We start from the raw sequence: 144,179 nt of genomic DNA on the forward strand, positions 1-144,179 counted from the left end.
CCTCCACAGCTCTCTGGCGCAGAGAATTCCACAAATTTATGACCCTCTGAGAGAAGAAGTTCCTCCACATCTCAGTTCTAAAAGGGCGACCCTTTATTCTGAGACTGTGCCCCCGAGTTCTAGATTTCCCCATGAGGGGAAACATCCTCTCTGCATTTACCCTGTTGAGCCCCCTCAGTATCTTATATGTTTCGATAAGATCACCTCTCATTCTTCTAAATTCCAATGAGTATCGGCCCAGCCTGCTCAACCTTTCCTCATAAGTCAAACCCCTCAATTCTGGAATTAACCTAGTGAATCGTCTCTGAACTGCCTCCAATGCAAGTATATCCTTCCTTAAATAAGGAGCCCAAAACTATACGCAGTTTTCCGGGTGTCCTGGCCAATATTTTTCCTCAACCAATATCAGATGATCTGGTTATTTATCTCATTGCTGTTTGTTGGAGATTGCTGTCCACTTTGGCTGTCATTACAACAGTGACTACACTTCATTGGCTGTAAAGCACTTTGGGATGTCTTATAGTTATGAAAGGTACTATATAAATTACAGTTTTTTTTTGCACGATAGAAAGAGTCTACAACTTATCACATCTATGTCTGCAATGATTTGATTTCATACTGCAGGTTGCATTTACAGCAGAGTTTACAAGGCTTTTATGTGTCATTTCTGAAACTGTTCTTGTTTCCTCTTCCATTGAATTATTTGTCTTTCTAATATTCCTCCCCTCTCTCTTCATCTGCGGCACTTCCTCTTCAAGCCATTTCAGGAATTCAATCCTTGGAGGACTGCTGTAACATTTCTGTACCAAAATGAAAAATCTGAATATCATGGGGTTTTAATATTAATTCACCTCTTTCAAAACATACGGTGTGCCAAGAGCTGTCTGTGCATTTTTTCCAACTAATATAATAAATATTTTGTTCATATTTAATTGTTAATGCAGAATCCTGAGAGGCTGGTTACATAGATTTGCTCTGTGTGGATTTGTTTTCACATCTATGCTGTTGAATATTCCTTTTGTTTCTGTTCTGAAGTTTTACTGATACATACTTTGATACTTCGTCCAGATGGGCTTTCAGAATTTCCCAGCATTAGATAGCTTTGCAGCTTCCTGTTGCCTCTTATTCAAATGCAGTCAGATGTAAATGTCTCTCTTTTAAAGTGATTATTTGGTACTTTGAGGGTGATGCAGCAGCTGTTGGAGAATATTATGATCTCGGGTGTAAATTAATGGAGTTTTAACTCCATGGCGTGTGTGTTTTTTATGAACAGATTCCCCACCTGGAAACCAGCCTGATTGACAGGCATAGCTGCCTGTCAGGTGAGGAACGCTCCAGTAAAGGCAACAGTCCAGGAGCAGGTAGGTTTAGTGGTTATTGGGAGTAGAGATCGTGGGTGGGGGGGGGGGGGCGGGGGGTAGGAGGTGGGTACAGCGTGGTTGGGAGGGTCGGGGATGATTGTGGAGGGGTCGAAGATTGCGGGTAGTGGGGAAGAGATTGGAGGGGTGTCGGAGGTCGGGGGTAGTGGTGGTCAGGGGAGAGGGAGAATCAGAGATCAGGGGGTGCGGGGAGAGATCGGGGGAGGTGTTGATCACGGGGGTTCAGTAATTGCAGTGGGCATCGGTGAAGGGGGTTCGGGGGAGATTGTGGAGGTGAGGGGGTGTTTACAGATAAGCTTGTTGCACCTGAAGGAAATGCTCCTGCTCCTCCTGGCCCACAAGCAGTGCTGTAAAGGCACTAACCTGATGGATCCAGTCCTTCTCGTCTCCTTTTACCTGCTGGTTTTCCCGAAGGCCAGGAAACCCGGCCAACAAGGGTTAAAAATAGAAATCCTGTTAAAATGAAGGCGCGCAGCCTCCATAAAAGGTTTCAACAATTGACGTGCCTCCTGAGAGTGGATTGGTCGCCCGCCCCTTGTCCCGCCTCTGTTAAAACCAGAAGTGGGTGAATTTAAGGGGGGTTGGGTTCCTATTTCAGACATTTAACATTTTAACTTCCCATCCGATCCAAACCCACCCATTTTGGATCTTAAAATTGCCCCCAATTACTTCAGACATTGTATATCAGCCATAAGAACACAATCTCTTGTATTTACCTTTTAGCTAATTATTTAGAAATTTTGATGACCTTCACAATCATCATGTTTGAATCATAGGAAAAGACCATTTGGCCCATCAAGTCTGTGCCAGTGTTTTTCTCGACACATGCCATCTAGTTTAATCCTACATTACTGCTCGTTCAGCGTACTCTTTAATATTCCGCTTTTTCAGGCAACTATCTTGTTCAATTTTAAAAAGAATTTATGGAATTTGCTTGAACATCTTTTCCTGTGGCAGAGATTTCCACATTCAAACTATCCTTTTAAAGAATTTGTTTCTAACCTTCTCTACATCATAAATGTGTGCCATCTCATTACCATCTTGCAGACCAGCAAAAACAATCCATCACTATTTACTTCATCATAATCCTTTACGATCTTGAAGATCTCTATCTCTATCTCATCCCTTAACTTTCTCAATTATGGGGATGCAATCCCTAACTTCTAAAGTCTCTCTTCATCTCTGTAGTGTATGTACCTTTAAGGGGAGAACTACTTTTTACAGCTCCTGTATACTGTTGTACCGGCAGTGACCACACCTGTATATAAACCCTGAGTAGGGATCTGTACTTTAGTATTAGAGTAACCCTCATCCAGTGAACACCTGTTGATTGTTCCTCTGCAGTCTCTGTCGATTTAATGAAGGACACCATACATTAAAATTCACGGATTTAACATTGGCGACGAGTCGATTCGAACCTACCTGCAACTCTGTAGAAGAAGGCCGATTCCACCAGTGCGGGCGTCGACCATCCGGAGAGGACTTGAACATCGCAGAGGAGGCTGTGGAGAGCTGGGCTTGGTTCCCCAGTCGCGACGATCCAGCGCAGCGGGCTGGCAGCAGGTACGGCGCAGAACCTTCCTGGACGGCGGCGGCTGCAGCCGACCAATGGCACAGAAAAAGGCCGAGCAGCGTCGACGGGGTAAGAGAGAGTGTAAAGCACACAGGGCGCAGCCGGGTTTGAAGACCGAGCGGCGTCAACGCGAGAGGGTAAAGCGCACAGGGCGCAGCCGGGGTTCAAGACCGAGCGGCGTCAACGAGAGAGGCGTGTAGGAAAACGCGCAGAGCGCGGCCGGGGTTTCAAGGGCTGAGCAGCGTCCGCGGGGGAAGAAATGAAGCATGGGAGACGCCATTTTGAGCCAGCGGAGAAGAAGGGAGAGCGCGGGAGACGCCATTTTTAGCCAGTCTAACCACACCCAGGGATGCCGAAGAGTGGCAGTGTCACAGCGTTCGACAATGAAGTCAAAGATATATATAGAATGTATAGAAGTGTACTGCAAGGCGAATGAAGTGCCAGATGCCAGGAAAGCACTGGTATTGTTGAATTCCATGGGTGCAAAAATGTACGGCTTACTGCGAAACCTAGTAACCCCTGAGAAGCCAGTGGAAAAGGATTTTGAATGCATAGTGGCACTCCTACAGGACCAATTAAACCCCACACCGCTGCTGATAGCAGAAAGATTTAAGTTTCACAAAAAGAACCAGCATAAAGACGAATGTAATGCTGAATATTTAACGGAACTGCGCAAGCTATCGAAACACTGCCAGTTTGGAACGGGACTAGCAGATACTTTAAGGGACAAGTTTCTGTGTGGGCTTCAAAGTGAAGGAACCCAGAAATGGCTTCTATCAGAAAAGGATCTTACGCTGGACAAGGCTTTCAGCATGGCAGTATCACACGAAGCAGCCGCACAGGGCGCTGCAGAGATACAACGGAGACTGCAAGAATATGGCACAAATGAAATGTCATGCGGAGCAGTGAAGTGCTATCACTGTGGCAGAACAGGGAGCAGGGAGCAGCGAGGTGAGCCCGGTATAAAAACCGGCGCAAGCAGCGAGGCCCGACCAGTTCGGAGCAGGGAGCAGCGAGGTGAGCCCGGTATAAAAACCGGCGCAAGCAGCGAGGCCCGACCAGTTCGGAGCAGGGAGCAGCGAGGTGAGCCCGGTATAAAAACCAGCGCAAGCAGCGAGGCCTGACCAGTTCGGAGCAGGGAGCAGCGAGGTGAGCCCGGTATAAAAACCGGCGCAAGCAGCGAGGCCTGACCAGTTCGGAGCAGGGAGCAGCGAGGTGAGCTCGGTATAAAAACCGGCGCAAGCAGCGAGGCCCGACCAGTTCGGAGCAGGGAGAAGCGAGGTGAGCCCGGTATAAAAACCGGCGCAAGCAGCGAGGCCCGACCAGTTCGGAGCAGGGAGCAGCGAGGTGAGCCCGGTATAAAAACCGGCGCAAGCAGCGAGGCCCGACCAGTTCGGAGCAGGGAGCAGCGAGGTGAGCCCGGTATAAAAACCGGCGCAAGCAACGAGGCCCGACCAGTTCAGAGCAGGGAGCAGCGAGGTGAGCCTGGTATAAAAACCGGCGCAAGCAGCGAGGCCCGACCAGTTCGGAGCAGGGAGCAGCGAGGAGAGCCCGGTATAAAAACCGGCGCAAGCAGCGAGGCCCGACCAGTTCGGAGCAGGGAGCAGCGAGGTGAGCCCGGTATAAAAACCGGCGCAAGCAGCGAGGCCCGACCAGTTCGGTGCAGGGAGCAGCGAGGTGAGCCCGGTATAAAAACCGGCTCAAGCAGCGAGGCCCGACCAGTTCGGAGCAGGGAGCAGCGAGGCTTACCAACTCAGCAGCGGGGAGAGAGGTAAAAAGTAATCAGAGTGTGACGTCACCAGGGAGCAGGTAAGTGATTGGTTGGTGAGTATTTCTCTTTTTTAAACTTTAACTCTGTAGTTTATAGTTACTAGGGTCTTTTCTGGTGTAGCAGGGACTGTTGGTAGACTATACAAGCACCTTAGAGATATCTTTAATTGGTGATAGTGAATTAATTTAAATTAATTAAAGGGTAAGTTATGCCAGGAGAGCCCAGCCCCATGTTATGCTCCTCTTGCTCTATGTGGGAATTCAGGGACACTGCCCGTGCCCCTGATGACCACGTGTGCCGGAAATGCATCCAGCTGCGGCTACTAGCAGACCGCATTGAGGCGCTGGAGCTGCGGGTGGATGGGTTGTGGAGCATTCACGATGCTGAGAGGGTCGTGGATAACACGTTTAGTGAGTTGGTCACACCGCAGGTAAGGGCTGCACAGGAGGAAAGGAAATGGGTGACCACCAGGCGGAGCAATAGAAGCAGGCAGGTAGTGCAGGAGACCCCTGTGACCATTCCCCTCTCAAACAGGTATACCGATTTGGATACTGTTGAGGGGGATGACTCACCAGGGGAAGGCAGCAGCAGCCAACTTCCTGGCACTGGGGGTGCTCCTGCTGCCCAGGAAGGGAGGAAAAAGAGTGGGAGAGCAATAGTGGTAGGGGATTCTATAGTAAGTGGAACAGATAGGCGTTTCTGTGGCCGTAGGCGTGAATCCAGGATGGTTTGTTGCCTCCCTGGTGCCAGGGTCAAGGATGTCACTGAGCGGCTGCAGGGCATTCTGGAGGGGGAGGGTGAACAGCCAGAGGTCGTGGTCCACATTGGTACCAACGACATAGGTAAAAAGAGGGATGAGGTCCTGCAGCAAGAATTTAGGGAGCTAGGTGGAAGATTAAAGAGCAGGACCTCAAAGGTTGTAATCTCTGGATTACTCCCGGTGCCACGTGCTAGTGAGTATAGGAATAGGAAGATAGAACAGATGAATGCGTGGCTAAAGGGATGGTGCAGGAGGGAGGGCTTTAGTTTCCTGGATCACTGGGTCTGCTTCTGGGAAAGGTGGGACTTGTACAAGTCAGACGGTTTACACCTGAACCAGAGGGGGACCAATATCCTTGCGGGGAGGTTTGCTAGCACTGCTGGGGGGGGTTTAAACTAACTTGGCAGGGGGATGGGATACAGAGTGGAACTACAGTAGGGGGTGATTTACAGCCAAATACGGAGGAAAAAACAAGTCAGCTGGGAAGGCAGAGCAAATATGTGAAGGCAAAAGGGAATATGGCAAGGCTGGAAGGCATTTATTTTAATGCAAGGAGTCTTGCAAATAAGGTGGATGAACTGAAGTTGTTGTTGAACACATGGGAGTACGATATTGTTGCTATCACGGAGACATGGTTGAGGGAGGGTCAGGACTGGCAGCTCAATATTCCGGGGTATAGAATCTTCAGGTGAGACAGAGGGGGGTGTAAAAGGGGAGGGGTTGTTGCAATATTAATTAAGGAATCAATTACTGCTGTAAGGAGGGATGATATATTAGCGGGTTCCTCTAATGAGGCCATATGGGTAGAACTTAAAAACAAAAAGGGGGCAAGCACTTTGCTGGGAGTGTACTATAGGCCCCCAAACAGTCAGGGGGAGATAGAGGAACAGATATGTAGGCAAATCTCAGAGAAGTGTGAAAATAATAGGGTAATAATAGTGGGGGATTTCAACTTCCCCAATATTAATTGGGATAGTCAGAGTGTGAAAGGCTTAGAGGGTGCAGAATTCTTAAAGTGCATCCAGGAGAGCTTTTTGAGCCAACATGTAGAAAGTCCTACAAGAGAGGGGGCGGTACTGGACCTAATTCTAGGGCATGTAGCCAGGCAAGTGGTGGAAGTGTCAGTAGGAGAGCATTTTGGCGACAGTGACCATAATTCGGTGAGATTTAAGGTGGTCATGGAAAAAGACAAAGACGGCCCGGAAATAAGGGTTCTAAATTGGGGGAAGGCTGATTTTAATATGATAAGGCAGGATCTGGCCAAAGTGGACTGGGAGCAGCTACTTATAGGAAAATCCACATCAAAGCAGTGGGAGACTTTCAGAAGGGAAATAGAGAGAGTACAACGCCAATATGTTCCTGTAAAGGTCAAGGGTGGGACCAACAAGCAAAGGGAACCTTGGATGACAAGGGATATACAAAAATGCATTAGGAAAAAAAGGGGGGCTTTTGGCAGTTACAAAAGACTAAAGATGGAGGAAGCCCTAGAGGAGTATAAAAAGTGCAGGGGCATACTTAAAAAAGAAATTAGGAGGGCGAGGAGGGGCCATGAAATAACACTGGTGAGCAAAATAAAGGAAAATCCTAAGATGTTTTATATAAGTATATTAAGGGCAAGAGGATAACCAGGGAAAGGGTAGGGCCCATTAGGGACCAAAGTGGCAATCTGTGTGTAGAGCCAGATGATGTAGGCGGGGTTTTAAATGAATTTTTTGCATCTGTGTTCACTATGGAGAAAGACGATGTAGACATAGAAATCGGGCAAGGGGACTGTGACATACTTGAACATATTAGCATCGAGAGGGAGGAGGTACTAGCGGTTTTAGCAGGCCAAAAAGTGGGTAAATCCCCAGGCCCGGACGAGATGTATCCCAGGCTGTTGTGTGAGGCAAAGGAGGAGATTGCAGGGGCTCTGACACAAATTTTCAGAACCTCTCTGGCCACAGGGGATGTACCAGAGGACTGGAGAACAGCTAACGTAGTACCATTATTCAAGAAGGGTAGCAGGGATAAACCAGGGAATTACAGGCCAGTGAGCCTAACATCTGTGGTAGGGAAATTATTGGTAAAAATTCTGAGGGACAAAATTAGTCTCCACTTGGAGAGGCAAGGATTAATCGGGGATAGTCAGCATGGCTTTGTCAAGGGTAAATCATGTCTGACCAATCTGATTGAATTTTTCGAGGGGGTGACTAGGTGTGTGGATGAGGGAAATGCTGTGGATGTGGTTTACATGGATTTCAGTAAAGCTTTTGACAAAGTCCCGCATAGGAGACTGGTCAAGAAGGTAAGAGCCCATGGGATCCAGGGTGCCTTGGCGCGTTGGATCCTAAACTGGCTGAGTGGCAGGAGGCAGAGGGTGATGGTCGAAGGTTGCTTTTGTGACTGGAAGCCTGTGTCCAGTGGGGTACCTCAGGGATCGGTGCTGGGTCCCTTGTTGTTTGTGATCTACATAAATGACTTGGATGAGAATGTAAAAGGTATGATCAGTAAGTTCGCAGATGACACGAAAATTGGTGGGGTGGTAAATTGCGAGGAGGAAAGCCTCAGGCTACAGGACGATATAAACGGGTTGGTCAGATGGGCGGAAAAGTGGCAAATGGAATTTAACCCTGAAAAGTGCGAGGTGATGCATTTTGGATGGACAAATAAGGCAAGGGAATACACAATGAGTGGTAGGACCCTAGGAAGTACAGAGGGTCAGAGGGACCTTGGTGTACATGTACATAGATCCCTGAAGGCAGCGGAACAGGTAGATAAGGTGGTTAAAAAGGCATATGGGATACTTGCCTTCATTAGCCGAGGCATAGAATATAAGAGCAGGGAGGTTATGATGGAGCTGTACAAAACGCTGGTGAGGCCACAGCTGGAGTACTGTGTGCAGTTCTGGTCGCCTCACTATAGGAAGGATGTGATTGCTTTGGAGAGGGTGCAGAGAAGATTCACCAGGATGTTACCTGGGATGGAGCGCCTCAGCTATGAAGAAAGACTAAACAGGCTGGGGTTGTTTTCCTTGGCGCAAAGAAGGCTGAGGGGGGACCTGATTGAGGTGTACAAAATGATGAGGGGCATAGATAGGGTAGATAAAGAGGAACTTTTCCCCTTAGTAGGGGGGTCAATAACAAGGGGGCATAGATTCAAGGTAAGGGGCAGGAGGTTTAGAGGGGATTTGAGGAGGAACTTTTTCACCCAGAGGGTGGTTGGAATCTGGAACTCACTGCCTGAAAGGGTGGTAGAGCCAGGAACCCTCATAACATTCAAGAAGCATTTGGATGAGCACTTGAAATGCCATTGCATACAAGGCTATGGACCAAATGCTGGAAAATGGGATTACACTGGACAGGGATTGATGGACGGCGCAGACACGATGGGCCGAAGGGCCTCTTTCTGTGCTGTATAACTCTATGACTCTATGACTCTATGGCCTAGAAATTGAGTTTTGGCTTAGCCAGGGCTTTAGCGCCGGAAGTTAGTGCCGGCGCTAAGTCCCCCTGCGCGCGCCAAAAATTCAGCAGGGCCGCGCCCAAACGGCTGCCGGCGCTACTGAAGGGTCTTTGCGGCGGTAAATCGGCGCTAACTGCCGTTTCGCGCCGCAATTCCGGCGCTGCGGCACCCGATGCGGTGCGGCAGGCTCGGGAAGTGCAGGCCTCCTCCTTCCCTTAAGGAGGAGCTGCCTGCACCCGGCCGCGGCCCGCGAAAATCTTTTGAAAAATGAGCCCGGCACCTCGGACAAGTGCCGGGCTTGCTTCTGTTCCGGGGGGGGGGGGGGGGGAAGTCCGGGGAGGGAGCTGCGGCCAGGCGGCCGGCGGGAAAGCGGCCGGCCGCCGCGGGGCCTTTAATGCGCCGGCGCAAAGACTTGTAAGAATCTGTTGCCAGAGTCTTAGTTGCGGCTGCCACGGGCGAGGCGGCCGCAACTGAACTTCGGCGCTGGGGCCCGTCGGCATGGCAACCGGGACGCTGCGCACACCGATGACGTCATCGGTGCCGGCGCAGCGCTACCGGTCTACCGCGGCAGAAGGGCCCCAGGCAATTTCGGCGCCGGCGCCAATTGCAGCGCTAGGCCCTCTAGCGCCGCAAAATCGGCGCTAAGGGCACTCAATTTCTAGGCCTATGACTCTATAACAACACACGACCATAAGGATTGTTGGTTCAAGGACCAAGTGTGCAGACAATGTGGAAAAGTAGGACACATAGCAAGTGTCTGCAGGTCAAGAAAGAAAACCAGCAGCAAGAAATCTCCACAGGAGAAGCACAAAAAGGTACATAAGGTGATGGAGAGTATTTCAGACGAACAGAAAAGTGATACAGACTCCAGAAGCAAGGAGCTGGGTTGTCTGAAACTGCATAATGTAATCAAAATGGAGGATCACCAAACTATCTGGGTCATGCTCAAGATAGATGGAGTCTAAGTGAAAATGGAATTGGACACAGGATCAGCCCTAACAGTCATAAACCGAAGGGACTACAAGCGGCTATTCTCACATATACCCTTGAGAGAGACAGAGAGTGTCTTGAAGACGTACACGGGGCAAAAAGTCTACCCCAAAGGAAAAATAAGGGTGAACGTGATATACAACGGCAAGGAAACACCAAAAATGGACCTATATATATTGCCAGATGGAGGACCACCACTACTAGGGCGTGAATGGATCCGGAAGATACAGCTAGATTGGCATTCCATACAAGCACTGACTGTAGATGCCAAAAAGGATGACGACGTCACACCTGACCGACTGTCAAAAATGCTAACTGACGCACAAGAAGTGTTCCAGGAGGGACTCGGAACACTAAATGGCATACCAGCGACAATCAAAATAGAGGAAAATGCAAGCCCAAAGTTTTTTAAGGCCAGACCGGTACCTTATGCGATCCGCCCAGCCGTCGAAGCAGAGCTGGAAGGTTTGGAATGTTCAGGAGTACTATCCAAAGGGGACTGGAGCGAGTGGGCTACACCCATCGTTCCTGTAATGAAGAGGTCGTTGAGCAACACGCCTGGGGAACCAAAGAAGGTTCGCATCTGTGGGGACTTTAAGGTGACAGTGAACCCAGTCCTTCACACTGTACAATATCGGCTTCTGCGGATTGAAGATATTTTCGCCTCGCTATCTGGAGGGAAATGCTTCACTAAGATTGATCTGGCCCAGGCGTACCTGCAAATGGAGGTAGAAGAAGCCTCGAAACAGTACCTCACGATCAACACTCATAAAGGTCTCTACCAATACAACCGGCTGGTGTTCGGGGTAGCATCAGCTCCGGCTATTTGGCAAAGGGCAATGGATCAAGTCCTGCAAGGCATTCCAGGGACCCAGTGTTATTTGGACGACATCCTGGTCACGGGCGAAAATGACAGTGATCACCTCGCCAACCTGGAGCAGGTGCTCACTAGATTGAAGGATTATGGGCTCCGAGCTAATCACCACAAATGCGAGTTTTTCCAGAAGCAGATCTCGTATTGTGGCCACGTTATTGATGAAGAGGGGTTACATAAGTCCCCTGAAAAGATTGAGGCAGTAGTCAAGGCTCCAGCACGGGAAAATGTGTCACAACTGAGGTCGTTCCTCGGGCTGGTGAACTACTTCCATAAGTTCTTGCCGAATTTGTCTACAGTACTACACCCACTGAACACCCTACTGCAAATGGGGGTACCATGGAAGTGGAATGACGAATGTAAACGAGCTTTCCAGAAGTGCAAAGAATTGATCACATCAAAAGAGGTGTTGGCTCATTTCAACCCAGCACTACCAATTCGGTTGGCGTGTGATGCATCACCCTATGGCATTGGAGTGGTGCTGGCACACAAATTCCCGGACGGCTCGGAGAGGCCAGTAGCCTTTGTGTCTCGGTCACTAACCTCAGCAGAGCGTAACCACACCCAGATTGAAAGGGAGGCCCTCAGCCTAGTGTGGGGAGTGAAAAAGTTCAACCACTAGCTGCACGGGCAGAAGTTCACCTTGCTGACTGACCACCAACCACTTGTCTCCATCTTTAATCCAAAGAAGGGTATTCCGGTGATGACTGCGCAATGGCTACAAAGATGGTCCCTTTTTCTAGGGGCGAACCAATATGAAATCGAGTATAAGGGCACGAAACAGCATGGAAACGCTGATGGGCTATCACGCCTGCCACTGCCTACTGCAGAGGAAGCACCAACAGTGGACCCTGTCGAAATATTTTAATCGACTATAATTGAACGCTTGCCAGTAACTAACGCTGATATAGAGAAGGAGACCCGAAATGACCCGACACTGTCTCGGGTATATGACTTGACGGTGAAGGGATGGCCAAAACATGGCGACGCACTGTTGCCAGCATTCTCATCCAGAAGAGAACAGCTGTCAGTATGCCAGGGGACCTTGATGTGTGGATCCCGAGTGGTAATTCCACCCAAGTTAAGGGAGAGAGTGCTCAATGAGCTTCACGAAGGCCATCTGGGAGGGGTGAAAATGAAAAGCCTTGCTAGGGCTTATGTGTGGTGGCCGGGGATCGATCAGCAAATCGAGGACCTGACAAAGAGCTGCTCAGGATGCCAGAAGGTCCAAAATGCACCACCACATGCCCCTCTACACCCATGGGAGTGGCCCTCATCTCCATGGCAACGGGTGCATATTGATTTTGCTGGTCCATTCATGGACTCAATGTTTTTAATAGCCGTGGATGCACACTCGAAATGGCCTGAGGTGATCAAAATGTCCTCCACCACCACGGAGAAAACTATTGCCGTCCTACAGACCATTTTTGCCAGGAACGGCTTGCCAGAGCAGATTTGCTCTGATAACGGACCACAGTTTGTGCCCGAAGAGTTTTGAAGGTTTATGAAAAGGAATGGGGTAAGGCATTACACATCCGCCCCGTATCATCCAGCCACAAATGGATTGGCTGAGAGGTTCGTACAAACCTTTAAAAAAGGAGTAAAGGCCATGTGCGATGACGACATTCCACTGCAGCATAAGATAGACAATTTCCTGTTAGCCTACAGAAATGCGACACATGCAGTCACCAACCAGACCCTGGCCATGATGTTCTTTAACCGAAGGTTGAGATCTCGTCTGGATTTGCTCAGACCAAATGTACGAAGAGATGTTGAGAATAAGCAAATCCAGCACATCAATGAGAAGCTGACAAGGAGCTTCAATGTGGGGCAACCAGTCTTGGCCCGCGACTACCGAACAGAGAAATGGCAACCAGGAACGATATGCACATGGCAGGGGCCACTAATGTACACAGTGGATGTTGGGGAGAACATTGTGAGATGCCATGTCGACCAGATCCTAGTGTCACAGGAACGAGTCAACCCCAGGTCTCGCGTACCTGGTGATGAACCCAACATACAGGTAGCATCTACCCCAGAAACAGTAGCATCGGAAGCTGATCAACCAACTGACGACAGGGGGCCAGAATCGCCTCCGCACCAAGAGCAAGACACTCAGGAAAGGCGCTATCCAGAAAGGATCAGGAAGCCGCCCCAAGACTGAATTTATAAATGGACTATTTACAGTTAATGTTGCATGTTAAAAGTGTTAATTGTTAAATGAATGTTATGGTACTGTTAATCTAAAAGGGGAGGAATTGTAGTGTATGTACCTTTAAGGGGAGAACTACTTTTTACAGCTCCTGTATACTGTAGTACCGGCAGTGACCACACCTGTACATAAACCCTGAGTAGGGATCTGTTCTTTAGTTTTAGAGTAACCCTCATCCAGTAAACACCTGTTGACTGTTCCTCTGCAGTCTCTGTCGATTTATTGAAGGACACCATACATCAACATTCACGGACTTAACAATCTCCAGTAACCTTCTCGTGACGCTCTGCTGCAACTTTGTCATTCTTTTTATATGCTTAATATTGTGGTTCCCAAAACTTCACAATACACCAACTGCAGCCTAACTAAGGTCTAATAAAAGTTCAACATTATATCCTTTCTTTTCTATTCTGTGGCTCCTAATATAAAACCAAGGGGGAGAAATTCGGTATCACCCCATTTGGGGCGCAATTATCGACCGGGTGCAAAGTTTAGCGCCTGGCACTAATTATCGGCTCCTACTGCAACCTTGGCTTCTATCGCCCCTGGAGGTGATTGGAGTGCTAAATCAGGCGCTACACACCTCTCTTAAAGCGCCAATGCTGAGGAGCGAGGCACTACCTCAGAGCGCTGGCGAAGCTCATGTGATGTCAGTCAGCAATGGAACACAGACACACTGGCGCCAGCCAATTCGTAAAGGGGAGGGTCGATCTTGCTCTCCATCCACACCCTGCTCATTGCAGCCTTGAATCTCGGCCTGGAGAGACCTGTACATCAAATCTGCTGGAAAGAACAATGGAGAGGCCCAGGGAAAGAGCTCAGCGTGCAGCCCCCATAGTCCCTTCTAAATCAATGCAAGGAAGGTCAAATCAAAATGAACCTGCAAAGTGCTGCTCAGTACCCAAAACTCCTTCACACAGCGTTGAATGTTTCCTGAAGTCTCTCGCTCTCTCTCTCAGAATGCGTGGTGCAAAAATGTCAGCGACAAAAAAAGCAGGAAGCGGCCACCTTTAAATAATGCTCCCCCAGTCCCTTCCCGACTGCAAAACGTTCCCCTCAACCTATCATTGCTAAAGGCAGGGGGCGCCACTCAATATCTGGTCCGGGGTGCTACCGGGGCATTGCACGCTTGACTGACGTCACGATCTGCAGGCGCAGGAGATCATGGCGGTAGTGTTTAGCGCCACCGCAAAATGTTTGGTTAATTTTGTGAGCACCGCAAACATCGCCGCGCCCCATTAGTGCACTCTTAGGGCGCTAACGGGAGGTGCAAAACAACCAAATTTTTCCCCTCAAGGGTTTGGTTTGCCTTTTTATGGCCTTATCTGTTAGCATTGTCAGCTTTTAATGAGTTATCTGGACATGAAGGTACCTCTGCACCTTTCCTTCCTTTAAAATTTTACTACTGAATAAATTCAAAGCCATTTGAAACACTCCTGATAATTCAAAGTCATTCCATGCTTAAAAAAATGAATTATCCAATAATTTGAGTTGAACAACATAAATGACATAGGAAAGTTGGAATCTAGTGCTTAAAATGAATGAGAAGATAATTTGAATTAAGCAACTTTCAATTTCCCTATTCTTCCAAAATGTATTATTTCACATTTCTCTGTGTTGAACTACATTTATTACCTATCTATCTCCTTCTGCAATCTTTCAAAGTGTGCAACAAGAGAAGGTGAATAGTCTTCCACTGTTATACTTCTAACAGAATTTCAATTTAGTTCAATGCAATTTCATTAGTTGAAGAAAAAATGCCAATCATGATGCCTCTATAATAGTAATTGTTTAATACTTCTCAAGCAACTAATGAATTATAGAATCATAGAATGATACAGGACAGAAGGAGGCCATTCGGCCTATTATGCCTGTGCCGGCTCTTTGAAAGAGTGATCCAATTAATTCCCATAGTCCTGCAAATTTTACCATTCAAGAATTTCTCCAATTCCCTTTTGAAAGTTATCATTGAATCTGCTTCCACCACACTTTCAGGCATTGCATTCCAGATCACAATAACTTATTGCATAATTGTTTTCCTCATGTCACCTCTGGTTCTTTTGCCAATTACCTTAAATCTGTGCCCTCTGGTTACCGACCCTTCTGCCACTGGAAACAGTTTCTCCTTATTTACTCTATCAAAACCCTTCATGATTTTGAACACCTCTATCAATTCCCCTCTTAACATTCTCTGCTCTAAGGAGAACAATCCCAGCTTCTCGTCTCTTCACAAGTCCCGCATCCCTGGCACCATTCTAGTAAATCTCCTCTGCACCCTCTCCAAGGGATTGACATCCTTCCTAAAGTGTGGTGCCTAGAATTGAGCACAATACTCCAGCTGGGGCCTAACCAGTGTTTTATAAAGGTTTAGCATAACTTCCTTGCTTTTGTACTCTATGCTTCTTTTTATAAAGCCAAGGATCCCGTAAGCTTTTTTTAAAACAGCCTTCTCAACTTGTCCTGCCACCTCCAAAGACTTGTGTACGTACACCCCCAGTTCTGTATGTTCCTGCACCTCCTTTAAAATTGTACCATGTGGCAAAGCCATCAAGAGACTCTTGCAGTAATGTTTATAATTGTCTTTAACCATAGTTGTTACCTTTAAGTGTTTGCTCTGTTCAAACAGTGCGGGATCGATAAAATCGCGATCTGACGCGATGATGTCATCACGCAGGTCACATGACGTTCCCAACGGCGGGAAACATGACGTCAGGGGGGTAGGGTGTTTCTGGCAGTCGTCGTGGATCCAGCTAGTGTACAGACCTGTGTGGAGTTTCTCCTGCGTTCTTTTGTTTGTAACGGTTTCAGTACATTAAACCACGTTTGTTTAACTGTCAGTTTCAACCGCAGTATTTTCGTAGTAGTGTGAAGACACCTACATTGGTGACCCCGAAACCTCGCGAATGTTTTTCGCGGTGGACACGGAACGGAGGCCAGTGATGGAAGCCAACGCAGTGGCTTTGAAGCTCCCCCAATTCTGGGAACAACAGGCGGCCTCCTGGTTTGTGCAGGCTGAGGCACAATTTGAGCTCCGCAACATCGTGCAGGACCAGCTCTGATATTTGTACGTGGTCTCCGCCCTCGACAGCTCGACGGCATCGAGGATCATCAGCCTTCTGGAGAACCCCCCGACCGCTGACAAGTATGTCGCCATCAAGACATGGCTGCTGCAGGTATTTGGCCTTACAAAGGCAGAGCGCGCTCGCCGTCTATTTACACTACCCGGGTTAGGCGACTCCAAACCCTCGGAACTAATGAGCCACATGTTAACGCTCCTGGGGTCCGAACCCCAATGTTTCCTGTTTCGCGAGCTGTTTCTTAGTCAGCTTCCTGAACAGGTCCAAGCAGCCCTCGCCAGGTCGGACACCGGGGATTGCATCGCGCTCGCCGAAGAGGCGGATAAAATATACGCAGTCCGACAGCAATACTGCACCATTGCGCAATGCCCAGCCCCGAAGGGCCCCGCCTCAACGCCTCCGACGACCGGTTACTGTTATTACCACGCTCGTTTTGGCCTGAAAGCCCGCTGCTGCCGCCCGCTCTTGCAGTTTCGCGCCCAAACCGTCAAACAGACCGCCGCGAGTCAAGAACACCGGAACCGGGGCGATGGCAATCGGCGATTCCGGGAATCTTCTGTATTTAACCGACTCCATCTCGGGCCGTTGTTTTTTGTGCGACACGGGGGCCAGTGCAGCATACTTCCCGCCTCAGTCCTCGACCTTCAGTCCGGCAGATGGGGTTCCCCGCTCCAAGCTGCCAACAGGGGTGCGATTCGCACTTTCGGGGACCGGTGGGTACAAGTCTGTTTCGGTGGCCAATGTTTCAGCTGGGATTTCGTCACCGCTCAAATTTCGCAGGCTGTCTTCGGTGCTGACTTTTTCGGCACCAACGGCCTGTTGGTGGATGTGAAGAATCATCGCCTCGTTTAAACCGCCACACTCGATGGTATTTCATGTGCGCGCAGCACGGCCGTGCCGCACTCGGTCTCCTGTGCTCAGCCACCTCCCGACGACTTCTCCCGCCTTCTCGGGGATTTCCCCGAACTGACCAAGCCCACATTTTCAGCTTTGACCGCCAAGCATCGGGTGGAGCACCATATTTCGACGACCGGCTCTCCCATCTACGCCAGGGCGTGACGTTTAGAGCCCAGCAAGCTCGCGGCGGCGAAGCCGGAGTTCGCCACGATGGAGAGAATAGGGATTATTCGCCGGTCCAGTAGTCCCTGGTCTTCGCCGCTCCACACCTTCCCCAAGCCGGGTGGGGGATGGCGGCCCTGTGGTGACTATCGTCGCCTCAATGATATAACGACGCCTGACCGCTACACCGTCCCGCACATCCAGGACTTCTCCATGCATTTGGCGGGGAAGTCAATCTTCTCTAAGGTCGACCTCGTCCGTGGGTACCATCAGGTGCCAGTGCATTCCCAGTATGTTCAAAAGACGGCCGTCATCACGCCTTTTGGACTGTTTGAGTTCCTCCGCATGCCCTTTGGGCTAAAAAACGTGGCGCAGGCATTCCAGCGCCTTATGGATTCGGTTCTGCGGGATCTTGATTTTTTGTTCGTCTACTTGGATGACATTCTGATTGCCAGCACCACAAAGGAGGAACACCTCAAGCATCTCCGTGTTCTTTTTTGTCGTCTTCAGCAGCACGGCCTCATTGTAAACCCGGCCAAATGCCATTTCGGCCTGTCGCAACTTGACTTTTTAGGCCACCGCATAACTTCCGAGGGAGCAATGCCGCTTCGAGCTAAGGTGGAGGCGATCACGGCTTTCCCGAAGCCGCTATCCATGAAGGCCTTACAGGAGTTCCTGGGGATGGTTAATTTTTACCATCGGTTCGTCCCCAGGGCCGCACAACTCATGCGGCCGCTCTACGAGGCCCTCAGGGGCAAGACGGGAAAGGAGCCCGTGGGTTGGTCGCAAGACATGGTTCGCGCCTTCGGGGATACGAAGACCGCACTCGCGAACGCGACGATGTTGGCACATCCCCGGCCAGGAGCTACTATTGCCCTCACAACGGACGCGTCGGACTATGCCGTCGGGGCCGTCCAGGAGCAATGGGTCGATGGTGCGTGGCAGCCACTGGCATTTTTCAGCCGCCAGCTGCGGCGGGAGGAACGCCGGTACAGTACCTTTGACAGAGATCTGTTAGCTTTGTTTTTGGCCATCCGCCACTTCCGATTCCTCCTCGAAGGTCGCCGCTTCATTGTGTTTGTCGACTACAAACCGCTGACGTTCGCGATGGCCAAGACTGCCGAACCGTGGTTGGCTCGGCAGCAGAGGCAGCTGACATACATTTCGGAGTTTACCACTGACGTCCGGCACATGACCGGCAAGGAAAATGTTGTAGCGGATTGCCTCTCCCGCGCCGCCGTCCAGGCCGTTCAATTAGGCATTGATTACGCGAGAATGGCTGCTGACCAGGCTGCCGACCCGGAGATGCAAGCTTTTCATTCTGACCCCGCCAGCCTTCAGCCGAGAGATGTACCGTTCCATTCGGCGGGTATCACTCTCCTCTGCGATGCCTCCTTGGGTGATCCACGTCCGATTGTTCCGTCGACCTGGCGCCAAGAAGTTTTCGACGCCATTCACGGGCTGTCACATCCCAGGGTGCGTGCGTCGCAGAAGCTGCTAGTCTCCAAATTCGTATGGAGAGGGATACGCAAAGACATCAGCGACTGGGCGAACACTTGTGTGGTTTGTCAGCAGGCCAAGGTGCAACGGCACGTCAGGGCCCCTCTGGCCACCTTCGAGGTACCAGAGCGGCGGTTCGACCACATTCACGTCGACCTGGTGGGTCCACTTCCACCATCCTGTGGTTTTACACACCTTCTGACGATGGTGGATCGCACCACGAGTTGGCCAGAGGCGGTTCCCCTGACGTCTACCACCTCTGCGGATGTCGCTCGAGCCTTCATTTCATCATGGGTAGCCCATTTCGGTGTTCCGGTGGATATTTCGTCCGACCGCGGGCCGCAATTCTCGTCAGAACTATGGAATGCGGTGGCCTCCGCATTGGGCACTAAACTCCATGGCACTACGGCCTACCACCCGCAGGAGAACGGGTTGTGCGAGCGGTTCCACCGTTCATTGAAAGCGTCGCTCAGGGCCAGCCTTCTGGATGCGGCATGGGTCGATAAACTGCCGTGGGTTATGCTGGGACTGCGCACAGCGCCGAAGGAGGATTTACAATCTTCTGCTGCGGAAATGGTTTACGGCCAGCCACTTTGGGTTCCGGGCGAATTCCTGTCATCACCTACGCGGCCGTGGTCTGCAGCCAGCCAGCGAGAGGGCCACCGGGACGCGGCTCAGTGCTTCAGACCAGTTCCGACCTCGCAGCACGGTTTGCCTTCCTCCAACGTCCCCGTGGAGCTGTCAAAGGCTAAATTCATCTTTGTACGCCAAGACACCCATCGCACCCCGCTCGCACCTCCATATGTGGGTCCGTTCCAGGTTCTACAGGCTGGGGACAAGAGTTTCGTGATCGACTTCGGGGGCAAGCCGGATCACATCTCCGTCGATCGCCTCAAGCCTGCGCACCTGGACCTCGAACAGCCAGACGAACCTGCTCAGCCCCCGCGCCGGGGCCGGCCGCTGGCTACCGCCGCACCTACCCGCACCGTGCTACCTGTCAGCTCGCCACCCGCTCAGCGTTTTCCTCTCCGGGAATTTAGGAGTCGGTCAAACAGGCTTGTCCGACCTCCTCTGCGATTGACGTTCCTCGTTAAAGACAATTCTGGGGGGGCGTATGTGGCAAAGCCATCAAGAGACTCTTGCAGTAACGTTTATAATTGTCTTTAACAGTAGTTGTTACCTTTAAGTGTTTGCTCTGTTCAAACAGCGCGGGATCGATAAAATCGCGATTTGACGCGGTGACATCATCACGCGGGTCACGTGACATTCCCAACGGTGGGAAACGTCATGACGTCAGGGGGGTAGGGCGTTTCTGGCAGTCCTCGTGGATCCAGCTAGTGTACAGACCTGTGTGGAGTTTCTCCTGCGTTCTTTAGTTTGTAACGGTTTCAGTACATTAAACCACGTTTGTTTAACTGTCAGTTTCAACCGCAGTATTTTCGTAGTAGTGTGAAGACACCTACAACCATTTAGTTCATACTGCCTCTCCTCATTCTTCCTACCAGAATGCATCACTTCACACTTCTCTCCGTTAAATTACATCTGCCACCTGTCTGCCTATTTCACCAGTCTTTCTATGTCCTTCTGAGGTCTGTTACTATCCTCCTCACTGTTTACTACATTTTTTGAGTTTCGTGTTATCTGTAAACTTTGAAATCATGCCCTGTATACCCAAGTTCAGGTCATTAATATATATCAAAAAGCGCAGTTGTCCTACTACCGGTCCCTGAGGGATACCACTGTATACTTCCTTCCAGTTTGAAAAACAACCATTCACCATTACACTCTGCTTTCTGTTCCTTAACTAATTTTGCATCCATGCAGCCACTGCGCCTTTAATCCCATGGGCTTCAATTTTGCTGATATGTTTATTAAGTGGTACTTCATCAAACGCCTTTTGAAAGTCTATACACACAACATCAACTGTACTACCTTCATCAAACCACTCCGTTAATTCATCAAAAAACTCAACTATGTTAGTTAAACACGATTTGCCTTAAACAAATCTGTACTGGCTTTCATTTATTAACCCATACTTTTCCGTGTGCCAATTAATTTTGTCTGGGATTATTGTCTCTAAAAGTTTTCCCACCACTACAGGCTGACTGTCCTGTAGTTGCCGTGTTTATCCCTCTCCCCTTTTTTGAACAGGGATGTAACATTTCAATCCTTCAGTCCTCTGGCACCACTCCCATATCTAAGGTGGAGTGATAAATTGTGGCCAGAGGCTCTGCAATTTCCACCCTTACTTCCCGCAGCAACCTAGGATGCATCCCATCTGTAATGATATCAGAAAATAGTGATGTTATTTGCCTGTTTGATTATCATGCCTTTGCATGTATTGATTGCTTGTGCCTGACCAGCAGAGGGTATGTGACCGAGACAAGCAAGGCAGTTCAGTTTAGTTTCAGTTTCGTTCTAGATGCATCACAAGCATCGTGTCTCCTGTAAAGCTGTATAAAGAGTTGAACAAGCTTTAGATTAAAAGACATTCTCTTTCATAAATGTCTCGTCATTGAACCCACAAAGAAATCAATACATGATGTCAGAAGTGATTGAAAGAGATGAAGAGGAAAAATCTGAAGTTAAATCAGCTCTCCACAGATTAGCAAGCCAAAAGAGAACATCGTTACTTACCATTAGAGAATAGCTAACGAAGTGAAAAATGGAAGGTTTACTCCCACCGGCGAAGCTTCAGTTGACAGGTAATGTGGCTGAAAATTGGAGAAGGTTCAAACAACGTGTGGGGTTGTATTTATCAGCAATCGGAGCTGACGAGAAAAGTAATAAAAGGAAATCGTCACTGTTCTTACATGTCATGGGTGATGACGCGCTGGAGGTGTATAATAACTTCACATTCGCTGTTGATGGAGACATAATGAAACTAGATAAAATAATGGAACAGTTTGAGGCCTACTGCATACCTAAACATAACGTGACGCTTGAGAGGCACAGATTTTTCACATGTGTTCAGAAAACGGGTGAGACTATTGATCAGTATGTGACTGAACTGAGAAACAGAAGCAAATCATGTGAATTTGGGGGACTGACAGACTCGCTGATAAAAGACAGACTGGTGTGTGGTATTCCAAATAATGGTCTAAGGGAAAGACTGCTAAGAGAGCAAGATCTAGACCTGGGAAAAGCCATAGCACTGTGTAGGGCTACAGAGACTGTGAAGTTGCAGGCAAAGGAGCTGTTCAGTGACAATAGCTGCAACGTGGATGCAGTGAGAATGAACGGACATAAACTGTTTAACAAAAAGAGCACCAATGTGAAAAAAGAGGCGTGGCCAGCGAACGAAAATGAAAGGGACAATCGAAAGACATGTAGTCGATGCGGTACACAGCATCCACCAAAAAAGTGTCCAGCATATGGTAAAACATGCAATAGTTGCAACAAAAACAACCATTATGCCCATTGCTGCAAGAACCAAGTGCAACAAAGCAAGGTCCATGCAGTAGATGAAAGCGACATAGAGGAGTTCTATGTAGATGTTGTGCCTGAAAACAAAAAAGAAGAAAGAGACTGGATGTTGACACTAAAAGTGAATGACATACACATTCCATTTAAATTGGATACTGGAGCACAAGTTAATGTGATATCAGAGACTGATATTAAGAAAATTAGACCCAGACCAAAGATACATGGAATAAAAGTGAAAGTGACAGGATACTCAGGTACTGATATACCAGTGAAAGGAAGATGCATTGTCAAAGTAACACACAAGGACAGAGAGCACACGCTAGCATTAATCGTGGTGCCAAAGGATGTGCAAGCCATACTAGGTTTAAAAGCCTGTGAGAGACTGAACCTGGTAAAGAGAGTCCTCGTTGTGGAAAGCGAAGGAGAGACAGTCTATGATGAACTGAATGTTGCGTACACACTGGTTAAGCTGTTGTATACAGCAGACATGTTGTCCAGAGCTGTTGACCCAGGAGAGCCCGCAAACACAGTGAAAAGACTGATGTACAAGGCAAAAGACAGTGGAATTGACTTCTACCAGAGCATGCTTGTATACCGCACAACGCCGCTCGAGTGTGGTATGTCACCAGCCCAACTCCTGATGGGACGTCGGCTAAGGTCAAACCTACCCATCCCGGAGAACCTCCTGAAAACAAAAGAGGGGGAGAAAGTGAGGAAGTTCAAAGAACAACAGAAAGAAAAGCAAAAGTACTACTATGACAGAGGAACACAAAACCTACCTGAACTCCACACTGGTGACCAAGTAAGGTTGAAAGACAAAACAAACACATGGACTCAGAAGGGAACTGTCCTGAGTGAAGTTCAACCAAGATCATACACCATTAAGACAGATGAGGGTGCTGTTCTGAGAAGAAATCGTCGAGATCTTCTCATGGGACCAGCCACAGCAGGTCAAGAGACTGATACTGTTGAACAACCTGATCACACATCTGGGAACCAATCATCTGAGGCAACAACTCAGATTCAAGGACAATCAAACAGAAAATCCTCAAGACATGTGAAGCCTCCTGAGGGACTCATTGAGCAAATTTAAGGACTATTGTTATAGAAGGAAGTAATGTTATCTTATTCTTTCTTCAAGTTCTAGTGTATTGACATATTTCATGTGAACACACAAAGCAAGGTTAAAAAACCTTGATCATGATAATGATAATGTAAGTTCATTAAGTGTTACAGTTAAAATGCAGATTAATACAAAGAAAACATGTTGTTAGTTAAAAGTAAAATACTTTTGTTTTAAGAAAGGGAGATGTAATGACATCAGCAAATAGTGATGTTATTTGCCTGTTTGATTATCATGCCTTACCAGCATAATTGCATGTATTGATTGCTTGTGCCTGACCAGCAGAGGGCATGTGACCGAGACAAGCAAGGCAGTTCAGTTTAGTTTCAGTTTCATTCTAGATGCATCACAAGCATCGTGTCTCCTGTAAAGCTGTATAAAGAGTTGAACAAGCTTTAGATTTAAAGACATTCTCTTTCATAAATGTCTTGTCATTGAACCCACAAAGAAATCAATACACCATCTGGACCGGATTAGCCATTATAATCAGCATAAATAACAGAAATGTTGTAATCTAGCCATTGAGTGGCAAAATCGAAAAGACTTTCTGAACTGGATTATGGAGAATTGGCAGGACTTTTTTTGATGTGGGAGGAAACATAGAAATACAAAAAGATTGACAAATAACAGGGGTAGGCCATCCAGCCCATTGAGCGTGTTACGCCATTCAATATGATCATGGCTGATCTGTACGTTTCCATGGCCACAGTCATATAAGATATCATATGTGACTTTGATAAGGGATGTCTCTGTGCTGTGGCGGCGCAAAAACCTTGATTGAAGAGGTTTAAACATGTTGAGGGAAAGATGGGCATGAATTTGGGAGGCGACAACATGTTCAAGGAATTTGGAGAGGAAAGTGAGATTGGAGATGGGATGGCAGTTTGTAAGAACAGAAGGGTCAAGTGTGGGTTTTGAGGAGGGGCTGATGACTGCAGATTTGAAAGGGAGGGGGACAGTACTGGAGGAGAAGGAACCATTTACAATATCAGCTAGCATGTGTGCCAGGAATGGAAATTGGGTGGTCAGCAGTTTAGTGGGAATAGGGTAGAATGAGCAGGAGGTGGGCCTCATGGACAAGATGAGCTCGGAGAGGGCATGAGATAAAAGAAAAATGAAAGAAAGATGCGAGTTCCAGTTTAGGGCAGTGGGGAACCTTGGTGGAAGCTTGGCTTGGTGGGCATGGGGAAGGGAGGGATGTGGCAGAGGCACCTGAATGAATGGTCTCAATCTTCGTGATAAAGAAGTCCCTGAGCTCCTTGCACTTGTTGGAGGTGAGGGTGGAGGGGGTAAGGGGGACGGGGTTTAAGGTGATGGCTGGTAGTGGAGAAAAGAAGCCAGAGTTATCTTCACATTCCAGGATGATCCTGAAATAGTGAATAGTTTTTGCAAAGGAGATTGGGCCCCATAGTGCTTGATGTAGTCCAGCCAGATCTGGTGATAAATGGCTAAACCAGTTGTGCACCATAAATGTTCAAGTCTGTGTCCTTTGGACTTAACGGAGCAAAGGTGGAGGCTGTACCAAGGGGATCAACAAGGTTGATAGAGATAATGGTTTTACTGGGAACAAGGGTTACAAAGATGGTGTTGAGGGTGTGATTGAGCAGGTTGAGAGCTGCAGAAGTATTGTGGTGAATGGAAGGCCAAAGGCTAGACAGTTGGTAGTTTGAAAGTGACTTGGGGGAGAGTTTTTTGTAGGTGTGGATGAAGAAGGAAGTGGCATTGGAAGGAGTAAGCGGATGTGAGTGATGAGAGGGATAAAAGGAATGTCTAGTGGTATATTTGGGACTTTACCCCATTGAGAGTCAGACAACATTCATCACATGGCCAGCATGAAAATACATGGAGCAGCTGGTAGCAAATTTCAAGTTTCTAGATTAAGTTTGAAAATCCTTAAATCACCTAAGAATAAAAATCAGAGTGTGGGGTACTGGTGATGCCAACGGTTTTGAGTTTCACTGAATTCCTGTTAAAATTCTTGGATTGGACTGGGATTAATTTCTCCTATACCACCTTTTCTCATCTTGTGAATTTAGTGAGGCCTGACATGATGCTCATATTCATCTGTGTCGCGCCTCTGATCCTTTTAGAAAAAAAGTGTTAATTTCACTGTATCAATTAACATGCAATTTTTGATTGTGTTATATGTACATAAAGATACTACTACAAAATAGTGGTACATACGCAGATTCTGTGAAATCAGTGTATAATGAGATGTAATGATTAAACTAATTGAGCAGCCAGTGCAAACTGAGTTGTTAAATAAACAGCACCTGCTTGTGTTCTGTATATAAGCAGACAGTATTATAGCAGTCTATGGACAGTTATTACAAAGTGACTCTAATTCTGAGTCTGTAATTGTGGTGTATGTAACCTGTTCCACCTTAAGAGAACTACCTTAAGAGATGTACTACTTTCTCTTGGCTGTTGTATACTGTAATACCGGTGGTGACCACACCGGTATATAAACGTTGTGTAGTGATTTGCTGGGCAGTTCAGCCCTGACCTCCGAATAGTAAAGACCTGTTAAAGTTATTCTTGTTGTCTGTGTCCAGTGATTTATAATAAGCATAACTGGGACACACAGACTCAACAGTGGCGACGAGTCCGATCTTACCCTGCGGCAGTTTTACATCCAAGGCAGCTTCGTCCTCAGAACGGGCGTCGAGAAGAGGCATCCGCCCTCATCATCCTGCTGAGCACCACATCGCACGGGAGGCATCGAGAAACCGGGTTAAAAAGAAAAATTCTGACCACGAAGCCCTCCATCAGCGACAGGCAGTGATCATCCCTTCTACCATGGTGGTGGGTAAGCCAATCAGTGACACGAGCAGAAAGTCGGCCGCGTTGGCTGTGGAGTAGGGGAGGGAAAACGGAGGAAAAAGGGCGGAGAACTCGACCGCGGCTGGTGAAAAGGGCCGGGCTGCAATCGGGGCCGAGAGGCGTAGCGACTGGGGCAGCGTTAAGGCCACGAGAACCGCGGAGAACTCAACTGGAGCAGGTGTAAAGGACCGGCCTGCAAGTGGGGCTGAGAGGTGCAACAGCAGGGGAAGCGTGAATGCCCACGGGAACCGCGGGGGAGCAAAAAGCAGCGTCGGGGAATTGAGAACCGCTGGGTAGGCGAGAACGGCAGCAGCACGGCAATCGCCATTACAGCCAGCGGGGGAAGAAGGCAAATGCGGGAAGCCGCCATTGTAGTCGGCGGGGGAAGAAGACGAGCGCGGGAAGCCGCCATTTTAGTAGGCGGGGGAAGAAGACAAGCGCGGGAAGCCGCCATTTTGGGAAAAAGAAAATTTAAAGAAACTTGCAAGGGTGCCTAAACATGGTAACATCAATGCTTTTGATAGCGATGTCGAAGATTGGGCCACGTATATAGAACGCATGGAAGTTTATTGTAAAGCAAATGAGGTACCAGATGATAAGAAAGCACTAACCTTATTTAACTCAATGGGTGCGAAGACGTACGGGCTATTGAAGCACCTTGTATCACCAGATAAACCGGCGGATCAGACTTTCCCGAATATTGTTACTGTCCTGAAAAATCATTTAAACCCCACGCCGCTGCTGATAGCGGAACAATTTAAATTTTACAGAAGAACGCAGCTGAAAGAAGAAAGCAACGCTGAGTTCTTAATTGAACTGCGTAAGCTATCAAAGTACTGTCAGTTTGGAACAGGACTAGCAGATGCGCTGAGAGATAAATTTGTGTGTGGATTGTTAAAAGAAGGAACACAAAAGCGACTGCTAGAGGAGAATGATCTTACGCTTGATAAAGCTGTCACTATTGCAGCATCGCACGAAGCCGCAGCGAGAGGCACTGCGGAAATGCAGCTAAGGTCATCGGAACTCAGCAACAATCAAATGGCCTTGGGTGCAGTAAAGTGTTATCGTTGTGGAAAGACAACGCACGATCAGAACCAGTGCTGGTTCAAAAATCAGGAATGCAGAAAATGTGGCAGGCTTGGTCACATAGCTAAAGTATGCCGGTCAGGAAAGAAGACCAGCAACAAAAAGTCACCGCAGGAAAAGTGCAGAAAGGTACAAAAGGTGAAAGAGAACAGTTCGGATGAACAGAAGTCAGATTCAGACTCCAGCAGTAAGGAACTGGGTTGTCTAAGAGTACACAATGTGGGTAATGAAGCAGGCCTCCAAACTATCTGGGTCACACTTCAGATAGCAGGAGTCCAAGTGAAGATGGAATTGGACACTGGATCGGCATTGACGGTCATGAATAAGCAAGATTACAAAAGGTTATTCCCACATATTCCCCTACGGGATACGGAGATTGTATTGAAAACATACACGGGGCAAAGAGCATACCCCATCGGAAAGATAAAGGTAAAGGTGGTCCACAAGGGCAAAGAAAGCCGAGGAATGGACTTATATGTGCTACCTGAGGGAGGTCCACCACTACTGGGACGGGAGTGGATCAGGAGAATAAATATGGACTGGCATTCCTTAAAAGCACTAACGGTAGATTCCGGTAAAAAAGAAGATGTCAAACCTAAACGATTGTCCAGAATATTGGACGATGCTAAAGAGGTGTTCCAACAGGGACTGGGGACACTGAGAGGAATTACGGCAACCATCAAGGTTGAAGAACATGCAAACCCGAAATTTTTCAAAGCCAGACCGGTACCTTATGCGATACGACCTGCTGTGGAAGCTGAGCTGGAAGGGCTAGAACGTTCAGGAGTACTGTCTAAGGTGGACTGGAGTGAGTGGGCCACGCCCATTGTTCCCGTCATGAAGCGTTCATCGAGCAACAAGCCGGGGGAACCGGGGAAGGTTCGCATCTGTGGAGGTTTCAAGATCACTGTTAATCCGGTGCTTCACACGGTGCAATATCCGCTTCCGCGGATTGAGGATATCTTCGCTTCATTGTCTGGAGGGAAACACTTCACCAAGATAGACCTGGCGCAGGCATACTTACAAATGGAAGTGGAGGAAGAGTCACGCCAGTATCTCATGATCAACATGCATAGAGGCTTGTATCGGTATAATAGACTGGTTTTTGGAGTGGCATCGGCTCCAGCAATTTGGCAGAGGGCCATGGAGCAGGTATTACAGGGAATTCCAGGCACACAATGTTACCTGGACGATATTCTGATTACAGGAGATGATGATGAGGAACATCTTGCAAATTTGGAACTGGTGCTCACCAGATTGAAAGAATATGGACTTCGAGTTAATCGCCAGAAATGTGAGTTCTTTCAGAAGCGGATCTCGTACTGTGGTCATGTCATTGACCAGGAGGGGCTTCATAAGTCTCCTGACAAGGTCGAAGCTGTTGTGAAGGCTCCCGCTCCGGATAATGTATCCCAGTTGAGGTCGTTCCTAGGGTTGATTAACTATTACCATAAGTTTCCGCGGTGCTGCACCCGCTGAACGCTCTTTTGCAGAAGGGAGTACCGTAGAAGTGGAGCGAGGACTGTAAGAGGGCCTTTCGCAAAAGCAAGGCATTGATCACCTCAGAGGAAGTGTTGGCTCACTTCAACCCAACGCTGCCTATTCGTTTGGCTTGTGATGCTTCTCCATATGGTATTGGGGCAGTACTCTCACACAAGTTGCCAAATGGCTTGGAGAGGCCAGTCGCGTTCGCATCCAGATCATTGACCTCCGCTGAGCGCAACTATGCTCAGATAGATAGGGAGGCTCTCAGCCTTGTGTGGGGAGTAAAGAAGTTTAATCATTACCTGCAGGGCCAAAGGTTTACGCTACTGACAGACCACCAGCCATTGGTATCCATTTTTAACCCTAAGAAGGGTGTTTCGGTGATGACAGCACAGAGGCTCCAGAGATGGTCCCTTTTCCTAGGGGCACATCAATATCAGATTGAATTCAAAGGTACAAAGCAGCATGGTAATGCTGATGGGCTGTCGCGCCTGCCACTACCTACAGCGGAGGAGGCTCCGACGGTTGACCCTGTTGAGTTATTTCACTCGACCATCATCGAATGTTTACCAGTCACCAATGCAAGTATTGAAAGAGAAACCAGGAACGACCCGACACTGTCCCGGGTCTACAAATTGACAGTGAAGGGATGGCCAGCACATGGTGATCCACTGTTACCAGCATTCTCAGCAAGATGAGAACAGCTGTCCGTCTGTCAAGGAACATTGATGTATGGAACAAGGGTGATTATTCCTCCTAAGTTAAGAGAGAGTTCTAAAGGAACTGCATGAAGGTCATCTGGGGGGAGTCAAGATGAAAAGCCTTGCTAGGGCTTATGTGTGGTGGCCGGGTATCGACCAACAGATAGAGGATCTGACGAAAAGCTGCTCAGGGTGCCAAAAAGTTCAAAATGCACCTCCGATTGCACCGCTGCATCCATGGGAATGGCCTTCAACCCCATGGCAACGTGTACATATTGACTTTGCTGGTCCATTCATGGACTCCATGTTTTTAATTGCGGTGGACGCACATTCTCAATGGCCAGAAGTGATTAAGATGACTACCACTACCTCAGAAAAGATGATCGCGGTGCTAAGAACGATATTTGCAAGAAATGGATTGCCAGAACAAATATGTTCAGACAACGGACCGCAGTTCGTGTCAGAAGAATTCCAGAAATTCATGAAGAAGAATGGGGTGAAACATTATACCTCTGCCCCATATCATCCGGCTACAAACGGGTTGGCCGAGAGATTTGTACAAACGTTCAAAAAAGCAATAAAGGCCATGAGCGAAGATCAGATTCCACTACAACACAAGGTGGACAATTTCCTACTGGCATATCGAAACGCCACTCATGCAGTGACAAACCAAAGTCCTGCCATGATGTTCTATGACAGGAGGTTGTGGTCCAGGTTGGACTTGTTAAAACCAAATGTGCGGAGGGAAGTCGAAAACAAACAGTTCCAGCACATAAATAACAAGACCACTCGGAGTTTCAAAATAGGACAACCAGTGTTAGCCCGGGACTATAAAAATGAGAAATGGCAATCTGGAACAATTCGGGCCAGACAAGGACCCCTGATGTACACGGTAGATATTGGTGAAAATGTAATACGACGTCATGCTGACCAACTGGTAGAATCGAGAACAAGGGTCGAACCCATGGTTACGGCAGAGACAACCGTGGAAGAAGTTAGTGAACCTGAAGCATCTACCTCAGAAGTGAATGTACCTGATGATGATGTCCAATCCATAAGAGATCAACTAGATGAGTCACCCCAGCAACGAGAATCAAAGACCCCTGAAAGGCGTTACCCAACTCGGATCAGGAGGCCTCCTCAGAGACTGAATCTTTGAACTGTTTTGCATGAAGTTGTGTATATATATATATATATGTTATTATGTTATGTTAAATGGGGATATACATTGTTAAGCTAAAAAGGGAGGATTGTGGTGTATGTAACCTGTTCCACCTTAAGAGAACTACCTTAAGAGATGTACTACTTTCTCTTGGCTGCTGTATACTGTAATACCGGTGGTGACCACACCGGTATATAAACGTTGTGTAGTGATTTGCTGGGCAGTTCAGCCCTGACCTCCGAATAGTAAAGACCTGTTAAAGTTATTCTTGTTGTCTGTGTCCAGTGATTTATAATAAGCATAACTAGGACACACAGACTCAACAGTAATCGTATCAAAATATTACACAGACAACCAACTCCTTCACACAAATTTGAGGAGAGGTTTGAGTTATCAGCATTTGTTTTCATAATAGATGTTGTAGCCCTCACATAATGGCCCAGAAATTCCGTTCATAGGCCTCCCGTAGGCGGAGGGCTGCGATCTGGAAAAATCTGCGGCAAGACCGGAGGGCTCCCGGGAGGTGTAGAGTTCCATTGCTGGGCATCTCCAAACTGCCGGTGCGCAGGGCCCACGTATCCCAGAGGCGCAGGCAGTTTGCAGTGTCCCTGCAATCACGTGGGCCATGGGGAGCCAATCAGAGAAGGGAATCTCCATTCATAGTTTTGACAGGAAGACCTGTCAAATGTATGAATAGAGATCACCCTAAAAACATAGTAAAACTTCAAATAATTTTTTTTTTATATCACATTTTTAAAATGACTATAAATTACATAAGTTAACTATTTTAAACAAAAATTTAAATTTTTGAAAAAAGTAATTAAAGTTTTTAACATAGAAACATAGAAACATAGGAGACAGGAGCAGGAGTAGGCCATTCAGCCCCTCGAGCCTGCTCCGCCATTCGACGAGATCATGGCTGATCATCCAAATTCAGTACCCTGTCCCTGCCTTCTCCCCATATCCCTTGATCCCTTTAGCCTTAAGAAATATATCCAACTCTTTCTTGAATATACTTAATGAACTGGCCTCCACCGCCCTCTGTGGCAGAGAATTCCACAGGTTCACCACTCTCTGGGTGAAGAAATTCCTCCTCATTTCTGTCCTAAATGGCTTACCCCTTATCCTTAGACTATGACCTCTGGTTCTGGACTCCCCGGCCATCAGAAACATCCTTCCTGCATCTAGTCTGTCCAGGCCTGACAGAATTTTATAGGTTTCGATTAGATCCCCTCTCAATCTTCTAAACTCCAGTGAGTATAAGCCCAATCGACACAATCTCTCCTCATACGTCATTCCTGCCATCCCAGGTATCAGCCTGGTGAATCTTCGCTGCACTCCTTCCATGGCAAGAGCGTCCTTCCTCAGGTAAGGCAACCAAAACTGCACACAATACTCAAGGTGCGGTCTCACCAAGGCCCTGTACAACTGCAGCAAGACATCCTTGTTCTTGTACTCGAACCCTCTTGCTATGAAGGCCAACATACCATTTGCCTTCTTAACCACCTGCTGCACCTGCATGCTTACCTTCAGCGACTGGTGCACAAGAACACCCAGGTCTCTTTGCACTTCCCCTTCTCCCAATCTATTGCCATTGAAATAATAATCTGCCTTCCTGTTTTTGCCACCAAAGTGGATAACCTCACATTTATCCACATTATAGTGCATTTGCCATGTTTCTGCCCAATCACCCAACCTGTCCAAATCGTACTGGAGTTTCACGACATCCTCCTCACAGCATACGCTCCCACCCAGCTTTGTGTCGTCTGCAAATTTGGAGATATTACATCCAATTCCCTCGTCCAGATCATGAATATATATTGTGAACAGCTGGGGTCCTAGGACCGATCCTTGCAGTACGCCACTAGTCACTGCCTGCCACTTGGAAAACGACCCGTTTATTCCAACTCTTGGCTTTCTGTGCGCCAACCAGTTCTCTATCCAATCAATACCTTGCCCCCAATCCCATGTGCCTTAATTTTGCACACTAATCTCTTATGCGGGAACTTATCGAAAGCCTTCTGAAAGTCCAAATACACCACATCCGCTGGTTCTCCCTTATCTATTTTACCAGTTACATCCTCAAAAAATTCCAGTAGATTAGTCAAGCATGATTTACCTTTTGTAAATCCATGTTGACTTTGTCTGATCCAGTCACTGCTTTCCAAGTTCTCTGCTATTACATCTTTTATAATGGGCTCTAGCATTTTCCCCACTACCGATGTCAAGCTCACCGGTCTATAATTTCCCGCCTTTTCTCTACCACCTTTTTTGAATAGTGGGGTAACATTAGCTACCCGCCAATCCATGGGTACCGTTCCAGAGTCTATCGAGTTCTGGAAGATGACCAGCAATGCATCTACTATTTCTAGGGTCACTTCCTTAATTACCCTGGGATGTAGATTATCAGGCCCTGGGGATTTATCGGCCTTCAGTCCCATCAATTTTCCTAACACAATTTCCCTACAAATACTGATTTCTTTCAGTTCCACCCTTTCATCAGACCCTATGTTCCCCGGCATCTCTGGGAGGTTATTTGTGTCCTCCTTTGTGAAGACAGAACCAAAATATGTATTTAGTTGGTCTGCCATTTCTTTGTTTCCCATTATAAATTCCCCCGATTCTGACTGCAAGGGACCTATGCTTGACTTCACCAATCTTTTTCCCTTCACATATCTATAAAAGCTTTTACAGTCAGTTTTTATGTTCCCTCAAAGCTTACTCTCATATTCTATTTTCCCTTTCTTAATTAATCCCTTTGTCCTCCTTTGTTGAATCCTAAACTGCTCCCAACGGGGCTAAAAATAAACTTACCTCTCTTTAAAGTATTTTTAAATGATAAATCAGTGAAATTTTTTAAAAACTTTTTTCAACTCTTATCCTGGTAAAAGCCTGCTTTTACCAGGCGCAAGAATTGTACGGGTTTTCTGCGGGTGGAGGGTCTCTAAAAAACGGATGCCTCCACCTGCAGTGGCCCTGCTCCAGCGCAGCCACAAGATCTGTCAAGAGCTTTCTTGACAGGTCGGAAATGGCAGTTTCCAGCGCATGCACAGTGCATGCCGGAAACCGGCATTTCCGATGTCCCTACGGGTTGGTACACAGCATGTACTCACCCGTAGGGACCAGAATATCCAGCCCAATAGGTGCCATTGATTGTATGTAATTTCCAATCACTGCACTTGAAGATGGTATGTGTTATGTTCATCTATCTCTCTCCATCTATATATATAAAAGGATACATCTGTCTGTCTGTCTGTCTGTCTGTCTGTCTGTCTATCCTTCGGTGTATCTGTCCGGCTATACACTCTAAAGTTATAGAGCGTAACTACACGTGCGTTACATCAAAAGAAAGCTTACGATTCCAGAACGGTCGTAAGCGTATTTATGTTTTGGTGAGACAAAAATTGTGCCCGCGGTATCCAAAAAACATTCAAAATTCCGCTCATTATCTGCTGATTAGCATTGAGTGACGTCAAGGTCGACCAATCGTACGGTCGAGCGACCCGACGTTCGACCAATTGCTGCGTGGCGGGGGCGGGTTCCTGGCGCATGCGAGCAGACCCTCCTAGAGTCGAGTGATGGGACGATTGACCAATCCTACGCTTCGGTGACCTGACGGTCGACCAATCGGTGCATGTGTGGGCGGGTCTTATCGTTCTGAACTGAGGTGAGTCGCCGCCATCTTGATTTCAAACTTTTCATTTCTTTTTCCCGCTTTCTGCGTCTTTAAAAAAAAAGTTGCTTTTAAAACACATATTGTTTTTTAAAAAAGTTAATTACTTTCTAAATCTTTTATCTAATCTCATTAATTTTTCTACCTTTCCCCGTTTTTGCAGGTAGGCCTCAAAGCCTGGGCGTCTGTTGCCAGCCATGCTGGACCCTAGGCTATTGTTTTGTGGCAAGCTCCTCCCACCCCTCACCCCCCACCCCCCCCCCCGCTGGACCCGATTCCGAACCAGCGGCCAGCCATCTTGGTAAAGGCTGGCTGGGCTCACTGCAAGCTCTTCGCACTTCATTCGGGGGGGCGGGGCTCGGGAGGGGAGGGGGAGCGGAGAGGGTTACCCCGGCAACCGGGCTCGCCAGCCGCAATCGGCCGTCTCAAGCCACTCAGGCCCAGGCCCGGTCCCGGAGATCGGGAGGCGGAGAAGGGAGGAGGGTTACCAAGGCAACCGGGTCCGGCCAGCCGCAATCGGCCGTCTCAAGCCGCCTCAGGCCCAGCCTCAGGAGGGCGGGGCTCGGGCTGACCGGGGCGCTGAGCTTGGCATGTCAGTGCGTGGGGCGGCACGGAGCTCAGCGGAGCCATCGCCGGCAGAGGGGAGAGGGTCTGCTGGCTCCCCGCTCCCTTTCTCCCCCCTCCTTCTCCCCCCCCTCTTTTTCCCACCTCCCCCACCCCTCCCCTCCTCTCCCCACCTCTCCCCCTCCCCCCCTGCTCCCCCTCCCCCCCTCCCCTCCCCCCTCTCCCTCCCCTCCCCTCCCCCCTCTCTTCCTCTCCCCTCTCCCCCTCCGCTCCCCCCTCTCCCCCTCCCCCCTCTCCCTCTCCCCTCCCCCTCCCTCTCCCTCTCCCCCTCCCCCTCCCTCTTCCCTCCCCCCTCCCTCCACCCCTCCCCCCCTCACCCCCACCCCTCCCCGCCCCTCTCCCCCTCCCACCCTCCCCTCTCCCCCCTTCCCTTCCCTTCACCCCCTTCCTCCCTCCCCCTCCCTCCCCTTCCCCTCCCTCCCCCTCCCTCCTCCACCTACCCCCCTCCTCCTCCTCCCTTTCCCCCCTCCCCTTTCCCCCCTCCCCTCCTCTTTCCCCCCTCACCTCCCATTTCCCCCATCCCCTCCCCTCCCCTTTCCCCCCTCCCCTCCCCTACCTCTCTCCCCTTTCCCCCCTCCCCTCCCCTTTCCCCCCTCCCCTCCCCTTTCCCCCCTCCCCTCCCCTTCTGCCCCTCCCCTCCCCTCCCCATCCCCCCACCACTCCCCTTCCCCCCTCCTCTCCCCTTTCCCCCTCCCCTTCCCCCCTCCCCTTCTCCCCTCCCCTCCCCTTTCCCCCCTCCCCTTGCCCCCCTTCCCCCCTTTCCCCCTTTCCCCCCTCCCCCCCTTCCCCCCAGTCGCGCTTTCTCTTCCCCCCAGTCGCTCTCTCTCTTCCCCCCAGTCGCTCTCTCTCTTCCCCCCAGCCGCTCTCTCTCTTCCCCCCGGTCGCTCTCTCTCTTCCCCCCGGTCGCTCTCTCTCTTCCCCCCGGTCGCTCTCTCTCTTCCCCCCGGTCGCTCTCTCTCTTCCCCCCGGTCGCTCTCTCTCTTCCCCCCAGTCGCTCTTTCTCTTACCCCAGTCGCTCTCTCTCTTCCCCCCAGTCGCTCTCTCTCTTCCCCCCAGCCGCTCTCTCTCTTCCCCCCAGTCGCTCTCTCTCTTCCCCCCAGCCGCTCTCTCTCTTCCCCCCGGTCGCTCTCTCTCTTCCCCCCGGTCGCTCTCTCTCTTCCCCCCAGTCGCTCTCTCTCTTCCCCCCAGTCGCTCTTTCTCTTACCCCAGTCGCTCTCTCTCTTCCCCCCAGTCGCTCTCTCTCTTCCCCCCAGCCGCTCTCTCTCTTCCCCCCAGTCGCTCTCTCTCTTCCCCCCAGTCGCTCTCTCTCTTCCCCCGTTGCTCTCTCTCTTCCCCCCAGTCGCTCTCTCTCTTCCCCCCAGATGCTTTCTTTCTTCCCCCCAGTCGCTCTCTCTCTTCCCCCCAGTCGCTCACTCTCTTCCCCCCAGTCGCTCTCTCTCTTCCTCCCAGTCGCTCTCTCTCTTCACCCCGTCGCTCTCTCTCTTCCCCCCAGTCGCTCTCTCTCTTCCCCCCAGTCGCTCTCTCTCTCTCTAACAACAACAGCATGCCCTCAAAAAAGCCTCGGCATCGCCGGGCACTCCAGCTAGTAAATAAATAAACATTTTTGTCATAAACAGCTGGCTTGTGCTTGTCATTTATTCAGCCATGTTGACTTGTATACAGTAGCCATGTTGACTCTCTTGACCAGTGCCTCGTGTTTAACAAGACAACCCATATGGATGTAGCCCACTACTAAAACATACAGCTACACCTAGTGTAACATTCTAGAATGACATGTTACTGCATATCATTACATCCCCCTTCCTTTGAGGTTAAACAAAATCAGTATCAATCAACTTTCAAGAAAAACGGTAAAGATGATTCACAGAAACCCCACAGCGCAGATCAAGGCCATTTTAGCCCATCGAGCCTGCACCGACACATATCCCACCCGATCCCTGTAATCCCTACACCAACACATATCCCACCCTATCCCTGTAACCCCACGTATTTAATCCCCCTAGCACTAAGGGTCAATTTTATCACAGCCAATCAACCTAACCTGCATATCTTTGGGCTGTGGGAGAAAACCGGAACACCCCCACGCAAACACGGGGAGAATGAACAAACTCCACACAGACAGTCACCCGAGGCCGGATTCGAACCCAGGTCCCTGGTGCTGTGAGGCAACAGTGCTAACCCCTATGCCACCGTGTCACTTTTGTTAATGCTCTATAAACCTTCGAATGAACTTGGTTTTTTTTACATAACGACACAAACATTTTTTTTTAAAAACATCTTCACAACAGTCAACACATCTTCAAAGCTTTACTTTATGAACTCTAAGCTTTTCATTCTTTTATTATAGTTTTCTTTGTACTCAAAGATTAAGTCTATCAGGCTTTTTTACTTCACGTGTGGATCTTCTCAGCACAGGTAAGTCTGATGTGTTTGCATGAGAGCCTGTATGTGCGTTTGTGTTAGATTGTTCTGGTGGTGAGTGACAAGATTCAGTTGCGGCATTGTCATCGATTTGCTCTTGGATAGTTTCTTTTTTTTTCAGGAGGGAACGGCGGTTCCTCCTGAGACTCTGTCCTTCCTCAGTTCTAACAGTGTATCACCTTGGTCCTACTTCCTCAAGAACTGTAGCTTTCCTGTTCCATGCATTTTGATCCTCAATCCTGACAACATCATCCCTTGTCAATGGTTTCATATTTTTGGATGACTTGTCATAGTGTGATTTCTGTTTCAGCTTTAACAGTTGAAGTCTCTGTCTCAGTTCCTTACTCTGCTTTTCTTTTGCACAGCAGCGTAGCGTGGTGCGCAACTTGCGACCCATTAGGAGTTCAGCAGGTGAAGAACCACAGTCTAAAGGGGAGGCTCGGTAGCTCAGCAGGGCGAGATAAGGATCAGACTTGCTTTCTGTTGCTTTCTTCAGTAGCTGTTTGAGAACTTGAACACCTTTCTCTGCCTTATCATTCGACTGAGCATACAGAGGACTGGATGTGATGTGCTGAAAGTCATAATATGCTGCAAACTGTTGCTACTCCTTACAGTTGAAGCACGAACCATTGTCGCTAACGGCAATCCTGGGAATCCCATGTCTGGCGAAGATGGATTTAACATGCATTATGACACTGCTTGCTGATGTGCTTGAGAGCAGCACCATCTCAGGATAGTTAGAATAATAGTCAATCACTAATAGATAGTCTTTACCATTCAAATGATAAAGGTCCATACCAACCTTTTGCCATGGTGCTGTTGGTAAGTCTGCTACTATCATTGGTTCCTTTGTTTGTTTGTTTTGGTGTTTCTGACATGTCTCACGTTTGCCGATCATGTTCTCAATGTCCTTATTTATGCCAGGCCAATAAACAGTGTCTATTGCCCTCCTTTTGCATTTTTCAATTCCGAGGTGTCCCTCATGAATCCTTTTGAGCATGTCTCGATGTAGAGCCTGTGGAATGACTATTCTGTTCTGTCTTAGTAATAGTCCACTTGCGACACTCAACTCTGACCTGATGTGATAGTACTTTGGACAGGAACCTTTTGGCCAACCATGATGAATGTTCTCTATTACTGTTAGTAACACTGTATCTTTTACTGTTTCTTCTGCTATTTGCTTTGATTTTGTGTCTGACATGGGCAGCGCAGCAGTGACCATACTCACATGAACATCCACGTCTTCCTCAGTAGAGCTCATATGACTCATTGTGGGTGCTCGGGATAGTGCATCTGCTAACACTATGTGTTTGCTTGTTGTGTAGATCAGTTCAAAGTCATATCTTTGCTGCTTCATCATGAGTCGTTGAATCCTTGGAGACATCTCATTCAGGTTTTTTTTTACGATGGCAACCAGTGGGCAGTGGTCTGTCTCAACTGTGAAGCTGGGAAGTCCATATATGTAGTCATGGAAGTTTTCTAGTCCAACTACCAAGCCTAGACATTCCTTTTCAATCTGGGCGTATCGACACTCAGAATCAGTCATAGACCTGGAGGCATAGGCAACAGGCTTCCAATCTTCACCCTCTGCTTGTAGCAAGACCGCGCCTAGGCCATCTTTTGATGCATCTGTTGGCACTTTGATTCTCTTTGTTGGGTCAAAGAAGGTGAGTACAGGTGTGGTTGTCAGCACTGTTTTGAGGTTCATCCACTCTTGTTCATGTCTTTCTGTCCATGCGAACTCATTTGTTTTATGTAGCAGGTCTCGCAGACAGGCTGTCTTGGCTGAAAAGTTAGGAATGAACTTTCCAATGAAGTTTATCATCCCCAAGATGCGTAGCACTCCTTTTTTGTCAGTGGGTCGGGGCATGTTGAGTATTTTTGTGTATGTACCTTTAAGAGAGAACTGTTTTACAGCTCCTGTATACTGTAGTACCGGCAGTGACCACACCTGTATATAAAGCCAGAGCAGGCTTCTGTACTTCAGTCGTGAGACTACTCTACTCTAGTAAACACCTGTTGATTGTTAAGTTACAGCCTCCATGTAGTTCTTGGGGAAACATCCTATTTAAAGAATCACAGATCTAACAGTGGCGACGAGGTTGATTTGAATCTGCCTGCAACTCTGCATTTCCTGTCAAGGACTCGCTCCGGGAGGACGGTGGAAGAAAGTCGAGGCCAGGAGCACGGGCGTCGACCACGAGCAACCACCCAGTCATCCGGCAGCAAGTGAACATCGCAGGAGTGGCTGTTGAGAGCCACGATGATCCAGCAACAGACTGGCAACAGGTGCAGCGCACACCCTTGCCGGACAGCGGCGGCGGGAGCCGACCGACGGCGTAGAAAAGCTGAGCAGCGTTGACGGGGTAAGAGAGAGGGCGAAGCGCACAGGGCGCGGCCGGGGGTTAAAGAACCGAGCGGCATCAAGGAAAAACAAGCAGAGAGAGAGAGAGAGGGTAAAGCAGCAGCCAGGTTCTGGACCGAGCGACGGCAACGGGAAAGGCGCACAGGAGAACACTCAGAGCACAGCCAGGGCTCAAGGGCTGAACCACATCAGTGGGGAGAAGAAGGGAGAGCGCGGGAGATGTCATTGAGCCGCAGAGAAGAAGGGAGAGCGTGGGAGACACCATTTTTTTTGAAGCCACAGTGGAGAAGAAGGGCGAGTGCGGGAAGGAAGGAAAGCACGGGAGACGCCATTTTGTTCCAGCAGAGAGGAAGGGAGAGCACGGGAGACGCCATATAGACAGTTAAATTACACCCAGGGATGGCGAAGAATGGCAGTATCACGGCATTCGACAATGAAGTCAAAGATTGGGCGACATATGTGGAACGCATTGAGGTGTACTGCAGGGTGAATGAAGTGCCAGATGCTAGGAAAGCACTGGTTTTGTTAAATTCCATGGGTGCAAAAACTTATGGCTTACTGCGAAACCTGATAACCCCAGAGAAGTCCATGGAGAAGAATTTCGAAAGTATAGTAGAAATCCTACAGGACCACTTAAGCCCCACACCGCTGCTAATAGCAGAAAGATTTAAGTTCCACAAAAGGAACCAGCATAAAGACGAAAGTAATGCTGAGTACTTAACGGAACTGCGCAAGTTATCGAAACACTGCTAGTTTGGAGCGGGACTATCGGATACGTTAAGGGACAAGTTTGTGTGTGGGCTTCAAAGTGAAGGAACCCAGAAACGGCTTTTATCAGAAAAGGATCTTATGCTGGACAAGGCTTTCAGTATGGCAGTATCACACGAAGCAGCCACATGGGGCGCTGCAGAGATACAACGGAGACCGCAAGAATACGGCACCAATGAAATGTCCTATGGAACAGGGAAGTGCTATCGCTGCGGCAGAACAACACACGATCAGAAGGATTGTTGGTTCAAGGACCAAGTGTGCAGACAGTGTGGAAAAACAGGACACATAGCAAGAGTCTGCAGGTCAGGGAAGAAAACCAACAGCAAGAAATCTCCACAGGAGAAGTACAAAAAGGTACATAAGGTGATGGACAGTAGTTCAGACGAACAGGGAAATGATACAGACTCCGGAAGCAAGGAGCTGGGTTGTCTGAAACTACATAAGGTAACCAAAATGGAGGATCACCAGACTATCTGGGTCACACTCAAGATAGACGGAGTCCAAGTGAAAATGGAATTGGACACTGGATCAGCCCTAACAGTCATAAACCAAAGGGACTACAAGCAGCTATTTCCACATATACACTTGAAAGCTACAGAGATTGTCTTGAAGACGTACACGGGGCAAAAAGTCTACCCCAAAGGAAAAATAAGGGTGAAAGTGATATACAAAGGCCAGGAAATACCTAAAATGGACCTATATGTATTGCCACATGGAGGACCACCACTACTAGGACGTGAATGGATCCGGAAGATACAATTAGATTGGCATTCCATACAGGCACTGAAGGTTGAGGCCAAAAAGGATGACAATGCCACACCTGGACTGTCAAAAATGCTAACTGACACACAAGAAGTGTTACAGGTGGGACTCGGAACACTAAAAGGCATAACAGCAACGATTAAAATAGAGGAAAAAGCAAGTCCAAAGTTTTTTAAGGCCAGACCGGTGCCTTATGCGATCCGACCAGCCGTTGAAGCAGAGCTGGAAGGGTTGGAACGTTCAGGAGTACTGTCCAAAGTAGACTGGAGCGAGTGGGCTACACCCATCGTCCCTGTAATGAAGAGGTCATAGAAACATAGAAACATAGAAGATAGGAGCAGGAGTAGGCCATTAGGCCCTTCGAGCCTGCTCCGCCATTCAATGAGATCATGGCTGATCATCCAAATTCAGTACCCTGTCCCTGCCTTCTCCCCATATCCCTTGGTCCCTTTAGCCTTAAGAAATATATCCAACTCTTTTTTGAATATATTTAATGAACTGGCCTCCACCACCCTCTGTGGCAGAGAATTCCACAGGTTCACCACTCTCTGGGTGAAGAAATTCCTCCTCATTTCAGTCCTAAATGGCTTACCCCTTATCCTTAGACTATGACCCCTGGTTCTGGACTCCCCGGCCATCGTAAACATCCTTCCTGCATCTAGTATGTCCAGGCCTGACAGAATTTTATAAGTTTCGATGAGATCCCCTCTCAATCTTCTAAACTCCAGTGAGTATAAGCCCAATCGACACAATCTCTCTTCATACGTCATTCCTGCCATCCCAGGTATCAGCCTGGTGAATCTTCGCTGCACTCCTTCCATGGCAAGAACGTCCTTCCTCAGGTAAGGCGACCAGAACTGCACACAATACTCAAGGTGCGGTCTCACCAAGGTCCTGTACAACTGTAGCAAGACATCCTTGTTCCTGTACTCGAACCCTCTTGCTATGAAGGCCAACATACCATTTGCCTTCTTAACCGCCTGCTGCACATGCATGCTTACCTTCAGCGACTGGTGCACAAGAACACCCAGGTCTCTTTGCAGTTCCCCTTCTCCCAATCTATTGCCATTCAAATAATAATCTGCCTTCCTGTTTTTGCCACCAAAGTGGATAACCTCACATTTATCCACATTATAGTGCATTTGCCATGTTTCTGCCCAATCACCCAATCTGTCCAAATCGTACTGGAGTTTCACGACATCCTCCTCACTGCTTACCCTCCCGCCCAGCTTTGTGTCGTCTGCAAATTTGGAGATATTACATCCAATTCCCTCGTCCAGATCATTAATATATATTGTGAACAGCTGGGGTCCGAGGACCGATCCTTGCGGTACCCCACTAGTCACTGCCTGCCACTCGGAAAACGACCCGTTTATTCCAACTCTTTGCTTTCTGTCCGCCAACCAGTTCTCTATCCAAGTCAATACCTTGCCCCCAATCCCATGTGCCTTAATTTTGCATGCTAATCTCTTATGTGGGACCTTATCGAAAGCCTTCTGAAAGTCCAAATACACCACATCCACTGGTTCTCCCTTATCTATTTTACCAGTTACATCCTCAAAAAATTCCAGATTAGTCAAGCATGATTTACCTTTTGTAAATCCATGTTGACTTTGTCCGATCCTGTCACTGCTTACCAAGTGCTCTGCTATTACATCTTTTATAATAGATTCTAGCATTTTCCCCACTACTGCTGTCAGGCTTACCGGCCTATAATTCCCCGCTTTTTCTCTACCACCTTTTTTGAATAGTGGGGTAACTTTAGCTACCCTCCAATCCATGGGTACTGTTCCAGAGTCTATCGAGTTCTGGAAGATGACCAGCAATGCATCTACTATTTCTAGGGCCATTTCCTTAAGTACCCTGGGATGTAGATTATCAGGCCCTGGGGATTTATCGGCCTTTAGTCCCATCAATTTTCCTAACACCATTTCCCTACAAATACTGATTTCTTTCAGTTCCACCCTTTCATCAGACCCTATGTTCCCCGGCATCTCTGGGAGGTTATTTGTGTCCTCCTTTGTGAAGACAGAACCAAAGTATGAATTTAGTTGGTCTGCCATTTCTTTGTTTCCCATTATAAATTCCTCTGATTCTGACTGTAAGGGACCTACGCTTGACTTCATAATCTTTTTCTCTTCACATATCTATAAAAGCTTTTACAGTCAGTTTTTATGTTCCCTGATAGCTTACACTCATATTCTATTTTCCCTTTCTTAATTAATCCCTTTGTCCTCCTTTGTTGAATCCTAAACTGCTCCCAATCCTCAGGATTATTGCTTTTTCTGGCCAATTTATATGTCGTCTCCTTGGATCTTATGCTATCCCTAATTTCCCTTGTTAGTCACGGTTGAGTCACCTTTTTTGTTTTATTTTTATGCCAAACTGGGATGAACAAATTCTGTAGCTCATCCATTCGGTCTTTGAATGTTTGCCATTGCCTATCCACCATCAACCCTTTGAGTGCCATTCCCCAAGCAATCCTACCCAACTCGCTCCTCAGACCATCATAGTTTCCTTTATTTAAATTGAGGACCCTAGTCTCTGAGTCAACTATTTCATTCTCCATCTTAATGAAGAATTCGATCATATTATGATCGCTCAGACCCAAGGGGCCTCGTACAACAAGATTGCTAATTAATCCTTTGTCGTTACATAATACCCAGTCTAAGATGGCCTGATCTCTGGTTGGTTCCTCGACATATTGGTCCAGGAAACCATCCCGTAAACACTCCAGGAATTCCTCCTCCACAGTATTGTTACTAATTTGGTTGGCCCAATCTATATGTAGATTAAAGTCACCCATGATGACTGCTGTGCCCTTATTGCACGCTTCTTTAATTTCCCTTTTAATGCCATCCCCAACCTCCGCCTTACTGTTGGGAGGTCTATATACCACTCCCACTAATGTTTTTTTCCCCTTAGTATTTCTCAATTCTACCCATACAGATTCCACATCATCAGAGCTAATATCCTTCATTACAATTGTATTAATCCCTTCTTTAACTAGTAATGCTACCCCACCTCCCTTTCCTTTTTGCCTATCTTTCCTGAATATCGAATACCCCTGGATGTTGAGTTCCCAGTCTTGGCCATCCTTGAGCCACGTTTCCGTAATCCCAACCAAATCATATTTGTTTACCTCTATTTGCGCAGCCAATTCATCCACCTTATTACAAATGCTCCTCGCATTAAGACACAAAGCCTTCAGGCTTGTTTTTTTAACGCTCTTAGACCTATTAGAATTATTATTTACTGTGGCCACGTTTGATTTAAACCGTTGATTTCTCTGACTGCCACTTTTGTTTTTCTCCTTCCTATCTTTTGCTTTTATCCCTGTTTCCCTTTCCTCTGTCTCCCTGCTCAGGTTCCCAACCCCCTGCCATTTTAGTTTAAACCCCCCTGAACAGTGCTAGCAAACCTCCCCGCAAGGATATTTGTCCCGTTTTGGTTCAGGTGCAACCCGTCCGACTTGTACAAGTCCCACCTTCCCCAGAAGCAGGCCCAGTGATCCAGGAAACTAAAGCCCTCCCTCCTGCACCAACTCTTTAGCCACGCATTCATCTGCTCTATCCTCCTATTCCTATACTCACTAGCACGTGGCACCAGGAGTAATCCAGAGATTACAACCTTTGAGGTCCTGCTCTTTAATCTGCTACCTAGCACCCTAAATTCTTGCTGGAGGTCCTCATCCCTCTTCCTACCCATGTCATTGGTCCCAATGTGAACCACGACCTCTGACTGTTCACCCTCCCCCTTCAGAATGCCCTGCAGCCGTTCAGTGACATCCTTGACCCTGGCACCAGGGAGGCAACAAACCATCCTGGAGTCACGTCTACGGCCACAGAAACGCCTATCTGTACCCCTTACGATAGAATCCCCTACCTCTGTTGCTCTCCCTCTCTTTTTCCTCCCTTCCTGAGCAGCAGGAGCACCCTGGTGCCGGGAAGTTGGCTGCTGCTGCCTTCCTCTGGAAAGTCATCCCCCTCAACAGCATCCAAATCAGAATACCTGTTTGAGAGGGGGATGGCCACAGGGGTCCCCTGCACTACCTGCCTGCCTCTACTGCTCTGCCTGATGCTCAGCCATTTCCCTTCTGCCTGTGCAGCCCTTACCTGCGGTGTGACCAACTCACTAAACATGTTATCCACGACCCTCTCAGCATCGTGAATGCTCCAAAGCCCATCCATCCGCAGCTCCAGCGCCGCAATGCGGTCTGCTAGTAGCCGCAGCTGGATGCATTTCTGGCACACGTCGTCATCAGGGACACCGGCAGTGTCCCTGAATTCCCACATAGAGCAAGAGGAGCATAACACAGGGCTGGGCTCTCCTGGCATGACTTACCCCACCAATTATAGATAAACTCTAAGGCGCTTGTATGGTTTACCAACAGTCCCTGCTACACCAGAAAAGACCTTAGCAACTATAAACTACAGAGTTAAAGTTTAAAAAAGAGATATACTCACCAACCAATCACTTACCTGCTCCCTGGTGACGTCACACTCTGATTACTTTTTACCTCTCTCCCCGCTGCTAAGTTAGTGTGCCTCGCCTCGCTCCTCCTTTTATCTGCTGCCTCGCTGCTCTTCTGGTCCGATCTGGTCGGGCCTCGCCTCGCTCCTCCTTTTATCTGCCGCCTCGGTGCTCTCCTGGTCCGATCTGGTCGGGCCTCGCTCCTCCTTTTATCTGCCGCCTCGGTGCTCTCCAGGTCCGATCTGGTTAGGCCTCGCCTCGCTCCTCCTTTTATCTGCTGCCTCGGTGCTCTCCTGGTCTGATCTGGTTGGGCCTCGCCTCGCTCCTGCTTTTATACCCGGCCTCGGTGCTCTCCTGGTCCGATCTGGTCGGGCCTCGCCTTGCTCCTCCTCGTTGAGTAATACACCTGGGGAACCAAAGAAGGTCCGCATCTATGGGGATTTTAAGGTGACAGGGAACCCAGTCCTTCACACGGTGCAATATCCGCTTCCACGGATTGAGGATATTTTCGCCTCGCTAGCTGGAGGTAAAAGCGTCACCAAAATTGATCTGGCCCAGGCGTACTTGCAAATGGAGGTAGAAGAAGCCTCGAAACAAGACCTCACGATCAACACTCATAAAGGTCTCTATCAATACAACTGACTGGTGTTCGGGGTAGCATCGGCTCCGGCTATTTGGCAAAGGGCAATGGAGCAAGTCCTGCAAGGGATTCCAGGGACCCAGTGTTATTTGGACGACATCCTGGTCACGGGCGAAAATGACAGTGATCACCTCGCCAACTTGGAGAAGGTGCTCACTAGATTAAAGGAATATGGGCTATGAGCTAATCGCCACAAGTGCGAGTTTTTCCAGAAGCAGATCTCGTATTGTGGCCACATTATTGATGAAGAAGGGTTACATAATTCTCCTTTGAATAGGATGTTTCCCCAAGAACTACACGGATCTAACAAGTATGGCGTTTACTTTTTCCATATCTGGCTCTATTCCTTTACCAGATAGATTATCTCCTAGCAAAGTGACTTCCTGGATGCCAAACTGACACTTGGTTTTATTGAGCTTCAGTCCATTCTGGTGTATGCTCTGTAGCACTTTAGTCAGTCTCTCATTGTGTTCTTTCAGTGTGGAGCCCCAGATGATGATGTCATCAACATAGACCCGAACTCCTTCCAGACCTTCAATTATGCGTTCCATCGCTCTATGAAAGATTTCAGATGCAGAGATTATCCCGAAAGGCATTCTGAGGAAACAATACCTGCCAAATGGTGTGTTGAAGGTACAGTATTTGGTGCTCTCTTCATCCAGTTTTAGTTGCCAAAATCCTTGTGAGGCATCGAGCTTTGTGAAGTATCTGACACCTGACATTTCACTGGTGATTTCTTCTCACTTGGGAATCTGGTAGTGTTCACGTTTTATGTTTGCATTTAAGTCCTTTGGATCCATGCATACTCTTAGATCATTGTTCTTTTTCTTTACACATACCATGGAGTTAACCCAGTCTGTTGGCTCTTCGACTTTCCTGATGACTCCTAGTGTGGTCATTCTGTCCAGTTCTTTCTTGAGCCGGTCATGCAGGGGTGCTGGAACTCTCCGTGGAGCATGTACCACTGGCTGAGCATCCTCCTTTAGCTGGATCTTGTAAGTGAATGGTAGAACTCCTAATCCTTTGAACACATCCTGGAAATTACTCACTACAGAATCCATTGAGTCATCTGGTCTGCTTATGGCACAGTTTATACGGTAGACTCTCTTGACCAGTTCTAAGTCCTCATAAGCTTTGTCACCTAGTAGTGAATCAAGTCCTTCAGCCACAACAGAAAACATGAGATGATGCACTTTGTCTTTGACTGTCACTTTAAGTCTGCATACACCTAAGCTATCTATTTTCTGTCCATTATAGTTCTTCAGTAGTTCTGATTTTTTCTGTATTTTGGGCTTTTCTTTCATATTTTTAATGTCACTCATACTGATTAAGTTTGCTTTTGCCCCAGTGTCTAGTTTCAAAGTAACTAATGCTCCATTTACCTGCAGTGGCATCATCCATTTGTCCTCTTTTACTGCATTAACTTTATGTTCAGCATTGTCCATTCCTGAGGGCTGCACATTTTCTGTATCCGTTTCTATATTGTCACATGATACCATTCCTACAAAAAATGTCTCACTTAAATCAGTTTCCTCTTTTACTGCATTAACTTTATGTTCTTTCTTTGTTTTTACTTTTGAAAAGCAATGTTTGGCAAAGTGATTCTTTCCATTACATCTTGTGCACATTTTCCCAAACGCTGGGCATTGTCTTGATTGGTGCTGGTAACCACAGCGTTTACAATTGAAAGTTCCATCCTCCGATTGCTTTGCATTCCTGTTCTGCCCACGTTTCTTCCCCTTGCAGGACACAGCACCGACAGCTGCACTGTCACTCACTACAGTCGCACCATTATTACTTTCACTGAAAGTCTTCGTGTGCTGCTGAGCTAGGTCACTGGCATGGCATATTTTCAAAGCATCCTCCAATGTCAGATTGGTTTCTCTCAACAGACGTTCCCTGACCTTTTTATCATGAATACCAAACACAATCTGGTCACGAATCATGGATGATTTCAGTTCAGAGAAATTACATGTCTGTGCTTTCAGTTTCAGATCGGTCACAAAGCTATCAAAAGTCTCATTTTGCTGCTGTGTCCGTGAATGGAACAAGTACCTCTCATAGGTCTCGTTCTTTTTGGGAGAACAATGTGTATCAAACTTCTTTAGCACGTCGTCCATTTTTTCTCTGGCCTCCACTTGATCAAATACAAACGTATTAAATACCTCTATCACCTGCGGGCCTGCAACCGTGAGCAGCAACACTATTTTCCTTGCATCTGACTTCGTACCGAACCCGATGGCGGCAATGTAGAGTTCGAATTGTTGTTTGAAAGTCCGCCAATTGCAGTCGACATTCCCCGTGAGTTTCAAACCCTCCGGTGGCTTCAAATTCTCCATGTCGCATTTCGCAATATTCAGCAGATATTACCACTCCTGGTACCATGTTATGTTCATAAATAAATAAACGTTTTTATCATGAACAGCTAGCTTGTGTTAGTCATTTATTCAGCCTTGTTGACTTGTATACAGTAGCCATGTTGACTCTCTCGACCAGTGCCTCGTGTTAAACAAGACAACCCATATGGATGTAGCCCACTACTAAAACAAACAGCTACACCTAGTGTACCATTCTAGAATGACATGTTACTGCATATCATTACAGTATGTTGGCCTTCGTAGCGAGAGGGTTTGAGTACAGGAACAAGGATGTCTTGCTGCAGTTGTACAGGGCCTTGGTGAGACCACATCTTGAGTATTGTGTGCAGTTTTGGTCACCTTATCTGAGGAAGGATGTTCTTGCCATGGAAGGAGTGCAGCAAAGATTCACCAGGCTGATACCTGGGATGGCAGGAATGATGTATGAGGAGAGATTGGGTCGATTGGGCTTGTACTCACTGGAGTTTAGAAGAATGAGAGGGGATCTCATTGAAACTTAAAAAATTCTAACAGGACTAGACAGACTAGATGCTGGAAGGATGTTCCCGATGGTCGGGGGGTCCAGAACCAGGGGTCACAGTCTAAGGATAAGGGGTAAGCCATTTAGGACAGAGATGAGGAGGAATTTCTTCACCCAGAGAGTGGTGAACCTGTGGAATTCTCTGCCAAAGAAGGCAGTAGAGGCCAATTCATTAAATATATTCAAGAAGGAGTTGGATATATTTCTTAAGGCTAAAGGGATCAAGGGATATGGAGAGAAGGCAGGAACAGGGTACTGAATTTGGATGATCAGCCATGATCTCATTGAATGGCGGAGAAGGCTCGAGAGGCCGAATGGCCTACTCCTGCTCCTATCTTCTATGTTTCTATGATGGCAAATAGATTTTGTGAACTTCAACAAGTGTCTCTGTGTTTTTCAAGTTGAAGGATCCACTAGCTTGCATTCTCTTTCTCCATTTCACCATGGCCTTTGAATTACAGAAAGGTTAGCTCCAGATTTCAACTCAAAATAAAATCCAGAACTTGTGCTCATATTGTTCTAGATCTTAAGCTCCCAGTGACATGTTAAAATAAAGGACTGCCTTCAAGTGCAGAGATCAACACCAACAATCATGACAGCTTGCATTTATATAGTCGCTTTAGCATAGATAAATGTCCCAAAGTGTGTCTTGTTTTGCACACTTTGTACAAAAATAATAACTTGCAGGACAACAGAGTATTACAGTTTAACTCTTTTATTAAGCATTAGGTCTGATCTTACTCATAGCAGCACAGTGGTGAAAAGCCTGGCATTAGGACCCCTAGCCTGGGTCTTCAAAACAATAGTAGTCCTTACAGATGCCTGCAGGCCAATGACAACTCAGCATGTGATCACATGTGAATATAATAGGTATTCCTTACAGATGCCTGCGGGCCAATGATAATTCAATATGCAAATGTTACATCCCCTTTCTTTTAAAAGAAAAATATTATGCATTACTTTTAAACCTTTCTTCTACATAATGTTCTCGGTAGCATAAACATATAAGTAAACTCAGCATTTAACTAGCACTGAAAACATCTCAACGTTTCAATAATGATGTACAGTTCTTTTTTTTAGGGCAGTGATCTGCCTACACCCTTTGACAGTTCTCAAGTCAAGGATAACTCTAGGCTTGACCTCTCGCCCCGACCTTGTGTGGTATGGAACTGAGCATGCTCCTGAATCGGTCAACAATTCAGGTTCAGGCTTAGGTTCAGGTAAGTATGATGTGTTTTGGATATTGCTCTGTTCATCACACTCTGTTAAATTGATCCTCTCATCGGAATGATGGTGTTGTTCCTTGGTGATCAGGAGGTGCCTGCGATTGCGGCAGTACACCTGTCCTTCTGGGGTGCAGACGTGATACGATCCCTCAGTGTCAGCTGGCTGGATGATGACTGCTGGCTTCCAGTAGTCATGCTCCTGGATTCTGGTGGATTCTCCATTGTGCAGCGGTGGCGGTAGTCTAGCTGACATGTCATAGGATCTCTTTTGGTGTTGCTGTCTCTGTACACGTTTTGCATGCACTTGCTTGCAGCTGGCGACCTCTGGCTGCAGCTGCTGGTTGGTGCTTGGAAGGATTGAGTGAAGTCTGCAGCTCTTCAACGGCTGTGCTGGTGACTTGAAGTTGTCAACCAGAGTGTTGCGGTACTCAAGGAAACTGATGAAGGGGTCTCTTTTGTCCGCTTTGGCTTTGTCCATGAGTGTTTTTGCAATCTGGACAGTTTTTTCAGCAAGGCCATTACTTTGAGGGTAATGTGGGCTTGATGTGACATGTGTGAAATCCCATGCCTTGGCAAATGACTCAAACTCTTTTGATTTGTCTGAGACTAAAGTCTCTACAATGCTATGCCTGGCAAAGGCTGCCTTTAGCTTATGGATCACAGCTGCAGATGTAATGCTGTGAAGCTTGTCCAGTTCATAAAAATCTGCTGTAGTAATCAACAGTCACTATGTAGTCCTCGTTGTTCCATGTGAACAGATCCGTTGCCGCGACCTGCCAGGGTCTGTCTGGGATACGGTGAGGTATCATAGGCTCTTTGACATTTGATGGGCGGTGTTCTAGACAAATGGAACATTTTCCGACAATGTCCTCAATGTGTTTGCACATTCCGGGCCAAACCATAATGTCACGTGCTCTTTGTTTGCATTTTTCCATGCCCATATGTCCAGCATGAATTTTTGTCAACATCTCTTCTCTGAGACTGGTAGGAATGATGATTTTCTCCCCTTTGAAGATGATTCTGTTGATTTGTGAGTTTGTCTCTGTGGTTCCAGAATTCAGATATGCTTTGAGGGCATTAACTCCTTTCCTCAGGCCATCCTTCATGTATGACTTTGCTCAGCAGTGTGAGTTGTGCATCTTTCTCTGTTCCTGCTCAGATCTCCTTCAGTTTTGAGTCACTCACAGGTAAGCTGTTGTACACCATGTGCACCTGCACATCCATGCCTTCACTGAGGCTGCGGTCCTGGTAGCTAAGAGACTTTCTGGAGAGCGTGTCTGCGACAGGAATGTTTTTGCCTGGACGGTGAATGATTGTGAAGTCGTACTTCTGTAGCTGAAGGATCATTCTCTGTAGCCTTGGTGGGGCTGTGGCTAGTGGTTTCCTCATGATTGACTCGAGGGACTTGTGGTCAGATTCCACAATTACTTGTCAGCTATAGACGTACTGGTGGAAACACTTACATTCAAACAGAATTGCATATAGGTCTTTCTCGATTTGAGCATAGTGGATTTCACTGTCTGTGACAGATCTGGAAGCGTAGCCGATGGGCTTTCCTTCTTGCAGTAATACTGCGCCTAGTCCATACTTTGATGCGTCCACTTGTAGTCTGAGCTCTTTGTTGGGGTCGAAGTAGGCAAGAACTGGTCCTGGTTCTTTGGTGATTAGGTCTTTCATTTTCTGAAATGCTGTGTCATGATGTTTGTCCCACAGGAACTCATTGGATTGTTTGAGCAACTGACACATGGGTGCGTTGATTTCAAAGAGGCTCGGGGCAAACTTGGCTAAGTAGCTAACCATGCCTAGTACTGTCTCTAGCTCTGCGCGGTTTTCGGCAGCTCCATCTTCTTGATGGCAGAGATTTTCTCTGGATCCGGCTTAAAGCCATCAGTTGAGAGGCAATGCCCGAAATAACTGATCTCGGTGGATCCAATTATGCTTTTCTCGGGGTTGAACCGGATCGCTTTCTCCCGTGATCTTTGTAGCATCGCACGGAGTTTCCTGTCATGTTCCTCTCTATTCCTGCCATAGATGAGGATGTCGTCTACAATTGCGACTACTCCGTCGAGGCCTTCATAGGTTTCGTCGATCTTCTGCTGGAATTCATCCTGAGCTGAGATAAGACCAAATGGTAAATGCAGAAATCGGTAGCGTCCAAATGGTGTGTTGAACATTGTTAGCTTAGATGACTCTTCCGTGAGCTTGATAGTCAAGTATCCTGATCATGCGTCCATTACACTGAAGTAACGTGCTCCCACTAGCTTGGGTGTGATGTCATCTAGTGTTGGTAGAGGGTAGTGAGGGCATTTGATAGCCTTGTTCAAATCTCTGGGGTCGAGACAGACTCTGAGCTTGCCTGTACGTGGTTTCTCAACCACTACTAACGAGTTGACCCACTCTGTCGGTTCTGTTTCCTGGATGATGATTTCTGTAATCTCCATGCTCTGCAGCTCCTCCTTCAAGTGGCTACGTAGAGCAAGGGGTATCCTTCTCGGTGGGCAAACCACAGGGGTTGCTGCTGGGTCAAGGTGAATAGTGCATTCACCTGGGAATAGTCCGATTCCTTTGAAAACGTCAGCAAACTCCTCCATGACTGTCTGCTTCTCAACTGGTGCTGTCAATGATAGCACTAGCTTGACGAGGTCCATGTCTAAACATGCCTTAAACCTAGCACTGGAGGTGCTCGAGTGTCAACAATGTAAAAGTCCAACATCATGTCGCTTTCTTTCTACTTGCATTTCATCACACATGTGCCTTTTTCAATGAGCCGCTCACCCCCATAGCTGGTCAGTCTGCATGAGGTGGGCTGTAGCTCACACTCATCCTTCAAGCTGTGATACTCACTCAGAGGAATTACATTAACCTGAGCTCCAGTGTCTAATTTAAACTTAAGCTCTGTGCCCTGTTTTCCTATCTCAATATCTGCAAAGGCTTGCTCAGTCTCTGAAATCTGTTTTTTCTGTGACACAGAATCAATAAACAGTTCCTCTGCATTTGGCTCTCTATCTGGCATTTGGCTGTCACTCACTGTGTGTACTGCTTTCCAAAAACAGTCCTGCAAACTTTAGCAAAGTGGTTCCATTTACCACATTTAGCACATTGCCTTCCTTTGGCAGGGCAGTGCTCCTTTTCACCATGCACCTTGTTTCCACAATATCCACAGTTTTTGAAGCGTTTTATGTCTGTGTCGCTCATTTTTAGAACTCTCTCTGTTCTTTCTGTTCTGAAACACACTCTCTGGGCGGTGTTCTTTGGTGTGTGTCTATTAACTGCGTGCACTGTCTGTTCATGCGAGCTGCTTGTGGCTCCGGTTATGTTTTTCAACTGTGCTTGGGCTATCTCGTGCGATCTAGCTATGTCCATAGCTTTGTCCAGCGTTAGCCCGGACCCAACATTCAAAAGTTTCTCTCTCACTTTAGCTGAATGTATTACAAACACAACTCTGACCAGCTCATCTTTATCTGCATATTCAGTCTTTTACCAGCAGTTTTAACTCAGTCACAAACTGTTCAAACAACTCACTAGCTCCTTGTACTTTCTCCTGAAACTTGTAACTAGCGAATATCGTATTTGTCTTGGGCATCACATATGATTCAAAATGGTCAAAATAACTTTTCAGTACCTTTGCATCATCCGCGGTGAGAGACCATGTGTTAAAAATGTCTGTCCCTTTTTCTCCGATCCACAGGACTAGGTAGTTGCATCTTTCTTTCTCCCCTTTGCTTTTCAGCAGACCCGAGAACATTAACTCCACGTGTTGCTTGAAGTTGCGCCATTCTCTAGGTAAGTTCAAAGATTCCCAATCAATTCGAGGCAAGGGAGCTCCAATGATGTCCATTTCAAATCCCTGTTCTGACACCATGTCTTGTTTTGCACACTTTGTACAAAAATAATAACTTGCAGGACAACGGAGTATTACAGTTTAACTCTTTCATTAAGCATTAGGTCTCATCTTACTCATAGCAGCACATTGGGGAAAAGCCTGGCATTAGGACCCCTAGACTGGGTCTTCAAAACAATAGTAGTCCTTACAGATGCCTGCAGGCCAATGACAACTCAACATGTGATCACATGTGAATATAATAGGTATTCCTTACAGATGCCTGCGGGCCAATTAACATTCAATATGCAAATGTTACAAAGTGTGTCACAAAAATTGTATGCTGAACCAAAGAAGTGCTATTAGTATTAGGAGTAGGTTGATGAAAAGCTTGGTCAAAAAGGTGGGTTTTAAGGAGAGCCTTAAAGAAGGAGAGTAAAGTGGAGGTGTTCAGCGAGGTAATTTCAGAGCATGGGGTTTGGTGGTGAGAGGCATGGTTGCCAATGGTTGGGTGAAGGGAGAGGCCAGTTAGTGGAACGGAAAGTTTGGGTGTAGGGTGTGGGGCTGGAAAAAGTTACAGAGATGGTGAGGCCATGAAGGGATTTAAACACAAAGATGAGAATTTTAAATTTGAGGCACGGGGGTGGGGGTGGGGGGGTGGCGATGTGGCAGGAGCTAATGCAGGAGAGGTCAGGCATGATGGGCGAGCAGGACTGAGTATGGGTTAGTACACGGGCAGCAAAGTTTTGAAATCACTGGAGATGTACAACACACAGCAGTTATGATCACAACAGTGGATCAACTGAAATAAAATCACTTTTTGTACATTTTGATTGTTACATCAAAATATCATAATCAGTCATGTGAAATGATCTAAATCATAAACAATTAACATTGTGTGAATGTTTACTTACACCTACTTCTTAAAGGGGAAGCAAAGACTAGGGGAGGTACTGATTTGACTGTTTAGTGCAGTGCAAGTGTAATTAGTGCCGCTCTCTTTTGCCCATTATAAATGTTTGCTTCATGTATCGCAATGAGAGTTGCCATATACCAGATCAACTGCAATTACATTACTGTATTGGTTGCTGTTGGATCCGTGATTCAGAGGATATGCTGTTATAAAATGATCACACGGATGCTGTACATCAACAATAAACAGGTCTTTACTGGAGGAGGGTAGTCTCACGACTGGGGGTACAGAGGCATGCGCAAAGCTTATATACCGGTGTGGTCACTGCCGGTACTACAGTATACAGGAGCTGTAAAAGTAGTTCTGACTTAAAGGCACATACACTACAATTCCTCCCCTTTTAGATTAGTAGTACCCCTAATATTCAAATAAAAATTAACATTTTTAACATGTACATTAAACAACAAAAGTCCATTTATAGATTCAGTCTTTGGGGTGGCTTCCTGACCCTTTCGGGATAGCGCCTTTCCGGAAGTTCTTGTTCTTGGTGCAGAGGCGATTCTGACTCCTTTTCATCGGGTAGTTCATCGGGTTCCACTGCTACTGGGTCTGAAGTAGATGCTACCGGTATGTCGGGTTCATCCCCAGGTACTCGAGACATGGGGTTGACGCGTTCCTGTGACGCTAAGATCTGATCGACGTGGCGTCTCACAATGTTCTCCCCGACATCCACTGTGTACATTAATGGCCCCTGCCTTGTACATATCGTTCCGGGTTCCCATTTCTCTGTTCGATAGTCACGGGCCAAGACTGGTTGCCCTACATTGAAGCTCCTTGTCGGCTTCTCATTGATGTGCTGGAATTGTTGTCCTCAACATTTCTTCGCACATTTAGTCTGAGCAAGTCCAGACGCGATCTCAACCTTCGGTTAAAGAACATCATGGCCGGGGTCTGGTTGGTAACTGCATGTGTCGCATTTCGGTAGGCTAATAAGAAATTGTCCATCTTATGCTGTAGTGGAATTTCATCGTCGCACATGGCCTTTATCGCCTTCTTAAAGGTTTGTACGAACCTCTGAGCCAATCCATTTGTGGCTGGATGATACAGGCCGGATATGTAATGCCTTACCCCATTCCTTCTCATAAATTTTTTGAACTCGTCGGACACAAACTGTGGTCCATTATCAGAGCAAATCTGCTCTGGCTAACCGTTTCTGGCAAATATGGTCCGTAGGACTGCAATCGTTTTCTCTGTAGTGGTTGAAGACATTTTATCACCTCAGGCCACTTTGAATGAGCATCCACTGCTATTAAGAACATTGAGTCCATGAATGGACCAGCGAAATCAATATGCACCCGTTGCCATGGAGAGTAGGGCCAAATCAAATTGGGCAGAGCAGCCTTGAGGAAGAGTTCATTGAGTGTATTAGGGATGGGTTTCTTGAGCAGTATGTAACTGAACCGACCAGGGGGCAAGCAACCTTAGATTTGGTCCTGTGTAATGAGACAGGATTAATTAAAAATGCCCTAGTAAAGGATCCCCTTGGAATGAGTGACCATAACATGGTTGAATTCCATATTCAATTAGAGGGTGAGAAGGTTGGATCTCAAACAAGCGTGCTGAGCTTGAATAAAGGAGACTATGAAGGTATGAGAGCGGAATTAATTAGAGTGGACTGGGAAAATAGGTTAAAGGGTAAGACGGTACATGACCAGTGGTGTACATTTAAGGAGTTATTTTACAACTTCCAAAAAAAATATATTCCACTGAGGAAAAAAGGGTGTAAAAGAAAAGATAGCCATCCGTGGCTAAGTAAAGTAATTAAGGATAGTATCCGACTAAAAACAAGGGCATATAAGGTAGCCAAATCTAGTGGGAGGATGGAAGATTGGGAAGTCTTTAAAAGACAGCAAAAAATAACTAAAAGATTGATTAAGAAAGGGAAGATAGATTATGAAAGTAAATTAGCAAAAAATATAAAAACAGACAGTAAAAGTTTCTATAGTTATAAATAAAGAAAAAGGGTGGCTAAAGTAAATGTTGGTCCCTTAGAGGATGAGACCGGGAAATTAATGGTGGGAAACATGGAGATGGCAAAAACATTGAACAATTATTTTGTATCAGTCTTTACTACACTAAGAATATCCCAACACTGGACAAACAGGGGGCTCTAGGGGGGGAGGAACTAAATACGATTAAAATCACTAAGGAAGTGGTACTTGGTAAAATAATGGGACTCAAGGCGGATAAATCCCCTGGACCTGATGGCTTGCATCCTAGGGTCTTGAGGGAAGTAGCGGTAGGGATTGTGGATGCATTGGTAATAATTTTCCAAAACTCACTGGACTCAGCAAAGGTCCCGGCAGATTGGAAAACTGCTAATGTAACACCCTTATTTAAAAAGGGTAGTAGGCAGAAGGCTGGAAACTATAGACCTGTTAGCCTAACATCTGTGGTTGGTAAAATGTTAGAGTCCATTATTAAGGTGACAGTAACGGGACATTTGGATAAACATAATTTAATAGGACAAACTCAGCATGGTTTCATGAAGGGGAAGTCATGTTTGACAAATTTGCTGGAGTTTTTTGAGGAAGTAACATACAGGGTGGATAAAGGGGAACCAGTGGACGTAGTGTATTTAGACTTCCAAAAGGCATTTGACAAGGTGCCACACAAAAGATTATTGCTCAAGATAAAAAATCATGGGATTGGGGTAATATTCTGGCATGGGTGGAGGATTGGCTCTCTAACAGAAAGCAGAGAGTTGGGATAAATGGTTCGTTCTCAGATTGGCAAACAGTAACTAGTGGTGTTCCGCAGGGGTCAGTGCTGGGTCCCCAACTCTTTACAATCTATATTAACGATTTGGAGGAGGGGACCGAGTGTAACATATCAAAGTTTGCAGATGATACAAAGATGGGACGGAAAGTAGTGAGTGAGGAGGACATAAAAAACCTGCAAAGGGACATAGACAGGCTAAGTAAGTGGGCAGAGATTTGGCAGATGGAATACAATACTGGAAAGTGTGAGGTTATGCACTTTGGCCGGAAAAATCATAGAGCAAGTTATTATCTTAATGGCAAGAAACTGGAAAGTACTGTAGTACAAAGGGATCTGGGGGTCCTGGTGCACGAAACTCAAAAAGTTAGTATGCAGGTGCAGCAAGTGATTAAGAAGGCCAATGGAATGTTGGCTTTTATTGCTAGGGGGATGGAATATAAAAACAGGGAGGTATTGCTGCAGTTGTACAAGGTATTGGTGAGACCGCACCTGGAATACTGCATACAGTTTTGGTGTCCAAACTTAAGAAAAGACATACTTGCTCTCGAGTCAGTACAAAGAAGGTTCACTCGGTTAATCCCGGGGATGAGGGGGTGGTCATATGAGGAGAGGTTGAGTAGATTGGGACTCGACTCATTGGAGTTCAGAAGAATGAGAGGCGATCTTATTGAAACATATAAGATTGTGAAGGGGCTTGATCGGGTGGATGCGGTGAGGATGTTCCCAATGATGGGTGAAACTAGAACTAGGGGGCATAATCTTAAAATAAGGGGCTGCTCATTCAAAACTGAGATGAGGAGAGACTTCTTCACTCAGAGGGTGGTAGGTTTGTGGAATTTGCTGCCCCAGAAAGCTGTGGAAGCTACATCATTAAATAAATTTAAAACAGAAATAGATAGTTTCCTAGAAGTAAAGGGAATTAAGGGTTACGGGGAGTGGGCAGGAAATTGGACATGAGTCTAGGTTCGGAATGGTCATGGCCCTGTGGGTAGTGGAGTGGGCCCAGGGGCCGTGTAGCCTTGTTCTGCTCCTACTGTGTTCTAATTCTGTGTTAGATTTCAGGAGATGGTTTTATTCCTGTTCCTGGCTGGGGTGGAGATCGCCTTTACAGGAGGTAAGTACTGTAGAAAATATAGGGACAGAGTGATCTCATGGAAGAATTTCGATTGCCGAGATGGGTCGGAGAGGAATTTCCCAGATTTTTTTCTCCCAAATTGGCCATTGGGTCTTTATCTGGTTTTTCGCCTCTCCCGGGAGATCACATGGGTTCGGGTGGATGCAGAGTGATAGAAGATTTGAGGTTAGGATCAGATCAGCCATGATCTTATTGAATGGTGGAGCAGGCTCGAGGGGCCGATTGGCCTACTCCTGCTCCTATTTCTTATGTTCTTATGTTCTTATGTTCCCATGGGTGTAGAGGGGCATGTGGTGGTGCATTTTGGACCTTCTGGCATCCTAAGCAGCTCTTAGTTAGGTCTTCGATTTGTTGATCGTTTCCCGGCCACCACACGTAGGCCCTAGCAAGGCTTTTCATTTTCACTCCCCCCAGATGACCTTCATGTAGCTCATTTAGCACTCTCTCCCTTAACTTGGGTGGAATCACCACTCTGGATCCACACATCACTGTCCCCTGGCATGCTGACAGCTGTTCTCTTCTGGATGAGAATGTTGGCAACAGTGAGTCGCCATGTGTTGGCCATCCCCTCACAGTCAATTCATATACCCGTGACAGCGTCGGATCATTGCGGGTCTCCTTCTCTATATCCGCGTTTGTTACTGGCAATTGTTCAATTATTGACGAATAAAATATCTCGATAGGGTCCACTGCTGGTGCTTCCTCCACAGTAGGCAGTGGCAGGCGCGATAGCCCATCAGCATTCCCATGCTGTTTCGTGCCTTTCTATTCTATTTCATATTGATTCGCCCCTAGATACAGGGACCATCTTTGTAACCGCTGTGCAGTCATCACTGGAATGCCCTTCTTAGGATTAAAGATGGAGACAAGTGGTTGGTGGTCAGTCAGCAAGGTGAACTTCTGCCCATGCAGATAGTGGTTGAATTTTTTTACTCCCCATATTAGGCTGAAGGCCTCCCTGTCAATCTGGGTGTAGTTGCACTCGGCTGGGGTTAGTGACCGAGACACAAAGGCTACTGGCCTCTCCAACCCATCTGGGAATTTGTGCGACAGCACCGCTCCAATACCATAGGGTGATGCATCACATGCCAAACGAATTGGTAATGCTGGGTTGAAATGGGCCAACACCTCTTTTGATGTGATCAATTCCTTACACTTCTGGAAAGCTCATCTACGTTCGTCATCCCACTTCCATGGTACCCCTGTTTGCAGTAGGGTGTTCAGTGTGTGTAATACCGTAGACAAATTTGGTAAGAACTTGTGGTAGTAGTTTACCAGCCCGAGGAACGACCTCAGTTGTGACACATTTTCCAGTGCTGGAGCCTTGACTAATGCCTCAATCTTGTCAGGGAACTTATGTAACCCCTCTTCATCGATGACGTGGCCACAATACGAGATCTGTTTCTGGAAAAACTCGCACTTGTGGCGATTAGCTCGTAGCCCATACTCCTATAATCTGGTGAGCACCTTCTGCAAGCTGGCGAGGTGACCACCTCATTTTCGCCCGTGACCAAGATGTCGTCCAAATAACACTGGGTCCCTGGAATCCCTTGCAGGACCTGATCCATCGCCCTTTGCCAGATAGCCGGAGCCGAGGCTCCCCCAAACACCAGCCGGTTGTATTGGTAGAGACCTTTATGAGTGTTGATCGTAAGGTATTGTTTCGAAGCTTCTTCTACCTCCATTTGCAAGTACGCCTGGGCTAGATCAATTTTGTTGAAGCGTTTACCTCCAGATAGCGAGGCGAAAATATCCTCAATTCGTGGAAGCGGATATTGTACCATGTGAAGGACTGGTTCCACTGTCACCTTAAAATCCCCACAGATGCGGACCTTCTTTGGTTCCCCAGGCGTATTACTCAACGACCTCTTCATTACAGGAATGATGGGTGTAGCCCACTCACTCCAGTCCACTTTGGACAGTACTCCTGAACGTTCCAACCCTTCCAGCTCTGCTTCAACAGCTGGTCTGATCGCATAAGGCACTGGTCTGGCCTTCAGAAATTTTGGGCTTGCATTTTCCTCTATTTTAATCGTTGCTTTTATTCCTTTTAGTGTTCCTAGTCCCTCCTGGAACACTTCTTTTGCGTCGGTTAGCATTTTTGACAGTTGTCCAGGTGTGACGTCGTCATCCTTTTTGGCCTCAACCTTCAGTGCCTGTATGGAATGCCAATCTAATTGTATCTTCCGGATCCATTCACGTCCTAGCAGTGGTAGTCCTACATCTGGCAATACATATATATCCATTTTGGGTATTTCCTGGCCTTTATATGTTACTTTCACCCTTATTTTTCCTTTGGGGTAGACTTTTTGCCCCGTATACGTCTTCAAGACAATCTCTGTAGCTTTCAAGGGTATGTGTGAAAATAGCCGCTTGTAGTCTCTTTGATTTATGACTGTTAGAGCTGACCCTGTGTCCAATTCCATTTTAACTTAGACTCCGTCTATCTTGAGTGTAACCCAGATAGTCTGGTGATCCTCCATTTCGGTTACCTTATGTAGTTTCAGACAACCCAGCTCCTTGCTTCCGGAGTCTGTGTCACTTTTCTGTTCGTCTGAACCACTATCCATCACCTGGTGTACCTTTTTGTACTTCTCCTGTGGAGATTTCTTACTGTTGGTTTTCTTCCCAGACCTGCAGACTCTTGCTATGTGTCCTGCTTTCCCACACTGTCTGCACACTTGGTCCTTGAACCAACAGTCTTTCTGGTCATGTGTTGTTCTGCCGCAGCGATAGCACTTCCCTGTTCCATAGGACATTTCATTGGTGCCATATTCTTGCGGTCTCCGTTGTATCTCTGCAGCACCCCTTGCGGCTGCTTCGTGTGATACTGCCATACTGAAAGCTTTGTCCAGCGTAAGATCCTTTTCTGATAGAAGCCGTTTCTGGGTTCCTTCACTTTGTAGCCCACACACAAACTTGACCCTTAACGTATCTGCTAGTCCCGCTCCAAACTGGCAGTGTTTCGATAGCTTGCGCAGTTCCATTAGGTACTCAGCATTGCTTTCATCTTTGTGTTGGTTCCTTTTATGGAACTTAAATCGTTCTGCTATCAGTAGCGGTGTGGGGTTTAAGTGGTCCTGTAGGATTTCTACTATGCTTTCAAAATTCTTGTTTACCGGCTTCTCTGGGGTTATTAGATTTCGCAGTAACCCATAAGTTTTTGCACCCATGGAATTTAACAGAACCAGTGCTTTATTAGCATCTGGCACTTCATTTGCCCTGCAGTACACCTCAATACGTTCCACATATGTCGCCCAATCTTCGACTACATTGTCGAACGTAGAGATACTGCCACTCTTCGGCATCCTTGGGTGTGAGTTAACTGTCAAAAATGGCGCCTTCTGAACTTCCCCTTCTTCTCCGCTGGCACAAAATGGCATCTCCCGCGCTTTCCTTCCTCCCCGCGCTCGCCCTTCTTCTCCGCTTCGGCTTCTAAAAATAGCGTCTCCCGCACTCTTCCTTCTTCTCCGCGGCTCAATGGCGTCTCCCGTGCTCCCCTTTCTTTGCCCCGTGGACCCTGTTCAGCCCGTGAGCCCTTGCTGTGCTCTGCGCGTTCTTCTTTTTATTTTATTTTATTTTAATTTTTTTTCCTGCGCCGCTCAGTCTAGAACCCGGCTGTTTCTTTACCCTCTCTCTCTGTCCGGTTTGTTTTCTTTTTCTCGACGCCACTCGGTGTTCAACCCCCAGCTGCGCCCTGCGCTCTTCACCCTTTGTCTTACCCCGTCGACGCTGCTCGGCTTTCTCTCCGCCGTCGGTCGGCTCCAGCCGCCGCTGCTCGGGAAGGGTCTACGCTGGACCTGTCATCAGTCTCTTGCTGCTCGTCGTGGCTGGGGAACCAAGCCCGGCTCTCCACAGCCTCCCCTGCGAAGTTCAATCTCTGCCTGACGGCTGGGCGGTTCCTCATGGTTGACGCCCGTGTTCCTGGCCTCGACTATTTTTTAAAATTTTTTATGTTGCAGGTAGATTCAAATCGACACTCGTCACCACTGTTGGATCCGTGATTCAGAGGATATGCTGTTATAAAATGATCACAAGGATGCTGTACATCTACAATAAACAGGTCTTTACTGGAGGAGGGTAGTCTCACGACTGGGGGTGCAGAGGCATGCGCAAAGCTTATATACTGGTGTGGTCGCTGCCGGTACTACAGTATACAGGAGCTGTAAAAGTAGTTCTGACTTAAAGGCACATACACTACAGTTGCAGCGTTGGGAAACTGAAAGTCAGTAAGTATCAGCTGTTAGAGCACAAAGAATTGGAAGGATGTTGGTGAAATGTGTCATTGTTATGTCCAGACAAAGCGATAATCTCGCCCAGACAAATTGACACATACTTTACTGTTAATACAGTGGATTAGGTCGGATGTGAATTATTCAGTTTTCCTGATTTTCCATACAAATTGTGTCTACTATAAGTGACGTTCACAGTCCTGCTCCCCCTCCATATCTATCTTGGAATAAACATGAGCATAGGTATTTTCATGTTAGTCCTGTTGAAGTTAGAAACCCCATTCATTAAACATTTTGGGGTAGAATTTCCGCTTTGTGCACAATCAAAGATCCGGCCACAAATTGTGCCCAAAATTGCGCTTCCTTTGAGAAGTGTTTTTTTCCTTGAGTTGCCGGTCAAGCTCATTTGCATATCAGATAACGCAAAATTGCCATAAACCAGCGTGATCAGGCAACATTTTAGAATGTAATTAAAAATAAATGTTTTGCTTTAAAAAATATTCCTTGATGTATTTAAAAGTTCTCTTCTCAGTGTGAACAAGTTAGTGTTCAATGAGGTTGGATGAACAAGTGAATCCCTTCCCACACAGGGAGCAGGTGAACTGGTGCAGTTTGATTAATACAGCTGAAAATGGGTTTATCACAAAAAATAAGCATTTTAATCAGAGTGTCTCGTCCACCACCTGTGAGTAGCCCCATTTTAAATAACTGAAAATAACTTTAAAAAACTATACTGAACCATTTTCTAGGTGTATTGGTGTACAGTAGTCAGTTTCTTAGTAAATAAAAAAAAATGATTTTCAAAAGCTTTTAAGACATGCCTATTAGTGTCCTTCAATCTGTCATCGGCCCAGGCAGTAGTCCCTACATGCTTCAAGACCGCTACCATTATTCCTGTGCCATGTTGGGCTGTTAATGGTTCCAACACCATCATCAAGTTTGCGGATGACACCACGGTAGTAGGCCAGATCACCAACAACGATGAGTCAGCCTACAGGGAGGAGGTCCAGCATCTCGTGAAGTGGAGCGCCGATAACAACCTGGCCCTTAACATCAAGAAAACCAAAGAAATCATTGTGGACTTCAGGAAGTCGAAAGGCGGAAGTCACACCCCCATCCACATCAATGGGGCTGTGGTGGAAAGGGTGGGCAGCTTTAAGTACCTCGGAGTCCACATCACGGAAGACCTCTCCTGGTCCCTCAACACCTCCTCTCTGGTGAAGAAGGCCCAGCAGCGCCTATATTTCCTAAGGAGGCTGAAGGGATGTAACCTGTCACCCCTGATCCTCTCTAACTTTTACCGCTGCATTATAGAGAGCATCCTGACAAACTGTATCACAGTATGGTATGGCAGCTGTAGCTACTGTGACCGGAAAGCCCTGCAGCGGGTAGTCAAAACTGCCCAACGCATTACCGGCACCCGGCTACCGACCATAGAGCACATATACCAGAAACGCTGTCTACGGAAGTCACGGTCCATCATCAAAGACCCTACCCACCCCAGCCACAGTCTGTTCGCCCTCCTGCCATCTGGGAGACGCTACAGATGCATTCGCACCCGTACGACCAGATTTAGGAACAGCTTCTTTCCCAGGGCTGTCATCCTACTGAACTCCACAAATAAACTCTAAAGCCTGCACATCTGCCAATGCACTTTATTATGGTTATGTTTATGTTAATATACTACAAGCCAAATGTATGTTGAATGTTTAAATGTCTAAATCCAAATGTACACTCTCGGGAGCCGCAAGCCTACATTATGTTGTACTGCACTTGTGCACTAACAATGACAATAAAAGTTGATTTGATTTGATTTGACTTGATTTGATTTGCGCCTGAACAAAACCAGCTTAATTTTTAGAGCTTCCTCGAAGGCTTGCTAAAGAGCGCAATTAGCGGAAACTCCCAACAGTGATTAATTCAATCTGGGGGCGTGGCCAGTGGTGGGATAGAGGACCAGCCATGATCATATTGAATGGCGGAGCAGGCTCGAAGGGCCGAATGGCCTACTCCTGCTCCTATTTTTCTATGTTTCTATGGGCCGGGCCAGCATCCACCACGATGATAGCGGAAACTCGTGTTGCACTCGCCATCATTTGATCTTAAAATTCTGCAGACTTCTGCGCTGACTTTGCCGATTTCGGGTGAATTGTGCCAAAAGAAGCAGCGCAACCAAGTGGAAACTCCAGGCCTTTAAGTAATCAAGATGGATTTTACACAATGTTCTTTTTAGATGATGTTCCTGCTGAGAGTGAAATTGGAGTTGTAACTTGTTAAATTGGATTGATGTGTTAAATTGATAAAACAGGACTAACTCACCTTCTTGGTAGAAAAGGTCAAGAGGGGTTAGAAAAGGTTTAAAGCAACTCTCAGATCAGAATTGTTTCTTGTCATGCTGTGCTATTGTAATCCCACCTAGGTTTCACAATTCAGTAATGCATTCTGAATCTCAGCTGGCATCTGCCTGCTGTTACTATAGGTACTTTCATTACCATTTAAAAACTGACAACCCATCTGTCGCATGGTTTCTTAATTTACAGTGACAGTCAACTGCAAGGGGACATTTTTTATGCCCTTTCTAGAATGTGTTAAAACTTGTTAGCAGCCGAACATTTTTCCTACTTCATCACACAGGTTTAAAAAATTAAGTGACATATGCGGGCTGTTAAAATGGTGGAAAGTAATGTTGCTGGTCAGGGTCTTTAAATATTAAAGGGAAAAAAAGCTAATTCATTCTGGTCCTTCCTGCGGTATATTTAATAAAATCTATTTCATTCTGGTCCTTCCTGCGGTATATTTAATAAAATCTATTTCATTCTGGTCCTTCCTGCGGTATATTTAATAAAATCTATTTCATTCTGGTCCTTCCTGCGGTATATTTAATAAAATCTATTTCATTCCGGTCCTTCCTGCGGTATATTTAATAAAATCTATTTCATTCTGGTCCTTCCTGCGGTATATTTAATCAAATCTATTTCATTCTGGTCCTTCCTGCGGTATATTTAATAAAATCTATTTCATTCTGGTCCTTCCTGCGGTATATTTAATAAAATCTATTTCATTCTGGTCCTTCCTGCGGTATATTTAATAAAATCTATTTCATTCTGGTCCTTCCTGTGGTATATTTAATAAAATCTACTTCATTCTGGTCCTTCCTGTGGTATATTTAATAAAAAGGTATTTCATTCTGGTCCTTCCTGCGGTATATTTAATAATGTAGGACTGTCTAGTTCCTATCCAAAAGACTGAGGTCCACTCAGGCGATCAAACAAAACGAAGTTTAATGGAAACTAACAGGTTTAAACAAGTAACTACAGGAGAACATCGAGTGTAGGTCTGCTCAGTTCGGAGGCTCCATGAGGACTGCTAGGGCGGTCCCGTGTTTGACGTCATGACGTCATGACATCTTTCCCGCCAGTGGGGGATCATGTGATGAATGGCGTGACGTCATCGCGTTTACCCGCGCTGATAAAGTAATCACGCTCTGTACAAGTAAACAGTATAAATAATGATACAGACTCAGGCAGTAGCTAACATGTTGTTAAAGGGAATTATATACAAACGATCTGAGTCCTTTAGTGGCTCCGCCACATGCGCCCCCCCAGAATTGCCTTTAACAGCAAAAGTGAGATGGCAAGGAGGCCTGACAAGCCTGTCCGAGTGACTTCTGTAACCCTGCAGTGGAAGCTGATGGACGGCGGTCGAGCTGGGGGGCGGTTGTGGTGGATCTGGCATGGCGACTGTGGGCGGTCGGCCACGTTTTGGCGGTTGAGCGATCTCGACTGGGCGGTACAGGTCCAAATGTGCCGGCTTCAACCGGTCAACCGAAATGTGGTCCGGTTTACCTCCGATATTGACCGAAAAGGTTTTGTCTCCCGGCTCTATGACGCGGAAGGGACCAGTGTAAGGAGGCTTGAGCGGATCCCGGTGAGCGTCGTGGTGGATAACCACGTACTCGGCGCTCTTCAGTTCAGCTGGGTCATGGGAGCTCTGCAAGCCGTGATGTGACGTAGACACCGGAGCAAAACATCTGGCTGCCTCCTGGTGGCTGAAGAGTTGCTGGGATGCGGACCATGGCTCTGTTGGAGACGGGAGGAAATCCCCTGGTCCTCGTAGCAGCTGGCCGTATACGAGTTCCACCGAGGACGATTGCAAATCCTCTTTGGGCGTCGTACGAAGACCCAAAAGGACCCATGGAAGTCTGTCCACCCATCCTGTGCCTTGAAGACTGGCCCGCAGAGCGGCTTTGAGCGACCTGTGGAATCGCTCGCACAGGCCGTTCGCCTGTGGATGATAGGCTGGTGGTGCAGTCTACCATTGTGAGGATGTGTGTAAAACCTTGAGAAGGCGGAAGCGGCCCCACGAGGTCCACATTCACGTGGTCGAACCGACGCTCTGGAACAGCGAAAGTGGCCAATGGAGCTTTTACATGACGCTGTACCTTGGCCTTTTGGCAGACCATGCAGGTGTTGGCCCAGTCACGGACATCCATGTGCATACCCCACCCAGACGAATTTTGACAACATCAGCCTTTGCAAGGCCTTCATGCCAGGGTGTGACAAACCGTGTATGGCGTCGAACACTTTTCGGCGCCAGGTGACCGGTACGATAGGGCGGGGAACTCCCATGGAGATGTCGCAAAGTAGCGTGGTGCCTGCGGCATGGAATTTGACGTCGGCTGCTTGGAGGCTAGAGGGGCTGGTTCTGTATGATTGGACCTCTGGATCCGAGGCTTGATCCGCAGCCATGAGGGCATAGTCGATTCCGAGTTGGACTGCGTGAACAGTCGCGCGGGAGAAGCAATCCGCCGGACAAATGCTGAATGTCCGTGGTGAATTCTGAAATGAACGTCAGGTGACGTTGTTGCCGAGCTGACCACGGTTCGGCGGTCTTGGCCATAGCGAACGTTAGTGGCTTGTGGACTACAAAAGACATGAACGGATGTCCCTCTAGTAAGAACTGAAAATGGCGGATGGCCAGAAAAAGGGCCAGCAACTCCCGGTCGAAAGTGCTGTACTTCTTTTCGTTTCGCCGTAGTTGATAGCTGAAAAACGCCAGTGGTTGCCACGTCCCATTCACCCACTGTTCCTGCACTGCGCCGATGGCGTAGTCTGACGCGTCGGTGATAAGGGCGATGGTGGCACCTGGAAGCGGGTGCGCCAGCATGGTTGCATTGGCCAGGGCGCCTTTGGTGTCGACGAACGCCCGGTCCATCTCGGCCGTCCAGCTGATCGGATCCTTACCACACTTGGCCTTGAGGGCCTCATACAAAGGCTGCATAAGCAGAGCCGCCTTAGGGATGAACCAGTGATAAAAATTGACCATCCTGAGGAACTCTTGAAGGGCCTTGATGGTCTGCGGGCGCGGTAAAGATGTAACCGCCTCGACCTTCGTCTGTAAGGGAATTGCGCCGTCTGATGTGATGCGGTGGCCCAAGAAATCAATCCGCTGTGGGCCGAACTGGCACTTGGCCGGGTTGATAATCAAACTGTGTTGACTGAGGCGTGTAAAAAGGGTGCGCAAATGGCAGAAGTGCTCCTCTTTGCTAGGGCTGGCGATGAGGATGTCATCGAGGTAATCAAACAGGAATTTTAGGTCCCGAAGCACGGAGTCCATCAAGCGCTGGAAAGCCTGTGCAGCGTTCTTCAACCAAAAGGCATCCACAGAAATTCAAACAGGCCGAATGGGGTGATGACAGCGGTTTTTGGGTCATCTTGTGGGTGCACGGGGACCTGGTGGTAACCACGGACGAGGTCGACTTTTGAAAAAATAGTATTTCCCGTCAAATGAGCCGAGAAATCTTGAATATGCGGGATCGGGTACCGATCAGGAGTAGTGGTGTCGTTCAGGCGTCAGTAGTCGCCGCATGGCCGCCATCCACCGCCAGGTTTCGGAACAATGTTGAGAGGCGAAGACCAGGGACTATTCGACCAGCGAATAATCCCCAGCCGCTCCATCATGTCGAACTCCGCTTTCGCAGCCGCGAGCTTGCCGGGTTCGAGTCGTCGGGCCCGTGCGTAAACCGGGGAGCCAGTAGTGGTGATGTGGTGTTCTACACCATGTTTTGTGGCCGAGGAAGAGAAAGTGGGCCTGGTCAGATCTGGGAACTCTCCAAGAAGGCGAGTGAAGTCATCTGGAAGTGGGAAAGCACAGGAGACAGTGCGTGACACGACGTTACCGCGGTGGCACGGGATGGAGTGGAACATGGCCGCATTGATCAACTGGCGGTGCCTGACATCGACCAGGAGGCCATTGGCACACAAAAAATCCACCCCGAGAATGGCCTGCGAGACTTTGGCCATGATGAATTCCCAGTGGAAGCGCTGGCCGCCGAAACACACCTAGACCCGCCACCTTCCGAAGGTCCGAATGGCCGCGCCATTAGCTGCCTCGAGGGAGAGGCCGTGGCCCCCAGCTTGTATATCGAGATTTGATGCAAGTAGGATGCTAAACTGCGCCCCGGTGTCGCAAAGGAAACGTCGACCAGAAAGGGAATCGGTGATGAAGAGAAGCTTTCCCCGAATTTCCGATGGCCATCGCAGCCGCGGGGCACTCGTTAGACCCGGTCCTCTTTCGCCAGGGTTGCTGTAGATGTTTTTTTTTGAGTGAAAAGCTGCAGGGAGGGCGGCAGCATCTTGCTTTCGCGCCAAAACGAGCATGGTAGAAACACAACCCCGCTGATTGAGGAGCTGGAGCCGCGTCTGTGGGGGCTGGGCGCCTCGTGGCAGCGCAGTACTGCTGTGTCACCGTGAAAATCTTGTCCGCTTTGGCAGCAAGCTCCGCGCAGTCTGTGACTTCGGACCTGGCTAGGGCAGCCTGATCTTGCTCCGGAAGTTGGCTGAGGAATAGCTCCCTGAAGAGGAAGCATTCCGGTTCGGAACCTAGGAGAGTGAGTATTTGGCTCATGAGCTCAGACGGCTTGGAGTTCCTGAGGCCAGGCATAGCGAGCAGCTGGCAGGCGTGCTCCGACTTCGTGAGCCCGAAGACCTGTAGCAACCGTGCCTTTAACGTGTCATACTTGCGATCATTAGGCGGACTACCAAGTAGGCTGATGATCCGCAAGGCTGTAGTGTGGTCGAGGGCAGAGACCACGTAATAATAACGGGTCTGATCCGCAACGATGTCCCTGAAGGTGAACTGGGCTTCAGCCTGGATGAACCACACGGCTGGTTGTTGCTCTCAGAACTGCGGTAGCTTCAAGGTAACGGCGTTCGTTTCCATGTTGAGTACCTTCTGCGAAAACTGTTCGCAAAAGTCGGGGTCACCAATGTAAGAATGTCTAGTTCCTATCCAAAGACTGAGGTCCACTCAGGCGCTCAAGCAAAATGAAGTTTAATGGAAACTAACAGGTTTAAACAAGTAACTACAGGAAAACATCGAGTGTAGGTCTGCTCAGTTCGGAGGCTCCACGAGGACTGCTAGGGCGGTCCCGTGGTTGACGTCATAACGTCATGATGTCTTTCCCGCCAGTGGGGGATCACGTGATGAACGGTGTGATGTCATTGCGTTTACTGCGCTGTTAAAGTAATCACGCTCTGTACAAGTAAACAGTATAAATAAAGATACAGACTCAGGCAGTAGCTAACATGTTGTTAAAGGGAATTATATACAAATGATCTGAGTCCATTAGTGGCTCCGCCACAATAAAATCTATTTCACTCTGGTCCTTCCTGCGATATATTTAATAAAATCTATTTCATTCTGGTCCTTCCTGCGGTATATTTAATAAAATCTATTTCATTCTGGTCCTTCCTGCGGTATATTTAATAAAATCTATTTCATTCTGGTCCTTCCTGCGGTATATTTAATAAAATCTATTTCATTCTGGTCCTTCCTGCGGTATATTTAATAAAATCTATTTCATTCTGGCCCTTCCTGCGGTGTATTTAATAACTTTTGGAACTATAACCGCACAAAATTTTCTTTCTAATGTAATCTCACGAAAAAATCAACTGTTTCAATAATTAAGAATAGCAATAATACATGGATATTCCTTGCATGAAAACTGCTTAGTCTGAAGCATGATCAGGAATTGTTCTGCAGATCTAATAGTTTTAAAGTATACTGCACACTTAGATGATATTACAAAACTTTTATATAAAAAAAATGAAAATCCCTCCTTTATAGGGCTCCATGTCATGCTCTAGTGTGTTAGTGACCTTCTCTCACCTCTAGTTTTGGCACTCTTGAGCTAATGTGTCGTGTGCAAATGCAGCACAGAATAACTTGGCCTCTGAATATTTCCACCCAATTTCCCTCCTCACCTTTTCAAACAGCCCAGACAAGATCAAGGGTTTACGACATGGGAGTTTCATGGACATGGTTTTAGAATCATAGAATCTTACAGCACAGAAGGCCAGTTGGCCCATGGTGCCTGTGCTGAATTGTTGGCCGGAATTTTCTGTACCTGGGCAGGTCAGCTGCGGGCGGTCGGCGTGGCGGGTCGCGATCCTGTTGCTGCTTCCATCCCACTGCAGAAAATGACTTTCCGATAATGGACCCTATTAAGCCCTCCCTGCGCCAATTAAATGGTGCGGGTCTGATGACATCATCCATGACATGTTTTCAGCCGGTAAATTTAAAGTGGCCATGGCCACATTGCATTTGAAGGTTCATCTAGGAGTGTGCAGTCAGCACAGTGGAGGTTTTCATTGCTCCAAACAGTTGGAGAGATGGCTGCACAGAAGCACAGGGCTGCCTCCAGGTTCTCCGATGACTCCCTTCATATCCTTGTGGAGGGAGTCAGAGCATGCAGGAAGGTCCTCTTCCCTTCCAATGGGCAGAAGAGACCACCCCAGGAGATCAAAAGAGCCTGGCTCCAAATAGCAGAGGAGATCATCAGCAGGAATGTGGTCAGGAGGACCTGGGCGCTGTGCTACAAATGTTTCAATGCTCTCATTAGATCTGGAAAGGTGAGTACAAATCCACACTCAATTTCATCCTGCTGTGCCTCTCATCACATCCCCATCACTTCCCCTCTGCTTCCCCACCCTACTCCTGCACATCATTGCTCACACCAACATATCTTGCATGTTCACCCATCCCTCCCTCTCTATCTATATTATCACATCCCCATCTTACTTGCCACCCCTCACACCCACCCTCATCCTAATGCAATCATACCAACTAACAAAACGCAAGGAGGCCAATTGGCATTGCCACCCCAATCCATCACAGTCTCCCTCTAAAGATGTAACCCATCCATTCCGTACACTTATTCCATCACTCTCACTCAACCTTCTCTTCTTTCCCTCCTTGCAGGAGAAGAGAGCGCACAATAAGAGGGAAATAACTGGAGGTGGGCCTCCATCATTTGCCATCCTCACCACAGCAGAGGAGGCTGCGTTGGAAGTCTCGGGAGTGGCCGAGCAGATGGAGGTGGGAGACAGAGAGAGAGGGACATCTCAGCAACCTGGTGGCAGAATTACATATCATATAGTTACATGGCATACATCAGTCACTCATATGGAGACTCATATGTTCAGCCACTGAATGGTCATCATGTGCATAATGGTATCTGTACCCATTCGTCATATGGCATATCTAACTCATCTCTTTACTCTCCCACAGGTCCATCAAGAGCCTCCCCCCACTGTCCAGGAGGAAGAGTAAGATGACTCCTCAGAGGGGCCTCCGGCCTCTGAGGATGCAGCATCACCAGACATGAACGCACCCAGTACTAGTGCAGAGATGCACACTTCGGTGGAACCCATGCGAGATAGAGTAGTGTTGCCACCGAGGCTGTCACAAATCACAAGTGAGCAAGATCAGATTGTGGAGACAGGGACAGCAGTGGAGACTCCTCGCTGGAGGGTGCAGGACGCTCCCAGCTCTGCACAGCTCCATGCAGACACTGAGCCTCGGGGACCATCCAGAAAGAGGGCGATCCTGGAGGTGCAGGAAGAAGTGCAGGGGGCTCTGACAGGTTTTGCGAGCACAATATCTGCAAATGTTCAGAGAATGGAGGAGTCCATCTCCAACATGAATACCACTGTGTCGCATGTGATGGCGACTGTCGGCTCTTCCATGGAATGAATGGCCACCTGCATGGAGCAGCTAATGCGCCACTCACAGGAGCACATGCTATCTATGGAGAATAGATGGCTATCTATGCAGAATAGATGACAGAGGCTTGTAGACCTGTCTAGGTGGGATGTCAGCGTAGTCGTGGGTCCTCATGGCCCTGCTGATGTGCAGCAAGGTGCTCTCCAGCTCCTTGCTAGCAGGGATGTGCTGGCGGACCATGAGAGGGATTATGGTGAGAGGGGAGAGGGAAGTGTGGGCTCCTCTCAAAGCGGTCACACTTCTCCCCCAATGCCACCCCCTCAGTCAGAGCCCCAGATGGCTCCTCAGATTGCAATGACCGAGTCTGTCCCTGCACTGTCGCAGGAAGAGCAGATTTTGGTGGGGCCATCACAGGCTCCAAAACCAGAGGACATCCGCCAAGAGTGTCTAACCAGTCACAGCAGGGAAGTGAGCAGGCTGCCTGTACCTCTGCTGAAGCCATAGGGGTAGCAGCTCAGAGAAGCAAGCAGCTAAGAAAGATGACACACAAGTAGATTCACAAGGGTAGCCACTTGGGGTGTTTTAGTGAATGTTAATGGCAAGATTCAGTTAATGTATTGTCAATGATTAAAATCTTTATTTTCACCACTTTCCTGTCTTGGGCACATTTGTGTGCACCTTTGGAAATGGCTTAGGTAGTTGCAGTGACTGGTGAGACATAACGGAACATCCAGCAATGGTGGTCAGTGTGAAAGGAATGGTTTGGTTATTGTAGGGATCCTTTATGGTGTTGCTGTGGGGTGGTGCCAAGTGGCGCAGCATGTGGCAGCCATATGTGTATACTGTGTAAAGCTAGGTAATTCTGGCCATGATGAGGCCATCCTGGGCCTCCCGGGCAGCAATATGCTCGAGTGCTGATGTCCTCTGTCCTGTGCAGCATCAGGTAGTTGCGGAGAAGGCTGGTGGTGTTGTTGGTGCGGCTGGTGTGCCTGGTGTTACTGGTGTTGGGGCTCATTGTGGTCAGATTCTGAGGACCAAAGTGAGACAGTATAAATGTCAACCATGCTGATGGAATAGATGACAGGTCAAATAGAGTTGAAAGAAGCAATCTGTCAATGGTGAGTGAGGTTCTTCCAATGAGGTGACACTGGATGGAGACTTTTCTGGAAACACTTTCAGCCTGCAGAAAGTTAAATCTGTGCTGGCAATGTAGTCAGCAACAGCTTTTGCCTGAGGAAAGTGATCAGCTGTGATGTCAGAGCTTTTATTTATTTATTTTTTAAAAACTTGTTTTATGGGATGTGGGCATCGCTGGCAAGGCCAGCATTTATTGCCCATCCCTAATTGGCCTTGAGAAGGTGGTGGTGATCCACCTTCTTGAACCGCTGCAGTTCGTGAGGTGAAGGTACTCCCACAGTGCTGTTAGGGAGGGAGTTCCAGGATTTTGACCCAGCGACGATAAAGGATCAGCGATACACTTCTAAGTCAGGGTAGTGTATGACTTGGAGGGGAACTTGCAGGTGATGATGTTCCCATGTGTCTGCTGCCCTTGTCCTTCTAGGTGGAAGAGGTCGCGGGTTTGGGAGGTGCTGCCGGAGAAGCCTTGGCGAGTTGCTGCAGTGCATCTTGTAGATGGTACACACTGCAGCCATGGTACACCAGTGGTGGCAGGAGTGAATGTTTAAGGTGGTAGATGGGGTGCTAATCAAGCGGGTTGCTTTGTCCTGGATGGTGTCAAGCTTCATGAGTGTTGTTGGAGCTGCACTCATCCAGGCAAGTGGAGAGTATTCCATCACACTCCTGACTTGTGCCTTGTAGATGGTGGAAAGGCTTTGGGGAGTCAGGAGGTGAGACACTCGCCACAGAATACCTAGCCTCTGACCAGCTCTTGTTGCCACAGTATTTATATGGCTGATCCAGTTAAGTTTCTGGTCAATGGTGACCCCCCAGGATGTTGATGGTGGGGTATTCAGTGATGCTAATGACATTGAATGTCAAGGGGCAGTGGTTAGACTCTTGCTTGTTGGAGATAGTCATTGCCTGGCACTTCTGTGGCATGAATGTTATCTGCCACTTATCAGCCCAAGCCTGAATGTCGTCCAGGTCTTGTTGCATGCGGGCATGGACTGCTTCATTATCTGAGGAGTTGTGAATGGAACTGAATACTGTGCAGTCATCAGCGAACATCCCCATTTCTGACATTATGTTGGAGGATGGTCATTGATGAAGCAGCTGAAGATGGTTGGGCCTATGACACTGCCCTGAGGAACTCCTACAGTGATGTCCTGGGGCTGTGATGATTGACCTTCAATCACCAGAATCATCTTCCTTTGTGCTAGGTATGACTCCAGCCAGTGGAGCATTCCCCCCCCCCCAATTCACGTTGACTTCAGTTTTACTAGGGCTCATTGATGTCAAGGGCAGTCACTCTCCCCTCTCCTCTGGAATTCAGCTTCTTTGTCCACGTTTGGACCAAGGCTGTAATGAGGTCAGGAGCCGAGTGGTCCTGGCAGAACCCAAACTGGGCATCAGTGAGCAGGTTATTGGTGAGTAAGTGCTGGTTAATAGCACTGTCAATGACACCTTCCATCACTTTGCTGATAATTGAGAGTAGTCTAATGGGGCGGTAATTGGCTGGATTGGATTTGTTCTGCTTTTTGTGGACAGGACATACCTGGGCAGTTTTCCACATTATCGGATAGATGCCAGTGTTGTAGCTGTACTGGAACAGCTCAGCTAGAGGCGCAGCTAGTTCTGGAACACAAGTCTTCAGCACGATAGCCGGGATGTTTGCAGGGCCCATGGCCTTTGCTGTATCCACTGCTCTCAGCCGTTTCTTGATATCACATGGGCTGAATCGAATTGGCTGGACTGGCTTCTGTGATGGTTGGGACCTCAGGAAGACGCCGATATGGATCATCCACTCGGCACTTCTGGCTGAAGATGGTTGTAAACACTTCAGTCTTGTCTTTTGCACTCACGTGCTGGGCTCCACCATCATTGAGGATGGGGATATTCATGGAGCCTCCTCCTCCATTAGTTGCTTAATGGTCCACCACCATTCACAACTGGATATGGCAGGACTGCAGAGCTTTGATCTGATCCGTTGATTGTGGGATCGCTTAGCCCTGTCAATAGCATGCTGCTTCTGCTTTTTAGCATGCATGCAGTCCTGTGTTGCAGCTTCCGCCGTTTGGCATTTCATTTTTAGGTACGCCTGGTGCTGCTCCTGGCATGCTCTTCTGCACTCCTTATTGAACATGGGTTGGTCCCCTGGCTTGATGGTAATGGTAGAGTGAGGAATATGCCGGGCCATGAGATTACAGATTGTGGTGGAATACAATTCTGCTGCTGCTGATGGCCCACAGCACCTCATGGATGCCCAGTTTTGAGCTGCTAGATCTGTCCTGAATCTATTCCATTTAGCACGGTGGTAGTGGCACACAACACGATGGAGGCTGTCCTCAGTGTGAAGACGGGACTTCGTCTCCACAATGACTGTGCAGTGGTCACTGCTACCAATACTGTCATGGACAGATGCATCTGCGACATGTAGACTGGCGAGGACAAGGTCAAGTAGGTTCTCAAGTGTTGGTTCTCTCACCACCTGTCGCAAGCCCAGACTGGCAGCTATGTCCTTCAGGACTCAACCAGCTGTGGTGCTACCAATTCATTCTTGGTGATGGACATTGAAGTCCCCCACCCAGAGTACTCTCAGTGCTTCTTCCAAGTGGTGGTCATCAGCTGAGGGAGGGCAGTAGGTGGTAATCAGCAGGAGGTTTCCTTGCCCATGCTTGACCTGAAGCCATGAGACTTCATGGGCTCCGGAGTCAATGTTGAGGACACCCAGGGCGACTCCCGACAGTATACCACGGTGCCGCCACCCCTGGTGGGTTTGTCCTGCCGGTGGGACAGGACATACCCAGGAATGGTGATGGAGGAGTTTGCACATTGGCTGAAAGATATGATTCTGTGAGTATGACGATGCCAGGATGTTGCTTGACCAGTCTGTGGGACAGCTCTCCCAATTTTGGTACAAGTCCCCAGATGTTGGTGAGGAGGACTTTGCAGGATTGACTAGGCTGGGTGTACCGTTGCCATAGCCGTCCAGTTTTATTTTTATTATTTTGTTTTGTACCGGTTTTTTACAACTGAGTGACTTGCTAGGCCATTTCAGAGGGCAGTTAAGGGTCAACCACATTGCTGTGGGTCTGGAGTCACATATAGGCCAGACCAGCTAAAAGCCACTTTTTTCCCACAGGGCTGGATTTTGGCAGTATCTTTCTTGTGTGGGGCTTTTTCTTGGTCTATCTTTTGACCTCCTGCCATTCTCCCGGTTATTCCTCTGCTGCTTCTTTTTCCATTGGCTCTGTCTGCTGGGGAAGAGGCTGAGTGCTGGGGTTTGGTCATTTGCATTTTCGTTTCCACAGAGGGCCTCTGCGGTGGGAACGATGTTGGTCTCCTTTGAGGCGGCCTTTAATTGCCTGCGCATAGCTGCCGCTGCGCTTTGGGCTGGTCTGTCTCCCCACACAAGTTGCAACATTTGCTTTCCTTTGCCTTCCTGCTTGCAGTTCCACCAAACGGTGGCAGTGCAGTTTGCCGTCACATGCCCTGAAGGATATTAGTGATGGGATTTTACGACAATCCGAAAATTTCATGATTACCATTACTGACACTAACTTTTTATTCCAGATTTATTTAATTAACTAAATTCAAATTCCCCAGCTGCCATGGGGGGATTTGAACTCATATCTCTGGATCATTAATCCAGGTCAAACTGGATTATTAGCCCAGTGACATTACCACTATGCTACCATCCCCAGCCATTTTAGAGTACATTTGATCCTGTCAAATAATCTGGAGCAATGGCCACTGAACTCCCACCTCACATTGACAGATGTGGTTCCCAAGCTGCGAGAATCTAGTGGCCATGCAGGGAAATGTGAAATGTAGAGGGAAAAAGGCTCTTAAGTGTCTGACAACAAGCTTATAATGGTTTCAAATAGGTCGCCCGCATTTGCCAGTCGGGTTGCTGCCGCCGGTGCAAACTTGCCCGGGGGAAAGGTATGTGGGGGGTGGGATGACGGCGGGTTCCCGAACTGCTCCAACTTCTTTAAATTTTCCCGCCCGAATCGCCTCCGATCGCGCCCACACGGACCCCAAGAAATTCCAGCCGTTGAAACAGCTATCCAATTCGCCCACTCACCTGCTCTTTCTCTATATCCCTGCAATTCTTTTCCTTTTTTGATATATATCCAATCCCTTTTGAAAGTTACTATTGAATTGTCTTCCGCCACATTGTCAGGCAGGGCATTTCAGATCATAACAACTCGCTGCTTAAAAATGTCTCCTCATCTCTCCCCTGGTTCTTTTTTCTTGAGTCTAGCACTCTGTAATGCAACGTGGCCTATTTCGTAAATTCTAAAATAAAAAGGCATTGAACATATTTACGGTTACCTCAAAGTAAAAATAGTCTAATTTCAGCAAAATGGTCACCACTTTGACAAAAAGAAATCCTACCTTCGATGCTTCTACAGCATTAAGATTAAAATTGATAAAAATAAATACCATGCCTGGAGTTTCCGCTCGGTTGTGCTATTTTTTTTTGGTGTAATTGGCCCAAAATCAGTGAAACCAGTGCAAAATATTGCAGAATTTTAAATGCAAATGATGTCCAGAGCAACCCGAGTTTCTGCGATGTTTTGCAATAGTTTAAAAAACATCGCGCTAGAAACAAGGCCCGCCCACAAATCGGGCTACGCCCCCAGATCAAATGAATCACCATGGCGAGTTTCCGCTAATTGCGGTCGTTTACTTTCAAGGATCTCTAAAATGTAAGCTTTTTTAAGGCGCAAGGACACTAACAGGCAGGTTTTGAATATAATCTCTTTTAATTTACTAAGAAACTGACTACTGTATACCAATATAAGTAGCAAATGGTTATCTATAGTTTTTTAAAGTCATTTTCAGTGATTTAAAATTGGGTTACTCACAGGTGGTGGACTAGACACTCTGATTAAAATGCTTATTTTTTGAATTAAACCCATTTTCAGCTGTATTAATCAAACTGTACCAAGTTACCACTCTTAAGTACATCAAGGAATATTTTTTAAAGCAAAACATTAAAAAACAAGTTACATTCTAAAACGCTGCCCGAATGCGCTGGCTCATGGCAGATTTTACGTTTGGCGATATGAAAATGAGTTTGAGCGGAAACTTGAGAGAAGAAAACACTTCTCTAAACTACCGCAATTTCGGAAACTCTACTCCCATTTATATAGTTGTTTGGAGGAAGGAACTTTGAATTATGGAAGGGCATAAGAAATATTTACATTTAAGTAAGTTTTAACTTCCTGTAGTTTAAGTCATTTCCATGATTGGCCATTGGTATTTTGTATAGGGAAAGAGCTTAGGAAAGCATTGAGGACATATGGGGCTCTGCGGTTAATGGAAAATACTTGCTGAGTAATTTCATGTTATCGGCACTTTATTTTGCAGTAAACCGATGATCCCAAGTCAACTGTCAGGTTTATTCGTCCTTTATTAAACAGTAACCTACTTTTGGGTGCATAGAGTGTTCAAATTCTTCTGCACCATCAGGGGATTGAAAAATAAATCTATATAATTATTTAATTTATTTCTTTAAAATGTATTTTTCCCAATAGATTATCTGTTTTTGCTGAAGAGAAGTTTTAAAAATTAATAGAATGTTCCATTTCATTTCAACACCTTTTATGTAAGATCTAAAAAAAACATTTTTCTAATTTAGAGCTTCTCCAAGTCCTCAATTATTGAGGAATGGTTGAATGTCCCCGAAGGCTCAGTTAGTAACTGAGGCATACAGACCAGGAAGGTTATAGGTTCAATTTGTGCGGGTCTATGCTGAATTATAGGATTGCAGCCATGGCTGTGCTCTTGGCCTCAGAGCCTCTGGGTTAGGAAGAGGAAAGTTGGTCTCCCCACTCCCCCCCACCCCGCAAAGAAGTGTGTGTGTTTGGAAGTCATGTGAAGACATGATAAGACACATATGATGCCCCTGTGATAAAATAGCTTGTTGATGCTCACTATCAAACTTTACACGTGAATAATAGCTAATTGGACCAGAAAGTGCCTGGCACCCATGGTCTTCAGGGGGACTGGGGACAAAATTAGTGGAAAAAGAATTATTGCACCGTAAAAACAATGGCATTGTCATCTACATGTGAACTATCGTGTATTTTCATTATGTTCATAACTATGATAGTTTGTACATGTACATTTTATCATAAGTAAAACTGTCCCAGTAAGGAGTTAATGCTTTCAGGAGAAGAAAGGAGGTATAAAAGCTGGTGAGAAAAGATAAAAGCTTAGGTTATCTGTGAGTGTTTAAGGACATCCACAAGAGTGTGACTATTTTACTAAGCTTTTCTTCTATGCTACTTTGGATATAGACTACAATGTAACCTGTAGATCTATTCTGTACAAACTAAGAATTTGTTTGTAGATTTCTGATTTAGCATCTTAATAAATAGAATCAAATGATCTCAGATCATCTCTTCATTTACAGCATTGTCTAACTAATTAAAAAATGTAATACTGTTCTAGTGTTTATCAAGGTAATGATATTCAATGATACTATCAAAAATGATATGCAAGGCATTCATTTTGTAGAGCAAGTACAAGAGCAGATTGGAATTACTTTGACTGGTGTTTTTCCAGACAGTAAATGAAGATGAAGATTATGACCTGATGCACATGAAGAAATATCAGAGCATTTGACCTGAGCTGAAAACAAAGTCGTTTTAACGGCATGTTGTAAAGCCAACTACTGTCTGGAAAAACACCAGTCAAAGTGGAACAGTTTTACTTATGATAACATGTACATGTACAAACTATCATAATTTAGAAGGACACCCAAAACAGAGAAGGATAAAACCTCTCACCCTCTTTGATGCTGCAGAGAATGGCCAAATGCTGCTTGAGCAGAGATTCTTGCTTCAATTTACTGACACTTAGAAAATGTATTGCCCCTGGATACACTGAGGACCCATGATGGCCCACATATCACACACCACATACAACATGAGGGTTCCTTGCATTGCCATCAGTTTTTATCTAACTTTTAAATATATAGATAATCTTAGCCTACACCTGCACCAAACTCTCAAGAATCAAACTTCTCTTACCCACTTCACACACACATTAATTTTAGTAAACAAATCTTGTCCATCGGCACTTCAAGGCTGAACTCCCACAATCTTTCAGTCTTTCACACTCCACTGGCCAAGAAAAAACGATTTTGAATGTTGGACTCTACACCGGATGCAAGATTCATGAAACTGTCAGGATACTTAGCAGTAGCTTGTAGTATACCCATGTTGATGTCACACAATATCTGTACATTGATTGAGTAATACCCTTTTACTATTATTGTATTGAATGGCTTGGTCTGATGGAAATAAAATGTGTATGTGTGCGCAATTGGTGATACCCTTGGGAAACTGACGATATCGAAGAAGCCTTGCACCTGGATAAGGTACACATCTCTGCTGCTGCGTGCTTGTGTGTTTCAGCAGAGCCTTAGTGACATTTTGGATGCATTAGTGCATTGCGGAACAGCCTACTCCTTCAGCTCTCCAGTGGCAACTCAAAAAGATTTTAAACATAAACATTCAGGACTATGGTCATTTTAAGTCCCAGAGTCAGAGCTGTGTTCATGTTGCATTTGCAGAAGATGACACACTTGTGTAACCATCTCCATGGGTAACCGTAGCATTGTATGCACTGTTCAGCACTCAAATTCAGGTGGTTACTCCCAAGGTGGTAGATGCATTCCCATGGGTGTGTGTTGCCAGGAGCTGTGAGAGTTCTACTTAGTCTGCACTCCTGTTCAGTCCCGTAGCCTTCTACTTATGCACTAAATACAACCAAAAGCTAGCGATGCTGTACATTGTGTAAACTGTGCATGTTTTGTTGCACTTCTGTTATTTTAACTCCAGTTAGGAGGACAAATGCCAATCCGAGTACTTAAGTAGAAATCAGTACAGGGCAACAGCGGTGAAACCAGTGAAACGATTAACAGCCCTTAAATGGCCTTAACAAGCTTGGAACAGGCAAAAGAAAATAATTTGCTGTCTAACTTCTGTCTGCAGTGGAAATTGCTGCTGCCAACTCTCTGCCATTCCAAGTGCTAGGCCAAAATCCCATTGGAAAAATTAGTCCTTGAAAATCTAATTGTTTCATGAATATAAATTTAAGCTCAGAAAATATCACACATATGATACATTTGCAATCTTTCTAACCCGGATTTCTGGAATTGTAATTTGAATCAAGTTAAAAAAATATATTCCACCCAGGTTGTGTTTTTTGCAAATATAGATGTCAGGAAACAAACTGATTTAAAAAAAATTAACATATGTAGTTGTCTGAGCCTTTAATTAGACTTTAGTATAGTGTGGGAAAAATTACAATACAAGTGAAGTATATATCACCATGCATTATGGCTTGCATTCTCCTATATCACCGATCCTAAAATGAGCTGAAGTAATAAGTGAGGCTGATGGGCTTATACTAATAGCTACTCTAAATGCAAATTCACAGACTGAAACACATGCTATATAGTGCCTTAGAAATAACTATGAAGCGATGGAAATTGGATATTAAAACCACATTTGTCAATGTGCTCACAAACAGACCCCAGTCTGTCAAATTAGGCAACCACACCTCCCCCCCCCTGACCCTGAACACGGGGGCCCCACAAGGATGTGTGCTGAGCCCCCTCCTCTACTCCCTCTTCACCCACGACTGTGTGGCTGTTAATGGTTCCAACACCATCATCAAGTTTGCAGATGACACCACGGTAGTAGGCCAGATCACCAACAACGATGAGTCAGCCTACAGGGAGGAGGTCCAGCATCTCGTGAAGTGGTGCGCCGACAACAACCTGGCCCTTAACACCAAGAAAACAAAGGAAATAATCGTGGACTTCAGGAAGTCCAAAGGCGGAAGTCACACCCCCATCCACATCAATGGGGCGGAGGTGGAAAGGGTGGCCAGCTTTAAGTTCCTCGGAGTCCACATCACGGAAGACCTCTCCTGGTCCCTCAACACCTCCTCTCTGGTGAAGAAGGCCCAGCAGCGCCTATATTTCTTGAGGAGGCTGAAGGGATGTAACCTGTCACCCCCGATCCTCTCTAACTTCTACCGCTGCACTATAGAGAGCATCCTGACAAACTGTATCACGGTATGGTACGGTAGCTGTAGCTCCCATGACCGGAAAGCCCTGCAGCGGGTAGTCAAAACTGCCCAACGCATTACCGGCACCCGGCTACCGACCATAGAACATATATATCAGAAACGCTGCCTACGGAGGGCACGGTCCATCATCAAAGACCCTACCCACCCCAGCCACAGTCTGTTCGCCCTCCTACCATCTGGAAGGCGCTACAGATGCATTCGCACCCGTACGACCAGATTTAGGAACAGCTTCTTTCCCAGGGCTGTCATCCTACTGAACTCCACAAATAAACACTAAAGCCTGCACATCTGCCGATGCACTTTATTATGGTCATATTTATGCTAATACATATGTACAAATGTATGTTGAAATGTTTAAGTGTCCTAATCCAAATTGTACACTCTCGGGAGCCGCAAGCCTACATTTCGTTGTACTGCACTTGTGCACTAACAATGACAATAAAAGTTGATTTGATTTGATTTGATTTGATAGTGATGATTATTCCAATTGGTCATTTTAGTTGAGCTATTTTGAATAATGGATTGTATCAAAATTAGTCAAACAAAATGGATTTTTATTAATAATCATAACATATATCCAATTTCCTTTTTGCTTATCCCAAATGAGCTCTTTTTGTTACCAGTTTTGTGGTGTATGTAACCGTTCCACCTTTAAGAGAACTATTTTAAGAGATGCACTATTTTATCTTGGCTGCTGTATACTGTAATACCGGTGGTGACCACACCGGTATATAAGTGCTGTGTAATGATTTATTGGGCAGTTCAGCCTGACCTTCGACTAGTAAAGACCTGTTAAATTTATTCTTGTGGTCTGTGTGCAGTGATTCTTATTAACAATAACTAGAACACACAGACTTAACAGTGGCGACGATGACGATCTTACCCTGCGGCAGAGATATATCCAAGGCAGTTTAACGGGCGTCGAGAAGAGGCGTCCGCCCTCATCATCCTGCTGAGAAAAGACTCGGGTCTGAAGAGCAAGGAAGAATCCTGACACGAAGCCTTCCATCAGCAACAGGCAGTGATCATCCCTTCTACACGGTGGTGGGTAAGCCGATCAGCGACGAGCAGCAAGTCGGCCACGTTGGCTGTGAAGTAGGGGAGGGAAAAACGGAGGATATAAGGGCAGAGAACTCGACCATGGCCGGGGAAAAGAGCCGGACAGAAGTCGGGGCCAGAGGCGCTGAGACTGGGGCAGCGTAAGGCATGGGAGCCGCGGTGAATGCAAACGCAGCCGGTGTAAAAGACCGGGCTGCAAGCGGGCTGGGAGACGCAACAGCATCGAGAGAGAGCTCGACCGTGACCGGGGAAAAAGGCCGGGCAGCTACCGAGGCCGCGAGGCGCGGGAGAAAATAAAAATAATTTTAAAAAAACCGCGGAGAACTCAGCCGCAGCCGGGGGAAAGGACCGGACTGCAAGAGGGGCTGGGAGGCACGATTTGAGAACCGCTGGGGAGGGCGAATGCAGCAATACGGCAATCGCCATTACAGCCAGAGGGGGAGAAAGGCAAACGCGGGAAGCCGCCATTTTCGTAGGCGGGGGAAGAAGACAAGCGCGGGAAACCGCCATTTTGAAAAAAAAAAGAAAAGAAAAATTTCTTTTTGTTTCTCAAGAAGATTGCGAGGATGCCTAAGCGTGGTAACATCAATGATTTCGATGCCGATGTTGAAGATTGGGCCACGTATGTAGAACGCATAGAGATTTATTGTAAGGCAAATAAAATATCAGATGAAGATAAAGCACTAACCTTACTAAACTCAATGGGTGCGAAGACATACGGGCTATTGAAGCATCTTCTATCACCAGCTAAACCGGCGGATCAGGCTTTCGCTAATATTGTTGCTGTCCTGAGAAATCATTTGAACCCCACACCGCTGATGTTAGCGGAACGATTTAAATTTTATGCGAGAACGCAACTGAAAGAGGAAAGCAACACGGAGTATTTAATTGAACTGCGTAACCTAGCGAAATACTGTCAGTTTGGGGAAAGACTGACAGAGGCACTGAGAGACAAATTCGTGTGTGGATTGTCGAAAGAAGGAACACAAAAGCGGCTGCTTGAAGAGAATGATCTTACACTTGATAAGGCTGTCACTATTGCAGCATCGCACGAAGCCGCAGCGAGAGGCACTGTGGAAATGCAGCTGAAGGCAGCGGTACTCAGCGTAGATCAAATGGCTTTGGGTACAGCGAAATGTTATCGTTGTGGAAAGACAACACACGATCAGAACCAATGCTGGTTTAAAAATCAGGAATGTAGAAAATGTGGCAAGCTTGGTCACATAGCTAAGTTATGCCGGTCAGGAAAGAAGACCAACAACAAAAAGTCACCGCAGGAAAAGTGCAGAAAGGTACATAAGGTGGCTGAGAAGAGTTCGGATGAACAGAATTCGGATTCAGACTCCAACAGCAAGGAACTGGGTAGTCTGAGAATTCACAATGTGAGTAAGGAAGCTGACCTACAAACTATCTGGGTCACACTTCAGATAGCAGGAGTCCAAGTGAAGATGGAATTGGACACTGGATCGGTGTTGACAGTCATGAATAAGCAAGATTACAAAAGGTTATTCACACATATTCCCCTACGGGATACGGAGATAGTATTGCAGACATACACGGGGCAAAGAGTATACCCCATCGGAAAGATAAAAGTCAAGGTGGTACACAAGGGCAAAGAACACCAAGGAATGGACTTATATGTACTACCTGAGGGAGGTCCACCACTTCTGGGACGGGAGTGGATCAGGAAAATAAATATGGACTGGCACTCCCTAAAAGCAATAACGGTAGATTCCAGAAAAAAAAAGATGTCAAACCTGAACGATTGGCCAGAATATTGGATGAGGCTAAAGAGGTGTTCCAACAGGGACTGGGAACACTGAGAGGAATTACGGCAAAAATCAAGATTGCAGAACATGCAAACCCAAAATTTTTCAAAGCCAGACCGGTACCTTATGCGATACGACCTGCTGTGGAAGCTGAGCTGGAAGGGCTAGAACGTTCAGGAGTACTGTCTAAGGTGGACTGGAGTGAGTGGGCCATGCCCATTGTTCCCGTCATGAAGCGTTCATCGAGTAACAAACCAGGGGAACCGGGGAAGGTCCGCATCTGTGGAGACTTCAAGATCACGGTTAATCCGGTGCTTCACACGGTGCAATATCCGCTTCCGCGGATTGAGGATATCTTTGCTTCATTGTCTGGCGGGAAACACTTCACCAAGATAGACCTGGCGCAAGCGTACTTACAGATGGAAGTTGAGGAAGAGTCACGCCAGTATCTCACAATCAACACGCACAGAGGCTTGTATCGATATAATAGACTGGTTTTCGGAGTGGCTTCGGCTCCAGCAATTTGGCAGAGGGCCATGGAGCAGGTATTACAGGGAATTCCAAGCACTCAATGTTACTTGGATGATATCCTGATTACAGGAGATGACGATGAGGAACACCTTGCAAATTTGAAACTGGTGCTCACCAGATTGAAGGAATATGGACTTCGAGTTAATCGCCAGAAATGTGAGTTCTTTCAGAAACGGATCTCGTACTGTGGTCATGTCATTGACCAGGAGGGGCTGCACAAGTCACCTGACAAGATCGAAGCTGTTGTGAAGGCTCCCGCTCCGGAAAATGTATCCCAGTTGAGGTCGTTCCTAGGGTTGATTAACTATTACCATAAGTTTCTGCCAAATCTATCCACGGTGCTGCACCCGCTGAACGCTCTTTTGCAGAAAGAAGTACCATGGAAGTGGAGCGAGGACTGTAAGAAGGCCTTTCGCAAAAGCAAGGCATTGATCACCTCAGTGGAAGTGTTGGCTCACTTCAACCCAACGCTACCTATTCGTTTAGCGTGTGATGCTTCTCCTTATGGTATTGGAGCAGTACTCTCACACAAGTTGCCAAATGGCTTGGAAAGGCCAGTCGCATTTGCATCCAGATCATTGACCTCCGCTGAGCGCAACTATGCTCAGATAGATAGGGAGGCTCTCAGCCTTGTGTGGGGAGTAAAGAAGTTTAATCATTACCTGCAGGGCCAGAAGTTTACACTGCTGACAGACCACCAGCCGTTGGTATCCATTTTTAACCCTAAGAAGGGTGTTTCGGTGATGACAGCACAGAGGCTCCAGAGATGGTCCCTTTTCCTAGGGGCACATCAATATCAGATAGAATTCAAAGGTACAAAGCAGCATGGTAATGCTGATGGGCTGTCGCGCCTGCCACTACCTACTGAGGAGGAGGCACCGACGGTTGACCCGGTGGAGTTATTTCACTCGACCATCATCGAATGTTTAGCTGTCACCAATGCAAATATTGAAAGGGAGACTAGGAATGACCCGACACTGTCCCGGGTCTACGAATTGACAGTAAAGGGATGGCCAGCCCATGGTGATCCACTGTTACTGGCATTCTCAGCAAGACGAGAACAGCTGTCCATCTGTCAGGGAACATTGATGTATGGAACAAGGGTGATTATCCCTCCAAAGTTAAGAGAGAGAGTTCTAAAAGAACTACATGAAGGTCATCTGGGGGGAGTCAAGATGAAAAGCCTTGCTAGGGCTTATGTGTGGTGGCCGGGTATCGACCAACAGATAGGGGATCTGACGAAAAGCTGCTCAGGGTGCCAAAAAGTCCAAAATGCACCTCCAATTGCACCGCTGCATCCATGGGAATGGCCTTCAACCCCATGGCAACATGTACATATTGACTTTGCTGGTCCATTCATGGACTCCATGTTTTTAATTGCGGTGGACGCACATTCTAAATGGCCAGAAGTGATTAAAATGACTACCACTACCTCGGAGAAGACGATCGCGGTGCTAAGAACAATATTTGCAAGAAATGAATTGCCAGAGCAAATATGTTCAGACAACGGACCGCAGTTCGTGCCAGAGGAATTCCAGAAATTCCTGAAGAAGAATGGGGTGAAACATTATACCTCTGCCCCATATCATCCAGCTACGAATGGGCTGGCCGAGAGGTTTGTACAGACGTTCAAAAAGGCAATAAAGGCCATGAGCGAAGATCAGATTCCACTGCAACACAAGGTGGACAATTTCCTACTGGCATATCGAAACGCCACCCATGCAACAACAAACCAAAGTCCTGCCATGATGTTCTATAACAGGAGGTTGCGGTCCAGGTTGGACTTGTTAAAACCAAATGTGCGGAGGGAATTCGAAAACAAACAGTTCCAGCATATCAATAACAAGCCCACTCGGAGTTTTGAAATAGGACAACCGGTGTTAGCCAGGGACTATAAAAACGAGAAATGGCAATCTGGAACAATTCGGGCCAGACAAGGACCCCTGATGTACACGGTAGATGTTGGTGAAAACGTAATGCGACATCATGCTGACCAACTGGTGGGATCGAGAACAAGGGTCGAGCCCATGGTTACGACAGAGACAACCGTGGAGGAAGTTAGTGAACCTGAAGCATCTACCTCAGAAGTGAATATGCCTGATGATGATGTCCTATCCATAGGGGATCAACTAGATGAGTCACCCCAGCAATGAGAACCAGAGACCCCTGAAAGGCGTTATCCGTCTCGGATCAGGAGGCCTCCTCAGAGACTGAATCTGTGAACTGTTTTTACATGAAGTTGTGTATATATGTTATTATGTTATGTTAAATGGGGAATATATACTGTTAAGCTAAAAAGGGAGGATTGTGGTGTATGTAACCGTTCCACCTTTAAGAGAACTATTTTAAGAGATGCACTACTTTATCTTGGCTGCTGTATACTGTAATACCGGTGGTGACCACACCGGTATATAAGTGCTGTGTAATGATTTATTGGGCAGTTCAGCCTGACCTTCGACTCGTAAAGACCTGTTGAATTTATTCTTGTGGTCCGTGTGCAGTGATTCTTATTAACAATAACTAGAACACAGACTTAACAAGTTTGAATGAAGGTCTGGGCACATTAAGGTACAAAGAAACCTAGCTAATAACTTTTTAAAGGAAATGATCACTCAATGCACCCCAGGTACACATCAGTCAGCACCTCACACCAAGCTGGCTGCAGTCTCTACAATGCATAGCACTAAGGCTGATATCAGCAAACTCCATTCTGTAAGAAGATTTAAAAAAACATCAAATACTAATTTCTGTTTCATATACAGTGCCTCCTAAGTTACTGGTAGACATACTGGAGAAGAAATTGGTCTTTGTTAGGCCAGCTTTGCAGGAAGAAAACAGGGGCAATAAATGACCAATTTTGGGATGCAATGTCCCTTGCCCGATCTGGGCCTATATTGCAAAGGAATAGCCATATTTCAGAAAAATACACCATCCTATGAACAGATCTGATGACATGACAAACATGACATACTGGGGGGAAAACTCAGTTGGTTGTGCCTCCCATTCGCACCTTAAGAGGGGGCCAATTGGGGCGCAAAGCAACTAGCGCCCGGGCGTGGCAATGTTTGTCCCGCTCCCGAAATTAACTAGACATTTTGTGGTGGCACTAAACACTACCGCCACGATCTCCTGTGCCAGCAGATCATGATGTCAGTCGAGCGCGCAACGCCCCGTTAACGCCCCGGACCGGATATTGAGTGGCGCCCCCTCCCTTACCGCCTGCCACTAGCAACAACAGGTTCAGGGAGCATTATGCTGTCAGAAAAGGACTAGGGGAGCCCTATTTAAAGGTGACTGTTTCCTGCCTTTTTTTGTCGGTGACATTTTTGCACCACGCATGCTGAGAGAGAGAGAGAGACTTCTGGAGAGGTTCAATGCTGTGTGAAGGAGTTTTGAATACTGAGCAGCACTTTGCAGGTTCATTTTGATTTGCCCTTCCTTGCTTCGCCAGCATTCTGAGGTAGTGCCTCGCTCCTCAGACTTAGCGCCTTAATAGAGGTGTGTAGCGCCTGATTTAGCACTCCAATCACCTCCAGGGGCGATAAAAGCCAAGTTTGCTGTCGGAGGCAATAATTAGCGCCAGGCGCTAAACTTGGTGCACCGCCAATAATGGTGCCCCAAATGTGGCGATACCGAATTTTTCCTCCACTGGGTTTAAAAATCTAAAAAGCTTCAATGACACAAGCTGTCAATACAGGCTTCTGAGATAAGATGAAGTGTTAACACAAAAGTTGTAAACACCACACAAGCTTTTGAAATGGGAATTGATTGTTAATACTGAGACAAAGGTCCTATTGAAGAAGCAAAGGCTTGCTTTCAAGGAGTCTGCAGTTTGGAACCAACACAATAGCAATGCCCAAGTAAAGTGTTAAAAACTGACACTTCGAACAGAAACACAGAACATTAAAAACCATGTGTCTTTGATAAAAGTAACATCAAATAAGAAACAGGAAACATGATTATATATACAACCAATTGAAGTAGCTAAGAAATGCAACAAACACCCTAGTTGAAGTGTTTTTGATTTACATGTTGTAAAAAATACCTACAGAACACTTGAAAATATTACATCAATAGATGCACCAAGCAATCACATTGTTTATGTGTTGAACTTGGAACACCACAGAGACAGGAGTCTGTAATATAAACAGTTAAGGTGATTTAAAAATTGAATGGAAGTCCTTCATAAGAATGGCATCTAATAGATATATCAGTCATAACCATTTTTTATGATAAGTTTTTGAACACCCATACAGTAGACAGGATTCTGAAAGTTAACAGCTGAAATGACAGTGAGATTAGAGAGAATTCAACAGAAGATGACTAGAGATAATTAGCTTACATCAGCAGAAAACTTCAAAGAATAAACCACCAAAAAAGGGTATAAAAATAGAGCTTTCAAATAGAAAGTCAGAAGTCACTGGAAGGGGCAAGCGATTCTCAACTTCAGAGGCAGGCTCTGTAAGTTTTTAACTCTTTGACACTCGGGGATCAAGAGGTACTCTTATTTGATTTTGGTGGATATTCTGGATTAGAAATAATAAGAAATGTAAAAATGTACGAAGTTAAGATTTGAGAATAAGGATCTCTGAGAATAAGAAATGTAAGCTATTTGTATTTTGAACTGTTAAAGTCATGATTGACTCACCAGCTGTTAACTGTATGTTGGCTCTTAAATAAATCTATATATTTTTAGAATTGTCTCAAATAGTATTTCTGTATCAGACTCTTGAACTCAATTTTTGTACACACTTTTTGTGAGGAGTTGCAGAATTCTGGAGGGAGGGGGCTTTATGGACCCTCATAATATCCAAAAGGTTACAGTCTAGTTAAACTTATTAAAAGTGCTATCTGGAAGATGGTAATATTTTCAAGTCATTCCTTTCCTTTAGAGAGAGATAGCCTGGACGTTTAGACCCAATTAAGCATCTTATATAAAATAACAACAGAAAATGCTGGAAATACTCGGCAGGCCAGGCAGCATCCGTGGAGAGAGAAACAGAGTTAACGTTTCAGGTCTGGGACCCTTCATCAGAACTGGAAAAAGCTGGAGATGTAACAGATACTAAGCAGGTGCAGAGACGGGGGGGGGCGGTGTTAGGAGGGGAGGAAGGAATTGAAAGAACACCCTGTACTATTGAAAGAGGCAGGAAAGATAAAATGTTGCAAATGGGAATGGCAAAAATCATACTGCATGAAAAATGGGGGCAGTGATAATCATCTGAAATTGTTGAACTCAATGTTGAGTCTGGCAGGCTACAAAGTGCCCAATCGAAAGATGAGGTGCTGTTCCTCGAGCTTACGTTGAGCTTCATTGGAACAATGCAATAGCCCGAGGACAGAGAGATCAGAGTGGGAATGAAGCGGTGAAATAAAATGACAGGCGACTGGAAGCTCAGGGTCACCCTTACGGACAGAACTGAGGTGTTCCGCAAAGCGATCGCCCAATCTGCGTTTGGTCTCCCCAATGTAGAGGAGACCGCATCGTGAGCAGCGAATACAGTATATTAAATTGCAAGAAGTACAAGTAAACCGCTGTTTCACCCGGAAGGGGTGTTTGGGGCCCTGGACAGTGGGAAGGGAGGAGGTAAAAGGACATGTGTTGCATCTCCTGTGCTTGCACGGGAAGGTACCAGGTGACGGAGAAGGGCTGTTGGGGGTGATTGAGGAGTGGACCAGGGTGTTGCGGAGGGAGCGGTCTCTTCGGAATGCTAAAAGGGGAGGTGAGGGTGTAGTGTATGTACCTTTAAGGGGGAGAACTACTTTTTACAGCTCCTGTATCCTGTAGTACCGGCAGTGACCACACCTGTATATAAGCCCTGAGTGGCGCTCTGTACAGTCAGTTGCAGTTTGAACCCTCATTCAGTAAACACCTGTTGATCATTCCCTGCAGTCTTTGTCTGATTATTGAAGGACACCACATTAAGATACCCGGATCTAACATTGGCGACGAGAAAGATTCGAACCTACCTGACCTGCCAGGGATTCGCTCCTGGAGAACAGTGGAAGGAGGTCGAGGCCAGAAGCACGGGCATCACAGGGGAGGCTGTCGAGAGCCAGGCTTGGCTTTCCAGCCACGGTGGTCCAGCGAAACGGGCTGGCAACAGGTACTGCGCAGACCATTCCCGGACAGCGGCGGCTAGAGCCGACCGAGCGGCACAGAAAAGGCCGAGCAGCGTCGACGGGGGAGAGAGAGAGGGAAGAGCGCATGGGGCGCAGCCGGTGTTCAAAGGCCGAGCAGCGTCAATGAGAGAGAGCAGAGCACAGCCGGTGTTCAGGACCGAGCGGCGTCAACGGGGGAGAGAGGCGAGAGAGAGCAGAGCGCAGCCAGTGTTCAAGGGCTGAGCAGCGTCAACGGGGGAGAGAAGCGCACAGGAAAACGCGAGGAGCTGCCATTGCCACGAGGACCGCAGAGAGCGGCATTGGCAGCAGCGCAGGAGCAGCGCATGAAACCCACAGGGCGTCGCCATTTGCCAGGAGGACCGCCGAGAGCGGTGTTGGCAGCAGCGCGGGAGACGCCATTTTAAGCCGCTGCGGGGAAGAAAGGAAAGCGCAGGAGACGCCATTTTAAGCCACAGCGGGGAAGAAAGGAAAGCGCGGGAGACGCCATTTTAAGCCGCAGTGGGGATGAAAGGAAAGCGCGGGAGATGCCATTTTAAGCCAGTCTAACCACACCCAAAAATGCTGAAGAGTGGCAGTATCACAGCGTTCGACAATGAAGTTGAAGATTGGACGACATATGTCGAACGCATAGAAGTATATAGCAAGGCGAATGAAGTGCCAGATGACAAGAAAGCGCTGGTATTGTTGAATTCAATGGGTGCAAAAATGTATGGCTTACTACGAAACCTAGTAACCCCAGAGAAGCCAGTAGAAAAGGATTTTGGAAACATAGGCCTAGAAATTCCCTTGGGTTTGCGCCCATTTAGGGGCGCAAGAGTGGGTTGCGCCGGAAGTTGCGTCGCCGCTGAAATTAGGTGGGCCTTTAAATCGGCGTAAGCCGGTAGCGCTGCGCCGGCACCGATGACGTCATCGGTGTGCGCAGCGCCCCAGTACCGCCCGAAACCATGCCGATCCCCATCTTCAGTAGCGGCCGCCTCTTCCCTGGTGGCCGCTAACAACGTTTTGAAAACCTGGCCATGCTGCAGCCTTAGAGGCGCTATTTAAAGCGGAGGTGCGGCCGTCCGCTTTTTCGGCGGTCGCCTGCCCGCACCTCCTTCCCCGGCCTCCTCCACCGCCCCCCCACGGCATTGCCGGCTAGTTTCCGTGGAGCCCGGCACTTCGCCGTTGTGCCGGGCTCTTTTGCCGGCACTTTCAACGGGGCTCCGGCCGTTGCAGGCACCTCCCCCTTAAGAGAAGGGGGAGGCCTGCAGTACAGCAGCCTGCCGCTCCGCATCGGGTGGCGCAGCGGGACCGGCAGCGCTGAAATTCACTTTCAGCGCCCCAAGCGGGGCGGGCACACCCTGTACCAACGCCCGCTTCTGCTTTGGGGCGCTGAAAGTGAATTTGGGGTGGCCACAACTGGCTCGGTGGCGGGCGCTAAATTTCCGGCGCAAACGTGCTGGCGGGGCGTCACCGAATTTATAGGCCACAGTGTCAATCCTTCAGGACCACTTAAACCCCATACCGCTGCTGATAGCAGAAAGATTTAAGTTTCACAAAAGGAACCAGCATAAAGATGAAAGTAATGCTGAGTATTTAACGGAACTGCGCAAGCTATCGAAACACTGCCAGCTTGGAACGGGACTAGCAGATACTTTAAGGGACAAGTTTGTGTGTGGGCTTCAAAGTGAAGGAACCCAGAAACGGTTTCTATCAGAAAAGGATCTTACGCTGGACAAGGCTTTCAGCATTGCAGTATCACACGAAGCAGCAGCACGGGGCGCTGCAGAGATACAACGGAGACCGCTAGAATATGGCACAAATGAAATGTCATACGGAACAGTGAAGTGCTATCGCTGCGGCAGAACAACACACGACCATAATGATTGCTGGTTCAAGGACAAAGTGTGCAGACAGTGTGAAAAAGTAGGACACATAGCAAGAGTCTGCAGATCGGGAAAGAAAACCAGCAGCAAGAAATCTCCACAGGAGAAGTACAAGAAGGTACATAAGGTGACGGAGAGTAGTTCAGATGAACAGAAGAGTGATACAGACTCTGGAAGCAAGGAGCTGGGTTGTCTGAAACTACATAATGTGATCAAAATGGAGGATCACCAAACTATCTGGGTCACGCTCAAGATAGACGGAGTCCAAGTGAAAATGGAATTGGACACAGGATCAGCCCTAACAGTCATAAACCAAAGGGACTACAAGCGGCTATTCTCACAAATACCCTTGAGAGATACAAAGATTGTCTTGAAGACGTACATGGGGCAAAAAGTCTACCCCAAAGGAAAAATAAGGGTGAACGTTATATATAACGGCAAGGAAACACCAAAAATGGACCTATATGTATTGCCAGATGGAGGACCACCACTACTAGGACGTGAATGGATCCGGAAGATACAGCTAGATTGGCATTCCATACAAGCACTGACTGTAGATGCCAAAAAGGATGACGACGTCACACCTGGCCGACTGTCAAAAATGCTAACTGACGCACAAGAAGTGTTCCAGCAGGGACTCGGAACACTAAATGGCATAACAGCGACGATCAAAATAGAGGAAAATGCAAGCCCAAAGCTTTTTAAGGCCAGACCGGTACCTTATGCGATCCGCCCAGCCGTCGAAGCAGAGCTGGAAGGTTTGGAACGTTCAGGAGTACTGTCTAGAGTGGACTGAAGTGAGTGGGCAACACCCATCGTTCCTGTAATGAAGAGGTCATTGAGTAATACGCCTGGGGAAAAAAAAGAAGGTTCGCATCTGTGGGGACTTTAAGGTGACAGTGAACCCAGTCCTTCACACTGTACAATATCTGCTTCTGGAGATTGAAGATATTTTCGCCTCGCTATCTGGAGGGAAACGCTTCACTAAGATTGACCTGGCCCAGGCGTACCTGCAAATGGAGGTAGAAGAAGCCTCGAAACAGTACCTCACGATCAACACTCTTAAAGGTCTCTACCAATACAACCGGCTGGTGTTCGGGGTAGCCTCAGCTCCGGCTATTGGGCAAAGGGCAATGGAACAAGTCCTGCAAGGGATTCCAGGGACCCAGTGTTATTTGGACGACAGCCTGGTCATGGGCGAAAATGACAGTGATCACCTCACCAACCTGGAGCAGGTGCTCACTAGATTGAAGGAATATGGGCTCTGAGCTAATCGCCACAAATGCGAGTATTTCCAGGAGCAGATCTCATATTGTGGCCACATTATTGATAAAGAGGGGTTACATAATTCCCCTGAAAAGATTGAGGCAGTAGTCAAGGCTCCAGCACCGGAAAATGTGTCACAACTGAGGTCGTTCCTCGGGCTGGTGAACTACTACCATAACTTCTTGCCAATTTTTTCTATCGTACTACACCCACTGAACACCCTACTGCAAACGGGGGTACCATGGAAGTGGAGTGACGAATGTAAACGAGCTTTCCAGAAGAGCAAAGCATTGATCACATCGAAAGAGGTGTTGGCTCATTTCAACCCAGCACTACCAATTCGGTTGGCGTGTGATACATCACCCTATGGCATTGGAGCGGTGCTGTCGCACAAATTCCCGGACGGCTCAGAGAGGCCAGTAGCCTTTGCGTCTCGGTCACTAACCTCAGCCGAGTGTAACTACACCCAGATTGACAGGGAGGCCCTCAGCCTAGTGTGGGGAGTGATAAAGTTCAATCACTATCTGCACGGGCAGAAGTTCACCTTGCTGACTGACCACCAATCACTTGTCTCCATCTTTAATCCAAAGAAGGGCGTTCCGGTGATGACTGCGCAACGGCTACAAAGATGGTCCCTTTTTCTAGGGGTGCACCAATATGATATCGAGTATAAGGGCACGAAACAGCATGGAAACGCTGATGGGCTATCACGCCTGCCACTGCCTACTGCGGAGGAAGCACCAGCAGTGGATCCTGTCGAAATATTTCATTCGACTATAATTGAACGCTTGCCAGTAACTAACACTGGTATAGAGAAGGAGACCCGAAATGACCCGACACTTTCTCAGGTATATGATTTGACAGTGAAGGGATGGCCAGCACATGGCGACTCACTGTTGCCAGCATTCTCATCCAGAAGAGAACAGCTGTCAGTATGCCAGGGGGCCTTGATGTGTGGATCCCGATTGGTAATTCCACCCAACTTAAGGGAGAGAGTGCTCAATGTGCTTCACAAAGGTCATCTGGGAGGGGTGAAAATGAAAAGCCTTGCTAGGGCTTATGTGTGGTGGCCGGGGATCGATCAGCAAATCGAGGATCTGACAAAGAGCTGCTCAGGATGCCAGAAGGTCCAAAATGCACCACCACATGCCCCTCTACACCCATGGGAGTGGCCCTCATCTCCATGGCAACGGGTGCATATTGATTTTGCTGGTCCATTCATGGACTCAATGTTTTTAATAGCCGTGGATGCGCACTCGAAATGGCCTGAGGTGATCAAAATGTCCTCCACCACCACGGAGAAAACTACTGCAGTCCTACGGACCATTTTTGCCAGGAACGGCTTGCCAGAGCAAATTTGCTCTGATAACGGACCACAGTTTGTGTCCGAAGAGTTTCGAAGATTTATGAAAAGGAATGGGGTAAGGCATTACACATCTGCTCCGTATCATCCAGCCACAAATGGATTGGCTGAGAGGTTCGTACAAACCTTTAAAAAAGCAGTAAAGGCCATGTGCGATGACGACATTCCACTGCAGCATAAGGTGGACAATTTCCTGTTAGCCTACAGAAATGCGACACATGCAGTCACCAACCAGGCCCCGGCCATGATGTTCTTTAACCGAAGGTTGAGATCTCGTCTGGATTTGCTCAGACCAAATGTACAAAGAGATGTTGAGAATAAGCAATTCCAGCACATCAATGAGAAGCCGACAAGGAGCTTCAATGTAGGGCAACCAGTCTTGGCCCGCGACTACCGAACAGAGAAATGGCAACCAGGAACGATATGCACACGGCAGGGGCCACTAATGTACACAGTGGATGTTGGGGAGAACATTGTGAGATGCCATGCTGACCAGATCCTAGAGTCACAGGAACGAGTCAACCCCATGTCTCGGCCATACGTACCTAGTGAGGAACCCAGCGTACAGGTCGCATCTACCTCAGAAACAATAGCATTGGAAGCTGATGAATCAACTGACGACAGGTTGTTAGAATCGCCTCCGCACCAAGAGCGAGACACTCGGGAAAAGCGTTATCCAGAAAGAATCAGGAAGCCTCCCCAAAGACTGAATTTATAAATAGACTATTTCCAGTTAATGTTGCATGTTAAAAGTGTTAATTGTAATTAGTTTGATATTTAATTGTTAAATGAGTGTTATGTTTCTGTTAATCTAAAAGGGGAGGAATTGTAGTGTATGTACCTTTAAGGGGGAGAACTACTTTTTACAGCTCCTGTAACCTGTAGTACCAGCAGTGACCACACCTGTATCTAAGCCCTGAGTGGCGCTCTGTACAGTCAGTTGCAGTTTGAACCCTCATTCAGTAAACACCTGTTGATCGTTCCCTGCAGTCTTTGTCTGATTATTGAAGGACACCACATTAAGATACCCGGATCTAACAGAGGGGAAGATGTGTTTGGTGGTGGGATCACGTTGGAGGTGGCGGAAATGGCGGAGGATGATCCATTGAATGTGGAGGCTGGTGGGGTGAAAGGTGAGGACAAGGGGAACCCTATTGTGGTTCTGGGAGGGAGGGGAAGGGGTGAGAGCAGAAGTGCGGGAAATAGAACGGACACGGTCAAGGGCCGTGTCAACCACGGTAGAGGGGAATCCTCGGTTGAGGAAAAAGGAAGACATGTCGGAAGCACAAGTATGGAAGATGGCATCGTCAGAACAGACGCGGTGGAGATGGAGAATCTGGGAGAATGGAATAGAGTCCTTACAGGAAGCGGGGTGGGAGGAAGTGTAGTCCAGGTAGCTGTGGGAGTCGGTGGGCTTGTAGTGGATGTTTGTTGAAAGCCGATCGCCAGAAATGGAGACAGAGAAGTCAAGGAAGGGAAGGGAAGAGTCGGAGATGGACCATGTGAAGGTGAGGGAAGGGTGGAAATTGGAAGTAAAGTGAATGAACTTATCTAGTTCAGGGCAAGAGCAGGAAACGGCACCAATACAGTCATCGATGTACCGGAAAAAGAGGTGAGGGAGGGGACCTGAGTAGGACTGGAACAAAGAATGTTTCACATATCCCATGAACAGGCAGGGATAGCTAGGGCCCATGTGGGTTCCCATAGCAACACCTTTAATTTGGAGGAAGTGAGTGGAGTCAAAGGAGAAGTTGTTCAATGTGAGAACAAGTTCAGCCAGGCGGAGGAGGGTGGTGGTGGATGGGGACTGGTTGGGCCTCTGTTCAAGAAAGAAGCAGAGCGCCCTCAGGCCATCCTGGTGGGGGATGGAGGTGTCGAGGGATTGTACGTCCATAGTGAAAAGGAAGCGGTTGGGGCCAGGAAACTGGAAACTGTTAAAGTGACGGAGGGCGTCGGAAGAATCGCAAATGTAGGTGGGAAGAGACTGGACAAGGGGAGAAAAAATAGAGTCGAGATAGGAAGAGATAAGTTCCGTGGGGCAAGAACAGGCTGAAACGATGGGTCTACCAGGGCAGTCCTGTTTGTGGATCTTGGGAAGCATCTTATATAATTCAGCTATCTCTAACTTTAGTTGAAAGTGAATGTCTGGGGAATACGCCTGTTCTGGGGTAGCCCAAAAAGGGCTAGGACTAGTAATTATCCCTTCAGTTGGTGCCCAACATGTGTGTTAACAAGTTGATAGAGAACCTATACTTATATTTATATCTAGATCCACCTTGTAGATTGTTAAGTATCGAAGGTGTGTTTTACTGACAGTGGTACTAAGACTCAGATTTAAGTCTCTAGAGATGACAAGACCCTGATCAAGCCTTATAGAACTTAAATCAGAACTCCCTCAATATACCATTGAGGTCTAGAAATTTCTTATAAAGTTCATATTAACCGTGGTTGGGTCCTGACAAAATATTAAAGCTTAACTGAGATTAGGTCCTGAAGAAATGGCAAACCCTGTCAGAATTGGCCAAGTCTTTTTATTTGAAAATTCAAACAATTGCTTTATTAGGGGAAATAATCCTATCCCTGTACCTCCACAAAACCAAGTGATAATTTTTGAAATAGAAGGCTTTGATGCCGAAGGAGCCATTAGAACTCATGGCACAATTAATGTTGATCACCAGAACAGGGGATACAGAATATCCTGTGGCATAATCAAACAAATAATGAACGGTGCCCAACAAGGTGGTGGCAACCATGGCCAAATAGCAGGACCCGGAGCAGCCTATGCTCCTGAGGGCCATGGATTCCAGTTAAGGTGGCAAACTCATGATGAAATAAATGACAACAATCTTCGAGAAAACTATAGACAGCTTAGAATCCATTATAATCAATGCAGACAGGCACTAGCTCACTCTTATCTAAATGCTGGAGGCGCAGTGATTAATGGTCCAGTAAACCAACCCCAGCAACCACAAATTGTGCCCCTAGGTCAAGTAAACCTGAGCTCTATCTACACAATGTGTGGTAGACTGGGAAACACCAGCCAGGAAAAACCTGCTGGATTCTAACTAACCTTGATAAATTGGAAACCTGTTGGTAAGATTGGAATGCTCAATACCTGAGGCAACTACTGCAAATGATACTAAGTTCAGACTTAATTCCCCCATTAAACCAGTGCAACAACTGGGTTCAAATATACGCTTATGTTCTCACGGCAACTCAGGGAGGAAATACTCACTAAAGAGGGATAGGGCTATAGTGATAAGGGATTCAATTGTAAGGGGGATAGATAGGAGTTTCTGTGGCCGAGATCGAGACTCCAAGATGGTATGTTGCCTCCCTGGTGCAAGGGTCAAGGATGTCTCGGAGCGGGTGCAGAGCATTCTGAAGGGGGAGGGGGATCAGCCAGTTGTCATGGTACATGTAGGTACCAACGATGTAGGTAAAAAGAGGGAGGAGGTCCTACAAGCTGAATTTAGGGAGTTAGGAGCTAAATTGAAAAGTAGGACCTCAAAGGTAGTAATCTCTGGATTGCTACCAGTGCCACGAGCTAATAAGTTTAGAGAGAGTAAGATAGATAAGCTAAATACGTGGCTTGAGCAGTGGTGCAAGGGAGAGGGATTTAAATTCTTGAGGCATTGGAACCAGTTCTTGGGGAGGAGTGACCTGTACCAAGGGGACGGTCTACACCTGAACTGTGAGGGAGCCGATGTCCTCGGGGTAATATTTTCTAGGGCGGTTCGGGAGGATTTAAACTGATTTGGCAGGGGGATGGGAACCTAGGTAGTGGAAAAGAGGGAAGTCATATGAAGTTAGAAATAGATGGTAGAAAGGTGAGAAGCAATAAGCAAAGGAGAGAAACACAAAGGGCCAAACTAATTCATAATGAGAGTGTGAAAAAAGCAAGCCTGAAGGCTTTGTATCTTAATGCTAGAAGCATTAGGAACAAGGTGGATGAATTAGTTGTGGAAATAGAGGTAAACAAGTATGATTTGATTGGGATTACAGAAACGTGGCTGCAGGGTGGGCAAGGCTGGGAACTTAACATCCAGGGATATACAATATTTAGGAAGGATCGGCAAAAAGGTAGGGGAGGTGGGGTAGCATTGCTGGTAAAGGAGGGGATTAATGCAATGGAAAGGAAGGATATTAACTCGGATGAAACGGAATCTGTATGGGTAGAAATGAGAAATAGCAAGGGGAGGAAAACGTTAGTGGGTGTGATATATAGGCCTCCAAATAGTAATATGGAGGTGAGGGAAGGCATAAAAAGGGAAATTAGAGAAGCGTGCGATAAGAGCACAGCTGTCATCATGGGTGACTTTAATTTACATATTGATTGGACTACCCAAATTAGTAAAAATTCTGAGGAGGAGGAATTCCTGGAATGTTTTCGGGACGGTTATCTGGACCAATATGTCGAGGAGCCGACTCGAGATCAGGCCATTTTAGACTGGGTATTGTGCAATGAGAAGGGACTTATCAGCAATCTTCTTGTACGAGGCCCTTTGGGTCAGAGCGATCATAATATGATCGAGCTCTCAGTCGAGATGGAGAGTGAGGAAATTGAATCAGAGACTAAGGTCCAGAACTTAAATAAAGGGAATTACGAGGGTATGAGACGGGAATTGGGTAAGATTGATTGGGTGGTGTTTCTGGGGGGATTGACAGTGGATAGACAATGGCAAGCATTCAAAGATAGAATGGAAGAATTCCAGAACATGTTTATACCGGTTTGGCATAAAAATAAACCTAAAAAGGTGACTCAACCGTGGATAACGAGGGAAATTAGGGACAGCATAAAATCAAAAAAAAGGGCATATCAACTGGCAAAAAAAAGCACCAGACCGGAAGATTGGGGGCAGTACAGGATACAGCAAAAGAGGACAAAGGGATTAATCAGGAAGGGGAAAATAGAATACGAAAGTAAACTTGCAGCAAACATAAAGACAGACTGCAAAAGCTTTTATCGGTATATCAGGAGGAAAAGACTGGTAAAATCCCAAGTCGGTCCCTTGCAGTCCGATTCAGGAGAATATATAATGGAGAATAAGGAAATGGCAGACCAATTAAACTCATACTTTGGTTCTGTATTCACAAAGGAGGACACAAATAACCTCCCAGGAATATCGACAAACATAGGGACTAATGAGAGGGAGGAGCTGACAGAAATTAGTATCTCTAGGGATATGGTGTTGGGTAAGTTGAGGGGACTGAAGGCCGACAAATCCCTGGGGCCTGATAAACTACATCCTAGGGTACTTAAGGAGGTGGCCCTGGAGATAGCAGATGCTCTAAGGATCATCTTCCGGAACTCCATTGACTCGGGAACAGTACCCGTGGATTGGAGGGTAGCTAATGTTACCTCAATATTTAAAAAGGGGGGTAGAGAGAAAGCAGGGAATTATAGACCAGTAAGCCTTACATCGGTTGTGGGCAAAATGCTAGAGTCCATTATTAAGGATAAAATAGCGGAGCACTTGACAAATGGGGAAAGGATCGGACAGAGTCAACATGGATTTACAAAGGGTAAATCGTGTTTGACTAATCTGCTGGAATTTTTTGAGGAAGTAACTGGTAAAATAGATGGGGGAGAGCCAGTGGATGTGGTGTACCTTGACTTCCAGAAAGCCTTCGATAAGGTTCCACACAAAAGATTATCATGCAAAATTAAGGCTCATGGGATTGGGGGCAAAGTATTAACGTGGATAGAGAACTGGCTGGCGGATAGAAAACAGAGAGTTGGAATAAACGGCTCGTTTTTGGAGTGGCAGGCAGTGACCAGCGGGGTGCCGCAAGGATCCGTCCTGGGACCCCAGCTGTTCACAATATATATAAATGATCTGGATCAGGGAATTGGATGCAATATTTCCAAATTCGCTGACGACACTAAACTAGGAGGAGGGGTGGGCTCTGATGAGGATGTCAGGAGGCTACAGTGCGATTTGGACAGGTTGGGGGAATGGGCGGATACGTGGCAGATGCACTATAATGTGGATAAATGCGAGGTTATCCACTTTGGGGGTAAAAACAGGAGGGTGGATTATTATCTAAATGGCAATAGATTGGGAGATGGGGAAGTGCAGAGGGACCTGGGTGTTCTTGTGCACCAGTCACTGAAGGAGAGCATGCAGGTGCAACAGGCGATTAAGAAGGCAAATGGTATGTTGGCCTTCCTATCAAGGGGGTTCGAGTATAGGAATAGGGATACCTTACTACAGCTGTACAAGGTGCTGGTGAGACCGCATCTGGAGTATTGTGTACAGTTTTGGTCGCCCCATCTGCGGAAGGATGTTCTTGCCATGGAAAGAGTGCAGCGGCGATTCACCAGGCTGATACCTGGAATGGTGGGAATGACCTACGAGGAGAGATTGAATAGTTTGGGCTTGTACTCACTGGAGTTTAGAAGATTGAGAGGGGATCTCATCGAAACATATAAAATTATGGCAGGCCTGGACAGGCTGAATTCAGAGAGAATGTTTCCAATGGCAGGGGAGCACAGAACCAGGGGCCACAGTCTAAAAATAGCGGGCAAATCATTTAAAACAGAGATGAGGAAGAATTTCTTCACTCAAAGAGTGGTGAGCCTGTGGAATTCCCTGCCACAGAGGGCTGTGAAGGCTAATTCAATAAATATTTTCAAGAGAGAATTGGATATATTTCTGAAGGCTAAGGGGATTAAGGGTTACGGAGAAAAGGCGGGGACGGGGTACTGAACTGGTAAGATCAGCTATGATCTCAGACGAAGATCAGCCATGATCTCATTGAATGGCGGAGCAGGCTCGAAGGGCCGAATGGCCTACTCCTGTTCCTATCTCTATGTTTCTATGTTTAATACAGCCACAACTAAAGGGCTGGTAGCTGTCTACAGATTAGGCAAAGTACTTACTCAGGATAATTGGGACATTGTCCATGGTTGCCTGGCCAATCAATATCAAAATACAGCCCTCAAACTTGCCTGTGAGGGTGCTCTAAACGATTATCGAGATAACCAACAAAGATGAGATAATATCAATTGCATTATCCAATTAAATCATGACCTCTTAGGTCTACCCCAAACTAAACCTATAATGAGATCAGAAACTAGGGACAAAAAAAACTAGAGAAGGTATATTTGGTACTCAGAAAGAAGGACTGTATAGACCCAAGTCTCAAGTCCACCCTGCCCAGACACAAACTCGTGGCTCAGGACCCCCAAGAGGGTATTCCAGAAGGTTTACACCCCCAATTCGCCCACAATATGAGACAGATTTCTCCCCAGAAAGATGGGATAGACGAGGAGCTAGACCTCGAAAGGAAAGTGAAGGACATTGGACTCCCTATGGGGACAGCTTTTACACTGGCCAAAACCATCAAAGAGCCATGGGAGGGTACCGAGGAAACCAAAATTGGGATGGAAAGGATTCCCGGCAGAACTAACGTCCACCTCAACAGGAGGATCATCAAGATAGTAAATGGCCTGACAAACCCCCTCAGGGATCTGGAAAACATGAAACCCCCAAGAGGGAGGAATAAAAATCAGTTAAAATAATTAAAGATAAAGCAGAAAATGAAGCTCAGGATCCTGAGGATGAACATTGCCAGGATTGAAGGCCTGGCACCCAGCCAGGGCCTTTTGAATTCCCCTATGCCTTGGCAACCTTGCCCACAAACACACAAGTGAAAGTCCTGTTTGACACGGGAGCTGAATACACTGTAATAGATCCTGCAATTATAAAAACTAACTGGACAGGTTTGGGAAGCCCAATTTGTAAAAAAAATCATTAGGGGGATTCACACAAGACAAACCAAAATTATTAATTTTTACAAGATACCTATTAATATATATGGAATCACGGTGACCCTAGATGTAAGACTGGTACCACAATTTGCCTGTTCCCTCATTATAGGACAACCAGACATGAAACATTGGGCTAAAAATTCGGTATCGCCGCGCCAGGTCTTTAGTGCCCGAAATTTTGCGCTCGCCCGGATTCCCGTAGCGCCCGCCTGAAATTCAGTTGCGCCGCCCCAAGACGGAGGCGGGCGCTATTGCAGGGTTTGGCCGCCTCGTTTGGGGCGATGAAAGTCAGTTTCAGGCGTCCAGCTGCCGCTGCGGCACCCGGTGCGGTGCGGCAGGCTGGGGTACTGCAGGCCTCCTCCTTCTCTTAAGGAGGAGCTGCCTGCAGCCGTGAGATCGCCGCTGGATTCCCCCGGCAAATGAGCCCGGCACCACGGAGAAGTGCCGGGCTCGCGGGAGTCAGACACCAATGCCGCGGGGGGGTGGTGCAGGAGTCCGGGGAGGGAGGTGCGGCAAGGCGGCCGCCGGGAAAGCGGCCGGCCGCCCCTCCACCTTTATGCGCCGGCCTCTCGGAGCTGCAAGGCACCGTTTTTCAAACGCTGTTTGCGGCCGCTACGGGCGAGGCGGCCGCAACTGAATTTGGCCATCGGCACGGAATAGCATTGGAACCGGGGCGCTGCGCACACCGATGATGTCATCGGTGCCGGCGCAGCGCTACCAGCTAACGCCGATGTTAGGGACCAACTGAATTTCGGGCGCTAAAAAACTTCCGGCGCAAACCACTCTATAGCCAATAAGTGGGCGCAAACGCGACTGAATTTCTAGGCCATTACCTTTAAATTTCAACCAGACCTGTAGAAGCATCCACAGACCAGGATGACAGGGAAAAACATGTTTGAACACAACTTGATCAAACTTGCCTAGAGCGGGGAGGCAAAGACCTCCTTGAGCAACTCATTAATAAATACTATCCTTATCTACAATGCCATCCAAATCAATGTGGAAAGATAGAGCATCTCCTCATCATGGAGGATGATGATACGGAGGAGGGAATCAGACAAATACCTATGAGACCACTTACAGAATACCATCAAGTTATTTATTACGATGGATCATCAATGACGATTAAAAAAGAGACATCCCAACAATCCTCAGCTGGGATGGGGATAGTAGTAGGGACTTTTTGAGATTCCTATTCTTTTTATCCAGAAGAATTACTGTCTATACCCCTTGGCCATAAGACAGCGCAATATGCTGAAGCTGCAGCATTACGGCATGCTTTAGAGAAAGCAGACCTTATTAAACCCACACTGTGGGAAGATATTATCCGTTCGAGAATGGAGAAAAAGAATTGTCAGGTGATTCATGTAAACGGACATGCCACTTGGACAGTACACTCAAAAGGAAACAGCCTTGCAGACGAAGAAGCAAAACGTTCGGTCTGCATGACACCCCCTCGAGAGGGGTCTGCCAATGTTAGTGCAATCACTAGGGCAGAATGGGCAGCTAATCAGGATGAGGAACTGAGTCAGCTATTAGACCCAACAAAAGAGAATCCATCAGGATATCCACCAAAGTACTTTTACTCGGAAACCCCTATGGGTATTGTACTAGTTAAGTTGCCCAAAGGAAACCGAGAGGTACCCCCGAGACACAAACGAGAACAGCTTGTAAAAGAAGCTCACGAGGGCATAAGTCAAGCACATTGTGGTGCCAGAACAACATTCTGCAAATTGACCCCCTTATATTGGTGGCCAGGCACGGTTAAAGCCTGTAAAACATACGTGGCAAATTGTGAGCCATGCTATTTAACCAATAAGTCATCATTAATTAAGCCACCACCATTGGCTCCTGTGAAAGCTGATGAGCCAATGGGAAAATTCTTTATTGACTTTATTAGACCACTTCTCCCGTCTTTGGGATATAGACATGTTCTCGTTTGTGTAGATGGATGCATTTCCTTCTGCTGGCTGATCCCCAGAAAAACTGTTTCGGAAAACGCACTCGCCAGGGCTATTTCTGATATAATTACTGTAGCTGATGCACCCAAAATCTTACACTCCGATAAAAGTGGAGCCTTTGTATCTAAGGTCTTCAAAGACTACTGCGACCAAAGGGGGATTGGCTTAGAGCACAGCACGCCACGTCATCTGCAATCAGCGGGGCTGGTGGAATGTAAAAACCAGGAAGTAAAAAATCTATTAGTCAAACTGTTGAGAATCAGGGGGAATAAGTGGACCACCATCATTCTGGAGGTGCAGCTATCACTCAATAATGTGCCCACATCTGCATCAGGGACAGTGTCCCCTAAAGCTCCATATTATCTGATGTATGGGGTTGAGATGCATACACCGCTTACCCATAGTACTTTTATTGCCTCTACATACTCGGAGTCCTTGACCCGACAGCGACAGTTAGATTTTAAAAAAGAAGTAACAGAAGAGATTCATCGAATTGATCAGAGGATAAAGGAAGCAAATAGGCAGAAAAAATTGACAAATAAAGCATGGCAACCCATAGTAGGAGAAAGGTACAGGAAAAGAAGTATGAGCAGAAACCTGGTTTAAGACTGAAGTGGAAGAAACCTGTTCCAATACATTCTGTTATTAACTAAAGAACAGTTCTAATATATATTAACCAGCCAAATGGCAAGCATATTCTTAAAACTGTCTCCATAGACAATATCAAAAGATGCCCTGCGGGATACCGAAAAGGAGGAACAATACAAGGTGCAGTCGTACACTGTCTTTCAAGACCCAGCTTGGAGCATGACACAGGAAATGGGATGCATTCGAATTACTGACGACGGTCAGTCAGACGGTGTTACCGACTCTTCCGCACATTGCTTGGCAACGCATCAGGAATTGGATTAGCGAAAAGCAACAACCGAAACAAGGAAAGATTAACGAGTTACTTCAGCGAAGGAGGAAGACACCGTGGCAAAAGAAGGAATCAACTGAGTGCCTGGCAAGGCAACTGACGTCTCCTTGACTCGTATGAATAACTCACCTCTGTGGAACGTACATCTGCTGATTGGACATTCTAAGTACATGTTGTTTCGCTCATTGCATGACTATGTATTTATCATCCTTTTAAATTGTGGTCAATTTAAAATAAGGCAACACATTGTCCTAGGATGACTCAAAGGAATTTTCATATAGCACATGATTGTGCATCTCGTGAAATAACTATGCTATTGTAACCTCATGAGGAATATTGACCAAACTCTGTCTAGATATTCCAGCTCATTATTTCGTCAAGAAGTGGATGTAAAGGAAAAGCCATATTTCACAAAAATACACCATCCTATGAACAGATTTCTGATATTATTAAAACATGACATACTGGGTTTAAAAATCTAAAAAGCCTCAACGACACAAGCTGTCAATACAGGCTTCTGAGATAAGATGAAGTGTTAACACAAAAGTTGTAAACACCACACAAGCTTTTGAAATGGGAATTGATTGGTAATACTGAGACAAAGGCCCTATTGAGTCTGCAGTTTGGAACCAACACAATAGCAATGCCCAAGTAAAGTGTTAAAAACTGACACTTCGAACAGAAACACAGACATTAAAAAAACTATGTGCCTTTGATAAAAGTAACATCAAATGAGATACAGGAAACACAATTATATATACAAACAATTGAAGTAGCTAAGAAATGCAACAAACACCCTGGTTGAAGGGTTTTTGATTTACATGTTGTAAAAAATACCTACAGAACACTTTGAAAATATTACATCAATAGATGCACCAAGCAATCACATTGTTTATGTGTTGAACTTGGAAAACCACGGAGACAGGAGTCTGTAATATAAACAGTTAAGGTGATTTAAAAATTGAATGGAAGTCCTTCATAAGAATGGCATCAAATAGATATATCAGTCATAATCATTTTTTATGATACGTTTTTGAACACCTATACAGCAGACAGGATTCTGAAAGTTAACAGCTGAAATGACAGTGAGACTAGAAAGAATTCAACAGAAGTTGACTAGAGATAATTAGCTTACATCAGCAGAAAACTTCAAAGAATAAACCACTAAATAAAGAGTATAAAAATAGAAAGTCAGAAGTCGCTGGAAGGGGCAAGCGATTCTCAACTTCAGAGGCAGGCTCTGTATGTTTTTAACTCTTTGAGTCTCAGAGATCAAGAGGTACTCTTATTTGATTTTGGTGGATATTCTGGATTAGAAATAATAAAAAATGTAAAAATGTATGAAGTTAAGATTTGAGAATAAGGATCTCTGAGAATAAGAAATGTAAGCTATTTGTATTTTTAACTGTTAAAGTCACGATTGACTCACCAGCTGTTAATTGTATGTTGGCTCTTAAATAAATCTATATATTTTTAGAATTGTCTCAAATAGTATTTCTGTATCAAACTCGCAAACTCAATTTCTGTACACCCTTTTTGTGGGGAGTTGCAGAATTCTGGCGGTGATTTTCTGAACCTTCATAATATTCAGCAGGTTACAGTCTAGTTAAATGTATTAAAAGTGCAATCTGGAAAACAGTAACATCTTCAAGTCATTCCTTTCCTTTAGAGAGAGATAGCCTGGACCTTTAGACCCAATTAAGCATTTTATAGAATTTGGCTATCTCTAACTTTAGTTGAAGGTGTACGTCTGGGGAGTATGCCTGATCTGGGGTAGCCTGAAAAGGGCTAGGACTAATAATTATCACTTCAATATTATAGGTAGCAGAATATTGATAAAGGCAGAGTTCCAGGTGCTCCTGATGGCTGCCTTAAATAGGCGTTTAGCTCCCATGCTTCCAGTATCTGCTATTTTCTGTATATGGATTAGATTTTATTTGCTCATTTGCAACCACACACTAGATAGACCTGCAAAACTATTTCTTTCTCAACAACAACAACAACAACAACTTGTATTTATATATAGCACCTTTAACGTAGTAAAATGTCCCAAGGCGCTTATAGGACAAAAAATTTGACATCGAGCCACATAAGGAGAAATTAGGGCAGGTAGGTTTTAAGGAGCGTCTTAAAGGAGGAAAGGGAGGGAGCAAGGCGGAGAAGTTTCAAAAGAAAAAGATAGATGGTTTCATCTCATCAGCCATTAGCAATCCAATAGAGCAAAAAAACACAAATTTACTCAGATTTCAGATAAACAAGAACTGTGAAGATTGTTGATTAATTCTTAGAATAATTTTAAAAATGCATATTATAATATATAATCTATTATGAAATCTATACATTGACCAAAATTCAGATTGTCTATAACTTTGGACTGCTGTATTTTGCAGAGAAGAATTGAAGAAATGGCCATTACTTAAGAAATCTGATAGTAGATAGCTAGCAGTGAGTTACAATGCTGTCATTCAATCAGTGGCGTTCATAGAAGTGAAACTTCAGCTATCTATAAATATCAGGAGAATGGTAAGATTACTGTTCTCAATGGGTCAGAATGTGCTGAAAACTAGTGCCATAGTAATGTCTGATCTACAGCATGCACTATTACTGTTTATGGGGTGAGTGACTCAGGTCATTACTTATGCCATGCCAAAGTTTAGCACCACTCTGCCCTGTCCCTTGCTGAAACAGTTGAACATCCAATTGTAATTCAGGCCCCATAGCTCCACCCCAATTAAAATCAATGGCGAGATTGAGATTACTGATTTGAAGCCACTGAGATCGCCAGTGCCACTTAGATCATTGCAGAATGGCACTGGTGGGGTGAATATACAGGAATCATAACAGGAACACATTTAAAAGAGGCATTTTAATACAGTTAACTAGATATTTAGAAAAACATTTAAATGTTGAAAGATTCTCTTTAGTTAATGACTGATGTTAGACTAAAAATAGAATAGCTGGAAACAATAGCTTGGTGAATAATGGCAGGAGTTTTTCGCCGTTTGTCCTTAACAGAAATATGCAGAGGGAGTCTTGTTTAAAGAAGGCTGTTTTCAAGGCTTTACAAATCAAAGAGAGATCCCATGCCATAAAATGTTTTATATGTTTTCGAATGTAACTATTTAACTGTTCATCAGAGATTATTTAGAAATGGTAATAACTACAGGAGTTAAAGGATCAAGGAGAAGACCAACCACCTCCTTCTCAGGGCCACTAGGGATGGGCAATAAAACAAGGCTTTGGCAGTGTCACCCAGATCCTGAAAACAAATTAAAAAATATATATGTTTAATACCGGCTTCCTTGTCTCAGCTGTCATGGATCTGACCTTGATATATCCTTCCAGTCACAAAGAATATAGCAACATGTTATACCATTTTATTAATCCTTCAGATGCGAGGATTAAAGCACAATTGATGTGTTTGTATTTTTGTTTATATTTAACAGCGCAACTAGCTGATTAAAATTGTTTACCTTAAATATGTTTTGTTCATTGCACAACTTAACCAACAAGCTCAACATCGTAAGTAGAGCTTAAATTAATGTTACATTGTTGTTCACTAATACAAGTTTTAGTTTATGTAAGTAGTAGGGTGGAGCATTATAGCATTACATAATGTGACTCTGAAAACTCACCTGTTCCATTGGTGATCTAAAACATACGATCAACTTCTATCACTTTACTGTGGTAGAATTATGACCTTGTAAGGGACAGAACTGAGCTTGGAAAGACAAAATTAGTTCTAGCTTGATTGAATAAAACTCGCCAAGTTATTAGCCTAATTCATTGGTTCAGACCATGTACAACCCCAATCATTTCTCCCTACCAGGAGTGGCTAGATATTGCACAGTCTGTCAATAAGACAAATATCAGAAATTGACATTATTCATTATTCAAATTGAGTAGTAAAACAAAGATGTGATGAGAAGATCGTCAATATTTCTATGGTTTTACGAAGAGTAGATCTGCTGTATTTTCCTGATCAGGTAAATTATATTGATGTCTCAATAACAGAGGAGCAGAAGTATTGCAAAATTGAATTAACCACTTGTATTTAGGCTCTGTGTAAACCTAGCAGCATTGTAAATAGCATGATTGACAGGTTTCAAATAAACAGCCTGGATATTAACAATATACAGAAATATATAATGACCTGTTATGATTATTCTGGAATCTTTGTGTCTGAATTTGATATTTCTGAGCAAAGAAGTTTGTTTCTCTTTAATAGGTTCTCATCTTAAGAACATAAGAACATAAGAGGAAAGAGCAGGAGTAGGCCATACTGCCCCTTGAGCCTGCTCCGCCATTCAATAAGATCATGGCTGATCATCGACCTCAACTCCACTTTCCCACCCGATCTCCATATCCCTTGATTCCCCTAGAGGCCAACAATTTATCTATCTCAGCCTTGAATATACTCAAAGGCTCAGCATTCACATCCCTCTGAGGCAGAGAATTCTAAAGATTCATAACCCTTGAAATCAGAATCAGTAAATTATGCAGTCCTGAAATAAAAACTGAATGGAAGTGAAAGTTCCCAGAAAGTTTCTGGGCCCACAGATCCAGAATTTAAATTAAAGTGCACGGGAGTTTTAGAAGATTCACATTGGTGTTGCTTGAAACAGCTTAAATAGGAAACTTCTGCAACTGAAACATTTTGCCTCTAATAGACACAATGAACTGAATTTTTAATTTTGAGTGGGTTTGGGTGCGGTGCTGGGTGGAGGTGGGGGTGGGGGGGAGGGCGTATAGCGGGTCGCCATCATGAACGTTCCATCAGCGAGCTCTCCACTGCCTGTTTAACTTAACTAGGTTACTTGACTGAGTCATTTGGGTTTCCTGGCCAATTAAATGGAACGAGTCTGATAACATCACGAATGACTCGACTTCAGCTCACCTATTTAAAGGGGCAGTGGACAGATGAGAGTTGAAGGTTGTTGTAGGAGAGTCTGAGATGGTTGTGAGAGGTGCCTGTCACTGTTACATCCAATACATTGACTGTGAGGGTGCAATCATTTCAAGCCAATGATGCAGTCTCAGCGCCAGAAGGCTGCGCCCAGGTCTTCAGATTCCTCCCTGTAAATCCTGCTCCAGGGAGTGAGAGTGCGGAAGGTGGTCCTCTTCCCTGGTGATGGCAGGAAGAGGTCAGCCAGTGAAACCAAGAGGGCATGGCTTGAGATCGCCCAAGAAATAAGCAGCAAGGGTGTTCTCAGCTGCTCCTGGATGGAGTGATGGAAGAGATTTAATGACCTCATGAGGTTAGGAAAGGTGAGTACAATGCCAAATTCAACTACATCCTGATGTGTGTGTCACCCCAACCCCATCACTCTGCCTTCCCAAGCCTACTCCTGCACATCACTCCTCACACCAACCTACCTTGTAGGTGCGCCCATCCCTCACTGTCTACGCACCTACTCACATCCCCATCAGAATATCCATCGCTGACACTCACCTTCAGCCTAATGCAATCATAGAAAGTAAAGCCACAAAATGAGGCCATTTGGCAATGTTGTGATACTCCCTCATAGTCACCCTCTACTGATGTAGCCCATCCATCCGCTACACTCATTCCATCTTTCTCACTTAAAGTTACCTTCTTTCCCTCCTTGCAGAATAAGAGAGCGCAGCACAACAGGGAGAGACTGAGAACCGGAGGTGGCCTTCCAATTTACAATACATTGATGCCAGCAGAGGAGGAGGCGCTGGAAATAAGCGTAGTGGCAGAGCTGCTGGTGGTGGGAGATGGAGAGAGGGGGACCTCCCAGCAACCTGATGACAGAATTAAATATCATACAGCCACATGGCATATAACAGTCACTCATGGTGACTGATGTCAGCAGCCAGTGAAATATCACGATATGCATAGTGGTAACATTAAACATTCTTTTCATAAGAGTTCTAATTCATGTCTTTACTCTTCCACAGGTCCATCAAGTTACCCCCCACTGTCCAGCCGGAGGAGGAAGATGACTCCTCAGAGGAAGCTGTAGTCTCTGAGGGTGCACAGTCACCAGACCCATGCGCACCCAGCACCAGCGCGGATATGCACACATCGGTGGGTCCTGTGAGACATTAAAAAAAAGAAAGAAAGACATAGAGTAGTGCTGTCACCTGGTGCCTCACACATCACGAGTGAGCAAGAGCAGATGGTGGAGACAGGGACAGCAGTGGAGAGTCCTCGCTGGAGGGTGCAGGATGGTCCCAGCTCTGCTCAGCTGGATGCAGATGCTGAACCTCGGGGGCCGTCGACAAAGAGGGTGATCTTGGAGGAGCAACAAATGCGCGAGGCTCTGGCAGCTTTTCCAGCCATGATGTGCGCGATTGTAGAGAGAATGGAGGAGTCCATCTCCAACATGAGCAGCACCATCTCGCAGGTGATGGTGACGATGTGATGTTCCATGGAAAGGATGGCCACCTGCATGGAGCAGCTAATGCGCCAGTCACAGGAGAACATGCTTGATGTGAATACAGCTTGCAGACTCTAATAGAACTCATCTCGAGGCGGGATACCAACGTAGACTTGGCCGTTCATCACCCCACTGATCTGCAGCAAGGTGCTTGCCAGTTCCTTGCTAGCAGGGATGTGCAGGTGGCCCATGAGAGGGATGATGGCGAGAGGGCACATGGAAGTGGAAGCCCTGCTCAAAGCTCTCCCACTTCGCCACCATTGCCTCCCCTTCAGTCAGAGCCCCACATGCTGCCTTGGATCCTGATGACCGAGTCTGCCCCTGCACAGATACAGGAGGAGCAGTGTTTGGTGGGGCCCTCACAGACTCTAAAACCCAGAGGGTGTTCACCAAAAGTGTGTAAGCAGTCAGAGCAGGGTAGTGAGCAGCCTGCCCCTACCTCTGCTGAAGCCACAGGAGTTGCACCTTGTAGAAGCAATCAGAAAAGAAAAATGACACAGTCGTAGATGCACAAGGGTTTGCACATGGGTGCTTGCCAAAATGTTAGTGTTAAGTTTCAGTTCTATTTATGATGCACATAAATTTATTTCCTTGCACCACTTTCCCCTCTTATCCATTTTTGCCTGCTACCTGGAAAGTGGTCTTGTCAGTTGGAGTGAATGGTGAGACATTACTTAACCTCGAGCAATGTGTATGTGTGACAGGAATGGGTTGGTCTTTGTAGGGCTGCTGTGTGGTGTTGTTGGAGGGGTGGGGGTGGGTGGTAGTTGGTACAGCATCTGGGAACCAGATAGGTGCACTGATGCAACTTAATTAAATCGAGCCATTATGAGGCCATCTCAGGCCTCCCAGGCAGCAATGTGCACCGCTGCTCATGCCATGCCCATCTCAGGTTCCTCCTCCTCCTCCTCGTGTTCCACCTGCTCCTCTTGAGACCCTGGCTGTTATGTACTGAAGGGCTCCTCCAGATCTGTCAAGCCATCTGAAGTGCATCTGAAGCACATCTTCAGCATGCCGATTGCTTGCTCTATGACACATCTGGTCGTCATGTGGCTTTCATTATGGCGCTCCTCAGCCTCATTGCTTGGCCTCCTCAATGGTGTCATCAGCCACGTCATCAGTGGATAGCCCTTGTCTCCAAGCAGCCAGCCAGTAAGTCTGTCAGAGGTGCAAAGAGCTGAAGGAGGGTGAACTGGCACAGGACGAAGGAGTCATGACAGGTCCCTGGGAATCTGGCACACACATGCTTGATGATCTTTTTGTGGTTGCAGATGAGCTGCACATTGAGGGAGTAGAAGACTTTCCAGTTCAAGAACACTCCTGGGTGATCTGGGGGTGCCTTGATGGCCACATGTGTGCTGTCAATGATGCCCTGCACTTGTGGGAAGCAAGCCAGAGCTGCAAAGCTGAGCGCAAGCTCAGTCTGACCGGCTTCATTAGTGACAAAGTATACCTAAGTGCCTGACTTGTGAAACATGGCATCGGTCACCTGGGTGATGCATTTGTGGGCAGCCAACTGCGAAATCTTGCTGCAGATTCCTGCAAGGAGTCTGAGGCGAAGAAGTTGAGGGCGGTGGTAACTTTGACAGTCACTGGTAAGGTGTGTCCACCAGGTTCTCTGGGCATCAAGTCTTCTTCCAGCAAGCTACAAATGTCTGCCACGACCTGGTGCGATAGCCTGAAGCACTGCTGTTCAGTCATGTCCAGGAAGCTGATCCTTTGCCTGTATACCTTATGTTGGGCGTATTACCTCCAGTGAGCCAGTGAAGTGTACCCCTGTCCTGATCCTCTCTCTCCTGTGGCGCATCAGGTCGCTGAGGAGAAGGCTGATGGTCTTTTTGCTGCTGCTGTTGCTGCTGCTACTGGTGCTGTTGGTGCTGGGGCTCATCTTGGTCTGAATCTGAGGTCCAAGTTGGAACAGCATAAGTGGCACTCATGCTGATCTGATAGATGCCAGGTAAAGTGAAGATCAGAGACACAACCCTCCAATGTAGTGAGAGTGACTTGCAATGTAGTGAGAGTGGCTTCCACAGTTGCAGGAATCACCTGCAAACTCCTGAAAGCAAAATCTCTGCACAAAATAGTGTCAGCAAGAGCCTTTCCCTTAGGCAAGGAAGCAGGTGTAAGGTGTGTGTATTTTTTGTGCTTTTTCCAGCTGTCAATTAACAAATTTGCACAATGGCCACAGAGCTCTCTCCTTGCCTTCACAGGCGAGCTTCAGGAAACCCGTGAATGCCATGCACAAGCAGTAAAAGCCAAAACCTCAGGTTAAAAAGCCGCTTAAGGGTCTGTGGCATGCTGGGAAATGCGCCTGAGTTAAATGTGGAAGTCAGCGGGATGAAGGTGGGTTCCTGACGTGGTCAATTTCAGCGCTTTTAACTGCTGACCCGCTCGCGAACCCATACTCTCTGCAATGTAAAAATTCAGCCCATATCACTGAAATTTTAATTTAGAAAATAGAAAAAATCATATAATTAAAGGAAGTACCGCTGTAATATAAAGAATTCTTGAAACTGACTTCACGTAAAAGATAATTTTAAAAATTAGTTTGCTAAAACACATCAAGAAGGGGAGAACACAATGTAATCTTACTCTAAAATAACCGTAGGCAATGGGCAGGATGAAGAAGGCATAATTAGTGCACAAGGTAGGTGACAATATTCCCTCTAATTTTTTTTCCCTGCACGGGCCGTTTAAATTTGTGGCCGTAATCTCTTCCAGTGGCAGCAGCAGGTGAGTGGCCTGCGTGGGATCTCATGGTCTCGGCTGTGCACCTTAGGGAGAACATTTGTGGGTGAGTGCTTATGGGATGTGGGCATCGCCGGCAAGGCTAGCGTTTGTTGCCCATCCCTAATTGCCCTTGAAAAGGTAGTGGTGAGCTGCCTTCTTGAACTGCTGCAGTCCGTGTGGTGAAGGTACTCCCTGTTAGGGAGGGAGTTCCAGGATTTTGACCCAGCAACGATGAAGGATCGGCGATAAACTTCTAAGTCAGGATGGTGTGTGACTTGGAGGGGAACTTGGAGGTGATGCTGTTCCCATGTGCCTGCTGCCCTTATCCTTCCAGGTGGTAGAGGTCGTGAGTTTCGGAGGTGCTGCCGAAGAAGCCTTGGTGAGTTGCAGTAGTGCATCTTCTAGATAGTACACACAGCAGCCACAGTTCGCCGGTGGTGGAGGGAGTGAATGTTTAAGGTGGTGGTTGGGGTGCCAATCAAGCGGGCTGCTTTGTCCAGGATGGTATTAAGCTTCTTGAGTGTTGTTGGAGCTGCACTCATCCAGGCAAGTGGAGAGTATTCCATCATGCTCCTGACTTGTGCCTTGTAGATGGTGGAAAGGCTTTGGGGAGTCAGGAGGTGAGTCACTTGCCACAGTTAAGTTTCTGGTTAATGGTGACCCCCAGGATGTTGATGGTGGGGGATTCGGCAATGGTAATTGCGTTGAATGTCAAGGGGCGATGGTTAGACTCTCGCATGTTGGAGATAGTCATCGCCTGGCACTTGTGTGGCATGAATGTTACTTGCCACTTATCAGCCGAAGCCTGAATGTTGTCCAGGTCTTGCTGCATGCAGGCATGGACTGCTTCATTATCTGAGGATTTGTGAATGGAACTGAACACTGTGCAGTCATCAACGAACATCCTCACTTCTGACTTTATGATGGAGGGAAGGTCATCGATGAAGCAGCTGAAGATGGTTGGGCCTAGGATACTGCCCTGAGGAACTCCTGCAGTGATGTACTGTGGCTGAGATGATTAGCCTCCAACAACCAAAACCATGTTGCTTTGTGCTAGGCATGACTCCTACAAGTGGAGAGTTTTCCTCCTGATTCCAATTGACTTCAATTTTACTGGTGCTCAGTGATGCCACGCTCGGTCAAATGCTGCTGGTAAAGCAAGTTTACAGATGGTATAGGCAACTTGCCCGAAGATTATACTCCATTATTTTTATAGAATGTGTTCATTTTAACTTGGGTATAAAACTGTATCCATATTTAAGTCAATGGCAATACAGTTTGGGTGAGATGTTAAACGGGCTGCCGATTCGCTATCACCCATCAAAGTTACCCCTGGTGTCTTTGGGCTATGGAGGAAAAAAATTGATGAAGGCTCCCTATTCTTGAACATTGTCCAGTGATCAATGATGCACACAAATAAATATTAAGGTACGTCTTTTGATTTGTAAGGTTCACAAAATTCTACAGGTTCCCCCAAACCAAGAAAAGAAGAGATTTTTGACTGTTTAAAAGAATATTGGGCCAAAAGGGGCATAAGATCAAAACCCCAGGATTTTGGCTATTTTTAAAAGGCATGTCCAGGCCTGTGGAAGGCTACAACAAAAGGAGTTGGGATGGGCACTGTAGGACAAACAGTTTGAGTATTGGCAAAGGCCAGATTGTCCGGGAATGTTCTGGACCGTCTCAGTCATTCCACATAAAGACAATAGGCCTACGGAAGGACAGTTCCCGCCAAAACCTACAGAGCCAACAAGAATATGAATAATAAAGTACATGCCACTAATCAACAAAAGGGACCCTGACCCCAGCAGGAGAAGACAATTGAACATCAGTTTAATACCACTCAGAGAGATTTCCAAAATCACTTCACACACTTAAACTGATTTCAAAGCAATCCTGAAACTAGTTAAAAGTCAATTAAAAATAGATGGGACCAAGTCGAAACTCGATAATAATTTAAAAACTATTAAAGTTAACGAGCCTGCCAAAATTAACAATGAGCCAGAGAAGATTTGGCGGGCAGATAAGCAAGGCCTCAAAACAGTATAATTGAGGCCTGCTTTTACACAGAAAACAGTTCAGTTCGGTTCAGACAGTTCATCCAGCATCATCGAACATTCATCATCACAGCAGTCGGAGGATCGGAGCCTTGAGGAAAAGGAAAAGAATTGCGGCAAACAGGGCCCCAAGAAACCAACAACTAACAATATTACCAACAACTAGGTAATATTGGGCCACCGCAACCAACAAGAAACCAACCTGGAAGAAATCGAAGATTCGCAAATTTGTTTCCACTCTACAAGCTAGCCTGACTTATCCCTGGGTCACAGTCTAATGATAAGGGGTAAGCCATTTAGAAAAGAAATGAGGAGGAATTTCTTCACCCAGAGAGTGGTGAACCTGTGGAATTCTCTACCACAGAAGGCAATAGAGGCCAATTCATTAAATATATTCAAGAAGGAGTTGGATATATTTCTTAAGGCTAAAGGGATCAAGGGGTATGGGGAGAAAGCGGGGACAGGGTTCTGAATTTGGATGATCAGCCATGATCACATTGAATGGCGGAGCAGGCTCGAGGGGCCGAATGGCCTACTCCTGCTCCTATCTTCTATGTTTCTCTGTAAGATTTAATGCAAAAGACTCTAAAACCTATACCTAACCAAAGGAAATTGGGTACTTACCCGATAGATCCAATACGCACCCGACCGCATCAGCGAACACGCGAAGACTGAAAAACCAATGCAGGTGAAGTCCTCCACCATGTCCGGGGTACGGCAGGCACCAACCACCACACCTAAAGGGAGCCCTGAAATCGCGAACCTCTACAACTGTCAAGAAAGTGGTTTGGTGAGAATTTCCCTGGTCCTCTGGGATCCAACCTAGTTAGTGTAGTGAGATTGGAAGGGGTGAAGTATTTTGTCTATTGTCATTCTCCCTCGCATAGTCCAAAGTGTTCCCCCTTTTAGAGTAATAAGAATATTGTGTTGTTGTGGTGGAGCCACTAAAGGACTCAGACCGTTTGTATATAATTCCCTTTAACAACATGTTAGCTACAGCCTGAGTCTGTATCTTTATTTATACTGTTTACTTGTATACAGCATGATTGCTTTAACAGCGTGGGTAAACGCGATGATGTCACGCCGTACATCACATGATCCCCCACTGGCGGGAAGAACGCGATGACGTCATGACGTCAACCACGGGACCAGCCAGCAGTCCTCGTGGAGCCTCCGAACTGAATAGACCTACACTTGATGTTCTCCTGCAGTTACTTGTTTAAACCTGTTAGTTTCCATTCAACTTCGTTTTGTTTAAGCGCCTGAGTGGACCTCAATCTTTGGATAGGAACTAAACATTCTTACATTGGTGACCCCGACTTTTGCGAATGGTTTTCGCAGAAGATAATTAACATGGAAACGAACGCCGTTACCTTGAAGCTACCGCAGTTCTGGGAACAACAACCAGCCGCGTGGTTCATCCAGGCTGAAGCCCAGTTCACCATCAGGGACATCGTTGCGGATCAGACCCGTTATTATTACGTGGTCTCCGCCCTCGACAGCACCACAGCCTTGCGGATCATCAGCCTACTCGATAGTCTGCCTACTGAATGCAAGTATGACACCTTAAAGGCGTGGTTGCTGCAGGTCTTCAGGCTCACGAAGTCGGAGCGCGCTCGCCGGCTGCTCGCTATGCCTGGCCTCGGGGACTCCAAGCCATCCGAGCTCATGAGCCAGATGCTCACGCTCCTCGGGTCTGAGCCGGAATGCTTCCTCTTCAGGGAGCTATTCCTCAGCCTACTCCTGGAGCAAGTTCAGGCTGCCCTAGCCAGGTCCGAAGTCACAGACTGCGCGGAGCTTGCTGCCGAAGCGGACAAGATCTTTGCGGTGACACAACAGCACTACGTGGCCACGAGGCGCCAATCCCCCACAGACGCTGCTCCAGCTCCTCAATCAGCGGGGTTGTGCTTTTACCACGCCCGTTTTGGCACGAAAGCAAGATGCTGCCGCCCTCCCTGCAGCTTTTCGCACAAAAACAAAAAACATCTTCAGACACCCTGGCGAAAGAGGATCGGGTCTAACGAGCGCCCCGCGGCTGCAATGGCCATCGGAAACTCAGGGAAGCTTCTCTTCATCACTGACTCCCTATCTGGTCGACGTTTCCTTTGCGACACCGGGGCGCAGTGTAGCATCCTGCCTGCGTCAAATCTCGATATACTAGCTGGCGGCCACGGCCCCGCCCTCGCGGCGGTTAATGGCGCGGCCGTTCGGACCTTCGGAAGGCGGCTGGTCCAGGTATGTTTCGGCGGTCAACGCTTCCATTGGAAATTCATCACGGCCAAAGTCACGCAGGCCATCCTTGGGGCAGATTTTTTGTGCGCCAACGGCACCGCCGGTTGATCAATGCGGCCACTTTCCACTCCATCCCATGCCGCCGTGGTAACGCCGTGCCACGCAATGTCTTCTGTGCGGTCCCACCTCCAGACGACTTCACTCGGCTCCTTGGAGAGTTCCCAGATCTGACCAGGCCCACTTTCTCCTCCTCGGCTACTAAACATGGTGTGGAACATCACATCACCACCACCGGCCCCCCGGTTTATGCACGGGCCCGACGCCTCGAACCCGGCAAGCTCGCGGCTGCGAAAGCGGAGTTCGACACGATGGAGCGGCTGGGGATTATTCACCGGTTGAATAGTCCCTGGTCTTCGCCTCTCCACATTGTTCCGAAACCCGGCGGCGGATGGCAGCCATGCGGCAGCTGCCGACGCCTGAATGATGCCACTACTCTTGATCGGTACCCGATCCCACATATCCAAGATTTCTCAGCCCATTTGGTGGGAAATACTTTTTTTTCAAAAGTCGGCCTCGTCCGCAGTTACCACCAGGTCCCCGTGCACCCACAAGACGTCCCGAAAATCGCAGTCACCACCCCATTCGGCCTGTTCGAATTTCTGCGAATGCCGTTTGGCTTAAAGAATGCTGCACAGGCTTTCCAGCGCTTAATGGACTCCATGCTGTGGGATCTAAAATTCCTCTTTGTCTACCTCGACAACATCCTCATCGCCAGCCCTAGCAAAGAGGAGCACTTCCGCCATTTGCGTACCCTCTTCACACGCCTCAGTCAGCACAGTTTGATTATCAACCCAGCCAAGTCCCAGCTCAGCCTGCAGCGGATTGATTTCTTGGGCCACCGCATTACATCAGACGGCGCAATTCCCTTACAGACGAAGGTCGAGACAGTTACATCTTTCCCACGCCCGCAGACCGTCAAGGCCCTACAGGAGTTCCTGAGGATGGTAAATTTCTATCACCGGTTCGTCCCTAAGGCGGCTCTGCTTATGCAGCCCTTGTACGAGGCCCTCAAGGCCAAGTCCGGTAAGGATCCGATCAGCTGGACGGCCGAGATGGACCGGGCGTTCATCGACACCAAAGGCGCCCTGGCCAACGCAACCATGTTGGCGCACCCGCTTCCAGGTGCTACCATTGCCCTTACCACCGACGCGTCAGACTACGCAATCGTCGCAGTGCAGGAACAGTGGGTGAATAGGACGTGGCAACTGTGGTGTATGTAACCTGTTCCACCTTAAGAGAACTTAAGCCTGGTCCACCTTAAGAAAGGTACTACTTTCTTTGGCTGCTGTATACGTAATACTGGTGGTGACCACACCGGTATATAAGCACAGTGTAATAATATTGTATTCAGTATAGTCCGACCTCCAACCAGTAAAGACCTGTTGAATTTACTCTTGTGGTCTGTGTAGTAATTCTCACTATAACACACAGACTTAACAGTGGCAACGAGTCCGATTCTTACCCTGCTGCAGTAATTTCCACAGCGACTTCGTCCACAGACAGGACATCGAAGAGAGGTTTCCACCCTCATCACCTATGGGAAGACACGTAGAGCAGCAGGCATCGAGCAACCGGAGTGCAGAAGACATCCTGACCTCGAAGCCTCCATCAGCGACTGTCAGCTTCTTCTACTACCTCGTGGTGGGTAAGCCGGGCAGCGACGCGACAGAAAGTCAACCACGTTGGCTGTACAGACGGGGCTGGGAAGACGGAGGAATAAGGGCGGTGAGGTCGATCGCGACCAGAGATAAGGGCCGGGCCGCTTTCGAGCGAGAGGCGCAGCGTGGGACATCGATCGCGACCGGAGATAAGGGCCGCATTCGGGCTAAAGGCGCAGCGTCTGGGGAAACTGAAGGCGCGAGAGCCGTGGTGAAGCAGAGAGAGCGTCGGGGGACGGGTGAAGACCACCAAGCGCGGGAAAACCGCCATTTTGTGGGCGGAGGACGACGGCAAGAGCGGGAAGCTGCCATCTTAGGTAACATTAAAAAAAAATACGTTAAATTGCTACGATGCCTAAACATGGGAACATTAATGCCTTCGACAGTGATATAGAAGACTGGGCTATGTATGTAGAACGCATACAAAACTATTGTAAGGCAAATAAAATTCCTGAGACAGATAAAGCACTAACATTACTAAACTTAATGGGTGCGAAGACATACGGGCAATTGAAACACCTGTTATCACCAGATGAACCGGCGGATAAGACGTTCGAACAGATTGTTACTGTCCTAAAAAATCATCTTAGCCCCACGCCGCTGATGCTAGCGGAACGATTTTAAATTTTATGATAGAAGACAGCGGCAAAATGAAAGCAATGCTGAATATTTGATGGAATTACGTAAGCTAGCAAAATATTGTCAGTTTGGAACGGGACTGACAGAGGCACTTCGAGATAGGTTTGTGTGTGGTTTATTTAAACAGGATACACAAAGGCGACTGCTCGAGGAGAATGAGCTGTCTCTCGAGAAGGCAGTCACTATGGCAGCAGCACACGAGGCCGCAGCGAGAGGCACGGCAGTAATGCAGCTACGGCCACCGGAACTCGGTACAAACAAATTGGGTTTGAGTTCTGTCAAATGTTATCGTTGTGGAAAGACAACGCACGATCAGAACCAGTGTTGGTTTAAAAACCAAGAATGCAGAACGTGTGGCAGGTTTGGCCACATAGCTAAAGTATGCCGGTCCGGAAAGAAGACCAGCAATAAAAAGTCACCGCAAGGAAAATATGCAAAGGTACACAAGGTGACAAAGAACTGTTTGACTGAACAGAAGTCAGATTCAGACGCTAGCAGTAATGAACTGGATAGTTTAAGAATACACAACGTTGGTAAGGATACAGACCTCCAGATAATTTGGGTCACTCTTCAGATAGCAGGAGTCCAAGTAAAAATGGAATTGGACACTGGATCGGCATTGACGGTCATGAATAAGAAAGATTACAGAAGGTTATTCCAACATATTCCCTTACAGGATACGGAGATTATATTGAAAACGTACACGGGGCAAAGAGTGTACCCCATTGGAAAAATAGAGGTAGAAGTGGTCCACAAGGGCGAAGGAAGCCAAGTAATGGACTTATATGTGCTACCTGAAGGAGGTCAACCACTACTAGGACGGGAGTGGATTAGGAAAATGAATATAGACTGGCATTCCTTGAAAGCACAAACGGTAGATTCCAGGGAAACAGCTGTCAAACCTAAACGATTGTCCAGAATATTGGATGAGGCTAAAGAGGTGTTCCAGCCGGGACTGGGAACACTGAGAGGAATTACAGCAAACATCAAGATTGATGAACATGCACAACCAAAATTTTTAAAGCCAGACCGGTACCCTATGCAATACGACCTGCGGTTGAAGCGGAGCTGGAAGCACTAGAACGTTCAGGGGTACTGTCTAAAGTAGATTGGAGTGAGTGGGCTACGCCCATTGTTCCCATTATGAAACGTCCTGCGAACAATAAGCCAGGAGATCCAGGGAAGGTTTGCATCTGTGGAGATTTCAAGATCACCGTTAATCCGGTGCTTCACACGGTGCAGTATCCGCTTCCACGGATTGAGGATATTTTCGCTTCACTGTCTGGCGGGAAACACTACACCAAGATAGACCTGGCGCAGGTGTACTTGCAGATGGAGGTTGAAGAAGAGTCACGCCAATACCTCACGATCAACACGCATCGAGGGTTGTACCGGTACAATAGGCTGGTTTTTGGTGTGGCATCGGCTCCAGCAATTTGGCAGAGGGCCATGGAGCAGATATTACAGGGAATTCCAAGCACACAATGTTACCTGGACGACATTCTGATCACAGGTGATGGTGATGAACAGCATCTCGCTAACTTGGAACTGGTGCTCAACAGACTGAAAGAGTATGGACTTAGGGTAAATCGGCAGAAATGTGAGCTCTTCCAGAAGCGGATCTCGTACTGTGGTCATGTCATTGACCGGGAGGGGCTTCATAAGTCTCCTGACAAGATAGCGGCAGTTGTAAAGGCTCCCGCTCCGGAGAATGTCTCTCAGTTGAGGTCGTTTCTAGGATTAATTAACTACTACCATAAATTTCTGCCAAATCTATCCATGGTGCTGCATCCGTTGAACGCTCTTTTACAGAAAGGGGTAACATGGGACTGGGGCGAAAATTGTACAAAGGCATTTCGCAAAAGCAAAGAATTGATCACCTCAGAGGAAGTGTTGGCTCACTTCAACCCGACACTGCCTATTCGGTTGGCTTGTGATGCTTCTCCATATGGTATTGGGGCAGTACTCTCACATAAATTGCCAAATGGCACGGAAAGGCCAGTCGCGTTTGCATCCAGATCATTGACCTCCGCTGAGCGCAACTATGCGCAGATCGATAGGGAGGCCCTTAGCCTTGTATGGGGAGTGAAGAAGTTTAATCATTACCTACAGGGCCAAAAATTCACACTTCTGACGGACCATCAACCGTTGGTGTCCATTTTTAACCCTAAGAAGGGTGTTTCGGTGATGACAGCACAGCGTCTCCAGAGATGGTCTCTTTTCTTAGGGGCACATCAATATCAGTTAGAATTCAAAGGTACGAAACAGCATGGCAATGCTGATGGCCTGTCGCGCCTGCCACTACCTGAAGATGAAGACACGACGGAAGTTGACCCTGTTGAGTTATTTCATTCGACCATTATCGAGTGTTTACCTGTCACCAACGCAAGTATTGAAAGAGAAACCAGGAACGACCCGACACTGTCCAGAGTCTACGAGGTGACAGTGAAAGGATGGCCAACACGGGGTGATCCTCTGTTACCGGCATTCTCGGCAAGGCGAGACCAGCTGTCCGTCTGCCATGGTACTTTGATGTACGGGACAAGAGTGATTATTCCTCCCAAGTTAAGGGAAAGAGTTTTAAAAGAACTACATGAAGGTCATCTGGGGGGAGTTAAAATGAAAAGTCTTGCTAGGGCTTACGTATGGTGGCCGGGTATTGACCAACAGATTGAGGAGTTAACGAAAAGCTGCGCTGGGTGTCAAAAAGTGCAAAATGCACCTCCGATAGCACCGCTACACCCATGGGAATGGCCTTCAGCCCCATGGCAACGCGTACACATTGACTTTGCTGGTCCATTCATGGACTCCATGTTCCTAATCGCGGTGGATGCACATTCCAAATGGCCAGAAGTCATCAAGATGAATACCACTACTTCAGAAAAGACAATTGCGGTGTTAAGAACAATATTCGCAAGGAACGGATTGCCAGAACAGATCTGTTCGGACAACGGACCACTGTTTGTATCGGAAGAATTCCAACAACTCTTAAAGAAGAATAGAGTTAAACATTATACCTCTGCCCCATATCATCCGGCGACAAACGGGTTGGCTGAAAGATTTGTCCAGACATTCAAAAAGGCTATTAAGGCCATGAATGATGATCAGATTCCGCTGCAACACAAGGTCGATAAGTTCCTGATGTCATATAGAAACGCCAATCATGCCGTGACTAACCAAAGTCCTGCTATGATGTTTTATAACAGGAGGTTGCGGTCCAAGTTGGACTTGTTAAAACCAAATGTGCGGAGGGAAGTGGAAAACAAACAGTTTCGGCATATTAACAGTAAGACCACTCGAACTTTCGACGTAGGACAACCAGTGATGGCAAGGGGCTATGGAAACGACAAATGGCAGTCCGGAACAATCCGGGCCAGACAAGGACCTCTGATGTACACCGTAGATATTGGTCATCATGTGATAAGGCGTCATGCGAATCAACTGGTAGAGTCGAGAGCAAGGGTCGAACCCATGGTTGTGACAGAGACAGCTGTGGAAGACGTTCATGAACCTGAAGCATGTACCTCGGCCGAGAATGTATTTGATGATGATGACACCCAATACATTGGCAACCAACTAGAGGAGGCACCTCAACAACAAGAATCAGAGACCACTGAAAGGCGTTATCCAAGCCGAATCAGAAAGCCTCCTGAGAGACTGAACCTTTGAACTGTTATACCTGAAGTTATATATGTATATATGTTATGTTTATTTGGGGATATGACTGTTAAGCTAAAAAAGGATGATTGTGGTGTATGTAACCTGTTCCACCTTAAGCGAACTTAAGCCTGGTCCACCTTAAGAAAGGTACTACTTTCTTTGGCTGCTGTATACGTAATACCGGTGGTGACCACACCGGTATATAAGCACAGTGTAATAATATTGTATTCAGTATAGTCCGACCTCCAACCAGTAAAGACCAGTTGAATTTACTCTTGTGGTCTGTGTAGTAATTCTCACTATAACACACAGACTTAACAAAAATAATTAGTAATTTAATAGTAAAATTTTAAAATTGTTGAAGGCATTATACATGTATTGCTCTAGTCATAAATAACTAATTGTAAACTGTAAAGGCTACCTAGGTTGAAGTATATTTTAAAATGAGGGGTGAATGTGGTGATTATTCTTGTTTTATAAGAAGCATTGTAATTGGTTGCCTGTTTTCCTGCCTTGAGATATATGCTGTAAACTTATTGGTTAGTTGATTCCATGTGACCTGTGGTGGCCATCTTAAATTCAGTTTTCTACAGTTTGGTTGAGACTGGGTGCTCAACATGTACTTGCTGGTTTTTTAAGGTTAATAAAGCCTAGCTTTTGAAAGGCAATCTACTCTTTATTTCACTCACCAATCCAACTAGGAATTGCAAGGTTTTGAAACAGGTCTGCATTTTGATCCTTTCAGGCGTCCTGTCTCCTCGTGGTCAGCGCTGCGGGCTGCGGGCTGCGAGCTGCGACATGCCTTCTCTTCCTCGAGGTGAAGGTCATGGACAGTCTGGATCTCAGCGGGCCTGGATGTCGAGGTGGGGGAAGAGACCATCTGCTTGACCACGGTTGGAAGCCTCTAGCCGGCTTTCATATAGGTTTCTTCTGTAGTTTTCTGCCTCTTTGTCTCATCAAACGGCCCAGGGTTTGTCGACGCTCTCCCGATGGTTACACCGGGGCGGGATGCAGACTCGAATCACCTTCTTAACATAAGAACATAAGAACATAAGAAATAGGAGCAGGAGTAGGCCAATCGGCCCCTCGAGTCTGCTCCGCCATTCAATAAGATCATGGCTGATCTGATCCTAACCGCCAATCTACTATCACAGAACCATCTCCTGAATCTAACAGAATTAGACACACAAAATAGGAGCAGGATCAGGCTACATGGCCCCTGGGCCCGCTCCGCTACCCACAGGGCCATGACCGATCCGAACCTAGACTCATGTCCAAATTCATGCCCGCTCCCCATAACCCTTTATTCCCTTTACTTCTAGGAAACTGTCTATTTCTGTTTTAAATTTATGTAATGATGTAGCTTCTACAGCTTTTTGGGGCAGCATATTCCATGGACCTACCACCCTCTGAGTGAAGTAGTTCCTCCTCATCTCAGTTTTGAAAGAGCAGCCCCTTATTCTAAGACTATGCCCCCTAGTTCTAGTTTCACCCATCATCGGGAACATCCTCCCCGCATCCACCCGATCTTCTTCCTCTTCAAGCGATGATGCCACCAAAACGATGATAGCACCACGATGACTGTCCTTCTCTTGCTACCCCCGGGTTCCCCCAGATATACTTCTCAGGAGAAGCCTTTATCTCCCGCCATATCAAGGTTAGTCTTTGTTTAACTTTTGGCGGGCTTATAGCACAGTGGGATAGTTATTATATTTTAAACTGCTCTCGGGATGGCCGGTGATGGCCATCTCTGGTCTGGAATGACCTGCATTGTTTCGAATGTCTTCTTAATGTCTTTAATGGGTCTTTGATGCTCCCCTTATATGAATATAAAACTGTTCCCCTTTGTCTGGGTAAACATTTTGATGGCCTTTATCTACAGGCCGATCTGGCTGGATCTGCATCCAATCTATATGTATGCGTACGTGTCTGGTTTCGTTTTCTCAGAAACGGCTTCCAGAACTTACTGTGGGTTGAATCCACAAAGGCTGTCTGGGGACTGCAGGAACCATTTTTAAGTGTCCCAATAAGTCGGTCATGGGGTCTGGCGGCCATTTTATATGCCCCTTTTTCTGGGCTTCTTTTAAAACAGTCTTTTAAAATCTAGGGGCTAGATTTTCAGTTGCTTGCGCCAGCAGTTAGCGCCTTAAGAGAAGTGATTTTTGGGCACTATGCGTGTAGCGCCTGGGCGCAGCGTAGTTTGCGCCCCGCCCCAAATTAAGTTGCCTGTTAGCGCCGGCGCAAAGTTTAGCGGCCGCCCGGATGCGCGCGCAGAAAATGACGTCACATCCTCGTGCAACGCCCTTTGGCAGCCCCGAATCCAAACTTCAGTTGGACCGCCCCATTGTGCGCCTGGCGTTCAGAGCGTTTGTAAAATGGAACGCAAAACACCCTGGGGAGCGCAAATTAAAGGGCACTCGTACAAAAGCCACTCTGCATGTGTTGTGTGGAAGTAAGCTGTGTGTTGTTCTGAACGGTCTATTTATGTTTCCGGGCACCAATAATAATTATTATTATTCCTCCTCCTCCTCCTCCTCCTCCTCCTCCTCCTGTTCCCGTTTCACCCCAGACGTTGCATTTGAAAAAAATACATGCACCCTTCCCCTTTAAGAGCTCACTGGCACCAGAGTGTCTGCCGTGCGCTGCGCCCGAGCTCGGGTGTTGCGCTCTCCACCGCCGGCTTAGCGCCTAAAGATACTAGTGGAACGCCTCTTTTAGCGCTCCACCACTCTCTTAGGGCGAAGCCACTGAATTTCCGGCAACGGGGCGCTACTTTGAGGCGGGCGATAACTTCGGGCGGGCGCTAAGCTTAGCGCCCGAAAACTGTCTATACTGAAAATCTAGCCCAAGGCCTCTTCTGCCAAAGGACCCTTATAATACAATATTAATTTTGCAGATCTTACAGTCCCCCCTGATGATACTATAACTTGCTTGAAGTATCATAATCCTGGGTGAGCAAAATTTTCTGACTCTCCATAAATAAACCATCCCCTGTATTTACCTATCTATGACCCCACGACACATGCATTTCCCGTTTCAGAAAACCTACAGCGTACATTAAGCATCTATAGATGGCAATACATTGGATTTAAAATTTGACACACTCACTTCCAGGCGTGGAGGGGGGCCTACTACCCCTACACCACCTGGTTTCATACACATTATCTTTTATTAGCAACAACTCACTAAATGAATTTCAATAATAAAAATAAAGTACACACACAAAATACCCATGAATGAACCTCAAACGTAGAGGAGGGAGGGAAACTTTAACTTTATACATAGCAGCAAAAATCTAAACGGGTGTCTCTTCTTCTAACCGCACATAATGCTCCCTCCATTCTCTTCTGTTCTCATACTTCTGCGAATGTCTGACCTTTTTACAGTGTACAAACAGTAAATAAGTCACAATGAAAACCTGACACACTACAAGGATGTGAGAGGCTATCCTAATCCAAGAAGGGACTTCTATATTAGTGAACAGATCCCACCACGGTGGGGTTACTATATCTAATATGTTTGCCCCTATCTCTAAAGTCTTCTGCTCCAGTGTGTAGAAATGTTTCTGTGAAACGACAACGGCTTTTAATATCTTGGTGAGGTGTTCAGGGAGAGGGGGAATGATATATCCAAAATGTGCAACGAATCGTTAAAGATCGGTGAAATTCTCTTTAACAGTGATGTGAACAGTGGAAGGTTCAGGAATGGGGACAATTCGCTCTTGGGCCACTTGAACTTCTGCCTTGGGCTTGAAGCAGAAAATGCTGTCACTCACCGGACACCAGCCGTGCTGTCCATATTGGTCGTGGGGCGCTGCAGTGGTGGCACAGTATGTCCCACCTCCTATATATGCCACCTGTGGGGGCACATGGCCTTGTGCCATTGCCTCCATGGTGCAATTTATAGGCTTCGCGCCAGCAGTTCTGAACCCGCACTGTGGTTTCGAATAGGCATTCAAGTGCTGGGGACAGAGGATGATGTGTGCTCCCCAGCTCCGGCACCCCGAGAGGTTGGTACCCATCATTGCATGCTCCCATCTAATGATGTAAGGTGGGACCGCTGTGTAGCGAATGTGTGCACCCCCTTGAATGACTCCAATGTTCTCTACCCTGTATACCGGGGCGGGTTTAGCTGTCTTTCCCATCACCGGCATTTTTACCACTATACACATAATGATGTGATTAGACCGCCCACAGTCCACTGGGACTGGGTAGGCCTCTGAAGCTAGTCTGAGCTGGCACGGACTCAATGCGTTCTCAAAAGGGTGGAGGGCTGCGAGGTACTTGTTGCTGATCCAGGAGGGGACTAAACCTTGTTTTAAATCCTCAAGATTACTGCGGCCCTCACCCAGTAACCACGCCCCAGACAGCACGCACGCCTCGTTCTGCGCAGCCTGATCGGACGCATTCCGACCCTCCCTGATGAGAGCATTTACCGTTTTCGCGTGTTTCTCCAGCTCAGCAATAATTTCTTTTAAGTGTAGTGTCATGGCCTGGTCCTCATGTAACTCAGAACCCACTACCTTATTCTCATCCGTCAGTATCTTTCTTAACTGTGTTTTCAAACCATTAATCTGGGTCTGTAGCTCCACGTCATCCAGAGTGTTGATGACAGAAGTCCCTGTGTTAAAAGCTATAAAAATATCATTTACTGTACCCCTTCTTTGTCTCCCCACCCTGTCCAAGACCTCATGTGGTGTGGTGTATAATCCGACTCTGTCTACATCAGCAAAGTCGAATTCATAAAACTGCCTGAACATGTTTGTTAACAGGACCTGGTAGAATTGCTTCGTTTCCTTGGGGCACCACTCTGGCAATCGCACCTCGGTGAGGTTTAAAATCACCAAGGTCACCGCGTAGTGAACCCCTTGGTACAGCACCTGACTTGTGGGCACTAATACCAATCCCTTCCCGGGTCCCTTGGTAGTGATGGGGCACCCTTCCTTGCAGGCTTTGGCTACCAGAATCGTGGGCAGGGGCTTGCAGGGGTGGGTGATGAGCTCAGTGGCGTTTACTGGGATCTGAGAGTATGGGACTCCGCACGCCCATATGCTGACGTCCCACCTCATCCCTTTCCCAGCATCTTGCCACTGCCTTTGGAAAAAGATGGAGACGCCTGTGGGGCAGGCGCGTTCTGAGCCCCACATACAGATGTAAATCCCCTCATCTGGTTCCCACCATTTGTCCCAACAGACACTCAACCCCCCATGAGTCCCCGTAATAGTCCATTGGGTATTGTTACCCAGTCTCTCCCACTCGACCGTGGAGTTCTTCATGGTTTTGCTCAACTTGCGCAGCCACCACCATCGGTCCAAAGGAACATGTCCAAAACATTGCAAGCAAATCCTTTTCCCGACGGTGACGCTGACTCTGGGTGCGATGACCCTCACTCGGGGGCACATTAGGGAAGCCTCTCGGTACGCAAACCCGGACTGGCTGGAGTATTCCATAGAGTTCGACCCCAGCCATCCTGGCCACCTCCCTTCGTGGAAATAGGTGGCTGTCTCCTCAACGCCCCGCGCGCCCGACCCATCGGTCGCGATGGGGGCTGTGCTCCCCGAGCACCCGTAGATCGTGGAATCCTTGGTGCGGCCCCGATAGGCCCAGCTACACCCAATCACCGCGAATGCGACGAGAATTCCTCTCATCATCTCTTTGGTCCCTGTAACAAATTAAACGATACAGCCAGGCTCCCGAGAGATTCTGGCCTAGGTGAAGGCATGATCGGGTCTTTCGACCTCGATCCCAAACAACACACATGCTGGGCAGATTCCAAAACTACTTATAACACTAATCACTTTAATATTTACACACCTTAAACTTAATTAAACTTAAACTTAACTTATGTACAGCGCCGCCCATCCCCGGGCGGCTTACCTAATCCCTGATTGGGCTGCAGCTCGCCGCTCCTTGTGGCGGGGTTGCACTGACCTGTGGCTTGGGTCCCCCGCAGCCTTTTGCTGTCAATTGGGGACTGCGTTTTGCCAGGGATTTCCCAAGTCGGCGTTTACTGAAATCGGGGGAATCGGGCCAAGGTTTTACCGGTTGAGGCATTCGAGATGACCTGCGAAGAGATACTTTGGGCGTGGCTCCCTTAGCGAGTGGACCTTCGGTTGGGACTTTAGCCCTCACAGCCTGTGGCACCTCCACGCCTGCCGGCTTCGGCTCCCTTCCCTCAGGCTCCGCCCCTTTGGGATTTGGGTCTGTGGCAGACGACTCCTCCTCACCTGTCCCTACAGGTGGAGGATCTCCGCCCCCAATTTCTACCTCCCCTAAGCTTGAGTAGAGGGCGGGATCTCCGTCCTCCGACTCCACCTCCTCCAGAGTCGTGTCAAGGGTGGGGCCTAGCTGTTCGGGCTCCCCCGCGATGGCGTTCGGATCAGGAGGAGGGCCTTGGCCTTCAGGCTCCTCCTCGTCCGAGTCCCAGGCCATTGGGAAAACCTCCCAGGTGGGCGGGACAGTTTCACCCTCCAAGCAGGCTGCGGTTCCAGCCTGTATGGTCTGTGACTTGTTGCACGCCTCAGGCTGAGGATTTTTGCCCTCAGACCTGGCCTCAGTTGCTGGCTCTTTTGCACCCGGCTTAAACAGTTTGCACTGATTGATGTGAAACCATTTAGTGCATCGGGGCAACTTCACTGCGTAAACCATGGGGCTGGCTTTGTCTACAATACTGTAGGGCCCCATGTACAGTAGTTCTAAACTCCCCACTCGGGCATAGTTTCTCACCATGACCTGATCTCCAATTTCCCGCTTCTGTGTCTTACGGGGCTCGAGCAGCAACCGGTTGCCCTGATGCTGCTTTCCCATGTTCCCAGCCATTTGCCCATAAACCTCTTTTAGGCGCTCCAAAAGGGTCCGGGCAAACTTGTCCCGATTCACCTCTCGGAGCTGACCTTCAGTGAGCACTGGGGCTAGTACATGGGTGGGGGTTCGCATGACTCTCCCAGTCATTAATTCATGCGGGGAGTACCCCGTACTTTTAGACTGGCTAGCCCGGATCCCCATGAGGACCAGAGGCAAGGCTTCCGCCCATTTCTGGGGCGAGCCCATCGTCTCTTTCCTCAACTTTTCTTTTAAGGTGCAGTTCATGCGTTCCACAATCCCGGATGACTGAGGATTGTGGGCCACGTGCCACTTCCCTTCGATGCCTAGGAGCATGAGGGTGTCCTGCATCACTTGGCCGGTGAAATGACTCCCTCGGTCGGACTCCACGAATCGTGGTAGTCCCCACCACGAGAACACTTCCCGAACCAAGATCCTGGCAGCACTAAGTGCCGTGGCTGTTCTACATGGGAAGGCCTCTACCCACTTGGTGAACACATCCACCAGGACAAGGCAATGCTTATAGCCTCCCTGGGCAGTGGGCAGGGGCCCGATGTAATTGACCTGTATCGACTGCCATGGTCCCGCTACTCTCCTGATGTGCCCCATGGGCACCTTCCTTTTCTGGGGGTCTGGGTTGTTTGCAGCGCACACTCGGCAATTAGCGCAGAACTCACGGACATCATCCCGAAGTCCCGGCCACCATCCCACCTGTTCTGCCCATTGCCAGGTGACCTCAGGCCCGGGGTGTCCCGCTCCTGAACCCTCATGGGCCAGTTGAAGGAATTCCCTCTGGTGCTGCTGTGGCACAACCCACTGTTCCCCTTGGAACAGCATGCCTTCCTTTATGGAGAGGGCTGCTGTACCGTACGGACCCTCTACTTCCTTGCCCTCAGTGGTGGCATTGAGGACTGTTTTTAGGACGGGATCTAGGGATTGGACGGTCTTGAGGTCTGGGGGCAGTGTTACCCCTGTGGTCCCCTGAGTCCCATCCCTGCCTTGGATTACTGCCACGGGTTTGGACTCATAGGGATCCCAGAAAGTGCTGCTGCGGGCACCTTCCCTGGCTAGCGTATCCGCCTGCTGGTTACCCTGGTTGCGGGGTTCCGTGGAGGAATGAGCCTTTACCTTGTGGATAAAGACTTCCCCTTCCTCCCCCACTGCGGCCAGGATCTTTTCTAACAAGGGCTTTACGGTTAAGGGTCGCCCGTCCTCAGAGGTATATCCGCGACGGGACCAGATGGCTAGGTACTCCGTACACGAATTGCATGTGAACATGCTGTCCGAGCAAATCGTGTATGGGGTGGGGAAGATTTCAGGGTGTGTAACGACGTACACTACTGCGGACAGTTCAGCCTGCTGGGCGCTCATAGTGCTGGGGAGCTTAATTGCCAGGGCAATGTCTGCCACGGGGTCATAAACTCCACACCCTGTGAGTCGTTCGCCAGCAGATACCGTGCTGGAACCGTCTACGTAGATCTCGCGGCCCGTGGGATGTATCCCAGCCCGTAATCCTACATTCACTTCCCATACCCCTTCTACAGAACACCGATGGGCTGTTCCGGGATATACCATGTTGGCCGCGAGCCTAGGCTCGCAGAGACCCTTTACCTTCAGCTCCATCTGTGAAAGGAGGAGGGTCCAGCGCGCAATGCGGGCACTGCTTACTGTCCCATCCTTAATCCTTCCATCCAGAAGCATCCGAGTGGGTGTGTGATGGGTGAGGAGAGTGATGGGAGAGGTGCCTGTGAAGATCAAAGACCTTTTCACAGCCCAATGCGTGGCCAGAAGATGCCGCTCGCAATTGGAGAAACTCCTCGCCACATCTGTGAACACTCTGGAAGAGTAAACCACCGGCCTTAGCTTGCCGTGTCGCTCTTGAAGCAGTACAGCGCTCAAGCTATCCCCGCTAGCCGCTACCTCCAGGAAGAACTCCTCCCCCCCATCTATTGCCCCCAGAGCTGGCGCGGTCTGCAAGTCCCTCTTGAGTTTTTCAAATGCTGCCTGGCAACCCTCATCCCAGGACCACTCCACTCCCTTATGTAGGAGTCGGAGCAGCGGGGCGGCTGTGGCTGCATAGTCCTCAATGAAGTCTCTGCAGTACCCGGTCAGCCCCAGAAAGGACCTCACACCCATTACGGTGGTGGGGATCGGTAGATCTTGTACCGATTCCTGCCTGGCCTTATCTATGGCTCTTTCACCGGCGCGGATGGTCAGACCCAGGAATTTTACTTCTTGCTGGCCGATCCGTGCCTTCTTTGGGTTCACTTTGAAACCCTTTGTGCCTAACAGCTCCAATAACTTGGCTAATAGTGGGCCGTGCTCCTCTCTGGAATCTGTGAACAGGAGCAGGTCGTCCACATACTGCACTAGCTGATTGGGCTGGCTGAACTCTTTTAAACTCGCTGCCATGCATTGATGGAAAATGCTGGGGCTGTTGTGGAAACCCTGTGGCAAGCAGTTCCAGGTGTACTGTTGCCCTTTAAAAGTAAAGGCAAACTTGTACTGATCCTCCCTCCTTAAAGGGATGGACCAAAACCCGTTGGAAATATCCAGCACCGTGAACGTCGTCGCGGAGGCTGGAATACTCCCTATCAGGTCGGCAACTGCTGCTACCGTCGGCGCGCAGGCTGGGATGTTGCTATTGAGGACGCTGTAGTCCACCGTGGCTCTCCAGGGATCGTCCGGCTTCTTCACCGGCCACAAAGGAGAGTTTACATGGGTGACTATCGGTCTCAACACGCCCTGCTTCACCAATGAAGACATTGCTGTCTCCATGTCGGGCTTCGCTTCCCGGGGAAAGTTGTACTGTTTTTGGGGTGGGGCCATGGGGTCTCCGTCGACTCTGACCTCAAACCCGGTGACCCTCCCGCAATCGTGTTTGTGAGTGGCAAACGTGGTCAGGTGGTCTGACACGAATGCCTGCAGATCTTGTGGGACGCCTGTGACCATGAGCTTGAGGTCGTAGCCCTCTTTTGGCTTCACGGTGCACGGGGTCCCTCTTTCTCCTTTCCTTGGGATGACGACTACTTCGCCCTGTTTACCCTTACCCGCCCCCCAAAGACAATGATTTCTTAGATCCACGAGGATCCCGTGTTCTGCCAAGAAATCAGACCCGAGGATCCTCTTTCCACCCTCCACCGCCCACTTCATCAGTATACACTTCCACTTGGTGCGGAGTGGTCCTAAATGAACGGAGAGGGGAATGGAAAATGCGCCAGCCTGTTCCTTGCCTGTGAAGCCCGACAGAATATTTGGAACCCTGGTGGACAGAGGTGAGGTGGCAGGGCCATCTGTGTGGATCACGGTGCACGATGCCCCCGTATCCAACAAATAGATCCCCTTTACCTCCTCCACCTCCATCTTCACGAGGGGTCGCCTCCATACATCACATCGCAGTGCGCACAGGCAGACGGGCTGCGCCGGCTCTCGTCATTTGGGCACAGAAGTCAGGGTTTCGGGAACGACAAGACCAGTGGTGACGGCTATCTTCCCCTGCGCAATCATAAGAGACCGCATTGTCTCTAAAATTGATTCTATCGCAGCGGGATCCATAGCTGCACTGGATCCCTTTGCTGGGACAGGAGCTGTGGCTTGTGCTTGGGCTGGTGCTGGGGCGGTGGTCTGGGCTGCGGGAGATTTTCCCTTATTATCCTTCCACGGATTTTTACAGTCCTTGCGCCAATGTCCATCCTTCCCACATCCGTAGCAATTGAGCTTGGCTTGCGCAGGGCGATTCCCCTCCTGACGCCACTCCTTCTTACTTGGGGCTGCAGGTTTTGCCTCATGCACCTTTCCCTTAGAGGGAGGCACCTACTGACTTCTACAATTCTTGTAAGCAAGAGTGAGCTGGCGGAGCACCGTTTCCTCCGTGACACCTGGACCTTGGGAGTCAAACCAAGATTTGGCTAGGGCCTGTATTTGTGGCAAGCTGTTGGCAACCAAGCAACGGAGCCAATGAGCCTGCTGTTCGGCGTTCATTGCAACCCATTCAGGCATGCCCGGACAATTGCGTCGATACACTGGCCACAGCCTTCCTGCGAAAACCCGTGGGGGTTCTCCAGTTAGCTGTACAGTCCCTTCCACCCATTAGAACGGATTACCGTCGTCCACTCCCATAACTTCCAAGACCTCATCCCTGAGATCCATATACCCTTTTCGCCCCCTCTTACTCTCGTCTGAGAGGCACTGAAGGATTGTGCTATCCAGAGAGAAGAGCAGCATCTTTGCCTTTTCAAGATAATCACAATCATTGATGGGGGCTGTCTCCTCTATCTCCCTGAAATGAACTGAGGGATCTCCCTTTACCGCGAGTCTTGGGAGGTGGCTCACCATGGATCTTAGTTGTGGGGCAGCGTAGGGCACCACGATCTGGTTCATGTGGGGTCCATTCATGCCATCTGCGGCGTTGGGACCGAACCTCTGGTGCCGAGTCGGACACATTGGTGCCGGCTCCGGCTGTACTACCAGGGGCTGTTCCTCCTCCTGTACCACCTCGGCTACCCTTTCTTCCACCACCCCCTTCTCGGGCCAAGCCTCACTATAGCTTGGCGGGGCTGAGGGTTCAGTGGCTGGTGCCACAACTACTTCGCAAGGAATCAGGTGTTTGGATTCCTGCAAAAAGTCAATCTGACTTGCTTTTGGGCTTACGAGGCATACCATGCCTTTTGCCTTAACCAGGGCCATTCTCAGGTCCCCTATGGTCTTTTGGCAGGGGCCATGGTCTGCGCTCTCAAACCCATGCTCGAGAGCCAGCTTGTAAGCTGCCTTGACTTCCACTACTCTCTCCTCCTGCGCTCTTAGCTGTTGTGCGAGGCGGGCGTTTTTCTCCCGTATTCTCGCTTCATGGACCTTTGCCTCAGTAACCTGGCATTCCAGATACTCTATTCTAGCCTGATGTTGGCTGGCTACAACTTGGCGTTCCTGATTCAGCGCGTGAAGCGCTGTGATGAGTTTTCCCCATGGCCTTTTCCTCTATCTCTGCTGCCTGGGTAGTGATCTTGGCTGCCAGTGCTGCAGCGACTTTGTCCAAAATCTGAACTTGTTTCTTGTAGCACATCAGCCACACTGCCTTTTCCACTGACTTCTTATGCTCTTTGCTCTCTGTCCACCTGATGGCTGCGTCTACCGGACGCCCACCCAGTAATAGATCGGAAATCCACTGTTTAGTGAGATTTACCTTACCAAAGACATAATCCGCTATCCTCTCATCCATTGCATTTCGTCCATTCAAACCTGTGTCTAACACATTGCAATCCTGCTGCCAGTGTCCTGCCGTGGTCACCATTTTCTGTAAGGGGTTTTCTCTCTGAGGTCGCAGAGGTTTCTCTTGCCAGAGGCTTCTCTCTCTCTTTTGCACAGTAAAACCTTGAGTGGTTCGACCCACCCGCCCCTTAGGTTCTAGACACTGGACTTAGGTACAGGAACTACAATGCAGAGAATACTCTTATAGACCAAGTTTAATGAAACGAAATGAAATTTTATTGCATAAGGAAAAACAAGTCAAATGCAAGCAAATAAGAGGGTACATGGGAGGGAAAAACAAATCATAACAATACAGTACTGACTAAAATAGATACAGGCATATTATACTTTACAAAAGTCATCATGAAATGGGGAAACACACGGAGCATCGAGGGACAACAACTCATGTTAATTATACCCAAAATGCCCACCCCCTTTAACCTATCTAGATCCGATTATGTAGGGCCAGAAACATGCTCACCAATCCAACTAGGATTGCAAGGTTTTGAAACAGGTCTGCGTTTTGATCCTTTCAGGTGTCCTGTCTCCTCGTGGTCAGCGTTGCGGGCTGCGAGCTGCGACATGCCTTCTCTTCCTCGAGGTGAAGGTCACGGACAGGCTGGATCTCAGCGGGCCTGGATGTCGAGGTGGGGGAAGAGACCATCTGCTTGACCACGGTTGGAAGCCTCTAGCCGGCTTTCATATAGGTTTCTTCTGTAGTTTTCTGCCTCTTTGTCTCATCAAACGGCCCGGGGTTTGTCGACGATCTCCCGATGGTTATCCCGGGGCGGGATGCAGACTCGAATCACCTTCTTCTTCCTCTTCAAGCGATGATGCCACCAATACGATGATAGTACCATGATGACTGTCCTTCTCTTGCTACCCCCGGGTTCCCCCAGATATACTTCTCAGGAGAAGCCTTTATCTCCCGCCAAATCAAGGTTAGCCTTTGTTTAACTTTTGGCGGGCTTATAGCACAGTGGGGTAGTTATTATATTTTAAACTGCTCTTGGGATGGCCGGTGATGGCAATCTCTGGTCTGGAATGACCTGCACTGTTTCGAAAGTCTTCTTAATGTCTTTAATGGGTCTTTGATGCTCCCCTTATATGAATATAAAACTGTTCCCCTTTGTCTGGGTAAACATTTTGATGTCCTTTATCTACAGGCCAATCTGGCTGGATCTGCATCCAATCTATATGTATGCGTACGTGTCTGGTTTCATTTTCTCAGAAACGGCTTCCAGAGCTTACTGTGGTTTGAATCCACAAAGGCTGTCTGGGGACTGCAGGAACCATTTTAAAGTGTCCCAATAAGTCGGTCACGGGGTCTGGCGGCCATTTTATATGCCCCTTTTTCTGGGCTTCTTTTAAAACAGTCTTTTAAAATCAAGGCCTCTTCTGCCAAAGGACCCTTATAATACAATATTAATTTTGCAGATCTTACACCTCTCATATTCCGAAGTGTTCCCCCTTTTAGAGTAATAAGAATATTGTGTTGTGTATATTTTCCTGTCTCAATAAAAATCCAAGTTTTTTTTCACCAACTCAGTTGTCTGTTGCAATTTCATTGCAACCCCCAAATTAGGTCCAAAGTCTAGAACCAAAGGAGTGGGAGCGATTCGAACTGCTCAGGGAGTCAGAGGCAAAGCTGACCACACACACCACCCCTTACAGATTACATCTGGTTACTGGGCGTCAAGGGGGTGTAACCAATTGGAAAATGAGTGGAGATCCTTTATGACATGTTGGTTATTCCAATATTTTCAGCTTTTGTTTCACATTTCCAGTATTTTTTTATTCATTCACGAGATGTGGGCGTCGCTGGCAAGGCCAGTGTTTATTGCCCATCCCTAGCTGCCCTTGAGAAAGTTGTGACGAGCCGCCGCCTTGAACTGTTGCAGTCCGTGTGGTGAAAGTACTCCCACAGTGCTGTTAGGAAGGGAATTGCAGGATTTTGACCCAGTGACAATGAAGGAGTTGCAGTATGTTTTTCCTTTTCATATTTACCTTCCAGGACTAGCTATATAAGCTCTGGGTCAGCAGCTAGCCAGGTGCAGAGCTGTAATTCTGCGGCAATGATACCTCCAGCCAATATACACACGAGGCTGACACTGCCAGTGACAGTTATTGTGTTCCCAAGTATTCCTCCTCCACCTCATGCTGCCATGTTGTCCTATGGGGACAGCGTCCAAGAGTAAAAAGCAGAACCACTTCTTTCACTACCATCTTATTCTGCACCACCACCATCAAATGAAAATTAGAGTGTTGTGACATTCCATTATTTGATTACAAGTGGTTTCCCATATCCAGAATCAATAATGCCAACCAATCAGTTTTGCTGGGCATTTTTTAAGTCAACAGCCTGTGCAAGGGTTGAGTATGCATTAAAAACTTTCGCAACCTCGAACAGCTACGAACATGTTCATCCCAATATGCAGCCACTTATGTTTCACATTTTGCACGCTAAGATCCAATTGTCCTCTCAATAGATGCAATAATCATTCAATTCACAAAAAGAATGGCAACTAAATTATTATTTTATTGGATCTCTAGTAAAAACATTTTAAATCTTGCATTGTTCTAACTCTGTTCAAAGTATGTGATGAATAATAAGCAGGTTAATAATAGTTGTAGACATACACAGACCCTTAATTTTAGTATATATAAAATGCTTTGCCAGGTCAAAAGGATTTTTTTCTGAAATAAAGTTGTAACAGGTGGTATTTCACTGATAAGTGGATATGGAATGTGCTTTACTAAAAGGCAGCAAACATGGTTGTGACTGCAGGATAGTCATAGACAACAGAGATAAACAAACCCCCTTAGAATTGCAGACATCGTGTCTACAACAAATGAGCTACAAAATTGTAGAACATTTTTTTTTGGTGGTTAAAGGGGAGGAGTCAAACCTTTGATGTTTTGAAATGCGACATAACACGAGGTGTAACCAAGTGGTTTTCTGCTACTTTTGTAAACTTTATGAGTGAACGAACAATTTTGGACTTTGATAAAGGCAACTAATGGGTAGCCACACAGGACGTGTGAGTGTGAAAGTTTGACAGCTCAAATAACTCATGTCGAACATTAAAGGAACATTTCACTATTTCTGAATGATTGATTTACTGGAAAAAACAAGGAAATCTGTATAAAAACGAGTGACTAAAAAATATCGGCACTGCTGTCAGAAGGAGGGGCCTGGCTGACCGTCTCAAGGCAAAGAGCTGCAGTTAAAAGGACGTGGCCTACAATCAATGCTGGACTGATCATCTGCTGGTGGTTGTATGTATGATTTATTGTAACATTATTGGTGTACTGCTCGAATATTGTTTGGGGCTTTGAATCTGACTTAGGAACAATAAACGGTTAAATACAGAACCAGTGTGTCTGGTGTAATTTCTCATAAGTCTCAAGTCCGAACTCTGTAGCCTGTTGGATAGGGCGAGGGGTACTTCCGCGCGTCCTACATAGTTCCATTACTCCAATGAGCCTGAGTTAATCAGACAGAATAGGACTTTGGTACTTTTATCAACATCACTTTGCAAATTTAATGTGATAAGACAAAAAAGCTCTTGATTAAATGATAGAGAACTGGAAGTAAATAACATTCAAGTGAGCTGAGTCGTCCATGATTTATATCGGTATGTAACTTTGGAGTATAGTTCATTATTGGTATTAGTCAGATTCTTTTGTGATTAAACAAAGAAAACTTTGAAAACTGCAGTGATGTTTGTTCAGAATTTCAAACACCTAACTAATTCAAAAATCATCATGTTTTCACTGTATTAAACATTTTTGTATAATAAACAGAAATATTCTTTGATATTAATCCCTTTGCTGTTGACTGTAAAATGTAAGTTGGTGCAATATTTTTGTTTATAAGCTATGTGATACAAGTTTCCATCTCCACGGCAAAATGTGCAACTGAGAAATATTTCCAATAAAAGGAATTTATTATAACTACACAAACCCTTCAAATTAATAATTATTTACCATCTCTAGTGCCCATATTTAGGAGTTATTATGGAGTGACCTTCAATTATAAAATGTCATTGTAATTTTCACCACTTATACAGGTCCATTTCAGAAGCAGATTAAACATTGGATTCAACAGCTCACCATATATTTCATTCTCTTTATGCACTGTATTTTAATTAAACTTAGTTTTTATAGCAGTTTCAAGTTTCAGCCACATAAATTGTAGAAAATGTTGGGTATTTTAGAAATCAAGTAAAAATATCCTCTACTTGTGAATTATGGGCTTATCTTTACGTCTTGAATAAAATGGTAGTCAATCTAATTTAATGGTAGTTATAAATCACTTAATGTATAAGTGCAATTTAAACTTATTGCATTATTAATATCATTTTAGCATGTAAGCTAGATGATCAAATAAGTATTGAATTTTAAATCCTTTAAAGAAGTGAATACACTATTAATAAATGTGCCCCTCAAGTTGATGAGATGTACATCTAATTGAATGATTTATGCATAATGAATTTCAGTCTATTCCTCATCTGTACACACGAATTCATGGCAATACTCCATGGCCGAGAAATTGGACTTACGCCCAAAATGGGTAGTAAGTAATTGAAGCGATTGCTTTGTCCCTACCGGCCTG

General features: G+C 47.1%; 1 pseudogene; it reads left to right on the forward strand.

Moving 5' to 3' along the window:
* Positions 1-19,212: 19,212 nt before the first annotated feature.
* On the forward strand, positions 19,213-80,942 carry LOC147113934 (uncharacterized; annotated as a pseudogene).
* Positions 80,943-144,179: the final 63,237 nt, after the last annotated feature.

Source organism: Somniosus microcephalus, chromosome 8 (assembly GCF_052327205.1).
Source record: "Somniosus microcephalus isolate GS21.2 chromosome 8, FLI_Smic_1.0, whole genome shotgun sequence".
NCBI classification, from domain to species: domain Eukaryota; kingdom Metazoa; phylum Chordata; class Chondrichthyes; order Squaliformes; family Somniosidae; genus Somniosus; species Somniosus microcephalus.